This window comes from Microcebus murinus, chromosome 1 (genome assembly GCF_040939455.1).
Source record: "Microcebus murinus isolate Inina chromosome 1, M.murinus_Inina_mat1.0, whole genome shotgun sequence".
NCBI classification, from domain to species: domain Eukaryota; kingdom Metazoa; phylum Chordata; class Mammalia; order Primates; family Cheirogaleidae; genus Microcebus; species Microcebus murinus.
The window spans coordinates 143,720,803-143,864,981 of NC_134104.1; the positions used below are offsets into that span (position 1 = coordinate 143,720,803).

The 144,179-nt window shown below is 43.1% G+C and overlaps 1 protein-coding gene across 3 annotated transcripts; it reads right to left on the reverse strand.

The window, feature by feature from the left end:
* Nucleotides 1-7,614: 7,614 nt before the first annotated feature.
* TRANK1 (tetratricopeptide repeat and ankyrin repeat containing 1) lies at nucleotides 7,615-118,401 on the reverse strand. 3 transcript variants are annotated; one of them, XM_012745416.3, is made up of 23 exons: nucleotides 118,137-118,401; nucleotides 86,868-86,994; nucleotides 83,755-83,905; nucleotides 80,772-80,890; nucleotides 77,619-77,702; nucleotides 77,254-77,392; nucleotides 74,988-75,119; nucleotides 61,903-62,073; nucleotides 52,579-52,740; nucleotides 49,480-49,734; nucleotides 47,678-47,854; nucleotides 44,157-47,039; nucleotides 41,230-41,429; nucleotides 40,807-40,944; nucleotides 36,110-36,256; nucleotides 35,051-35,207; nucleotides 31,166-31,254; nucleotides 27,239-27,342; nucleotides 26,996-27,128; nucleotides 19,194-19,339; nucleotides 15,315-18,361; nucleotides 14,566-14,664; nucleotides 7,615-13,486 (listed from the first exon to the last, which is right to left on the reverse strand). In XM_012745416.3, exons 1-23 carry the CDS (start codon nucleotides 118,328-118,330, stop codon nucleotides 13,386-13,388), a joined length of 8,955 nt encoding a protein of 2,984 aa, XP_012600870.2. In that variant the 5' UTR covers nucleotides 118,331-118,401; the 3' UTR covers nucleotides 7,615-13,385. The 3 variants fall into 3 exon arrangements, with proteins under 3 accessions (XP_012600870.2, XP_012600871.2, XP_012600872.2); XM_012745417.2 differs by lacking the exon at nucleotides 118,137-118,401 and adding an exon at nucleotides 90,634-96,000; XM_012745418.3 differs by lacking the exon at nucleotides 52,579-52,740.
* Between the last annotated feature and the right edge of the window lie 25,778 nt (nucleotides 118,402-144,179).

Below are 144,179 nucleotides of genomic sequence, written 5' to 3' on the forward strand. Positions count from 1 at the left end.
GCGACAGGAGTTTCTGGGGCAACGAGAATGTCCCCGACCTGTGCCATCTGATAGAGTAACCACTAGCCACATGTGGCTACACTGCATTTAAAATGTGCCTCATGCAACTGTGGAACTGAACTGGCTGTTTTACTTAATTTCCATTCATTTTCACTTGCGTTGCCAAAGGTGGCCAGGGACTGCTCCATTGTACGGTGCAGGCTAGGAGGCGGCAGGTGTGTGTGCCTGAGAGCCCTCTCCCACCTTCCGCTCTGAGTCCCCCAGCAGAGGCGTCTCTATGTGCCACACGCTGAGGGCACAGAGCATCAGCCCCCACCTCAAAAAAAAAAAAAAAAAGAGGGTAATTTTCACAAGGGATTAGGGAAGGCTTCCAGGAGCTGGTGGTCTGGGAGAAGAGGATTAAAGGAGGGAAGGGACTTCAACAGGTCAATCCGGGTGGGAAAGGGACTTTCAGGCAGACACTAGCACTGGGAAGAGGCACAGAAGCTGGAGAGTATGGTATTCAATCAGGCTGGACTAGGGGGCTGAGGAGAGCTCGACTGGCAGGGGACCCACCGGGACATCTTATCCTGGTGCCACTGAGCAAGGGAGCTAGTCATCAGGTGAACTCCAAGAAGCAGGCAGCTGTATCCAAGACACAAATGAGGGGGAAGCTGGGCAGCCCCTGGTGGGGAGGTAGGAGCCATGGTCCCAGCAAGGCGGAGTGAAGACCTGAGCAGGGTAGAGGTAAGGGTTCAGGCAGCTCCTCGATGCCACTCCTAGCACCCGTCTTGCATCCCTAGCACCTAGCTTTGACCCAGGGGGTCAAAGCACTTAGTAAGTGCCTGATAAATGTGTGTGGGAAGGAAGAATGAAATTGAACAATCTCTCAGGTGTGGTGATCAGTTAGAATCTAGCCACAGGGATGAAAAACAGGGGTAGAGCTTCATTCCCTCGCACTACTAAGAGCCCAGAGCCTACTAAGGGCTGCACACACACGCATGGGGGATGAGGCAGAAAACAACCCTGGCTCTGCCCGTGGGGAGAGCCTGGCCTTGCTGAGGGATGCAACCAGCTTTCTCTGAGGCTCCTGAACTGAGAGGAGGATGGCCCTTCCTGAAAATCAGGAAATTGGGAAGAAAAGCCAGTGGGCAGGCCAGAGCATTTTGTTTGGGTCATGCTGAGTTCAGTGTGCAAGTGAGACATGAGGGTGGGGGAGCCCAGTAGGAACTCAGAAGCTGGGGCAGCAAGATTTGATTGTGAAGTCCTGAGCATAATGGGGAAACTGAGGCTGTGAGAGTGGTGGGGCTGTCCAGGGAATAGAATCAGAAAGGACAAGAGGGAGGCAGAGGCAGTGCTCACAGAAGTACCTTCATGCTGCCCCATAGCCAGGGTGTTGTCTGAGCCCCACCCACCCCATCCCCCACCCCCGGCACCTGCAACGTTCTGTTCACCAGGATGGCATAAATCCCTGGGTCCCCTTTGCTCCATCAAAACATCAGCATCACAGGCGCTTGTCTCTGTGATTGCCAACCAAGGCTAATGGACTCAACCAAACCCATTCTCCTTCAAATGTTGCTCAGACATGCTGACGCCCTTACCCGGTATCATGAGCTGAATTGCGTACCCCAAAATTCATATAGTGAAGTTCTCAGCCCCAGTACCTCAAAATGTGACTGTATTTGGAGATCAGGTCTCTAAAGAGGCAATTAAGTTAAAATGAAGTCATTAGGATGGGCCCTAATCCAGTATAACTGATGTCCTCATAGAGGAAATTAGGACAGACAGGCATGGAGAGATGGCCAGGTGAAGACACAAGGAGAAGACAGGCACCTATGAGCCAAGGAGAGCTGCCTGGTGAGAACCCGGACCTGCCAATGCCTTGATCTTGGACTTCCAACCTCCAGAGCTGGAAGAAAATAAATTTCTATTGTCTAAGCCACCCAGGCTGTGGTATGTTGTTATGGCAGCCCTAGCAAACTCATACACCTGCTCATTGTTGTTGGGTGACAGCCTTAGGCACGAAGGCCTCTAGTTCCCTTCTTATGCCACATACATAGCCCCTCCCCATTGAACAGAACCTCCCCTGCCCCTCTCTGCAGGACCCCACCTGCTCCCATCAGGACAGGGACGATTTTTAGATTCTTTCAGGTTGCAGTCTCCCACTTTAGTTTTTAAAATATCTCCTGTAATCAGGGTAGACAAAACAGTGTTTGTCCCTTGGCGAAGACTCTTTAGCAGATATATTTCCAGACTGCAATTTACGTGGACTAAACTGCAGTGGCTTTAATTTTATCTGGACACCCCCAGGCAGCCTATGCATTTGGGGGGGGGTTGAATTAAATACAAGGAAGGAACAGAGGGCTAAGAAATTCAGACACCTGTACCCTCATCCTCCATGTCCCAGTCCAGCTGTGCTCTGGGACCCAGGCCACATTCCACCTCCTCAGCACATACAGCCTGACAGCCCAGCGTCTCCAGAGTCTACTTTGGTTCTAATAGTATTTCTGCATCTTTAAAAATTTTACCTGAAAGCTCTAGATAGGAAGGAGATTAGAATTCTATCAGGAAAGTACCTCCGTTACAATCCCAGGTCTCCCTGAAAACGCTCACCTGACTTGGGTTCTGAAGAGCCGAGTTTTGATGAGTCAGGGGAACTGCGGGTCAAGGGCAGCAGTCCTGCGGTCGGGTCCAAGGACCCTGACGCTTGGCATGGGGCATGCGTAGTCCCAGGATGACAGACTGCATCTTCTGCCTTTCATCTAGCTTTTTCTGCCAATTTAAAGCCCCAGCCAGAGGGGATGTTTGCCCCCTTGCTCTGGCCCAGAAAAAGTCACCAACTTGAACAGTAGTTCTGTCCCCTACCCCGACACCCCTTGTGAAATCAGGAACATTCCGCGTGAGGGAATCTTTACCTTCCTTGGATGGCCGAGCCCTGTGTTGTCCCAGGGGTCCATCTCCAAGGCCTACGAGACCAGTGGGAAAGATTCCCGACAGTGGGTCACCTCCGTGGCTCTCACCCAGGAAGATGGACTCGGGGAGCCCCTCAGCCCACAGCGGACAGGTAACCAGAGCTGCTGCAGCGGTCCTGCCTCCCTCCCACTGGCAAATTAGCACCTGCAAGGTCAGCGGTGGAAATAACCAAAGGACCCCAGAAAGTTGGAAGCATATTGACAGCTGCTTGAAGGAAAACTGAAGGGAGGAGGAAACTGGTGGAGCAGAGGTTGGGAAAAAAGTGTCCTTATGCTCAAGAAAACTTCCACCCTCTCTATGTCTGCACAGTTCAAACACACCTGCCGGGGGCCCTGTGGGCTACAGCTGGAGTGGAGGGCCTGAGGGACACGGCTGGGCAGGGCACTCAGAGCGTTGTTTTCATCTGTGTAATAGATGTACTAATGGCATCTCTCCCGTGGGGCGGTCGTGTGTATTCAGAGGCAGTCCCCATATGAGTCCAGTGCTGAAGGACTCGTGTAATACATGACGGCTGTTATTAGCAAAAGAAGCCGAAGAAGGAAGCAAGATGATGCCATCGGTTGTGATACTCACAGGCAAGGATGCTCCAGGGAGCAAGGCAGAAGGTGTAGAGCAAGATAACCAAGAGTAAGATGTAAAAGGATTCGGTGATAAAGTTCAAGGTATAAATAATGGACAACCTTAGAAGCTGAAGTTCCCTCTTACGGGGGGCTGGAGATGCGCCCCAGGTGGATTTGGGTCAGTTGGATGAGAAGACAGGACCAAACCAGACCAGTGTGGGACCTCAAGGGGTGTCTAGAAGAGCAACCTTTCCTACCAGGCTACCATCATCATGGAGCACACGATATTACCTCTGAATATCACTTTGTGAACACCTGGTGGGTGAAGTGGGCTCTTTTCTGACCACCTCTTGGAGCAACAAACATTTTCCCTCTTGTGCCTCTCCATTTTGATTTCTAAAAATCTCTTTATTGTTTTTCGTGACCACAAATATCATCCACACTATTTTTAAAAACCTAATTCTTACAGAATACTCAAAGTCACCACCACCAACAATTTGGAACTAAATTTTTGTTTATTTTTACAAAAATGAATTGAACCATAGAGCCCCCTCTGCTCCTTGAGTTTGCAGTGATCTTTGCCATATTTCCAAGCTAGCACATTTAAATCTTTTAAAGACTGCATGACACTCGTAGTATTCAGCCATGCCCCTGCAGAAAACGTGGGTTGTCTCCCAGACACTCCTGCAGTGAACATTTAATTGGGCACTTGTAGGAATGTTTCTTTAATGTAAATCCCTAAAAGTAGGATACCAGCTACATACATACAATGAAATATTATTCAGCCTTTAAAGGAGGAAAATGACAGATGCTACAGTAGAGATGAAACTTGAGGGCATTATGCTAAGCCAGTCACAAAAAGACAAATATTATATGATCCCACTTATATGACATACCTAGTCAAATTCACACAGACAAAGTAGAAGAGTAGCTGCCAGAGGCTGGGAGGAGGGAAAATGGGGAATTAGTGTTCAGTGGGCACAGTTTCCATTTTGCAAGGTACAAAAGTTCCAGAGATCTGTTGCACAACATGTGAATATATTTAACACTACTGAACTGTACACTCAAAAATGATTAAGATGGTAAATTTCACCTTATTTTTATTTTACTACAATCAAAACTAATAACAAAAAAAGGAGAAAAAGACCCACCTCCCCCCCCCCAAAAAAAACCCAAAAAGTGGGAAGGCTAGATCCAAAGGAGAGTCCATTTTTTATTTTTATTTTTTATTTATTTATTATTTTTTGAGACAGAGTCCCGCTCTGTTTACCGGGTTAGAGTGCCCTATTGTCAGTCTAGTTCACAGCAACCTCAAACTCCTGGGCTCAAGCAATCTTCCTGCCTCAGCCTCCCAAGTAGCTGGGACTATGGGCATGCACCACCATGCCCGGCTAAATATATATACTTTTTTTTTTTTTCAGTTGTCCAGCTAATTTCTTTCTTTTTTTTTTTTTTTTTTTTTTTTTTGGTAGAGACAGGGTCTCGCTCTTGCTCAGGCTGGTCTCCAACTCCTGAGCTCAAACAATCCTCCTGCCTTGGCCTCCCAAAGTGCTAGGCCTCTCAGAGTACTAGGATTACAGGTGTGAGCCACCGTGCCCAGCCCCATTTTTAATTTTAATGGATACTGTTGAAGTGCCCTCAAAAAAGGCTGCACTGATTTCTGTCACTGTTACAGTATGTAAAAGGGCTCTTCTCCCACAGCCTCTCCAACACAGGCATTGTCAACTTTCTCTCCTTCATGATTTGGTGATAGCAGATGGGAGGGAGGGAGGGAGGGCAGAAACTGACACACTCTACTTGAAGCATAACAAAAGAATGTTTGTCCACTCAGCCCCGTCCAGATACTCAAGAGAGACCAAAACTTGGTTGCAGGGTAGGTGCAGATCTCTGGAATGGCTCCAGAAACTCCAGAGATATTCTAATTCTCTTCCCCCATCCCACTCCCTAACCTTAAAACGATGACTCCAAAAATCACAGACTGGCCTACATTTCCCTGAAACAGCTGTCCTGCCGAAACTCTAAAACTTGGGTTAAAAATAGTCTCTGTCTCTAAAAGAAGGCCGGGTCCCTGGGAACAAAGCCCTCTTAGAAATATCCCCACCTCCATAAAGGCACACAAAAGCTGACCCAGCATGGTCCCCGGAGCTCCTCCTTGCTCGTGACCCCCTCCCTGTCACGGAAACAGAGGTCTGCCTGAAATCTTTTGTTATTCTCGGTCCATCTGTGGAGGGAAAGTAGGAAGGGAGGGAAACAATGCAATTACAACCTAGCTACCAGCTTGGTTGTCATTATTTCCATTTTATAAATTCCCAAATGGACTCAGAGACTTAAAGTAAGGTGTCTGAATTCACAGTTAGTATGAGAAGCCAAATTTTAATCCTAGATCCAAATATACCAGGGTGGCAGCACCCTGTTCCCCATTGCAACCTTTCCCCTCTAAAAGTTCTGTTATATATTCAGGTTGAAATCATCCATGAGAAAAGAAAGATGCATGTGTCTTAAGCAGAGAACATAGAACTCTGAACAGGGCTAGAGTTCTGCGGCACCAGGAGACAGGTGTCTAAACAACAACCCACCTCAAGAACGCCTGGTACCTTGCTGACGGCTTCCCCCTCCTCCTTCCTGAGCCGGGAAACACATTTTCCTGGGTGGTGGGTGGGAGTGAGGATCAGCTGTCTAATGTTGTTGGCAGGCCTGGTTTCTCTGCTGCAGAAAGGAATTAAAATCTATCAGGTTAAACAGAGAGGTTTCCAATGAACTCTTAAGCTCTGTGCCGTTATGGGGGTGCTGGGTATGGAGGTGGCTCCTCTTTCCGCCCACCTGGCCTTTTGTTATACAGTCAGAATCTCTGGAGCAGATTTAAAGTGATAAGATCAAATGAAACCGGTCTCAATTGCCTAGGAAAGACATTTGTGGCAGAAAGGAGAGCGGTTGCCTGCTGTGTTGATTTACCTGTCCTCTGAACTAAAGAATGACCCAGGGACAGATTTCTGGCAACTACATGGTATTGATCCAGAAACATGTTTAAGGCATCCTAGACCCTAGATAAGCCTGCTAGAGAAGGCCAGGGAGAATTTAATGTATTCTAGTGTGTGTGTGTATGTGTGTGTGTGTGTGCGTGCACGTGTGTGTGAGAGAGGGAGGAGGGAGAGAGACAGAGAGAGAGTGTTAGGCCTAGAGCAGATTATGATGATATCATGGCTAGAGAATCTCCAAATGCCAGATTCTTGTCCTGCAAGGACCATGAAGGAGATAGATGCATGAGGAGAAATGACCAAGAAGAATAGCACAATGCTGTGTTGTTAGCTAAGCATCATGCCCTAGACCTGCAAAAAGAGTACATATGCAAGTATCTCCCCATTCACATTTCAGTATCCAGGAGCCCCCTGCCCGAATGGCCCTGAGCCTCTTCCCCACTGATGTACTGGGTCCAAGGGGGTGGGGGTGGCGCCAAGGGTGGCTGGTTGGGGAAGAGGGGTGGAGATATGGGATGAGTTTGGATGTGTGGCTGAAATGTCCACATATGCCAGGGAGGGCCTCCATGGTGTAGGACAAAGCAAAGGGTGGAAAGAGAAGGGGTCAGGGGAGAAGTCTCCATTTATACCCTTACCCCGGTTTCCCACAGATTTTAGGGGCAGGCCTACCCTCAAGTGACATGCGGCTGCCAGTGGGCCATGGGAAGCAGAACCCAGGAGTTGAGTGAAAAGAATCCTGTAATATTGGTCAGAAGGACCCACTTTTCCTGCCGGTTGCCTTGACAACCAAGTCTCAGCTGCTGGTGAAGGCCTGCACGCCAGCTAGTCGCCAAGGTTCACAGGAGAGGTTGCCAGGAGGCAAGGATGGGTTCCAGGACCCTCCTGGGGCAGTAGGGTCCTAGGCACCATTGTCCTAGGATCCCCACTAGGGCAGGGAAAGAGGTAGATAAAACCCTTTCCTTCCAAGGCAGACCATGTAATACACGGACTCCAGGAAGGGGTTGTGCTCTGCCACCTCCCTGCTCACCAACCACGGGCACACCCTCACTTCACACATATATAATTAGTAGTTACCACTCTACATTTTGGAGAATTGATAACAGATGCAACATGCCTAATAGTACCCAACACGCAGTACGCTCTTGTTTTTGTTATCTATTGCTGTATAACAAACCACTCCAAAACTTAGTAGCTTAAAACAATATTTATTAATTCTCATGCTTCTGGGGGTCAAAAATTTGGGCAAGTCTCAGCTGGTGGTGGTTCTTCTGGTCCATTTGGCATCAGCTGGGGTCACTGACACAGCCACATTCAGCTGACACCTGGGCTGAAAGGACCAGGAGGTATTCGTTTGCATGCACGGTGCCTTGGGGCTCCTCCCCACGTGGCCTCTGCACACAGCTGGCTTGGGATTCTTCACAGCATGGTGGGCTCGGGTATCCAAACTCTCACAAGGCAGCTGGATTACTCCAAAAGCTGCCAGGACTCTCAAAGGCCAGACCTGGGATTGGCACAGTGTCACTTCTGCATTCTATGGGCTGAAGCAAGTCGTAGGGGAGAGGAGACAGACTCCACTTCTGGATAGATGAATCTCTCTCTCTCTCTCTCTCTCTCTCTCTCTCTCTTTCTCATACACACACACACACACAGAGAGTGAGAGAGAGATAAGGAAGAATTAATAGCAGCTATCCTGAAGTCTACCTAGCCCTCAACTCTTTATTCAGAATTTCTGTTCTCAATGTATTGTCCTCTCCCCTTTTCAAGAGAGTATCATAGCTAAGACTTTTGGCTTCCTCGGTTCAGGAGTGAGGCAGGGGCCAAAAGGTGTCATGACCAATAGGGACCTGCACTCATCCTCATGGCAATACAATGAGGAGGTGAGAAAACTTCAGGGGATGTCTCTGGACCAGATGCCCCAGGGCACCCCAGCCTTGCAAGTTCAGCTGGGAAGGGAAAAAGTCCCCCATCTTCTCAGATACCCTGCCAGCTGGGACAGAGCGTGCTCATGTCAGCCACAATGACCTGAGGGAGAAAGGGCCTCCCTCATTTTCCCCATACCACACAAGCCTACTAATACATAAGAAACTCCAAAGAAGCAGAGGGTCCTCCAATAATGATTTAGGCAGAACTTCCCACCAAAGAGGGAATAGGGGTAGGGTAGGATTTAATTCAAATAAAATGTGACATTTCTTGCACAACTGAGATTCACCTGTCTTACATTATTGTTAGATCATTAAACCCCAGGACTATCAAAGCCATACTGAAATCAGATGGAAACACAGGATGCTCACATACAATGCCATTAACATTACAAAAAAATAAAAAAAAAAAGCATACCTCGTATGTATATTGAGTAAAACCTGGAATTTGCTTTGTTGAGATTTTAAGGTTGAGTGTTCATAGCCTTTGTCATTTTCCTGGGCCACAGGACTGGTCCCCTGTCCAAGCCTAAAGGGCCATTTCTGAGAGCTTCAGAGTGAGGTGCAAGCCTTGTCCGTCTCCTGGCCTCATGCCTCTCACATCTCCACACGCCATGTACCCGCCTGACAGCACTGGACTCTGCCCCTTGGGAGGAGCCCAGAAGAGCCTGCTCCATGGGCAGGAAATTAGTAGCTGCTGCACTCTGGCCACCAGTGGGAGACTTGGTGACAGTCAAGACCTATGAGCCTTAATATTCCCCCTTTCCACATCATCTGAGAGCAAGTGTAATGTAAGATGTAAGACACACAGAGTTCTATGAGCAGGTGCTCTTGCTGAGGTCAGTGCTAGCCAGGGTGCCCAGCAAACCTGGGGCTCATTTTGAACTGCAAGTGAAAACTCCAGGGAAGCTGAGGCAGGCTGGCTAGGAAAAGGTAAATTTTAGTAAGTTCAGCCCTAGATTTGGGGCTGGAGGAAAAAGAGATGGGATTCCTGCATGTGAACTACAATAATCAGGGTGGTGAAGGTGAGGGTGCTGAAGACAGAGTAAAGCTGGCAGCTTTGGGAGCAGTGCTATGCTGTGCTGTGCTGTGCTATGCTGTGCTGTGCTGTGCTGTGCTATCCACTGGGAATGACCTTGCGCAGCTGCTTTGTCCTGTCCTTGAGGGCCAGAGGCCAGGCTGTTCCAAGTGGGTGACAATAGAAAACACATAAGTTTCCTTGTGGGGCATTCCACTTTCCTGTAATAAAACACTGTTGCCAAAAGACAAGTGAGAGATTGAAGGAAATGAGCTCTTTAAATGCCCAAGGGCTAGCACACTCTGTGCACTGACATTGTGCAGGAGTGATGGGCTCCAAGAAAGAATTGCTGGCACTTGCTGTTGACCTTGGTACCTGAGACCTTGTGGAAAGACTGCTGGCTGGCATCAGAAAACCCAGGTCCAAGTCTTAGTCTTACCCCAAAATGGCTCTATGACCCAGGGTGACTTGTATAATCTGGGCCTCAGTTTCCCCACCAGTGATTTTGCTAAGGTACTGAGATGCAAAGCTCGGGATACTGTTAGCCCCCAAATCAGCTTTTGTCCTGCCTTCAGTCATTGGAAGACTAGACTCCTGTCCCAGAGAGTGTTTGGGAGAACAAGGGCTCTTGGCTAAGAATGGTTAGGCTGGAGTGTGTGTGTTGGTGGGAAGAGGGGAGGGAACAGCCACCAGAGGCATAAGACCCTCTTCCTCTCCCTAGCAGGCCTCAAGGAAACCAAACAGCATTCTGAATGGTTAACAATGGAAGTGGAGCCAATGTCTAATGCAGTTTAGAAAACTGCTGTTTTCTAAGAAAACGGTTTCTTTCTAAGAAACTGTTAGGAAAGGGTTTCTTCTTCATGATGGGTTTTTAGAAGATGAACCATCCCTGAAAATTCCCTCCTTTGGGGAGATGCACAGTAGGTGCGTATGTGCTTATCTGGCAACTGGACACACAGGAGTGCCAGTAGGACAAGCTAGTAGGGTGATCATGACAAAGAGGAAGATAGCACACCAGGCCTGACAGCTGCCAGGCCTGCTCATAAGGTTGGCCTTTGGCTGGCATCTGGAACTTAGATTCAAGAGGGTTCCCACTACTCCCAGGACTGACAGGAGTGGCCCCCAATGCCTAAATTGTTTTTATAAACAACGTGGTTTATGCTGAACACTACTTTCCTTCCGAGACTCTGGGACTTTGACATATGCTAGGTAGAAGATACCTATATGACCAGCCCCCAGGAAATCCTGAGCTCTTGGTCTCTGGTGAGCTTCCCTGATTGGCAATATTTTACATAGCAAGTTGTCACAACTCGCTGCTGAGGAATTAATCCTGTCCCGTATGACTACGAAAAGGACACTCGGAAGCTTACACTTGGGTATCCCCCAGACTTGGTCCCATGCACCTTTCTCTTTGCCAATTGTACTTGGTATGATTTTGCTATGATAAATCAGAGTCATGATTACAACTACATGCTGAGACCTATGAGCTCTCTTAGTGAGTTACCAAACCTGAGAGTAGTTTGGGGGATCCCTGACACACACCCCCTTCCTGGACTTCCAGACCAGGACACCAAAGTCCCTGCAACTGGAGTCTAGGATTCAGGTCATTAATGGAAATTATTGATCCTTCTGTTGCTTTCCTTTCTCCTATCCCAACCTCCACACCCACACTCTGAGGAGCCTTAAAAGTTGAGGAGATGGATTCTTGCAGGTCACCTCTCAGGCAGTGCTATTGGACAGTGCTGATCTAGAAGGCAGCAGGATCATCTGTTCCAGTTCTGAGCCTCTTTAATCTTAAAGCATAGGAGCAGATGCTATGCTAGCTAAGACTCAGCTGCCCTGCTCACCTGACACAAGCAAACACTGACATCACAGCACCAAGACCTGAGGGTATTTAAACCCATGGCAACAGTTTACAGAACCACTCTGTATCAGGCAGGAAGGGATCTCAGATCAATTTCCCAAAAGGGGAAACTGAGGCCCAGCTAGGTTATGTAAATGCTGCTATTACCCATTCAATGCACATTTCTATCACCACTGCTTTCTCACATTTCCTTCTCTCTCTTACACCAGATCATGAGGCTCCTGAAGGTGGTGCCGCACTCAGGCCATCAGCATTGAACAGCTCTGACTCATCCAGCTTCCACGGCTCACTAGGGGCTGGGGAGGGATTCAATTCCAGGTCTCCTGCCTCTCAGGGAAACATTCCTTCTTAGGGGAAAGGCCTGGTACATGGAATGGAAAAAACTCCTTATAGTCCAAACCCTGCATGCTCAGGAGCATCCTAATTGGAGAGAATATGCACAAGGCAGGCCCTCAAGAACACTTCAACCAGTTGTGAGTCCCTGGACTGAGTTTTATTTCTCTGTCCCCAACCAATAAGCTTCTGTCCTGGCCAGCATCAACCGGCTGACTAGAAGGAACCAGCTCTATGATTTACCCCTTTACTCTGAGTAGAGATTGAAAATAAACAAAACGATAGCAGCAGGTAAGAGAAATGATTTAACTTTATAAAAATGCAATAATACAGCAAGATTTGATTGGGGTCTTCTTTTTTGTTCTGTCAAGTTTATAAAAAACACCTGGAATAAAACTTAGAAACATAACCTAATAAAAATTAGAAACAAACATTTCAAGAGAGCAGAGGCATTTAGAAAGACAATGAAGATAAAACAATCAGCAGCAAAAGCAGCAGCAACACGGGGGAAAAGTTGGTTCTGTTGTGAAGACAAATCAAAGACCAGTGTGAACCTGACCTTTCCACACCAGGCTGAGCAGAGAGGTGGGGTAAGGGTGGGCAGTGACCCTCAGAGAGGCAAGAAGGCTTCCCAAGTGGGACCACACTGAGGGCTGCTGGCTCAGTGGATGGAGGGGGGAAGCAATGGCCTCCTACAGAAAGGCCTACACCCTGCCCTCTCACAGGGTTGACCAGCCAAGTGGCAGTGATTCACAGCCAAATCCGCACGGATTGGCACTGTAGGGCTGGCTTCCTCCTCTGTCCACTTGCTCTTAACTGACCTGCGGCTCTGCAGGTCATGGTCCTACCATGGTGAGCTAAGCGGGGAGAAACTCATCAGAATGTCAACCTAAGCTAGAGTGGCAAACATGCCAGGGAAAACCAAGAAAACTAGATATATAGGGCTGCATAAAAAACACTTTTCAGAATGTCTGAACCACAACCAAGGCAGAGTTAAGACCACCTTGGAGAGGTGAGCCGGGAATGCCCCCAGCAACATTCCCCAGCCTTTCACCTCTGGGCGAATTCTTGACTACATTCTGAGGTAGTCTAAACGTGACTTGCACAGGCAGCTGAGAATGGTCACAAGAAACGGAGGAAGGAAGGGCAGAAAAGTTGCCACAGAGAGGAACGGCTAACATTTATAATGGAAGAAACTACACTACAAATGTAGACATAACCAGAGATAACTGAATGCGGCCTGGTCTCACGGTGGCTGGTGGTAGGGCCCACACAGCTCTTGTACTGCTTAATGTTGCAGTAGGGTGACAGGAGATGAGGGGTCCATAGAGGGATTTTCTGGTCCAGAGCAGCGGCAACTCTGAGGTGAGAGGAGTCTGTCTTAAATGCCTAGTCCCCTGCTATTGACTCATATCAGGATAAGGATGAGCCAGAAAGCCTGGGGACTTTGAAAGGAGAAGTCCCAATGTTTCCTTCAACTACAACTCCTCTAATCTACACATTTCGCAGGAGGAACTAATACTGTTAGACTTTACTTGGGAAACACTTAAGAGGTTCCTGCAGATGAGGGAGTAATCAGACCCTAAGCGACCACTGAAAGACAAATAACAAGAACAAAAAGCAAAGGCCTTAGCAGACTCCCCTACTCATTTCTGTAATGCTAATTCACATTCTTTTACCCTTGGGCCCCCCTGCACTCAGAATTCTAAGTCAGGATGGAATGTTCTAAAGGTTGAGGAGGCAGCAGCTGTGTGGATGTGGATGTTAGTATTTTCTCTGCTTTCCACATTTCCGTGAACGCCTCCTAGGACGGAGCTCACCAAAGTCTTCAACTTCATTTTCATAATCATCTTCCTGAACGACACCTGTTTAAAAAGCAAAAAACAGAAACAAAGTGCAGAATGGTGATTTTGTTGTTGTTGTTTTTAACCACTCCACTTTCTAGTAAAATCTAATGTGTCTGTAATAAGGGTGCCGGAGAAAGAGTATTTTCCTTTGAGTACTGATGTTGCTTCTCAAGAAGAGCCAGAGCAAACACCCTTCCCCAGAATTAAACTCTTTTATAGGCCGGTTCCTCTGGCCTTATTTTAGAGGCCCTTTAAAACACAAAGAAATCAAGCAAAACCTAAAGTCAACCATAAACTTGAGTTGGTATACCAATTATCTTCCTCTATAAGCACAAAACCATAGTTCCCAGAAGGGACTATATGCTAAATATTATTTATTGGCACAGACATTTGTGCGAAGTCCCTTCAAGATTTCCCTAACTCTGGGGTCTGGATTTTCCAGGGACTTCCAGGGTTAGTGAAATACTTGGAGCAAAAAGAAATGTGGTCCAGCCAGGAGGGGGCAGTAGTTGGAATGGAAAAGAGGGAAGACATTCCTGATCACACAGAACTTGGCGAGATAATTCTGACTGCAAGAAAAGAAACCTTATTCACTCTACACAAGCTTTTAACCCTCTGTAGGAAGATGTGTGCAAGTTTCCCTAATGATTTTGTTTGTTTTGTTCAAAGAGTGTATCCCCAGGCCTAGAACAGCATCAATACATACTAGACACTCAATAAACATCCATTGACTTAAGTAACTGATTGACACAGGAAAATATATTTATCAAAAGATGGCTTTACAATACTTTTCCCATCCTTGGGAGTCCCTGCATGGAATATATGCAGTGACTAAACATCATCAATAACAGTTCATGAACAGCAAGAGGTTTTTAGCAACTAACATGAGCCTGGTATAATAGCTCTCACAGTCAGATAGGAAAGCTCAGATATTAATGTTGCCAATAATTTGACTCAATGGGGTGATGATCCTAAACAGTGAGAAGCCACTACTGACATCACTGGGCAACCCCACTTTAGATTCACCTCAGAGCCAGCAGTATTAAGAACCACAGGACCCAAAGTGTTACCTGTCCCTGGAATTTAGGACTCCTTACCTTCCTCCTTTAAGCAGAGCTCTGTTTTCATCAACCACTCTCGTGCACGCCTGACTGACAGGATCAGAATGTTGACCAGCCGAGTCATTGCCTCCTCCGCTACAGAAACCAAAGAACGGGCTCTGAGTGAAGAGATCATCACAGGGACTAGAACACCAAGTACTAGAGCCAAAGCCCCCAAGCTCCAAAAGCTGGTCTCTGTTTGTGCTTTTCCTGAGGAGAGCTCTCCTTACAGGGAAGGGACCACAAGCTGCCTTCTGCCACCACAATAAACTACAATTAAAGGCTAGCTTGACACCATTACTGTGTATCTACAGAGACTGACAACTGCAAACATTTCAGGATACTTGTATTCAAAAGTCATTAAACCTTACCCTGGAAAGAGTGTCTGAATTATAGAATGTTTTAAAATATGCAGTTTTACTGAGTTTACATATAACTTGTACTCAATGTTGCTAAGAAGTAGCTTCTTCTTAGATCCTCTCCATAGAAATTAGCAATTTTCTCATCTGTAGCACCCGGGAAAACTTATCTTGGCCAAAGATAATCACAACCTTATAATTGGGGGAGGGTGGTCCAAACAATGAGGTTTTGCTGTAATTTGAGAATGTACATTCCTCACTTATATTCTGCTAATGCCAAGATTCCATCATCCCCAAGTCAGAAGTCACTACAAAGGATTTAACTCTGACAAGCATTCTCAGAACCTGGTCTAACCCCTTCTGGGCCCCATCTCTACAGGCCCTTACCACCAGCCCAGGCCTTCCGTCTGTAGAGGTCCTCCACCATATCTGAGACCCTTTTGATATTCTCCTGGACCTTCCTCTGCAGCATGTGGCTGTGCTCTTTAGAGCCCAGGTGACTGTGGATCCACACGCTCTGCTCGATGTCCTGCACCACCAGCTTGCCTTCATCAATGGCTGGGTCTACCTTCTCAAGGAAAAATTCTGAATATTTCTGGTAGGCCACTTGCTGCCTCTGGTGGCCTTCTAGGTGGATGTGCTGCTCGTAAGATTCGCTGTTCCTCTCCCGACACTCCTTCTCTTCCAGCTCAGCCCTGGAAAGGATCACAGCCTCTGAAGCCACTCCCTCAAATGCTTTGCTGGGGCTGAAATAGTTCTCAGGGCTGCGGATGAACTTTACCCCACAGAGGTCACACTGAGTCCTGTCCACATCAGCCCTTTTGAAATTCCCAGCCCCAGGCTCCCTGGCCTCCCTGATGTGTTCTGCCTGGGTGCCCACCCTTCTCCTCCAGCTAATGCACAGAGACACCACCAGACACGCCCTCCTCAACTTTCGCTGTATGGAGGCCTTCCGCTGCTTTTGAGAAAAGATGGCGGCCAGGAGGTAGTCTCGGTCTTCTAATGCCAGCTCATCTGTCTCATCCTCACCAAAGTCACACTCAGGTTCAGCTAAGTAGTCCACAGGGTCCATACAGAGCAAGCGATTCAGTCTGACCTCCTCATGATAGAGGCCGCGGAACATGGATCCTTTGGTTTGCACACTGTCCCACCGCCAGTGGCAGTCCATCAGGTACTCTTCATCCCGCTCAAAGAGCAGGTCCTGCAGTGCCTCAGCCACAGACTTCACAGTGACCGCCATCAACACCCGCCTCACCACCTTTAGGAGCCTCTCGGGAACCTGGTCTGGGCAGTCCATGCTCATGAGCTGTAGCCTCGTCTCGATCTCCTGGAAGTGGCGGTACAGGAGAGGCTTGCAGGATGGCTGCAGGACCTCCTCAGCATTCACTAGCATCACCAAGCACAGCACCAGTGTCCGCTCTGCCTCGCCTGAGACCACACAGTTGATTTCACTGAAGGCATCAAGCAGAACGTTGAAGTGCACATTCTCATAGCCACATAGCACCTTGACAAGATAGGAGAGGTGGAACCGGAAATCCTGAATGGCTCTTGTCACATCCTTCGGTTTGTATTCCTGAATTATGGAGAACACGTCCCCAAACTCTTTGTCTTTCCTGCTAAACAGGAACTCCCAGTAGTGCAAGAGCGCAATGTAGCTCTTGGGGAGGCACAGGATGGCATTCTTCCAGAGACGGGCCAGCACCACCCCGCAGTGGACAAACTGGAACTCCAACACAGCCACTGTGTTTCCAATGCTGGGGATGAGTGGGTCTTTGCACCTCTTGACGAGGACATTCATAAAACGGAAAAAGAGCCTTTTGTAGTCTTCTGGGTTTCTATACACATAGAACTGGTCAATGCAATTCTCCAGCAGCCGGAAGAAACACAAGTGGGTCTTCTCTGTACTTTCATCATCCTTATTGGGTGCCAGCATGCCAAATTTACCTTCTATTCCTTTAATCCTGCTACCTCTCCCCCTGCCCCTGTCCTCTTTTTCAGACTCTAGAGCTTTGAGCTCCCTATTGTAGTTGTCCTCCTCCTGGTGGAGCAGCTTTTCAAACTCCTCCGGATAGTTGGAGGACAGAAGGAAAGCTTGCATGGCACTAAGCCACAGGTCTGTGGATTCCCGGCGGCTGCGTGCCTTTTCATTTTGAAACAGAAAGTAGATGTATTCTTTCAAAGCAAACCTGTAGGATCGGAAGGATTTGTAATGTGGTTTGAGGATTTCTTTGCATGCCATGGGGTTTTCTGACAACACTCTCTGATGGAAATGCTTAGGGAAGAGGACATTCAGTAAGGATTTGCAAGGTCCATACATATCTGTAGATAAAATATAATCAATTTCTTCAAGTTCTTCAGCTAAAATTTTAGGGAATACTTTTTTGGCTTCCAGAAGCAATCCGATAATTGCCACTAGGTACATTTTCGACTGAACCATACACTTGGCCTCACAACGCCGCAGAGGCCTGTGAAAAGCATCGCAGTTTTCCTCCTCACATTTTAAGCCTACAAGAAACCTCGTGCAGACCCGTGGGTAGGTCTTCCCAAGCAAGCTCTGTGTAATCTGACACATCCTGCTCAAAAGGTGTTTGTTTAAGGCTAATTTCACCTGGTCAGTCATTATCAAGTAATGGTCTTTTGTCTTCTTCTCTCTCAAGTTTAAATCCAGGTCAACAATTATTCTTAATATAGGCCCAGGGTCATTTTGAGCAATCTGGCAATATTTGGCATCCACCTGGGAAATCCCAAAAAACTCAAAGCAAGATTTGACCATTTCCTTCTCAGCATTGTTAGTCACTCTTTTGAGGGCCCTGACTAGATTGAGGAGGACTTCCAAGCCCTCTGGAGCCAGGGCCAGAACCTTCTCAGGCTCGACCTCACACTGGCTGGCTGCTTCATAGAGCGCTTCCACCACTCCAGCTGAGTGGTTGAGTGTGTCAAACTTGAAAAAGGCATCCTTGAGCTTCTGAAAGTCTCTCAGAATTACCCCTTGCAGGAATTGGGCCTCGGCGATGCCGGACAACTGGCTGGTTTGATAGCAAAGGTCAAGTGCTTCTCTCAGAATGGCCTTGGTATGTTCCACATCAGAATCCCTGGCCACATTAAGGCGGGCAGCCCCCAGCAGACACGAGGCCTGGAAGTCCTTGTCCGTAGTAAGCCTGGCAGCCTCCAGGAGGCAGCCGTGTTGCTTCATCAACAGAGCAGCCTCTTCTCTCCGACCTTCCCTGTTCAGCAAGTCTGCAGCTTCTGCTACGCATTTCCGAGACTTCAGGAACACCAACTGGTCCTCTATATCTAGCTTCGAGAGGACAGCCATCATTTCCTTGATCTTATTTGCACTAAGGTACTTTGCTGCGGCTTCCAAGTAAAACTGACTGGCAGAATAGGAGAGCTTGGAAATGGGAAGGGTCTTGGTCCTTAGTATTTCTTCATACCTGCAAAGACAGAGGGCATGTCAACTTACTGTCACTCAACCAGCAGAAAATTTCCTCCAAGATACATCACAGAGCAACTTAAATAAAATTCCCAAGTGTAGATATTACAAAATAAGACTAAAACTTGTCAAGCATTCAAGCATTTTTATAAATGCTTCATTTTACACTGTTATCAGTATAATAATAATGAATAATAAATTTTTATTCTTCAGTCAGGCATTAATGTGCTTTAATGAAATATAGCAGAGGTGCAACTCAAGTAAGTGGGAGTTAACTTAGAAGGTCAATCTATAAGGCAAAATTTATGCATAGTCAAAATTACCCTTGAAAATACTCCCTTCAGCTCTCACAAAACCATGATAATCATTTGGGGTATACAACTCTGTTCAATTTGATGTGATTAATGAGAAAGAATGAAATGGGGGCTGTATGCACATCAGTAGCTACATTAGTCTCCCCCTTATTATCTAACTTATGATTCTTCTCTTTTGCCAGGGGTGCATGTGGTTGGATTTGTGTGAGATTAATGAAACTCTGAAGGGCCTCCTTTCATTCTGCTGATAGAAATCAGTATATCCTGTTATATACACACAGGTAACACACACCCTCATCTTCTTCGGCCCCCTCTCCTCATGACACTCTGTCAAAGCTTATAAAGAGAGTGGAAAACACAGTCTTGCTCTCAAGGCCTAGCACCAAGGCCACCACTCAAGCAGAAGGAGGGCAACATGATCATTCCACTTCGGAAATGTCAGGGTACCACCACCCAGGGCAAGCTGCCCCCAGGGAGGAGAAGAAATGGAGGGAGAAGGGAGAGAATAAAACCACCTACTTTTCCACTGCAATAGCAGCTTCTTCAAAAAGCTCCTCTTGGCAGCACATTTTGAGTGCTAGATCAAATTCCTGAATCTGCTCAAAGCATCTGAAAGCATCTTTGTAGCACTGGCTTCGCTTATAGAAATACGCAGCATCTCTTATCTAGGACAGAGTAAAAAATTACTTTTAGAGTATTCATAACATAACTTTCTAGTCTTAAAAATATCACATATAATCAAGAAATGGTTGTATGTCTGCTATTTATTAGAATCCAGTTAAAACCCCTAAAACATAGATAATATTATGAAAACAAACTTAGAGACAGAAAAATAAGGTTAAATCTCAACCTCACACCATACACATAGGTAAGCCCTAGGTGAATTAAAGATCTAAGTGTGACAACCATTAAGGGAAAATGTATGAGGATTATCTTTGTGACCTTGAGGTCACACGTAAATGGAAGGAGTCTTCACTTAACTCCTTTGACAAATAATATCTTCATAGGCACATGTAGAACACTGAAAAAGGACCCGCACCTTTCACCTCTAACAAAAATCAACTCACGCTGGGTAACAGACTTGAACATTAGGTGTGAAATTATTAGAATTCTAGAGGAAAACACTGGAAATATTCTTTTAGACATTGGCCTAGCCAAAGAATTTATGAAGAAAACCCCAAAGGCAATCACAGCAGCAACAAAAATAAATGAATGGGATCTGATCAAATTAAAAAGCTTCTGCACAGCCAAAGAAACTGTCAAGAGAGCAAACAGAAACCCACAGAATGGGAGAAAATTTTTGCAAGCTACACATCTGATAAAGGGCTGATAACTAGAATCTATTTAGAACTCAGGAAAATCAACAAGAAAAAAATAAACAACCAGGACATGAACAGAAACTTCTCAAAAGAGGACAGAATAATGGCCAACAAACATATGAAAAAATGCTCAACATCTCTAATCATTAGGGAAATGCAAATCAAAACCACAATGAGATATCACTTAACTCCAGTGAGAATGGCCTTTATCAAAAAGTCCCCAAACAATAAATGTTGGTGTGGATGCAGAGAGGTAAGAACACTCCTATACTGCTGGTGGGACTGCAAACTAGTGCAACCTCTGTGGAAAGCAATATGGAGATACCTTAAAGCGATACAAGTAGATCTACCATTTGATCCAGCAATTCCACTACTGTGCATCTACCCAAAAGATCAAAAGTCACTTTATGAAAAAGATACCTACACTTGAATGTTTATAGCAGCACAATTCACAATTGCAAAGTTGTGGAAACAACCCAAGTGCCCATCAATTCATGAGTAGATTAATAAAATGTGGTATATGTATACCATGGAGTACTATTCAGCTTTAAGAAACAATGGTGATATAGCACCTCTTGTATTTTCTTGGCTAGAGCTAGAACCCATTCTACTAAGTGAAGTATCTCAAGAATGAAAAAATAAGCACCACATGTACTCACCAGCAAATTGGTATTAATGGATCAACACCTAAGTGGACATATAGGGAAAATGTTTATCGGGTGTGGGGAGGGTGGAAGGGGGGAGGAGGGAATGGGTATATACAAACACAATAAGTGAGATGTGCAACGTTTGGGGGATGGTCACGCTTGAAGCTCTGACTTGAGGGGGGAGGGAGGGCATGGGCAACATACGTAACCTTAACATTTGTACTCCCATAATATGCTGAAATAAAAAAACCCACAGCCCCCCCCAAAATAAAATAAAATAAACACACACATATTTTGTATTTTAAAAAAAAACAAATAATATCTTCAAAGAAACCCAAAACACACAAATTTCAGGAGAAAAACTGGTAGATTTGATTATATCAAAATTGTTCAAACAAAGGGCACATGAGATAATGTTAATAGAAGACACATATTAACATCTAGATCAGCACTGTCCAAGAGAACTTTCTGTGAAGATGGAAATGTTCTATATCTCTGCCAAACAATCTACTAGTAACTAGCCACATCTGACGATTGAGCCCTTGAACTAGATTTTTAATTTCATTTAATTTTAATTAATTTAAAGTTAACGAGTCACAAGTAGCTAGTGGCCACCACACTGGAGTGGGCAAGTCTAAACATAAGAAGGATTCCTGCAACCACAAGAAAAACACTTTCCTGGAAGCACAACAGAACACTAGGCAAAAGATATAAACTGGCAGTTTGCAGGGGGGAAACTTGACCAATCAACAAATAAATGAAGATTCTCAACCTCACTAATAATCATAGGAATGCAAGTTAAAACTACAGTAAGATACATCTACCAGGTTTTCAAAAATTGGAAAATCAGAATCCACTGAACATGGTCAGGAATGTAGAAATCACAGAACCCTTGTGCACAAAGTAGTACAGCCATTCTGGAAAGCAAAGTGGCCATCCTTAGTGAAATGAAGTATATGCATATCCTAGAGCCGGCAAGCCCACTCCTGGCAATACACCTTGAAAAAGTCTTGCACAGGACTATAAGATGACGTGCTGTGCCATGGTGCTGTGTATGGCAGCCGGGAGGCGGCAGCAGCCTGGACATTCATCACTAGAGAAATGGAAAAGTCTATGCAGTGGACACCCACTCTGGAATACACAGCACTCAGAAACGTGGCCAGACCTTAACACCATAGCGGGAGGAGGAAAAAGTGAAAAAGAGAACAAGATGCCATTTAGATAAGCTTAAAGTACATATGTATAGAAGATATAACTATTTACTCTTCAACAATGCAATTGGAGGACATATATTAAATGTATTAGAATGGCTGCCAATGAAAAGAGAATGGGAATGGAGACTAGCTGTGAAGAACAGGATGAAGAAAATAAAACACAATGAGTGGGCCCTATACCCACCAATGGTGGGTTTGCTGTGAACAGAAGAGTATATTCAACTTCTCTTCCTCTCACACTTCCCATCCAGCCCATCAGCTGATTCTGTCTGCTTAGCTTCCCCAACATTGCCCAGATGCGCCCATATCCCACCGCCTCCACCACTTTCGTGGCAGATCACGCCCCATCATCTCAGCCTATGCTGCTGCTAGACTCTCCTAACCGGCCTTTGTGCTTTCTACTCTTACTGCCCTACCACCCTCTCCACAGAGCATGCCAATAATGAACTTCATGTTATTCCTCCAGTCAAAACCTTCCACTGGCTCCCCATCACACCTGAACAAAACCCACTCCTCACCACAGCCGACAAGGCCCTACTGACCTGTCCCTGCCAGCCACTCTTGCTCATTTGACCATTTCTTCCTCACTTTGCTCTGGCCAGACTGTCTTCCTTGCTGTTCTTCAAATTCGCCAAAATGCTCCCACGTTGGGGCTTTTGCCTGTGAGGTTCTTGGTCTGTGATGCCTTCCACCAGCCATTCTCATAATTTCTGCTCAAAAGTCAGCTCTTTGACACATCCCCTCACTCCCCCAGTCGAAAATAACAACCCTAACACATTCTCCTCCTTACCAAGTTCTAGTATTCTTTGTAGCCCTCAGGACCCCTGACATCTGAGACACTATTTACCGATCCATGTGTCTCTCTCCCACACTAGAAAGGCAAGCTCTCCAAAGGCAGAGGCCTCCACTTTGTTGTCTACTGGTCATCTAGCACCCACAGTGCCTGGTATGCAGCAGGGGTTCTGCCTATTTGTTGAATATTTAGTCTCTTAACTCTACTTGCTGCACCTGAGGTCCAAAGACAAAACAAAATATATGTGCCAGGCTCTCTAAAAAATCTTAGCTGGGTGACATTTAATGAGACAAACTGCATGAATCAGTAAAATAAAAAGCAAGATTTCTTCTAAGTCCAGAGATCTCATAGATATAGGAGCTCCTAGACCAATCTCAGGCACATCAATAAAACCCCATAACCAGTACATCTAACCACCCCATCTTTTTTTCTCTCCTTGACAATGCTGATTACTCAGAAGAAAAATCCATGTGCATGAATGAAGGCCCCAGTAGGTGCCAAATGTCTGCCCAATTGGAGGGAAAGAAGAAAGGGCTGGCTCTAAGAGCAACTACCCACTCTGGCCTACTCTGCTCTGGGAGGAGGCCCCACCTGCCATCTAGAGCAAGGGCCTGGAATGGCTTCTAGGAAAACCAGTGCTGCTCTATGGAGAGTGGCAGGAAGCAGGCGAGGCACAGGATTCCTGGCAGGGAAATCTTACAGGTTCCCATAGAACCTGCACAAACATTTCTTTCAGGGATAGAACACATTTGAGAACTGGGAATACAGAGGTGATTTGGCTTCAGTATTTAGGAGAAGGCTGCTGCCAAGCTGATCAATTTGCATCTTGCCAATCAATTTGGATGAGATGACCACAAGAAGTCTGCCACTGGTTGAGAGGGTTGAACACCCTTCCAGGGACGGGCCTGAGCAAAGAAAGGGACCAGACTCTTCCCTTCATGGGGTTTAGAGCTAAGAGGTACTGATGAGAGAAGGTAGGAGAAATATCTAGAGACTGAGCCTGTGGCAGTAGAAGGAAAGGGGAAAGCTGTGCCTACAGGAGAAGGGCCTCCACAACCTGAAGGTGCTGAAGTCCTGGAGAAGGGAGCATGGGTTGTACTTATGGTCTCCTGTTCTCCCCCCACTCACACTTTCAGAGGCAGAGCATGGCAGTCTAGTGGGTAGGGTATGTAAAGAAATAAAAAAGGGGTCTTTGGCTCAGTTATGGCAGGCACTGGTAGCCAAAAAAGAAAATGATAGTTATAGCCCTACCCCCTATAGTCACTGCTTAAGATCCAGGGTAGTGGCACTGAAGGCTGGAAGGTGGAAGGTAGGGAATTTGGAAAGGTTAGGAACTATTCAACTTCCTGAAATCTAGGACACAAACTCCCACCCTTACTGAAATGTCTTCTCCAGTATCCTATTCCATCCCATCTCCCACATCCTAACAATCACATCCCATAATAAATATGGAGCAGGGCAGGCAACATCAGGAGGGCCTTATCTTCTTTGACACTGACTTGGGGTCACACTTCAAATTTCCTAATAGACCCCACTCCCAACCCTCATAATGCCCAGGGAGAAACCCGCCTTCTTACTGGAGGATCATAAAACCCGATATGGGGAAAATGCCACAGGCTGCCGCTTAAGTACAGCCTCGCCAATCACCTGTGGTGAAGGACCAGACTGTTTTAAATTTCCAATCCATCATAATGATACATTAAAACTGAATGTATAAGAAAATGATCACCACTTTGATGTCATGGCAATGCCAAATGGCTATAAAAATTTCTAACGGCTTACTTTCATCTTCTGTGTTTACCTTGTGGCAGACAAGTAACAACAGTATGTGGCCTGCTGCCAGCCTACTGACCACTCTGTGAGTAGCTATGCCTCAGACTAGCAGCTCTGTCCCACAGAGCTTCCTGCAATGATGGAAATGTTCCATAACAATGAGCACTTGTGATGTGGCTAGTGAGACTGAAGACGTTTCTCTAGATTTCTTTTTATTTCAGTTATCAATTTAGTTTTCAAGTTGACAGATGCTATGTAAAGTCTCTCATACTGAGGGTAATCCATTAAATTCTTGAAAATTGCACTGCTTTTCATCTTTTCAGGTACCTGAAATGAATGACATCAGGTATTTGGAAGGAGTAAGATCATAAACTTTATTCATTTTCTTGCTTGTATAAAGTGATGGCTTCTAATACTTATATTTCAAGGTATTTTTTTAAAAAGCAACAGTCCCTAATAGAGTAAAATTTGGTTTTAATCCAAGTTTCCAATAATATATTTAACTTTTCTGTTGTTACTGGTGCCTCTTGCTACATCAGAGATTGTCTGCCTCTTTGTAGGGCACCCTTGTGGCACCTTATGTGTAATTTGGAGGGTAGTATATGGCTTCTTTCTGCCTCTACTATCTTTTCAAAAGCCATTTTATAAAAATCCTAGGTAGCCTATTTTAATATTTAAATACGTATATTTGTGAAAGATACTTTTAAAACAGACTTTTTTTTTACTTTAAAAAATTCCTGTATTTCCATTTTTAAGAGTAAATTTAAACTTTTCCAGGACTAGGAAGTATCTTTTTCCAGAGCAGCATAATGAGAAAGTTGGATTGAGTAATAATAGATCAGAATTCAGTGAAAGAAGAAATTGATGTCTGGTTAGGGAGACATTTGAAAGGAAAAGGTTTTGATGTAATAAATGAATTTTTAAAATTATATTTTTGTTTCTGTAATTTCATATTTGCTGCTATAGTAGCTCAACATTTTACAGAGCTAACATAAATCTGGCTCCATTTAAAAACTGGAGTACTTTCTAGTGCAACCAGCCTAGGAGAAAACTGCACCAAGGTCTTCCAGATGGGTGACTGCTTTGTTTAGCTGATGCATGCTTTAATATTTGCCTATAGCCCAGCAGAAAGGAATTCTGGGGGGAACTTTTTTAACAGTTATGGCATTATGATTCTTTTTGGGCACTGGTATTTTGTGAAACCCTCGAGGGAGGGTAATGCTAGAGAGAAAATGTGCATTAAATTGTGTAGATGGGTGTTTTTATGTCTTCTACCCCTCTCCTAGAACAGTATAGCTCTTAACTGTGCCAGTCCCCAGTTTACCAGCTTTGTATCCAGTCATCATTTCATTCAAGTATGGCTTTACTTAGTGACAGTGGCCATAACTAAGTTACTTGGCATGTCTGACTTTAGACAATAACAAAAATGATTTTGGATTTTGTTTTGTTTTATTTCCTAAAAATGTATACACTGTCAGAACTTCATGAACATATGTGTATTGTATATATTCTGTATAGTTAGCTTGTTTGATATAAGGAAAGTATGTATTGAGTACCTTTTTGCTAGCCTGATTGTTTAATCTTTTTTAAAAAGGTTTAAACTTTAAAAAAAAAATCTTTAAACTGGCCTTTATTACATGGTCACAAAGTTGCAGTTAGCAGGGATGGGCAGGGAAAAACTAGTTTTGAATGTCTTTGGATAGAAACATGAGATTAAGATTTGTTTTTGTTTTCTCATTAAAATATCTTAATGCTTTATGGAATAAAAAAATAAATAAATAAATAAATAAATAAAATTTAAATAGCCACATGTGGCTGGTAAATTGGACAGTAGATCTAGAGTATGTCCTGGGAACATAAAAATAACTCCATGCAAATGCCAGGCCACTCACCCAAGCCAACTCTAGACTGTGAACACAGAGAAAAGGCAGAAATACTCTAAAACCCATCTGCCCTTTAGAAACATTTGGCTTCTGTGGTTAACTCAGTAAATGCCATGTGAGTTGTATTTAACTGAGGCTAGTTTTGAATCTAGGGCCTCGTGAAGCACATGAAGATTCAATTCCTCAAAACGAATTCAATAAGTATGTCGTGAGTCACATACAATTCAATTGGCAGGCAGTGTAAAAACTGACTCCAGTGCCACATAAGTTGCATATAACTCACACACAGAAAACAACAAAAAATAACAAATTTTTCATTAAGTTAGAAGGTATTGTTTTGTTTTTGAAGTTTTTATTCTATTTTCATAATAAAACACCATGGCCCCAGGGGGAAAAATTTTTTTTTCTAATGTGGCAGTCAATGTGTTAATATCAGGCCTCAAACATTAGCACAGACATGGACATACACATATACATACACACACGCACCATACACACAGTCTTCAGAGCCTTTTGAATGTTTGAACAAGAACAGAAAGAAGGACTACCCTAGAGTAAACAGGGCCAGCCTCTCCCTCCTTGGAAGACTAGAGCCTTCTTCTGCTGCAAGTAGAGGCTGAGAGGACCACCCCTCAATCTGATCAAGTGGAGCCCAGTTCTCCCACGAGCAACTGCAAGCTTCGGGGCCATACCTTTCCTAGCCTCTCACACAGCTGGGCAGAGAGCTGGAACTCCTTGGCGTAGCTCAGACACTTCAGGGATAGCTTTGGCTCACTGCACTCCAAATAGGTCTTAGCCAGTTCCAAATACTCCAACTGCTTTTCCCTGAGAGAAGGGAAACAAAATAGTATGTCCATGTAATGTTGACCTAACACCAATATATTTAACCTGCTGCTCTCATTAGAGAAAACTTGAAATGATCCCAAGATGCTTACTTTGGGCTGACTTTCTTAGATTTCATGTTCAGGGCAGTGTTGTGGGCCAGGGCCAACTTCTCCTTCTCAAATGCACCTCCTTTTTGGTAACATTTGGCTGCAACCTGGAATAGGCAAAAGGTTTTGATTCCCAGCAAGGAAATGGAGGTGACATACAGAACAAGAGTTAAAGCATGCATTACATGTTTGTACTGACAAAACATTGAGTCTCACCCCAGCCCAATCGGAGAGAGAGGAGCAGGAAGGTGCAGGTATGCTAAAGAAAACAGCCTCAGAGGATAAAGCTCAACGGTATTACCAGCTAACACTTCACACTCAATGGTTTCTTTCAGAAGTATCCAAGGAAAAGGTACAGAAAACATCTTTTTATAGGCTACCATAATAACACCTTTGTTTAATCTTCCAATAGTCACAAGCAAGAAATATCACTATTTTATTATATATAGTAGCAGTCTCATGTCAGAGCCATGGAGCAATTGGCCTAGTCACCCAGTGGCTTTTCTGGCTGACACAGTTGTTAAGTACAATGGCTACCTTGTGGGCTGGTGGAGATAGAAATGAGGATAAAGACGGTATCACAACACATCCAGATCCTTGGGGCATGCAGATCGATGTTACCAGACCTTCTGACTATAAGGTGGGCAGACAAGTGTCACAGGGGAGTCAGCCTGCACCCTAATTCTAGCCAGCAGAAAGCTGCTTTTCTAAAACAGGAATGCTGAAATCATGTCTCAAAGCACAAGCTATAGGGCAGAAAGTTCACACTTTGCCTAGCATGTAGCCATTAGGTCTAAGTGTGGGCAAAGGAGGGACTACGTGGCACTTGCCGATAATGTAGACAGGATGGACTCTCTCCCCGTCATGTTCTTTGCTCTGCCCTCCCCAGCCCCATGGGCTTCCTTTCATTCCTGTGACCTGTGCCACACTCTTTCCCACCACAGGGCCTTTGCACACACTATTCCTTCTAATGGAAACACTCTTCCATCCTTTCTCTGCCTGGTTAACGTCATTCATTCTATAGGCCTCAGATCAAGGCTCCCTTCCTAAAAGAAGGCTTCCCTGGCTTCCCTTTTCAGGAAAGTTGTTCTGGGAGCAGCTGGTCTCTCATCTGTGACACCTGCCACAGCTGGAACTGGTCTATGTGCCTGTTTTGCTCACCATCAGATTCCTGAAATCTTAACATAATGCTTGGCCCACAGCTCAACAGGTATTGTTGAATGAATGAATCTTGTATGGTGGTTCTGAAACATTCATTGACATGCAGCCAAAAACTCAATAAACCACCTGAGTCCTGAAGTCCTTTAGCGGGGTCAAAATAAAGTCAGGCGAGGAGAAGGCTTTTTATAACATTCTCATCTGTGCCGGCTCCCCTAAAAAGATTTTAGATTCAAACATTCAAACAGTATTTTTAAAGGGATAAATAATTGGAAATCCATGGGCAACACATATGGGTAGCACCAGTAAAATTCTGAAGGGAACAAAGGGAAAGATTTTTTATAGCTTTCTAATTTCATACCCATACCTGCTGCCCATATCATCCCTTCCTTCCCTCCCTACCACCCACCTCCTGCCCCATTGAAAAAAACTCTTGGTTTTACAATAGCCAAATGTTCAGTATTTCTTTCTAATTATAACAAGGAGGATGGGCAGTGAATAGTTTTGGGGTTCTGTCAACTTCTGTAGCCAAATACTACATATTTATGAAAATACTTTCCAGACATAGCCAAACCTATAACAGTGTAAATTCTGTTTTCTCACCCTGTATAACAGATTGCAAGGGTGGTCACAGTCCTTCACTCCTCCCTGTATCTGTCCAGATCCCTTTACAGTGTAACTTTGCAGCTTCTCCCATCAACAGTACAGTCTATTTTCTCTCCCTTCCAATCTGAGCTGTGACTTGCTTTGGCCAACAGAATTCAGCAGAAGTGACACTGGGCCAGTTCCAAGGCCAGGCCTCAAGGGGCCTTGTGTGTGTCTTCTCACTCTCTTTGAAACCTGCTCAGGCACCATGTGAACGAGCCCACACTAGCCTGCTAGAGGATGAAGGACACATGATCCAGGAACCCTAGCCACCCAACACAACCCTCAGAAGCTGACCTGCCTAGATGACAGGCAGGTGAATGCAAGTTGCCCAGCTGAGACCAGAAGAACTACTCAGCTAAACTCAACATTGCCAACACACAGAACTGTGAGCTACATAAATGACTGTGAGCTAGATAAAAGCCACTAAGTTTTAGGGCTGTTAGGCAGCAATAAGTAGATGATAAATCCTAGATGTGAATTATTTGCCCTAGATTTAAACCATTTTCCCTGCCACAGCAGACAAAACCTCTCTGGGAACTGGGCTAATAAAGTTTTGGTAATTTCTTCTTCCAACATGTCAGATATCAGACACCACACACTGTGGCTTCTGCTAAGTCCTGACTTGTGACTCCATTGTCCTCATCAATTCCAATACCTTCACTTGGGCCCAATTCCATGAAACTCTAGTGAGGATTATTAGAGCAGCAGGACAAGGCCTCCAGAGAAATAACTGTCTCAAAACATCTGTTCAAAAGTGGTAAGAGAAACTGCAGACATTTTCCCCGTAACACTTGAGGAGCTAGAGTTTCCTAACTTGAACACTGAGGTGTAGGAAAGAAAGAAAGTGATCTCTCCAAAACCCAGATCCAGTTGCTCTTTCAAGGAAGGATCACCTGCAGGTGCAGACATGGGGCCCTCCAGGTGCCTGGGGTAGTCAAATTTTAGGGAAATGTGCATTTTTGTGTGGTCATGCCTGTGGTGTCAAACACTGTTGGTTAGTTCCCCACAGAACTCCACCTTCTTTCTCTTGCCTGGTGGCACAACCTGCATCCCATAACAGGCTGGAATTGCCAGATACGATTGCTTCACAGACTCCCTTGCAGCCAGGAGAGGGCATGTGACCTGATACTGACTAATGAGATGTAAGAGGAAGACCACTGGGAGTTTCACGATAAAAAGAAGATCTGTGAGAAGAAAGTGCCTGCCCTTCACTCCTGCTTGGGATGCTACTGAGAGAATGGGGTGTTTGGAGCTGCTGCAGCAGCCATTATGCAACCATGAAGGGGAACTTCTCTGACAAGTTGCAGATGACACAAGGAAGAGACGGAATGAGACTGGGCCCATGCTGACTTTGTTGAGCTGCAGAACCAACCCTAAGACCAAACTTCCTGTTGTTATAATAGATTAAAACAAAACAAAAACCACTCTTTTAGTTGAGTGTCTGTAACTTGCAGGTGAAATCATCATTACCACTACTTCATGGGTAACACACATGCCATTGTGCCCCATCTGAGACCTTGTGATGCATAGAGATGCTGACTGTGGGGAAAGCAATGGGCCCTTTAATCTTGTTTGGACATTTTAAGAGGTCTATTACAGAGGTAACATTTCCTGGAAGAAGACTGTTCAGGCTCACTAAGATGGCTTGTAGCTGGAAATTGGTCAATGCAGTCTAGTGATAAAGCTTAATCTATGGCTCACCAGACTTAGACTGGCAGTACAATCTATGTCTGATCAACTCAAAAAAACAAACCAGAGACCAATCTGATACTGTTTTAAAATGCGGTGTGATGACAGCAAAAGCTTTTAAGCACGGAATACGGGACAGAAAGAAAATAAATGGAAGGATTCCTTGGCGAGACAAAGGCCATGGGTCTCCATTTACTTATTGAGCACATGCTGGCACTTGGTCAAAATGAAGGGCTGTCATGTCTGTATTGACTGGGGAAGGAGCCAGAGAGGGAGCTCTCCTCAGCTTGAGGTGACCTGATGCTTCAGAAGAAACAGCACAAGCACCATCCTGAGCTGGTGACAAATGTAATAGTGGGAAACCTGCCTGTGAGGCCTGACAACGCTTCCAGTGACAAAGACCCCTTACCCCCGGTTCATAATCCAATCTCATACCTTCCAGCACTGGTGCTTGGCATAGTATTCACCTTGGGCAATCCACTCCTCAGGAGTTGAGGTCTTAGCAAACATGCTATCATCAAAGTCTAAAATGAAAAAGAAAAGCAAGTTATCTTCTCTGGGCAATTGTTCACTTGAACCTACTGTCATGGGCTGAGTTGTGTTCCCCCCCAAATTCATTTGTTAAAGTCCTAACTCCCAGTACCTCAGAATATGACTGTATATTGTTGAAACAAGGCCTTTAAAGAGGTGACTAAGTTAAAATGACGCCATTGGGGTGGGCCCTAATCCAATCTGACTGATTGGAAGAGGAAATTAGGACACACAGAGATACCAGGGGCAAGTAAACACAGAGGAAAGATGTGTGAGGATACAGAGAGAAGGCAACTGTCTGCAAACCAAGGAGAGAGGCCTCAGAAGAAGTCAGCCTTGCCAATACCTTAATCTTAGACTTCCAGCCTCTAAAACTATGAGAAAATAAACTACTGTTATTTAAGCCAGCTAGTCTGTGGTGTTTTGTTATGGCAGTCAGACCAGACTAATACTTGTGCTGCCTTTCTAGTATTTGCTTAAGATATATTTTAGCTTACCAAACCACACTGGTGAGGGTATTGGAAGGAGGAGGTGGAGGGGAGAAAGGATGTAGTTTGGTTTTTGAATTTTGGTTTTCTTTCGTTTTCTATGGCCACGAATCAGAAGACAGATAGTAATTAATAATTCCTCCTTGAAAATCCAAAGCCAAAGTTGTTCTTAGCAACTTCCCATCAGGGCTTTAGCAAGAAACAAGGTGACAGGATTTTATAGTATGTCCAAATATGCAGACTGTGCCCTCACTATAGTAAGTAATATGACACATTCCTGTTGGTGGACACAAACCATTATAAGGATCTGCTCTCTGTCCTTTCTGTTATCCTCACTAGCCTGATGGTGACTGGATCCGCCCTCCCACCTGCAGCCCCCATAGCATCACCTACAATGGCTGACAATTCCTGCAGGTTCTGAACCATAGATTCACAAATGCATAAAAGACAATGAATGTCAGAGCTGAAGGGATCAGACATACCCAGGCTAATGGATATCAACTGGGAGATTCGGGAAAATATGCTAGATTTGTTTAAAAGGTGCAAAAACACACATTAAGCCTCATAGCCTGATCCCTCCCCTCTCCCTCTGCTAGTGCCCTGTAGCACTGTGCAGTGATGACTTCAAAGCATCTTTTTCTGACACCACACGTGCTATTAGTGTTCTGGTGACATTTTATTCCCACAGCAAAACCCTGTATTATCTCAAAACAGGGTTAGTGAACTCTATAGGTGCCATGTTGATGAAATCTAAATTTCATAGTCATTACACTCATCTCAAGTTCCCTTGCATGATGAATAGGAACAGAGGCTCTGCAATACTTTGTTTACCATGTACAACTTATATTACTTAAGACTGTACTTTTTCTTGCATCCTTAATGCATTCTGCATTCTTGCTACCTTGCTACTTTGCATCCTTGCTACCAAAACACAAAATTAATTGCAATCCTTTTTCATTTTAAATTTTAAATTTAAAAAAATTACCTATATCTTGATGATCTCTTATAGTGGGTGCCAGAACATATTTTGGGAATAAAAGGAAAGATGAGCTGCAGGAAAGATTGAGAATGACCATGCTACTGTTTTCATTTTAGTTGACAAAGTAAAGGCGCAGGGAGAGAAAGTGGGACCTGAACAAGGTCATATAACTACACAGGAGAATTTTTATGAGATGTTATGTTTCTTAACTCCAAGCCTTCAACTTTTCCCATCACACCACAATAGCCAGGTCCTAGGAATAGAAATCTAATCCTGGTCCCCAACCAAGCCATCAGCAATCACCAGAAATAGCCTCCATAAAACCAGCTGAGAAATGCTCAGGAAACCAGCAATCCCCTCTACAGTAGCCAAACCCTACTCCTTGCCCTACCCTTAGAGAAGTTAACTATGACCTTGAGGAGCCAGCTGAATAACTCACCCTCAAGAAAGACAACAGTTTTCTCATTTTGAAGGGCTAGTTATTTCTCTTCTCAGTTATGTCAAAAGACCTTCACTCCATTTTTTAATTAACTAATCATTGTAAATTTTGAAAATAATACATATGATGCTTTTTAAGCCCTGCAAACAGCTCAGAAGGACATAAAGGTGAAAGGTAAAAAGTGTCCATATCTACTCCACAACCTCACAGCCACCAGTCCTAACACCAGAAGTAACCACTATAAACCGTTCTGCATCAGAAATATTAGGTATATACATTTATTTACATGGCATGCTGTCCCTCCAAACTCTTGCTATTTAAACCCTTGTTCCCATAATCAGGATCTGAATACAGATAAGTCTTCTGATAAATCCCTTACTATCCAAACTCTCGGTTCTTCTTTTGTAAAACTCAAGAACCAAACAGATTCAGACAATCTGTTATCCTCCACTGTCTGAACTCTCACAAAGCTAGTTCTTGATATACAAACTTAGGAACTGAATTGGGTTTGACAGTTAAAGACTTCAGTAGGTGTTTGTATATACATACATATACACGCATATTCTATTCTGATATATACTGATATACATAAAAGCTTTTATTGGGACTGCAAACTAGTTCAACCTCTGTGGAAAGCAATATGGAGATACCTTAAAGCGATACAAGTGAATCTACCATTTGATCCAGCAATCCCATTGCTGGGCATCTACCCAAAAGATCCAATGACACTCTACAAAAAAGACACCTGCACTCGAATGTTTATAGCAGCACAATTCATAATTGCAAGGCTGTGGAAACAGCCCAAGTGCCCATCAATCCAAGAATGGATTAATAAAATGTGGTATATGTATACCATGGAGTACTATTCAGCTCTAAGAAACAATGGTGACATAGCACATCTTATATTTTCCTGGTTAGAGCTGGAACCCATACTATTAAGTGAAGTTTCCCAAGAATGGAAAAAGAAGCACCACATATACTCACCAGCAAATTGGTATTAACTGAACAGCACCTAAGTGGTCACATAGGTACTACAGTAATAGGGTATTGGGCAGGTGGGAGGGGGGAGGGGGCGGGTATATACATACATAATGAGATGTGCACCATCTGGGGGATGGTCATACTGGAGACTCAGACTTGTGGGGGGAGGGGGGAAAATGGGCATTTATTGAAACCTTAAAATCTGTACCCCCATAATATGCCAAAATAAAAATAAACAAAAAAACCTTTTATATTTGCATTATATAAAGTTACTTACAAATTCATTATATACATACTGCTTTAAATTTTGCCCTTTTTTCATCTAATACATCTTGAACATCTTTCTATGTCAGTAAATGGAAATCTGCCCTATTCTTTTTAATGACTGCATAGTAGTCCGATGAAAGAACTACATTTAGCCTTTTGCCCATTGGTAGATACTTAGGTTGTTTTAGTTTCTTGTAATTACAAACAAGGTTGTAATGAGCATACTTATACATATATCTTTGAGATGTTGAACATAAATATCTCAGATTTCTATAAGTGAAAGTGCTGGGTCAAAAGGTATGTGCAATCTTAATTTTGATAGATATTGTCAATCAGCTTTCCAAAATCTCCTAGCAATTTGTATTCTCCCAACAGCTCCTATTACCTCTAACTCCATCCATGACTCTCACTTTTAAAGGACAAATAAAATGTCTGCCCTGAAGGAGTTAACCCTCTCAAGCCCACTACTACCATATTTTCCCAGACATCTTAACAAATGAATAACAACTCTTATGTCTCAGAAGATTGTGGAAAGAAAGTGCTTTTTAAAAACTATACTCTTTATATCTGACCATAAGAATAGTTGAGATAAACATGCTTCCTACAACAGTGAGAATATTTCAATGAGATCTTACCTTTATTTTCATCTGTCTTCACAACTTGGACAAAATCTCTTCTAATGAAATATTTGAACGCGGGAGCCCGTTTCTCCCGGTTTTCATCAAAGATCCAGAGGTTGACCCGAGCCCGTGTGATGGCAGTGTACAGCTGCTTTAGCTCTCCATTGAGGAGCTAAAGATAATATCGAAGACAAAGATGATGAGCCTTTTGTCTATAGCTGCAACATGACACACGTCAATGGGCTTACTCTGATTTTGGCAAAATACAAAAACCAAATTTTGGAGAAGCACAGCACGGGTGGGAGCAGGGCACCAGGAGCTCACTGTGACTGCAGCATAGGTGAGTAAGGCTCTACTGAAGCTATGAGAAACTCCAGCCCTTTCCCACACCATCTGTACAAGATGACCCCTGAATCTGCCATAATTTTTCTTCTGCTTTTTCTGTCTTTGCTATAATTTTGAAATAATTATAGATTCACCAAAGTTACAAAGCTAGCAGACAAGTCCCCTTCACTCAGTATACCTCAATGGTTATATCTTACACAATTGCTGTGACCTATTTTTAAAAGTTAATCCAGTAATACACTTTATTTTTTAGACGGTCTTGTTCTGTCTCCCAGCCTAGAGTGCAATGGTATCATCATAACTCACTGCCACTTCAAACTCCTGGGCTGAAGCAATCTTCCTGCCTCAGCCTCCCAAGTAGCTGGGACTACAGGTGCACACCACCATGTGCGGCCATACACTTCTATTGTAACTATCATTAGTACTAAATTACTCAAGACCTACCCCATGGATTGCATCAAAATTTCTGAATTGAGCTTAGTTCCAAGGGTGACTAGAAGGTACAACCCTCCCCCTTCCACTTTCAGACAGGACCCACCCATCAAGCCCAACTCTCTGCTGGGATCCCTGACCCTCCCCCTTGCTCATTTCCCACCCTGTTGTAGCTGTACAGGAAAACCTATACCCGGAGGCAAGTGCAAGCCTCCATTTTGTATCTAATCTTCTCATCTAAGCCTTGTTTACTGGTTCCATATCAAATAAGCATATTAATAAATAGCAGAAACTCACCTTGTACATTTCTGGATTCACCATGAGAGACCGACTCTGAAAGGAGCTCCGCTTCTCCAGGGGCACTTCAACCAATGGCCAGTTTTCCTCTCTGGAGTCAGATGATGCAGGTGTAAATGAGGAAATGATCTTCCATTCCTTGTAAGCCTGAACAACAACAAATTAAAGACCAACAGAATATGCTTTTGAACTGTAAACACAGCCTCCCCAAGCTTCACAAAGAATTATGCCCTACTTGGGAGCCAGGCTTTCAACCCCAGCTGTGAGGAAGGTCCACCTTGTGGTCTTAGAATGGATGGGAAGGTGCTCAGGTTGCACAGGCAGGGATCAGAGAAGCTCCTGTGAAAATTTCCCAGACACATGGCCAAGACAGCTAAGAAGCCAGTTACATATGCCCACTTAGAGGAGGAATGCTAAGAGCCCGGAAATTTATTCTCATTGAAAGAATTTTAACAAACAGAATGGACAGAGGAATCCTCACCCCTTCTCAAACATGGTTAAGAGATGCCACTTAGGATCAACAGTTAAGACATATATAGCAGAATATTCTAACTAAATTATTCAGCCAAGGATGAAGAAAATTCAGGTGCTATGGGGTATACTGTGCAAGGCAGACTCTCAGGTGAGACAGAAAAAATCCATATCTCAGTTTTTCCACTTATTAATTATGTGACCTTGTATACATTGTTTATTATCTTGCTCTGTAAAATGTGGATAATACTATCCAACATTGTTGGGAAAATAAAAAGAAATAATCAATGTCAAATGTCTAGTACAATGATAAATAGTTGATATTGTCCTCATTTTTCCTTTACCCAAAGCTCAAAATCAAAGTGACTGTGTAGACCAAGGGTTGCTAATTTTTTTCACTAAAAGGTCAGATAATAAATATTTTTGGCATTGCAGATTACATAGTCTTTTTTTTTTTTTTTTTTTTTTTTTGAGACAGAGTCTCACTCTGTTGCCTGCGCTAGAGTGCTGTGGCACCAGCCTAGCTCACGGCAACCTCAAACTCCTGGGCTCAAGCGATCCTCCTGCCTTAGCCTCCCGAGTAGCTGGGACTACAGGCATGTGCAACCATGCCCAGCTAATTTCTTCTATATATTTTTGGTTGTTCAATTAATTTCTTTCTATTTTTAGTAGAGACAGGGTCTCGCTCTTGCTCAGGCTGGTCTCAAACCCCTGACTTTAAACAATCCACCTGCCTTGGCCTCCCAGAGTGCTAGGATTACAGGCATGAGCCACCCCGCCCAGCCTACATAGTCTTTCTTGCAACTACTCAACTCTGCCATTGTAGTGCTAAAGCAGCCACAGTACATAAATAGATAAGTATGCTGTGTTCCAATAAAACTTTATTTGGGAACACTAAATTGAATTTCAAATAATTTTCACATGCCATGAAATATTATTCTCCTTTGGGTTTTTTCCCAACCATTTAAAAATGTAAAAACTATTCTTAGCCCACAAGCCATAAAAAAAACAGGCAGTGGGGTAGATTTGGCCAGAAAGCTTGGTTTGCAGACCTTGGTAACGCTGAAGTACCCATATTACATGCAGTATTTAGAATTAAAAATTCCTAAGAAATTTCAAATTTCACACTTTCCTGTGTCTTGTGAGAGCAAGCTAGTTAACTCTCCTAACCTTTACTTGTCTTTTTTATAAAGCGGTTATACAATTTATTATCTGCTTTAAATTATTCCATAACTTGAACTATATAAATTGGGTTAAATTCCTTAAATACTGTCTATTAAATAGGAATGGTTACATTACTAATCAATTATGAAATTAATTGCTATGTTCTGAAAAAAGATGTTAATCATGAAATCATTTAAGTAGTGGAAGGTTTAAAAAAAATCTTTAGGACATATTTATGACTATCCTCTTTGTGAAGCTAAATAGACAAACTAAATTGTTTGCCAAGGAAAGTAGGCAGAAGACACAAGTACTTGACATTTGAGAGGATCCTCCTAGCAGGCAGGATGAGGTGCAGACTGGCTGACCTTGAAAAAGCTAGGGAAGCACATTGTATTTTAAAACTGCTGGAAGAAAAGCAAAAGCTGCTCAGATGGCACATGACTGACCTGCTTCCATGAATCAAACACATTTTATTTTCAAGATGACGCTCTTTAGGAAGGAACACATGTACTTGTAGCAAAGATACAGGCCTGCAGCACTTATGGCAATAAAAGCAACAGCATTTAAAAATCTTCCAGCTTCTTCTCTTGGAACCAAAGATCATGAAGGAAAAGGCTTAGATTTTACTAGCAAGCCTACCATTGACAGGCTCTACCTGTGCTCTAAGTCAGACAACCCATAAAGGCTGTGGCTTTCAAAGTCCCTCCAGTCCCATTCACACATGAATGTGAAAGACAGGAATTCCACAGGACAGAGCATAAATGGCAGTCACCCTTCCATGTCCCCACAGGAGGACAGTTTGAGGATGACTGTAAGAATGAATGTCTCTCCCCCAAAGATGAGGCAACTTCCTATAAGAGAAGGGTTTGGTGTAGCCATTCCAACTCAAAAGATGGCTCTGGTGACCACGTGGTTGAACAGGTAACAATAAATCCTCCAGAGAGAAGAATCACAAACCAGGGCAACAAGGACCCCCAACCCCACTCTCCCACACATAAGCCCAGGAAACAGCTGCTTCAAAGAGAGTGCTTGCCTGAAACATAAATAAGAGGTGGGAAAAGAGGCCAGGGAATGAGAGAGAAGATCCCCACAGTTCCCCATGGTCAAATAGCAATTACTGTTCAGCAGCCTTCAACCACTCACTGCAAAATAGCCCCAGATGAGCAGCCAGACCACGGAGGCTGGGGATATATGTGATCTGTCTTTCCTCTCCTTCTGTTAAAGTATTTCTTCTCATTTGTTGACTGACTCTTTTTGGTCTGCAGGTTGTAAATAATAAAACAAAGGTATACTTTGTGCCAGGGAACACATGATCACATTTAACGCTGGAAAGCACCACATCAAAAGTCTTTTTATTGTAGATAGGATGATGTGAATGTTAATAAAAAATTCAGTTTGGGATTGTTTTAATTTTGTGCAACTCACTGAGCCATTGGTGGGAGCATAGGGTTAAGATATTCAAGCTTTTGCCATTTCCAGAATCAAGGTAAGACAGAGTAACTTGATTTTTCTTTTACAAACAGAGCCAACCACAAGTTACAGATCCTTAAGACTAGAGGTCCTTGAGCATCTTACTGGCACAAGCATGTAATTGGCACTTAATAAAGGACAGGAATAGCAAAGTATTACCCTTTCCTCTTTAAGGAGAGCCTCAATCCAACCATGACTGATGGAATTTATTATTAGAAAAAAACAGTCCTTAGAAATTAAAAATGGTACCAGGATTAATGAGTATGCATCTGATTTTATTAGCAAAATTTAACAGAAAAGGAATGTACATAAGAAATGGCAATAATATGCTCTTTGTTCTAGAAGCCAATTCACATGCAAAGCTTTAAAAGGATGGGAGGACAATGGAAACTCAAAGCATCTAAGTTTATCTCCAAACTCTGCCACCTACATTATGACTATGGGCAATTTACTTAACCTCAATGACCTTCTGCTTTATCTATACTAGAATGAGAGTAATAAAAATACATATAACCTCAAAGTATTAGTGAAGTGAGACAATACATTCAAAAAGTACTTTACAAACTGTAAAGCATCCATAACAATATTATAGTCATAGGTTTTATTAAGGCAAATATGACATTAAAAAATGACAAAAAAAAAATAAGAACTATATTTAAAGGCTCAGTTCTGGGAAAGATTTAAGGTATCAAAGCCAACAGTGCTCCTGACCTTGGTATAAAATAGCCCCTTCAAGCATGCACCACGTGCATTGGAAGTCTGCAATAGGGACCAGGACACAGCCAGCTAAGTCCCCAAAGAAGATCCCACAGCACAGTCAGCAGCCAGCCTGAATCCCACCAAAAGACAGTGATACAAAGAAACCAGTGGCTAGAAAAACCCATGACAATGGCCTTGAGTTGGTAGATCTACCCATAATGAACTAAGCATGGGGGAAAAACCCATCACAAGGACTTAGGAGCCGAGTGAAAGCAATGGGCCAACACAGAAGTCACTCAGGGTCAATCTGGGGACACTTTCCCTGCCATCATCTGTGTGGGCTGTAAGTAGTGGTGGTGAAGTTATGCCAGAAGGAGGCTCCCATGTAAGGCAGCTGTTCTGGTCCCTCTGATTACCTGATCCAGGTAGTGGGAACCAAGCTTCATTTGGCTTCCTGGAGTTGTCTCTATGTACTGACCTTGCCCAGTTCTGTCCTCATAGGGTGGACATTGCTAGCCTTGCCTTCACTTGTAAGACTCTCCTTAGAGCTTGATCCAACTTGTACATTCCTGGGAGCCAAGAATAACAGTGGCTAATGAAAACTGGATACTGGCACTTGGGTACTAGGAATTCCGTAAAGACAAATACAAGAGAGCCAAGGAAGGGCAGGGTATAGGGAGAACCAGTCCATGACACACTGTGAAACAACCAACTGCCACTGTCAAAACTCCCAGCTAAACATACAAAACCCTACACTAAATGGATGATGTTCCAAAATACAAGCCGGCACCTGTGACAAACTCTCTTATCCTCAGCTCCAAATTCTTGTGCCCAGAGTGGAAGTTCACATCACATATACATCCTCTGTGTGAAAAGAATTCAGTATAACATACCTCAGAATCAGTAAAAAAGTTGTAAAGGAGGACATCGTCAAATTCTAAGCCTTTTGCTTCATAAACTGTTAGCACAAGTGCTAACCCTAGCTCTTCTGGAATATTCTCTTTTGCCGTTTCATTGGCTACAAGGATTACCTGAAGAAAAACAAAAGAACATCAAATTCCACAAGCAAAAACTTGGTGAAGTTCAGTCTGTTTCTACAGGAGGCAGGTAATGTCTTTAAAGAGAAATGATCAGCATGAACTTGGTCAGCCAGACAAGTGGAAATAATAACATTTATTCCCTCACTCATCTCTGGAACTGACCCATTCTCCAACAGGGGCTATTGAATTCTACCTTGTGGAATAAGGGTACTCTCAAACCTTTTTTCAATTGCAAACTGCCTTTGATTTCAAAATATACAATCCCAAGAAGTTTACCTGGTGAGCTCCAAATTCAATGGGCTGGGTTTTCCTTTTATTCCCTCGTAGCAAAATTGCCAAGTCGCTTACACTACAAGACTCTAGGACAGTTGGTTTGGGACCATCAAAGAGGCCAGAATCCCTCGGAAGGCGATCAAAAGATTCTGGGAAATAGAACTGAAGTAAGTCTACTACTCCAGATGCCAGATTGAGGATTCCTGGGATAAAACAGAAAACACATGTCAGATATTGTATAACATGGCTGAGGTTTTTGGTTATTTGGGGGGAGTAGGATGGTTTTGTGTTTTTCCTGAGAAGCAGATTTGGGGGATGTATGATTGCAAGACTATTTACAGTTCCCTCTGGATTATCACTGCAGCCCCAAGCTACTACTATGGATGCAGTGGATGACAGCAGAGATGTGTTGCTATGCTCAGAGGGTTTTGTGGGATCTCATTCTCAACCTATATTCATATTAGAGAAAATTACCTCACAAAGAAGAGTTGAGGCAGAAATGTAATCTAAACAATTAGAGCTCATATAAGGGGCTATTATAGCCTATGGTAAGAAAACAAGAATTACCCTGCCCCCTTCTCATTGGTGCTTATAGCACAAGCAGCAACATTGCCATGGTAACAGCAGTGTTGAATGTTAGCTGGGGAGAGCAACCAAGGCCTCTGTCACCCCTTTTCTATCAGATTTATACCCAGTTGAGAAAGGACTACACTAATAAAAATTGTCAGAACAGGAGAGAAGATTTTCCAAAGAGCTTTTCTCCCTGGGTCCCATGCCTTCTCTAAGCCCTAAAGTGACACTGATAGTGACATTCACTGAATGCCTACCATAATATAGGTACCTTCATAAAAATCATCCTGTTTAATGCCCTAAAACCAAATCCTCACAACAATTCAGTGAGACGAATGAGACAATTGCACTTTTACAAATGGATTCTGAAGTCTGCTAAGTTAATGAACACCTCCAAGTGATGGAATTTGAAGCTGGATTGAAAACAGATCTTCCTGGGTTTCTCCACTACTCTTAAAGGCCATGTGCCCTTTGCCTAATGCCCAGTAAAACACAATGGTCTAGGTAGAACACCATGAAATGGGCCAGTGTGTCCCCATTGCTATTATCAAACAGTAAAGATAAATTTTACTATCCAATACTACTATTATTAAAAGTATACAACTGTAAAGCAATCATGAGCACAAGTGGAAACTGCTGAATCTAAGCAAATCAACTGGTACTGTGGTCCCCTCCCCATCAAGACCTAACAAGGGGCTGGGCACGGTGGCTCACGCCTGTAATCCTAGCACTCTGGGAGGCTGAGGTAGGCAGATTGCTCAAGGTCAGGAGTTCGAAACCAGCCTGAGCAAGAGCGAGACCCCATCTCTACTATAAATAGAAAGAAATTAATCGGCCAACTAATATATATAGAAAAAATTAGCCAGGCATGGTGGCGCATGCCTGTAGTCCCAGCTACTCGGGAGGCTGAGGCAGCAGGATTGCTTGAGCCCAGAAGTTTGAGGTTGCTGTGAGCTAGGCTGATGCCACAGCACTCACTCTATCTAGCCTGGGCAACAAAGCAAGACTCTATCTCAAAAAAAAAAAAAAAAAAAAAGACCTAGCAAGGGCCAAAGATCTAGCTACACTAATGGAAGAATCAGAAAAGGGCATGAAAATATTCACTGCAGTGGTAAAACTAGAATCCACTTAAATGTCCTTCTAGGGGACTAGATAGGTCATTTTTGATAAAACCACAACAGTTCAACCATAGAAAGGAATGAAGTGCTAATACATGCTATGACATGGATAAGCCTTAAAAACATTATGCTAAGTGCAAGAAACCAGACACAAAGGCCACATAGTGTATGATTCCACTCATATATGTCAACAATAAGAAAATCCACTGAAACGGAAAGATGAGTCATTGCCATACAGTGGGAGGAGGGGGGCAACGAATAGTGACTACCATGGTTATGGGGTTTTTTGGGGGTGGTGAAAATGTTCTGGAATTATATAATGGTGATGGTTGCACAACCTTGTAAATATACTGAATGCTACTAAATTGTGCATTTCAAATGGGTGAATTTTTTGCTATGAGAGTCTCAATGTATGGATTAGAGTTCTACATTATCAATATGTTTATGAAATCTCAAAAACATTAGACAAAAATCCACAGTTGCAGAAGAATATGTCAGGCATTATCCCATTAAATAAAGTTTCTAAATATGTAAAATAATACTCAATATTGTTCATGGATACTTGTAGGACATAGGAGGTGAATTTATTAGTATATATAAAATATAATGGAAATATTCCAGCTTTGGTACCATGTTATTTAAACCTTCTGTGCCTCAATTTCCTCCTTTGTAAAATGGAGCTAATGCCTACCCTGTAGGGTTGGTGTAAAGATTAAGCATAGGTGCTATATGTAAACTGCTTAGCACCATGCCAGGCACAGAGAAGGGGCATAACTGAGATATAAATTAAAAGAACCTAAGTGTGTGTTAGCTCCCACTATCTCCCCATCCTCTTTGTTTTGTTTATCCTTAGGAGAAAAGCTGCTTTAAAAATTAATGACTTGTAACTGGTATGTTACTTTATATAGAATAAGCAGGTATTTCCAAAGTTTTTAAACAAAAGTTCTCACGCAGTTTAAGTGTTCCCTTGAAATGTTTTCATTATCATGGCAAGCTCCTTCAGATATAATTACTTAAAGCTCCATTTCTACCCAACCAGAGATTGAATTATCAACTTAGGAATGAGTGGTAGCAAGATCATAAGATAGCTTATTGATGGAGTTTGTTATTTACTAACAAACTCCAAAATACTACCCTTACTTCAGTTGCAAAAGCTTAATAAGAATTAGCCTGTGGCTTCAAAAGTAGCCCAAGGTCTGTGCCAAACCACCACCAGTAAGCGAGCCCAAGGCCTGGACCTACCTGAGTGGGACCTGTAATTCTGGTATAGCTGGTGGATCTTCTTGGGCTTCCGGACAGCACACTGCTTGTCTATGTTGTTTCTGCTGGCGTAGTGGAACAGAGAGCGCAGATCGCTGAAGCGGAAGGCCACACCCTTCATGATGCTCTGGGCCGTGTCCCCAGTGAGGAACATGGCATTAGGGTCGTTGATGCATTTCATCAGCAGTGCTAGCTCAGCTTGAGTAAAGTCCTGAATCTCATCACCGTAGAGCTCGTGGATGGACCATGGGAGTACCCTGAGCTTGGACAGCCTCCGGGATAGGTTGTACAGAACATCTTCCTCATCAAAATAACCTTTCTGGGATCTGATTTGCTGATATACACAAAAAAGGCTGTAGATTTTGCTCCGGTCTTCCTTGAAATTGGGGGACCGTTTCCTCCCCAATTTCTTATATGCTTCTTCAGTGAGTCTCCCCTGGGGACAGCTAAGGGCCTCAAAAGAACCCTTCAAAAAAGATTTTATTTCTTTCCAAATCAGTGCAGGGTTGTAGGAGGTCTTTCCTTTGACCATTTTGGGCCATATTTCATTGGTGAACACCTCAAACGTCACATACACCCGTGGGTCACTGTCACCTGCACGCACTTCTGCAGCTTTATCCTCCTCACTGTAGTCCCCGTCCACTTCAGCCTCCTCCTCATCCTCTTGCCAATTGGGAATGGGCAACTCTTCCTGCGTGGACCATCCTACAATGGTTCTTTTCAAGCTTCCATCTTCATTTCTCAGGAAAAATGGTTTTGGCAAAGAAGCATCAAGCAGGAGGAGCAGCTGTTTGGAAGTGACAAACAGAGGAAAGTTCTCGTCCCTCAGGTCCTGGAGTTTGTGAATGTTGGGTTCCAGTGGTCTGTAGTGACTCGTAGCCTTGGTAGACTTGGAAAGCTCAATGAAATTCCTTTGTACCTCCTGGCACAGGACATGGTTCTTGGTCACAAAGATCTGATGTAAATGCTCCAGCTGGTGGGGATGTCCTGGTGTACATACGTCTGCTGCTTGGCTGACCCCTACAGGCTCCACACCAGCTCCACCTGCACAGGCTTTGCTCTCCAGCCCCTCATGTATGCTGTCTACTGTTTTCACTTTGAAGGAAACTTCCTCTTCCTCATCATCTTCCTCCTCCTCCCCACTTGGACCCTCTTTTCCAGGTTCCACTTCCAACTTTCTCTTCGGCAAGATCTGTTTGTCCAGTAATGGGCTGCCTGCTTGCTCAGCCTTTTCCCAGTAAACGTGGAATTTCTTCCACAACCTGTATAAGCAGCAGGTTGTCTTCCCAGTGCCACTCCGCCCAATGAGGATGATGGGCTCCAGTGGCCTGGGGTTGAGGTCGATCACAGCGTACTCCAGCTCGCCCACCCGGAAGGGGTACTCCACCGTCGCTGTCATGTCATTGAGGATGTTGAACGCCATGTTGGTGCTGAAGCTGTGGAACTTCATGATGTTATACTCTGTCTCCACTGCACTGGCTGGGGGAAAGTACTCGGGATCAACATGCTCCCTACTCTTCTCTGCCTCTGTGTCCTCTACATAGCAGCGGGGTATACGCTTTTGGATTTTCATGTTAGCTGACACCTGGCTTTTGTTGATACCTTTCAGCTTCTTCCTCAGGACACAGGACAAGCCCCGGTTGTAGGCACTGCAAATGGCCCTGATGGAATCTGCCAGTTTGCAGTGATCTAAGACGATGTCCCAAATCCGGATGATTTCTGTGTAGACTCGCCCTGACTTTTCCATAGAGTATGTGTTCCACTCTGTAGCAACAATCTTCTCTGGATTCTCACTGCATCGAGGGGAGAAGTCGATAGCAAGCTCCCACAGCATCCGGGCTCCTTTGTCTAGCTTAGCTTCAAAGAGCTGGATGTTTCCTTTCAGGTGCTTCAATCGCTTCTGAAGGCCCTGGGTCCACTCACCATTCCCCAGCTGCTGAATGGCAAAGATAATTTTCTTCTTTATGACCTTGGTCATGACCTTACTGGACAGCTTCTTCAGCATTTCTGAAGTACACTCAACCTCCCAGGTCATGTTATCAAAGTCCTGGAGGCAAGCCTCGATCTCCTGCATGCTCCAGTCACCCTGATCATCACTGCCCTCCCTCTGTCTATTACTAGCAGGAACAAGCTGCAAGGCCCCAAGGCCAGCCTGAGCATGTCCTTCCCCTGCCTCAGGGACAGGAGGATTGTTCCCAGTACAGTCAGAGCTCCCGGCATCCAGGGTTTGCTGGAGCTCATCTTTCTTTCCTTCCATGCCAGCTCCTGTCTCCAGTAGCTCAGAGCACTGGGGACAGTCCTCTGGGACGGATGTATCCACTTCAACCTTTTGAATCAAAACTGTGATGTCCTGCACAAGGCGATCTCTCAGACAGTGTGGCTCCTTCCTGGTCACCTGGGCATCTGGGAGAGTCTCCCAACTGTCAGGGACTGCACCTCCTTCAGATGAGGTTATGACAGTGGTGCTGCATGGAAGTGATCTGAAAGAACCCTGGGACTTAAGCTGAGACATATGACCAGGGGTAGCAGACCTTGGGGGTTTCCCCAGGTGAGCAGCAGGGTCTTGTCGGCTTCTTCGCTTGTTCTCCATCAGAGCTTTGTTCCAGGCCAAGAGCAAAGAGTCAGTCTTCTTAATCCGGTGCCGTGCATCTTTGCCTTCTTTGTTCTTCAGGTTGAAGTTGATGTCAAACTTTACCAGCAGGTCTATCAGCTTCTTTGTGCGTTTTAGCATGCCTTTCTGAAAGAGGATGTGCATCAGCGTGTTCCCATTGCTATCCTGGATGTTGGGGTTGAGGTAATAAAATTCGGTGGGATTGAACCAGAACAGATCCAACAGGTAACTAAGAAAGCTAAAACCGATGTCAGCTGAAAGACACAAACAAAACGCTATGAATGCTGAGCCACTCTTCCTGAGGGAGAACAGACCCTATGTTTGAGAGACATGCCAGCCTGTGGCATCTCAGAACTCTGGACTCCCCAAAATATCTGATACCCATTAAATAACACAATAGTTCTCAACCAAGAGCAATTTGCTCCCCAGGGGACATTTGGCAATGTCTGTAAACATTTCTGATTATCATAACCAGGGTGGTGCCACAGACAGCAAGTAGGTAGAGACCAGGCATACTGCTAAATATCCTATAATGCACAAGATAGCCCCTTACAACAAAGAATTATTCAGTCCAAATGTTAATAGTACCTCCTGAAATAGCCTTGTAATATTCTGGCAAGATCCTTTATGTCAGGATCCTTGAAAATGGCATAAATGGAAATCTGTCAGCTACCAAAGGCCAACTTTGGAACTTAAGAATTCTCAATCAGCCCACCCTCACCATTCACCATGATGGTCACCACTTCCCATCATGATACAGGTGAAGGCCAGGAGATGTGGGCCTTTTTCATATCATTTGTTTTCTCAAAAGGAAAGACCAAAAAGCATAGCTTCAGTTCTAATATCCAGCTTCCCCCTCAAGTAAAAGAGCACTTGTAAAACAAAGGCTTACCTTTCATATCTAGAAAAATGTAGAGTGCCGCATGCAAAGGAGTATCACCTTCTGTTAGAGAAATACCACGGGCATCTGCACCCTTGGTCAGGAGAAGGAAAGCCAACTCAAAGTCCTTGTGTTTCAGGCACATGACAAGTGGTGTATCCCGGCTCTCCTGGAGACCCTCAGGCGAGGCTGGGAGAGGGCAGAAGGGAAGGGCACTGTGAGCTACACCCCTGTGAGGTGGCACAGCCTAGTTTGCCTGATTTGGGAGGGGCCACATTTGCCAATCAGTTACAAGGGAAGAGTTGATGCAGACCTGACTTCCAAGATCCTCTGACCACCACACTTTCTGGGAGACAAAGGCTTTCCAGAGCCCTCAGGGTGAAAGTCCAGCTCCTTCAAGTGCCCTGTGTGTGGGCCATGCCCCACTACTTCTCCAGCTCCCATCTTATCCCACCACAGAAGCATAGTTCTGACCATCAGCATCGCCTTGCAGTGAGGACAGGGCATGAGAATAACTGAAACCCTAATGCTTGCCTAATACCATACCTGACACACAACTGGTATGAGCACACTTTCTATACCCTTGCTTCTCTCCTGAACTTCCATCTTCCCTGATGCCTCTCCATTCCCACATCACCTTCCTATTAGCTCAGTGCACAGAGCCCCTCTGCACTGAGGCTCCCTGACCATCACCAGAGGGCAGACCCACCACTGCAGCTTTGCAGCTCTCCTGCATACACCTCCAACAGCTGTACATTCACCTCTGTGGACTCAGTTCCTAGCAACTGATCCTTGGAGGTGCTCTATAAGTGCTCACTGAATCAAGGAATAAAACAGGAATTCCAAAGCAGCTATAGGTCCAGACAAAGGAAGTAACATGCCATGCAAGAAAGAGGTTTGAAGAAATAAATTGGAGAAGCCACTGCATCTACCTTCTGAAGGCTGTGGGTAGAAGCAACACATAAAGGCTTTGCACTGTGTATGGCACTTTGAGGGCTGAGGACCAATGTGTTATTGCTCCTTATGAAGGCCATTTTCCCTTACAGGGCAGAGCAAGCAGAAAACCACACAGCCAAGGTACTCTTTCAAAAGCCTGCATACATTGACTCATTTAATATTCAAAACAGGCCTAAGAAAGACAGACTATCATCATTCCTATTTTACAAATGAGGAGACGAGGTCATAAATAGCATACTCAGGGCTGCAGTTTGTAGTGGCATTAGTAGAAGTATGAGGGATGGGGTGGGAGAAAGTTGGTGTTTCTAATTAGTTTGAAAATAAAACTCAATCAAGCAAGATGTCTGCACACTCCAGCCACACACCCAGCCATGTAGGACTGTTCTGTTTAAAGCAGCGGATGGTTCTACCCACCAATTATTTGGCTATTTCTTTAAAATCAAGCATCTCCAATCCTAAACTGATTAGAAAAGAATGCCAGAAGAGTTGACGAGGATACACACAACACATCCTGTACAGGGAAAAGTCTATCCAGAGATCAGGAGGAGATGACCACTGTGGGCTAAAACAGAGCCAAGGACCCTCCACATACCTGATTTCCCCACACAAAAGAAAAAGAGAAGCAGGGGAGCAGGGAGAGGGGAATAACTGGAATTCACAAAAATGCAGAGTTCCTATGGGGCAACTCACTGAGCAGTAACCTACACTACTGTTTCAAAACATGAAGATACAGGTGAGAGAATGAGGTAGAAAGTCATGGGGTCTCCAACAACAGAGGAAAGGCAGACAGTGGCCTGGACTCCCCTGTCTGGACACCTTAGACAATTCTCCAATGCTTATCATCCAATCGTTCTCACCTCCACCGTCTATCAGGCAGCCCAGGAGCTGAGTCCTCCGCCGGTCCCAGGCACAGAGGTGGGGGATGATGGTACAGATGTCTAGGTCTGACAAGTTGCAGTCTTTGATGAGGCAATCTCTAAGCGGTGGCTTCCCGCTTACTTTGCCAGTCAGTAGCAGAAGCACTTCTGGCCATTTCTGTTTTTCCAGTAAGAACTTGATGAAGGTATTGGCACAGTCTCGATTAATGTCACAGACCAGGTCAGGAGGAATTTCTTTAAAAATAAGAATAAAGCACATTCCAAAAATATTCATATGATTTTTCTTCCTTCCTCAACTACATCCATACATAATTAACATGGATTATAGGTCAGTATTTTTAAGCACTGGCGAAACTATAGACAAATAATTAATTACTTTGGGTATGTTAGGTAACCACTCATGAACACCAGTGTAAGTACTGACCTTGAGACTTCTCAAGAAAGTTAGAATTGCTCTATAAAGAGTACAAAGCCCTGCCTAGGGGACAGCAGATGATAATTGTGTCTTAAGGCAGAATATTTGAGTTTAGGGTAGTCTATTGAGATCAAAAGGGCAAAAGCCTGATTTAAATTTTGTATAATATTAACAGTATGTCCTGCTTAATAAACATTGAAATACAGGAAATACAGGGAGATACTACAGAATAATTAAAAAGTTGAGAGTTATGGGTTAATGGTTAGAGGATGGTTTAGCCCTCAATTCTTAATTTTTTATCACGATATATGTGTTTCCATCTGATCGTTGATGTCCAGAGACAGAATAACTGTTATTCCATTTCATAATCTTGGTAAATCTTAAGGGTGGAAAACTTTTTAAATACATCTTCAGTAAGCAGATGGTCAAATTTAACAAATAAAAATATAGGATGCCAGATGAGTTTGAACTTCAGATGAACAATAAATTTTTTGTGTAAGTATATATATAAAATATTTAGGACATATTTATACTAAATTATTCATTGCTTCTCTGAAATTCAAATTCAACTGGGCATTCTGTATTTTGTCTGGCAGCACTACCAGTAAGAAAGCAGGGAGGGAGAGCAGAAGGGGAGAAATCAAGGATTACCTAAATAAGAGCAACTTGATTTGCATTTGCTAGTTTTTGTTTCCCATCCTTTGCTAAGTCTTCTAAAATGAATATTCATTTTAATATTTAAAATATTCATTTTAAAATAAGAAAACATTAAATATAGGCTAGTCTATCATCTTATTTTAACAGGAATAAAAGTATAAAAGGCAAACTTTTAAAATAGGCATTTGCAATTTTTGTTCCCTTGGATCTATTTGCTCATCTTCTGCTAACAGCATTCTCCCGCCCTCCAGCACTCTCTGTTAAGGTAGGATGGGACAGGGCAGCACATAATTTGGACCTAAGCCAACCAAGACTCTTTATTACCCTGACCACAGGTATTGGATTCAGAGGTACACACTGCAATCAAAACTGAAACCTCTGATGTTTATTCAATCCACTGAGAGAGAGCTAAAGCCACAAGTCTGGAAATGCTACCCAAGTCATAAATTAGAATCCTCATTTTCATCTCCACAGAAAGTCTGAAATAGAAGCCAACCAGAGGCTAGCTGAGTTGAAAGATGGGAGATAATGTGTCCTAGTGACATCAGTTAAATACCTGAAGCCAGCTGTACCTGAAGCTTGCTCTGATATTTCTATCATAAGAGTCAAAAAAAACGGCTTTTGCCAATTTAAGCCATTTGAATCTGTCTCTTCCAGTAGAAACTGCACTAAAATATCCAAACCTATGGCCAATTAAGGATACAAAGAGGAGATAAAGGAGAAAAATAAGGAGGAAAAAAAAAGGTTTGTTAGATTAGAGACCTACCCAACTCTGGAAAAGAGTTGGGGAAAAGGCCTTCAGTAAAGATACAAAGAATAGGAAATAGAGAGGAAAAGGAAAGTAACCTAGCCAAAGTGAGAGAAAGAAGAACCCACACACCAATACACACAATACTCTACAGAGAAACAACGTAAGCATGGGAACACAGACTAAAGACACACAGGACATTCAAGTAGCAGCATTCCCATCTTGTGGGCTTTATGAGATTTTTTACCAAATACCAATAAGTCAAGTTTTATTTTCACAACCCTAAGGATAAAGACAGTCTTCATGGGTCATGGGTCAAATGAAAACAAAGGTTCCCTAGGTGTAGTCTGCACATATTGTCTGTATCTAACAGATTCTACCCAAGGTGGCCCCATCCTGGAGTCTTTTATCTTTGTGCTTTGTGCTATTTATCTTTGATCCATCCATATCCAAGAAAGAAAGGCCAGTCTGACAACCTAACCTCATCTCAACCTACCCTAACAGCTAATGAGTATTAACACTGTACACACAGGATGTTGGACTAATTGTTCTGCATCCATTATCTTATGATGTTAGTTCCCCAGCCAAGGCAGGGGGGATGAAGAAACTGAAGCATAAAGAGAATAAGCAATTGGCTCAAGGTCACAGATCTGATAAGTGATGGAGGCAAAACTCAAATGCAAAACTCCACGCCTTAAATATTTTCATTTGTCATATACCCTGAAAAGTATTTTTTGTTCCTCTGGCCATGGCTTCAAACATTCTTTATAAAATTGAGACATTTCAGGTTTATGTCAATTTCAAAAATGCTAAATTTCACCTACTTATGATTTCTGGAATCTTCCTTAATTATCTAAATTTTGTCAGCCAAAGTCCTTTTCTAGAAGTTTCCTGGTTTTCCCATAATGAAAAAAAAGGAATATTCAATTCTACAATAACTTTATTCTCCAATATTAGCCAGAATCTATACAAGAGACAGAAATCTGTGGTATTTAAAAAATGACAGTATGTACAAAGAGTAATTCTAATAGAATACAGTAAAAAATAGTAACAAAGGTTACTGGGGGTGGGATTTAGAGACTGAAGTTCAGGGGTACATAATAGACTTTTCACTGAAGAATATTCTGTGCTGTTTGAATGTTTTACATGTAGATACATTACTTTTATGTTTAAAACTTAATTTTTAAAAATATATTAGAAAAGAGTTTTAATGGACATAAACATCTTTAACACAACTGAATGTTGTGAAAAAAATTACCTTGCAGAGAAGAAAGGAGGCACAAGAACCTCTGAACTACCTCTTGCTTCAGGAAGTTTTTATGCAATAACTGGTTTTCTGAGTTCATGTACTTCACCAGCTGCTCCGAGGCCTTCCTGAAAACGTCGCTCTCACTAATGGGCCCATCGCCATTGCTGAATCCTACAAAACAGCACCAGGTGATGCTTCCGAATACAGAAATTGCAGCTGCAGTAGATCGCAAAAATAACCACAATTCTTCACCCCTCCAGGTAACCACATGCTTTGCAATGTGACTTTGCTGCTCCTCCCATAAAGAAGTGATTCTGGCCTGGCTTCATGACTTGCTATGACCAATAAAATGCAGTAGATGTGATTTTTTTTGTGCTAAGAAGCCTTGTGTAGGTCTACTGGCTCTCTTGAGACACTGGCCTCTACTATGTGAACAAATCTATAGCATGCTGAGCAATAATAGACAATATAGAACAAAGAAAATCAGCCTCGTTGTCCAAACTGAGGCTGCATGAAAGTGAAAGAACCCAGCAAAGATTGCAGACACTTGAAGGGGTTCAGGTAAGGCTATAAGAACAGCTCAGACAAAATTGCTGACCTGCAAGATCATAAGCAAAATAAATGCTTGTTGTCTTAAGCCACCAAATTTTGGGGTTATTTTGTTATTCAGCAATATATAATTGATAGAACAATTCAGGGAGTGACAGCAGGAAGACAGCTTAATGCAACGGCAACATCCAACTACATGCCAGCCACCCAAACTTCTAAAGCTTATAGGCAAGTAGAAAACATCAAGTTAGTAAGGAGTCATCTCTCAGGCTGACAAAGGAAAAACAGTATCCCCTTGGTTCAATTTATTTAAGAAAGTAGTCATCTCATGATGAGAAAACACCTTCTGATGAAGTGTTAAAAAACGACAAACTCTTTATTTGGTATCAGATTTTACACTCAGAAAGCATTCTTAGTTAAAATGGAATCTTACTGAAAAGATAGGGGAGCAAAACTGAATTATTTTTTCCACACCAAATGAAAAGTGCCTGGCCCACAGTAGAAGGGCTATCATGGTTGTGAAGAGATGATTGAACATTCAATGTCATGCTCTACCAGAGTGAGAACACTTTAAAAGAGATGGACTTTGGAAAATGGGAAAGAAATTAAAAGTATCCTATCTTTATTCAGGTTCCCCAGTAGCAGACCCTAAGTCAAGGATTTGTGTGCAAGTAGTTTATTAAAAAGAGTAAGACCAGTAAGGGAGTGGGGTAAGTAGGATAGGGATGGGTAAGGAAGCCAAGCAAGTGTGTGCTCTCCAGCAAAGTCCCACAGAGAGTGGCCTCAGCCTGATCCCACAGGGAAGCTCTGGAGTATAAGTCACACCTCATAGTTGTCCCCAGGCTAGGCAAAGGAAATGGGCTTTCATATGGACTCACATTTATCAATCACTGACTACAGGCTGCTTTAGGAGAATGTATATTACCAGGCACTTCTGGTTTAAAGGAGCATGAGCAGTCTTCATAAGCCCAAAGACATTCCCTTGAGAACAAGCCCTAGGTGCTGGCTTTTCAAAGCGAAGGCATACCAATTATTAGAGAGCATACAGAAATGGTAAAAGGGATCCAAGGAGATCCAGAAAGAACTCCATTATCTGCTCCATCAACTGATACACATCTGATCACATTTTCAACAAATCAAGTCAAAACAGCCGAAACATACACACCCACTTCTGGAGCAAACATTCATTGCTCTCTCTAATCAAGAGAGCTTCAGGTGCCAGGCATAAACAGGATCCACTATCACATCAACGTCCAAAGAGAAAATGATAATCATTAAGTCATCTGTCAAAGAAAGACCCACATCACCTTAGCTGGAAATTCACTCTGAGATGAAAAACGTGTGTGGTGTAACAATATCTGGCTTGTACTCCTGGACTGTGCCCTCCCACCTTCACCCTAAAATAACTATGAAGGCACGAAAAACAATGAAAACTCACAGTACAGAAGAAATAGTACCCTTGGTAAAGGAGATATCAAGCTTCAATATCAAGCTGATGGAAACCTGCTGCTTGTCTCCCTGCACCATGGCACCAAAAGCTTTTCGGAAATATCATTCTTCCCACAGGAAAATTAGTTTAATATAAAAGTCTCATGAAAATAAATAGAAATGTACCAAGTACAAGAACACAGACAATTAGATGCAGCTGTATAATAAATACATGATTACATGGTTCAGACTAGTTAAGAAGGCAGTTATAGATCAGAGAAAGCTTCAAACATCAGGAAAGAAATCAAAGAACGATATAGAAGGAAAGTTGCTAAATACTGACAAATGGTATCCCTAGGTAGGAAGGCTGTGGGTGATTTATTTATTTCACTAAACTTTTCTGGCTTTTTTTCTAAATTTCCTATAAGCTTAATAAGAGACAAAAGAAACATCAGGATACAAAGTAGCTTATACATTATAATCGCAGTTTTTTAAAAGATGACTATGTAAGTACTAAACAACAAAAGACCAAATAAAAATACGCCAAAGTGCAATTACAACAAATTTTATTTTTATATAAAACTATATTTTTACAAATTTTCTATAATGATCTTACTTAGCAAATACCACGAATAACATTTCATTCAATGTCATCTCATTATAACATTGATGAGAAAACAAATCAATTCCCAGCAAAGGCCACTGTGTGGAGTTTGCACATTCTCCACATAGTTGTGTAGGTTTTCTCTGGGTACTGTGTTTCCTCCTACATCCCAAAGATGTGCATGTTAGGTGAACTGGTGTGTGTGTGTGTCTAAACTGCCCCAGGATCAGTGAGTGTGGGTGTGTGAGGGAAGAAGTCATATTTTCTAATCATCCTTTCTGTTAGCATGTTCAGACTCTTGAGTTTAAGCTAGAAAGTGATGGCACACAGAACAAACTTAGCTTGACAAGTGTGTGTGGCTTGAATATAGTTTCATCATGTTTTTAAAACAATAACAATCAAAAGGAAATGAAATCAGTACGTTAAAGAGATATCTGCATTCCCATATACATTGCAGGATTATTCACAAGAGCCAAGATACGAAATCAATGTAAGTATCCATCAGTGGATGAATGGATAAAGAAAATGTGGTGCGTGTGTGTGTGTGTGTGTGTGTGTGTGTAGTGTGTGTGTGTGTGTGTATATATATATATATATATATATGTTGTGTGTATGTATGTGTGTATATATATACACATACACACACACACACACACACACACACACATACACATACATACTCTGGATAGTATATATCCAGCCTTTAAAAAGAAGGAAATCCTTTCATCTTCGACAACATAGATGACCCTGGGGGACATTAAGCTAAATCAATTAAGCCAGGCACAGAAAGACAAATGCCACATAATCTTACTTATATGTGGAATCAAAAAAAGTTGAACTTACAGAAACAAAAAGTAGAATGGTGATTACCGGGGGCTAGGGGGAAGGATCAGAAAGATATCTGTCAAAGAATACAGAATTTCAGTTAGGAGGAGTAAGTTCAAGAGATCTAATGAACATGGTGACTATAGTTAATAACAATGTATTATATTCTTGAAAATTGCTAAGTAGATTCTAAATGTTCTCACCACAAAAAAATGAGAAGTATATGAGGTAACAGATATGTTAATTAGCTTGACTTAGCCATTCCACAATGTACCTGGAATAACATTCCTGGAGTAACTGGTCCTCAAAGTCGTTTTTGTTCAATGTCCTTTTGTTATAAACATTGATATCCTGGCAATGTCTGTGTGGAGTTTGCACGTATTCTCCTTGTTTGTGTGAGTTTTCTCTGGTACTCTGGTTTCCTCTCACATCCCAAAGATGTACACACTAGGTGAATTGCTGTGTCTCAGTTGTCCCAGTATGAGTGAGTGTGGGAATGTGTGTGTCCTGCAATGGGATGGCCTTCTGTCCAGGCTACTTCCTGCCTGGTACCCTTAGCTGCTGGTAGAGGCTCTGACTACCTAAAATCCTAAACTGGTATCACTGGGTAAATAATTATCTTACTTGTTTGTATTAATCATTCTTAAATGTATATATTGCTCATATTTATTTCAATGTTTAATATAAAATTATTTTTGGTCTTTATAAGTTTGGTAATGTTTTTGTGACAGGAAATATGCTTTAGGAACTTAACTCTTGTTTATTTATATCAGTTAGCTGATGATAAAACTGGTTTCATCATGTATCATTTTGCTTAAAGTTACAGTTTCCAATTACCTAGTGACATCTTTCTAGAAGTTAAGTGAGGACTTACTATATATATAAGCATATTTGACATTAAAATTTAAAAGATCTAGCTGGGCATGGTGGTTCTCACATGTAGTCCCAGCTACTCAAGAGGCTAAGGTGGAAGGATCACTTGAGCCCAGGATTTCAAGGCTGCTATGATTGTGCCACTGTACCCTAGCCTGGATGACAAAGTGAGATCCTATCTCTTAACAAAATAAAAGAAAAAAGATCTTCAGAAGTTGTAATAGTGCTTGGAACTATTAGAAAATAGAAACAAACCATTTCAAAAAGATAGATCTCATTTTTGCCCAAAATCTTCCTCTCAAGCTATAAAAGGCAAAACTCTTAAGTCTTATTACACACATTTTTATCAATTTATATCTATATACTCATCCCATTTTTAATAAAAGAAAATAAAAATGTATAACCCTAAATACATGTAATAAAACTAAATCAAATAATTTTTATAGTAAGTAGGTTTATAGAGAATTTTTCCTATATTCATAAATTTTCTTAAAAAATAAAAATATTGGTTTAAAAAAAATGATAATTAACATCTTGTAAGTCAATACCCCATGCTTGCATTATACTGAACATGAACATCACCCTGGTGCTGAGCACAGAGCAGAAAGCAGCTAGCTCCCCACTGGAGGACCAGAAAAAAAAGATTCAGAGGCCTGGATTTGAACACATTCTAAGAAAAGGCCAATCACTAGTGAATCAGAGAGGAGATCACAAACAATTGTGAAAAAAACAAAGGCTCCAAGCTTGCTGTTCTTGGTCCTAAGGAACAAGCGGAATACCAACGACAGCTAAAGAAAGTGGACATGTTGCCATCTGGTGGTGACCAAGAAAGGCGGATAAAGAGACAGTTCTATAATCTTGACTATTTAGAATTAAACCCTTACTCCTCAAAGTGGTTCCTGGCATCCCATTGCAGCTGGTAAGAAATGCATAATCCCAGGTCTCACCCTGAACCTGCTGAATCAAAACATACATTTTAAAAGGCTCCCGAATGATTTGTATGCATGTTAACTTGGGGAAGCACTGGTTTAGAGAATGGCAGAAATCTTCAGCAAGACCCTTCATTTTTCAGGCTTTATTTCTCATCTAGACGCCAAAAGTAGCCCTATCCAAAGCAATCAGCAAAATGGGTTATAGTTACCTTCAAGAAGAATCATGGGAGAAAGCATATTTTATCCTACCCTATAAATTGGAATGTTCATTTATCTAGGTACAAAACAATCCACGTCCTAATGGTGCTGTACTCAGGAGCACAGATGTTAAAAAAAAAATCATCAAGTCAGACTCCTTGGTCAGAAACAAGGATGCAAACCCCTAGTAGCAGCTATTCCCAAAGATAATGCTTCCATGGGTCCCTTTAATGGATGAGGATGAGGAGGGATTAAGGTTCACAAAAACAAAATAGAAGCTGGGCACTCTGGTTCACGCCTATAAACCTGGCACTACAGGAGGCCAAGGTGAGAGGACTGCTTGAGGCCAGGAGTTCAAGACCAGCCTGGGAAACATAGTGAAAGCCTATCTCTACCAAAAAATATGGAAAAAAAAAAAAAAAGTAGATCCACCTTCATTCCCATGGCCCAGGGTCCTCTCCTTTGACTTATCCTACTGTCTTCTCAACTACTACTCTGGATAGAAAGACCTTTTAGGGGATAAAGTCTAAAATTATACTGCCCCATACAGTGGCCACTAACTTAAAGTTAATTACAGAAAATTAAATTTCATTTCTTCAGATGCACAAGCCATACACATTTCAACTGCTTAACAGCTACATGTAAATAACAGCTATCAGATCAGACAGAGTAGGTATAAAATATTTCCATCATCTCAGAAAATTATATTGCATAGAACTGGTCTAGAAAGATCCCCCAGCTCCACCTTAGGTTTTAAAGTTTGTGCAACTTGCAAAATCTTAGAAACAGAATGCATGCATATGACTCTATATAACCTTATGTAGGTATAAAGGAACAGTGATATTCAGTACATAATTCCATTCAGAGATCATTACATACAGAGATCATATTCAGAGACTGACTTCTACAAGGGTTCCACTGCCAGGAGTACTCTGGGAAATACAGGTAGATTCTACCTTGCTAGCCCTTCCTGATTAACTGTCATCCTCTTCTTTTTAGATTTTTATTAGTTCCTTTCACTTTTAACTCAATGTTTCTCTGTAGGCTTATAATATTCCTCTAGCATGGCAAGAAAATCTTTGTTGTTAATGGTCTGGAAAACTTTAAAGTAACCAAACATTTAACAAGTCTACCATAGAGTATCGGGGGCTTTAGGCTTGACTGCACCCACTGCCATCACAGGCTCCCCAGTGAGCTGAATGACAAGCCTGGGATGATGCATATTCCTCTCCTGCATGCTTTTCTGCCAAGCAAGTGCAGCTGAGCTCTAATGAGTAATAAGAGCACAAGCTGAGATTCTGCAAAGTCTCTTCTCTTGGTTCTAAACTCAGGCTCCAGATTTAACTGGTGAAGGAGAGGACAGAAAAGAGAGCAAGAACCCTGTCCCAGAAGATGAGGTGTTTTCTAGGATTAACAGATATTCAAAGATTCTGCTATCCAAGAAGACCAAAAAATCAAAACTTTAAAAACTGAACAAAAATGAATGACTTTATGCTAAAGTCATTTTAGCATAATGACTTTATGCAGTCTTTATGCTAAAGACTACAACACTAAAGATAATATACACAGTATTTTAAGAATTAAGATTAAATTTAATAAAAGATAAATCTGCAAGCAAATCAGACATTTCCTACCACTAATTAGTGGTTCTTTGTTGTTATTTTAAAACCTAGAGATTCATTGGCAAAGCAACCTGTTACTTTCAATTTCTCAATTTGTAGAAACCATCTGAAACCCAGATTACAGGCACAAGCTCTCAGAAAGCATTTCACAATAGCTTATTAATAATACTACCTCACAGAAGAAATCACAATCCCCTAAAACATGAGGTCGTTTACAAACTAAACATGGTATGTCACTCTTTAAAAGAACATCCAAAAAAAAGAGGACTCTGCAAATACATTTCCTCATTCTTATGGTCTCATGAAAATGACAGAAGATATTTAAAATAAATAAATAATATTAAAACATAAATGGGGGGATGGAGGGTGGGGAAGAAGTGTTTAAAAAGCAGCTTCTATCCCCAGCCTGTCAGACTGAATCCCAGCCTAATACATACCCTCTACAGGCTGCCTTCAACTCACTGCCCACTTGCCCATTCAAGGGAGGGAGTGTTTCCAGGGAAACATATATAAATAACTGCAGGAAATGCACACTAACCGACCACCTACTAAATATTAATCAACCTAGGCCTTCAATCATAAATACAAACCTTACAAAAAATCAGAAGATCATTAGGGGAAAGCAATAGCACAAAAAAGAGGCAAGAAGATGAGTCAACTAACTCCAAAAGTAACAAATAATTCAGAGAAGAGAGGAGATAGTTTTTTTAATTCTCATTAATTTTCTTAAATGCAATTGAAAAAGATGTGGCAAATGTAAAACAAGAATAAGCTGCTACAGATAAGAAAAAATCAGAACAAGAAAGAGTTCTTAGAAATTAAAACTATGATTTGTCAAATTAAAAAATGCAGCAATGGACAAGCTGAATTGTAAAAGGAAAAGCTAAAGACCAAGTTAAAGACCTGGGAAGAAGAAATGAGATAAAGAATACGAGGAAGAAGTAGAGAGACATATATTATGAATTCAAGAAGCTCAACCATTTAATAGTAATGGCAAAAAGAGAAAAGAGACCTTGGAGGGAAACAAATAATAGAAGATAATTTCCCTGAGCTAAGACAGATAGATTTAAAGGGATCAATGGGTACCAAGCAAGAAGAATCTAGATACATCTAGATACATCCCAGGGAAATTTCAGAATTCCAAGGACAAAGAAAATCCTAAGAAAGGAAAAAAAAAATGAGACTAACATCTGACTTCTATTCAGTAGCAATGGGGGCTAGAAGACAATAAAACAATTTCTTCAAAGTTGTGAGGAACAAGATTTATTTGTGTATTTTATAAATATAAAATACCATGGACTGATAAACACACTAAAAAAGGCTGCCATCAAACTATGACATGTCACTGATTGTGAAACACATTCAAGTTTCAAAGATGTTAAAATATAGAGGGAAATACAACTCACTATGGATGAAATACAATGCCTATGTTCAGATAAATTATCAATCAATATTAGGATAAAATAAAGACATTTTCAAAAACTCCTTAAGTCTACTATTCATGCCTCATCCATAAAAAACTTACCTAAGTAGGTAATCTAGCAGATCAAGAAAGAAATCTATGCAGATAACATGAGCCACAAGAGTCATATATGAGTGCAACTACAGGAAGCACAAAAATATATGTTTCATTAAACTGGGATGCTTAAAGGGCATCACATTTAAAGAGCAAGTTTTGGGAATATTTGGTGATTCTGTTTTATGAGTCCAGTCATGTTACTAGTTGTAGAAAGAATTATATTTACATAATCATACACCATGCAAATGCCACTCACTGGTTTTCAATTTTTAGAATCTATCTAAAGATGAAACAGAAAACTTACAGTTAAGAAATAGAATGTTAATGATAAAAATAACATTACTAGACAAAATCCAACAAGTAGGACTGACACAGCCAAGCACTTCATCTTATATAGCAGAGTCTGTCAACAGATGCTGTCCCAAAGTGGTAAATCAAGATAGACATATAAATGTATACTAAATTATTGGCAGTAATTGTTTCTGAGAAGTAGGCATGATTTTTATGTCCTATTCTGTCTTACTTTTTTTTCTATGTGCATGCATGAAAAAAATTACTCATACTGTCCAAAGGTGGACATGGATAAGTAAGTTCCCAGAATGTCGTAGGTGCTCTCTAAATAAGAGTTGACTCATTCTACCTTTCCAAAAAAGCGAACAAGTTTTCCAAAGATTGGGAGGTCTCACTTCCATCAAGTGTGCCAAGAAGAGAAAAATTGATTTGTACCTAATGTTACAGAATCAATTTTAAGCCCCCCAAAAGTTAATCCACTGGAAGCTGTACCTGATAAGTCCTTAGAACACATAGTCAGCTTTCCCAAGTGGCTGTTGATTTTCTCGATGGCTTTGAAGTTCTTATTCCTCTTCAGGACATCCACAGCAGACCGAGACTGTCGATCCAGCAAAGTGGGATCTGCTCCAAAGCGCAGGAGCATCTGCACATCTTCTGTTTGTCCTAGGGCAGGCCAAAATGAGAAGTAGGGATTGTCATGATTCCTTCCATAAGGAGATGTCCCCATGAGTGCTCTTATTCCAGTTCCCTGCCTGAGCAGCCTGGGGTAAGAGGATCAAGGTCCCTCTGTTTATAGAACCTAAACTACCAGGCTCAAGAGGACCAAGGTCCCTGTTTATAGAACTACCAGGCTCGGGGCAGGCCACCCAACTGCCCTGAAGCAAAGAGTTCTGTGTGGAGTGGGAAGGACAATGGCTTTTAAAAGGTTCAGAAGTGCGCTCCTCTCTACCTTTCTCCCCTCTCCTTGGCAACAAGCTAGGAGAGGGGGAATCTGGTTACTAGGCAACAGTTACAGCTGTAAGGATAACAGCAAGCTGTGACTTCAGATTTCTTTATTCCCTAGAGAGGAAACAGAATATTCTTCCAGAAAAAAGCCTGTCTGGGGACAGGAGAAGAAAGTGGCAATTGCTTTAGCATCAGGAGTTTTTTGTTGTCACTCTTACCACCCTCCCAGCCCCAATCCTCTGGCTGTCAACTCCATTTGCTGCTCTGATGTGTCTATTGCCAACCATTAAGATATCTCTGTGATCACAGATATGACAATTTTCAGATTGAAACAGGTATATCCCTAGGGCTACACAAAGACTTATGTAGGCAGAGAGAGTTAAACAAATCAGTGCCTGATCTCCAACTTTCATATATAAGCTTTCCTAAAATTCACCTCCTGATAAGGCACCTTTATTCCAGGTATCATCCTGCTCATGGGGTTCCTCTTCCCAATCTCCCAGTCACAAACTGTCCTCCCACTTCACAAAAATTTTTTAAAATAAAGTCATACTTCATACCCATGGAGAATCCCACCGTGGTAGGCAAAATTCACAGAGGTGTAGACACACCTTCTCCCTGTTATTCAATCAAATACTAAGTTCTGCTGCGATGAGATTCTGCAAAAATAATTAAGGTCCCAAATCAACTGACTTTAAGATAGGGAGATTACCTAGGTGGGCCTGACCTAATCACATGAGTCCTAAAGGTCAACATTCTAGAGGTCAGAGATGGAAGAGTTCAGAGATTGGAAGTATGAGAGGGAGTTGATGCACAAGAAATTCTCCTGTGTTGGTTTTGAGAATATAGGGAACCACAGAACAGGGAGTATGTGTGGCCTGTAGAAGCTGAGAGCAGCCTCTGGGTGCTAGCCAGTAGGGAAATGGGAACCTCAGTCAAAGAACTGGATTCTATCACAACCATGTGAACTTAAAAGATGGCCTACAACTCCAGATGAGAACACAATCAAAGCCAACACCTTAATTTCAGCCTTGCAAGACAATGACTCAGAACACCATACCATAAGATGGCCTACAACTCCAGATGAGAACACAATCAAAGCCAACACCTTGATTTCAGCCTTGCAAGACAATGACTCAGAACACCATACCGTATCCCTAACCTATAGAACTGTGAGCTAATAAATGGGTGTTGCTTTAAACCACTTAGTATATGGTCATTTGTTACATGACATAGGAAACTAATACAATTACTACAGTACACTGCTCCAAAGGAGGTAAAAACTCCTGAACTTCAAGGTATCAACCCAAGGGACAATTAAAACTAACTGATGCCTGCAAAGCCTCCTTTAAAAGGCACTACAATCCACCACCTACCTTCCTACCTCCAAAATTGTATTTTTATGTTTATTATAGAAAATTTTACCATATTTATGTTGTTTAGATAAGCTATGTAGTAATAATTTTAGTAATAATTCAATCTAGAAAAAATTTAACCCTGAGCCTTACAATAACAGAAATGTTTTAAAAGTAAGTTATACAAGTACATTTGTTCCAGAAGAGGATCACTGGATGACCTATAAGATGTTTAAACATAAAATACCTTAGAGAAAACTTCTTTTAGAAAAATAAACTGGAACTATGATCCAAAAAGAGGAATGCACAAGTTGAAATTTTTGATTATTGAAGAACTTATCCATGACTTTTTTTCTTTTTTTAGCAATAAGAATTCTCAGAGTCCAATGTCCAGGCTTTTTAAAATGGATGTTGAAGGGTATGAAATTTCTGTGGCATCATATTATATTCTATTATATACAAATAAATAACAGTTTTATTTTAACATATCAACATGTACAAAATCTAAAAATTTCCTTCTTACAATTATTTAGACTCACAGATAAAAAAAAATTCTAGATGTCAATTTAAAAACACATAAAGAGGTACAGAGGTTTTCAAAATTCTTTAAGGGGATAAGGAAGCAAAATTTGAAGACCACTAACAAACTAGACTTACATTTTGCCTGGCTAGTTTTCCTGAGAACAACCCAGTTTTCCTTTGAGAAAGTACCTCTTCCGCCTCAGCCTACCAAATTTGATGGAATGAATACCGGACAAACAAGCCAGTCACCACAAGATCCTCCACCACTGCCGCAGCTCCAGAGGCTAACACCTCGCCAGCGTCTGGCCAATTAGATCATCCCATCCTCTGGCTGTCCCAAGCCTCACCAGGATCTGGCCAATAGGATCATTCTTCACCAGGCTCTAGCCATTCAGATCATCACATACCTCACACTCTGTCCCACCCCCCAGCTGAAGGGGCTAAGGCCGCGCCAGGGGCTTAGCCAATCAGATCATTCCATCCTTCTGGCTCCGTTCTATCCTTCCCCCTCCAGGGATAACACCTGACCAGGCTCTAGCCAATCAGATCATTCCATCCTTCTGGCTCTGTTCTATTACCCCCCCTTCCAGGGATAACGCTTGACCAGGATCTAGCCAATCAGAGCATTCCATCCTTCTGGCTCTAGTGATTGGTTCATAGAAGACATGTGGCCAAAGTCGGTCCCTAAGACACACCGGTTGGACTTTTACTGAAATACTGATTGGGACTGAGACTGACGATTTGGCGGAATATAAGCCGGAAGGTTCTGGCAGCCTCAAATGAAAGAGAGCCTGCCTAAGAATGAACCTAACACGGAAGAAAACAGAGCTAAGAGGCAAGACAAGATTCTTGACACCACCTCTGGGGTGAGCACTTGGGCCAAACTCTGGACTCTTCAGTCATATGAGCCAATAAATTCCCTTTCTTATTAAATCAGTTTGAGTGTCTGTTGCTAGTAACCAAGACAGATGCAACTAGCCTCAAACCATCCTCACTTCTTCAATTGTAGGAGATGACTATTTCTAGGCTTTAGGTCCTGCTGGTGAGTTCCTGAGACTCTGCCTTTCTGGGCCTCTCAAACCACTATGTGCCAGAGCCAGTGGGACCATCATAACAGCCAGCGCCTACCAAAATGCCAACAAAACTGAAGATTTCTAAGGGCCTGCTGATGCTGCAATTACTTCTAACAGTGGATTTAAAATTCAGGCCATTATTAAAGAATCTGGAGAATTCTTGATTCTCCATGTACCAAAAAATACTGGAGATGGAGATAATCTCGGGCAATGCTGGGGCAACCTTTCTGGGGTTCAAGTTAGCAACAGCGTTCAAAATCAAAATATATAACAATACGCTAACTTCTCAAACACATAGGTTTTTATTTGTATATCATAAAATATTTACAGAAGAAAACATAAGATGTTAATAACATTCATTCCTCAGTGGCTAAAGGACAAAGGTAGGATAGAGACTCTCAGTGTATACCTTTTGTACCTTTTGATTTTTGAATGTAGTATGTTTAAAATTAAAATTTATCCAAATAAACAAAATGTACGAATCCTTCAAACAAGCAATTTCTCAACTGTAGGGAATCATCCTACAAATACATCCCCACTGAGTCACAAAGATATGTGTAGAATGGTCTCTGAGCATCATTTTCAATTGCACAATAAACTAAAAAACATTTAAACATTCATCAGTAGCATAGGGTCACAATAGAGAATTCTGTGAGCTGTTAAAAAAACAAAATAGCTATACAGGTACTATTAGGGAAAGATGGCTAAGATACATTGTTTAGTGAAAGAAGCAAGTTGCTGAACAGAATGTAGAGTGTGCTCACATTTGTATTTGAAAGGGGAAAAATGGGCTTTATAAATACACATATTGACAAGATCCACAAAAATATGTTTTGATAGTTGAAGTTGTAGAAAAGGATTTACTTTTTATCATATATTCTTTTGAAATATTTGAAATTTTTTTTTTACCAAGAGCATGAACTTTCAATTTTTTCCCTTTAAAAATTTTTTAAATGAGATATAGTTCACATACCATAAAATTCATCATTTTAAAAGTATATAATTCAATGGGTCTTGGAATATTTATAAAGTTGTACAACTATCACCATTATCCAATTCCAGAACATTTTCATTACCCCAAAAAGAAATCTTACATGCATTAATAATCACTCCCTACTCCCCCTTTCCAAACCTCTGGAAACCAATAATCTATCTTCTGTCTCTAGGGATTTCTTTATTCTGGATATTTTATATAAATTAAATCATGCCATGTGTAGCCTTTTATATCTAGCATCTTTCACTTAGCATGTTTTCAAGGTTCATCATATTGTAGCATGTACCAGTACTTCCTTTTATAGCTAAATAATATTCTGCTGAATGGCTATACATTTTGTTTATCCATTCATCAGATGATAAAGATTTGGGCTGTTTCCACTTTTTGGGCTATTGTGAATAATGCTGTGAATAATCAAATATAAGTTTTTGTTTTGGCATATGTTTACATTTCTCTTAGCTATATACCTATGTGCATATTTCTGGGTCCTATGGTAACTGTTTACATTTTTTAGTAACTGCCAGACTGCTTTCCAAAGCAAATACACCATTTTTCTTACCCACCAGTAAGAAAAGATCCAATTTTTCCACATCCTTGTCAACACTTGTCCTGGTCTATCCTTTTTTCATTTTAGCCACCCCGGTGGGTATGAAATATACTTTAAATTTTTATAATAGTTGTTAGAAAGGTGATTCAAAGAACCCTGCACATATGAATAGGCAAAGAAATGAGTAAAATAGAGCAAATAATCCAAAATTAGTGGTATCTCAAATCACTGAGGTCAAAATAAACTTTTAAATAAGCAGTGCTGAGACAAAGGGGTAGCCATTTGGAAAAAGATAAAACTAGATTCTTACATTAAACTCCAATGGAACAGGAATCTAAATGTAAGAAAATAAAGCCCTACAGGCACTAGGAGAAAATATGAGTGAATTCCTTTTTAACTTTCATATAGTAGGGAAAGACTTCTAACTCTAACTCCAAATCTGGGAGCAATAAAACAATAGATTGATAAATTTAAGTATATAAAAAGAAAAAACCTGCATAACAAAGAAGGTCAAAGTTACAAGATAACTGACAAACTGGGAGAAAAATATTCACAATATATACTATAGATGCTAATGAACAAAGAATTTTTAAAAATTGAAGACAAAGGACCACAAATCATATCAAAAAATGGAAAAGAAACATAAACATATAATTCACATAAAAAGATATAAAAATGATTCTCAAACACATAAAAAAAGTTCAAACTCACACATGATTAGAGAAACGCAAATTAAAACAACACTGACAATAGCAATTCTCACCTATCAGACTGAAAAATTTTTTTGACCATGACAACAAATTATATGTTGTGGTTGTTATATGGTGTGACTGTTGGGAGAGAGGCACCCTCATCCATCATCGGTGGTAATGCAAATCAGTGCAACCCTGCTAGATAAAACCTTGACAAGCTCTAACAAAACTACATATGTGTTCATGCATTGAACTGATATGGAGTGATTTCCAGGAACTCGTAAAGATAAAAGCCAAGTGCCAAAAAATATCTATACAATCATTCTTCATGTGAAAAAGAACCAGATGTAAGAAAATACACATGTGTGTGCTTCTTGCTGCAAAAGAAATCCAGGAAGAATAAGCCTGAAATTAAAGTAACTGATTCTCTACAGGGATGGACGGGAAAGGGACAGAAAGGAGGAGGAGATGGGAATGGGGAGGTGGAGTAGGGATGAGGAAGTGACACTTCTCTAAGTATATCTTCTTATAAAGTTCTGACTCCTAGGACCACAGTAATGTTTCACATGCCCTTCACATACTCAAAATATAAACAAACAAAATCAATCAGGATGTGGAGAGAATATTAAAATGGAATACAAACACTAAAAAAAAAAAATGAGGCTGGGTGTCCTACAAATTACTAACATAACCACAGTAAAGAGCGTGGTAAAGAAACAAACTAAAAATACCTTAACCTGATGCTCTAAGGCTGAAGACAAAAAACACAGAATATAATTGAACATAAAATGAACATAAATCTAATCAGTAAAGTGTTTCTCACAGGGGTATGGATTAGCTAGTCTGAAACTCTCACGGAACTGAACAAATAAGTAAATATATTATAGATGAGAGAGTGTTACTCATCTCGTCTCATCTCTCAATTTTAAAAAAAGGCTAAATGATCACGGTGTTTGGACTGGAATAAAAAATATCAGTAAGGATGGTTTTATATCTGGGTTCTCTGTTCTGTTCCACTGGTCAATGTCCCTGTTCTTGTGCTAATTCCAAGCTGTTTTAATTGCTCTAGCCTTGTAGTATAGTTTGAAGTCTGGTAAATTGATATCTCCCATTTTGTTTTTATTGCCTAGGATTGCTTTTGCTATACAGGGTCTTCTCTGGTTCCATATGAAGCATAAAATTATTTTTTCTATATCTGTGAAAAATGATGATGGTATTTTAATAGGGATTGCATTGACTCTGTAGGTCACTTTGGGTAGGATAGACATTTTAACAATGTTGATTCTGCCAACCCACGAGCTTGGTATGGTCCTCCACCTGCTTACATCCTCTGTTATTTCATTCTTCAGTGTTTCATAGTTCTCCCTGTAGAGGTCTTTTACCTCCCTAGTTAAATATATTCGTAGGTACTTTATTTTCTTTGTTGCTATTTTGAAGGGAATTGAGTCTTTGATTTGGTTCTCACTTTGACTGTTGTTGGTATATATGAATGATCCAGCAATACCATTTGATCCAGCAATACCACTACTGGGCATCTACCCAAAAGAACAAAAGTCACTCTATGAAAAAGACACCTGTGCTCGAATGTTTATAGCAGCACAGTTCACCATTGCAAAGATGTGGAAACAACCCAAGTGTCCATCAGTACATGAGTGGAGTAATAAAATGTGGCATATGTATACCATGGAGTACTATTCAGCTATAAGAAACAAAGGTGATATAGCACCTCTTGTATTTTCCTGGATAGAGCTGGAACCCATTCTATTAAGTGAAGTATCCCAAGAATGGAAAAACAAGCACCACATGTACTCACCAGCAAATTGGTATTAACTGATCAACACCTAAGTGGACATATAGAAATAATATCTATCAGGTGACAGGCTGGTGGCAGGGAGGAAATGGGTATATACATACATAATGAGTGTGATGCACACCAACTGGGGGATGGACATGCTTGAAGCTCTGACTCGAGGGGGGAGAAGGGGCAAGGGAAATATACGTAACCTTAACATTTGTACCCCCATAATATGCTGGAAAAATAAATTTTAAAAAATGTACGTTATTTTATAAAAATCTAACTACTATGTACTTAATAATTTCAAAAAATGAAAACTATGTGTCAATTTTTTAAAAATTAAAAAAAATAAAACTTATACTGCTGGCAAACAAAAAATATATATCATAAAAATGCATGGTTTCTAATACAAACATATGTAGAAACATACAGTAATATAGATGTGTTATCATCAGTTAGTACACATACAGGTATATCTAGCTTTATCTCCTGAGAAGTCCCAGAAATAATGACATTCCAGTTAGCAATGTCATATCTAGTACCAGATTTTTTGTTTCCTGTACTATTCTCCAACAAAAGGGACAAGGGATCCTTAAAGAAATAGTTGATTCCAGGCTGGGACAGGGAACATTCAAGATGAGCTTGGAGCACCTTGTGGTGCCTGAAAGTAAGAAAATCCTCAAAAAAGGATGGGGACTTGTCAAAGGAACATAGGAGCCAATCCGAAGGAGTCTTACAGCTAAAGCTGGAATAATCTGAGCAACAAAATAAATAATGATAGTATTGGATTTTATTCCCATAGAATAAGATAAATATCCATTGGTCCATACTGAAATAATTAAATAACTGAAAAAATATATGAGAAGAAGGAACTCTTCATTACAGAGAATTCCAAGCAATAAATGTAGAAGGAAAGAAGAAAATTTTAAAAATCAACATTAATTAAAGACCATAGTAATAACTGTTGCTAAAAAGAGTCACCAATGGATATTAAAATTAGCTGGCAAAAGTTTCAGGAGAAACAGGATATGTGCATAGTTTCATACTATCTCCTCTAAGATATTTATTAACTATAAAAGATGGTAATTTTGCAGATCACACCTTAACCAATCAAGATTAACATCATAAGACATGCCCATCAATTCATGAGTGAATTAATAAAATGTGGTATATGTATACCATGGAGTACTACTGAGCCACAAAAGACAATGGAGATCTCCACTCAGAGGCCACTAACACCTATCAAAAATATCAATATGATCTTTCACAGAATTAAAATTAAAAACTATCCTAAAATTGATAGGGAACCAAAAAAGAGCCCAACTAGCCAAAGCAATCCTGAGCAAAAAGAACAAAACTGGAAGCATCACATTGCCTGACTTCAAAATTATACTACAAGACTACAGTAATCAAAATATCACAGTACTGGCCGGGCGCTGTGGCTCACGCCTGTAATCCTAGCTCTTGGGAGGCCGAGGCGGGCGGATTGCTCAAGGTCAGGAGTTCGAAACCAGCCTGAGCAAGAGTGAGACCCCGTCTCTACTATAAATAGAAAGAAATTAATTGGCCAACTGATATATATATAAAAAAAAAAATTAGCCGGGCATGGTGGCGCATGCCTGTAGTCCCAGCTACCCGGGAGGCTGAGGCAGAAGGATCACTCGAGCCCAGGAGTTTGAGGTTGCTGTGAGCTAGGCTGACGCCACGGCACTCACTCTAGCCTGGGCAACAAAGCGAGACTCTGTCTCAAAAAAAAAAAAAAAAAAAATATCACAGTACTGGTATAAAAATAGACGTATAGATCAATGGAACAGAACAGAGAATCCACAAATAAAGCCACATATTTACAGCCAACCAATCTTTGACAAAATCAACAAGGGCATACAATTGGGGAAAAATACTCTTTTCAAATAAACGGTGTTGGGAAAATTGGACTACCATATGCTGAAGAATGAAACTGGACCCCTATCTCTCACCATATACAAAAACCAACTCAAGATTGATTAAAGACTTGAATGTAAAGCCTGAAACTATAAAAAATACTAGAAAAAAAAACTAGGGAAAACACTTTAGGACATTGGGCTAGGCAAAGAATTTATGACTAAAACTGCAAAAAGCACAGGCAACAAAAACAAAAAAGACAAATGGGACTTAATTAAATTAAAAGGCTTCTGCATAGCAAAAGAAATAATCAAAAGAATGAATGGACAGACAACCTGCAGAATAGGAGAAAATATATGCAATCTATGCATCCTATAGGGGATTAATATCCTGAATTTACAAGGAACAACTCAACAAAACAGCCTAACTAATCCCATTAAACAGTGAGCAAAGGATATGAATAGACATTTTTTAAAAGAAGACATACAAATGACCAACAGGCATATGAAAAAATGTTCAACATCACTAATCATCACAGAAATGCAAATTAAAACCACAATGAGATATCTTACACCAATCAGAATAACTATTATTAAAAAGATTTAAAAAATGGGCCAGGCGTGGTGGCTCACGCCTGTAATCCTAGCACTCTGGGAGGCTGAGGCGGGTGGATCTTTGAGCTCAGGAGTTCGAGAACAGACTGAGAAAGAGCAAGACCTCATCTCTACTAAAAATACAAAGAAATTAATTGGCCAACTAAAAATATATAGAAAAAAATTAGCCAGGCATGGTGGCACATGCCTGTAGTCCCAGATACTAAGGAGGCTGAGGCAGAAGGATCGCTTGAGCCCAGGAGTTTGAGGTTGCCGTGAGCTAGGCTGATGCTTCGGCACACTAGCCTGGGCAACAGAGTGAGACTCTGTCTCAAAAAATAAAGAAAGAAAGAAACGATGTGGAGAAAAGGGACTTATACAGTGTTGGTGAGAATGTAAATTAGTACAACCTCTATGGAAAACAATATGGAGATTTCTTTTTTTGTTTGTTTGCAAAAGTTTATTTCAGAAGTGTGGTTTGATAGGTATATATGCAGGCATACCGTTCATATCCCTGTCATTTCTGAAGAGCACATGTGGCAAATTAGGAAAATTGATATGGGTCTGCTCTACACATCTTAGATTGTAGTAAGTCATCATTAGTCACATGGCTGCCACTGCCTCCCAAAGCAAATCCATCTTTTTCTTTTCCAATTTATTTATTTTCTTTTTTTTTTTTAATTTCAGAATGTTATGGGAGTACAAACATTTTGATTACATGGTTAATGCCTGTGCATCACCCAAGCCAGAGCTACAAGCCTGTCCATCCCCCATACAGTCCACTCTGCACCCATTAGTTATGAATTTACCCATCCCCTCCCCCTTCTTCCCACCTGCGCAGCACCCAATGAATCTTACCTCCATGTGAGCACCTGGAGATTTCCGAAAGAACTAAAAATAGAACTACCATTCAACCTAATAATTACACTAATCGGTATCCACCCAAAGGAAAAGAAATCATTATATATTAAAAAAATACCTGCACCCATATGCTTATCACAGTACTATTCACAATAGCAAAGATATGGAATGAACCTAGGTGTCCATCAGCAGAGGATTGGATAAAGAAAATGTGGTATATAGACAACAGAGTACTATTCAGCCATAAAAAAATTAAATCATGTCTTTTGCAGCAATATGCATGGAACTGAAGGCCATTATCTCAAGTGAAACCAGTCAGACACAGAAAGACAAATACTGCATGTTCTCACTTACAAGTGGGATATGCATAACATATACACATGAATGTGGAGTGTGGAATAATAGATCATGGAGACTTGAAAGAGTGAGGGGCAGTAGATGATGAAAGATCACATAACACATACAATGTATGTTATTTGAGTGGTGTATTCCCTAAAAGCCCTGACTTCATCACTATGTAATCTATGCATGAAACATTATACTTGTATCCCATAAACTTATACAGGAAAAAAAGGAAATAGTCTAAAAGCATGCTGTCCAATATAGTAGCCATTAAGCCATATATGGTTATTGAGCACTTAAAATGTGGCTAGCCCATATTGAGATGTGCTGAAAAAGAGTGAAATACATGCTGGCTTTCAAAGATTAGTACAAAACAAACAAAAATAGAAAATATATCAATAATGTTTATATCATTACAAAAAGAAATGATAATATTTTGGATACATGGTTTATATAAAATATATTTTTAAAATTAATTTCATCTATTTTTTAGATGACAAAAAATTTTTAAATTGTATATGTGCACATGTTTATAGTAGCACCATTCATAATAGAAAGTGGAAGCAACCCAAATGTCCATCAACTGATGGATGAATAAACAAAATGTGATATATTCATACAAGAGAATATTACTTGGCAATAAAAAAGAATGAAATACTGATTCATTCTATGACACAGATGAACCTTGAAAATATGCTAGCGAAAGAAGCCATTCACAAAAGGTGACAAATTATATTATTCCCTTTATATGAAATGTCCAGAGCAGACAAATCCATAGAGACGAAAAGCAGGTAAGTGGTTGCTTAGGGCTTCAAGGGCGGGAAATGGGGAATGATCGCTATTGGGTATGAGGTATCTTTTGGGGATAATAAAAATGTTTTAAAATGTATTGTGATGATGATTATACAACTCACTATAGCAAAAAGCACTGAATTGTACACTTTATACAGGTGAATTATGGCATATATGAATGATATTTGAATAAAGCTCAAAAAAATCCATAGGATGCCTTTTCTGAGGGGAATGACATTAGAGTGACAAGCCTCACTTGGGCTCCTCCTGAGTTTAAAGAAAGAAAGCTGCAATTTCCTACCCAGAGGACCAGAGGTTCCCAACTGGAGGCCTTTGGGCTGTGTCTAGTCCAGAGGCATGTTTAATTCTGAGCTTACATTTGAAAATCCTGAGATTTCAGTTTTTAAAAATCCAGCTTCCCAACATCTCTTGCCATCAGCAGATGACAGCCCAGCCTGGCTCCCCTGATAAGCATTAGGCTGCGACAGCACCAGCACAGAGCTCCCCACCACTCCCTGCCACCTCCCTTCCACTGAGGCTGAGAGTCCATTACCATTATGGAAAAAATGTTTTTCTCCATCCAAATAAGATAACAAAAACTGAGGGGGTCTCAGAGTTTCAGGAAAAAATGAGTGACTTCAGAGAGCTCTGTGGGAGTAAACACAGTTTGCCTGTTTCACAGGCTAACAAGGTACACCTGTGTCAAAAGAAACAGCTTTTCCTTGCATGTGCCAGCTTCACTCTTTCCGGTGGTCTGTCTGGCCCCAGTGGGTACGGACGTCTGCAATTCCTGTGTGAGATTCTAAGCACCATAAAGGCAGAATCGTGTCTGTTGTCTGCTTCACAACTTATCTCTGGCAGCTAACACAGATTTGGCATAAAATACAGCACCTTAGTAACCATGTGATGAGGGAGGGAAATCTCACAAATGTAGTGAGAAGCCAATGTCCTAGTCATTCAACCTCACAGAAGCCATTTAAAGGTGAAAGAGCACATGGAGCCCAGAATCCCTCCTTCTCTCACTCACCTCCCTTCTGCACCCAGCCCGCTCTCAAGCACGTTTAACCCCCTGAGCCGGGGACAGGATGGAATGGGCAAACGTTGACAGTCTGTTGTGTGTGGGCCTTCAAACGCCTGAAACCATCCAGCCCACGGCACATGCTCCAGCGTGGTGCTGCTACTTACGCTTGATGTGGTAGCCTGGGGAGTGGGCGGCCACGATGTGCAGGACGGTGCAGCCATCCTGATCCTTCTGGTTGATGCGGCCTTTCCACTCAGGCTTGTGGTCCATTAACCACCTGAAAAGACGGTTTTCCCCTAAAGGGAATTAAAAGGACTTACTGATGTTATTTTCTACACACAGAAAATCAGCAAAGCGAGTCAATGTGTACCCCATTGAGGTAACCAAACGGGGACCCCAACACGTTTCCACTCCCCACAAACAGGTGTGGGAGACACAGGAGTTTGTAAATTGAAAGGATCAGTTAGGTCAGGTTTGCTAGGAGCCTGAGACAGGGTTTCTTATACATGTGACTGATTGAGCTAGAGATATCAGGAGAAAGAGAGGGAAGGAAGCAGGACAGGGCAGGAGAGGGAGCTAAGCAAGAAAGTGGTCCTAGCTGGAATCGCTCCAGCTGGCCCCACAACCCCACGATGAGCTCTGGGGCAGGAACTGCACCACAGCCTTGGCCCACCCTGAGGGATGGGAGCTGGCCTTTTGAATCCCCATGTCATCTAGTCAAGAGCTACAGAATGCCCCTGGGGAGCGAGGGGAGGTCCAGAGAGAACCTCCCTAAGAAGCATGCCTGCTGACAAAGAGCAATTCTTGAGCGAGGGGACAGCTGTGAAGTGTTAGCAGCCAACACTGACAGCAGGTGGGGGTGGTGAAGAGTTTTCCACTTCACTAATCAAGACAGTATCTCTGATTAGCTTATCCTACTACATTACTATCAGTGGGACACACATTTTAAATTCTTTTCCCAGCCTCCTTCTTTGTAGCTCTTAGAAAGCCACAAACCTCTGCCAACTCTGTGGACACCATCTGTCACCATGCCAGAGTTGTCCTCTGAGAAATGAATTAGGGATAAACTTGAAGGCTTGTTCTTACCAACACCACCTGTAACTGCAGGAGCTAACTTAAAGAGTAGAACACAATGTGGAATCATGACATTGATAATCATAGGCACACTTCTTGGCATTCTAGTTTCCTAATCTGAAACTGGAAGGGTTAGATTAAATTGCTTTTAATCAGACTTTACTTTTAAATGTTTTATCCACCAATCCCTGACTAAGAATAAAATCTCCTATGCACTCTCCATGATATGAAAGAGATAATGATGGCACACATCTGGTTAAAGCAAAGAGGGTCCCAACTCATCATTCCCCCATTCCCCAGGAGATGATACAGCCTATAAGAGGTAGACTAGACAAATTCTTCTGGTCCCTTCTGGCTCTAAAATGTTATGGGCAAATGTCCAATAGTGACACCACATAATGGAAAGGAAAACAAACTTCTGTCTTAAGTGTGAGTGTGTGTTAATGATAAAATAAAAATATTTTATTTTAAAAATAAAATAAAATAAAAATATTTTATTTTATATTTAAAATTTAAATCCTAAATCCTATAACTAGATGATGAAGCTTTAAAAAAATAATAATCTAATGGGCTGGGCACAGTAGCTCACACCTGGGAGGTCAAGGTGGGAGGATCACTTGAGGCCAGGAGTTCAAGACCAGCCTGGGCAACATAACAAGACTCCATCGCTACAAAAAATTTTAAAAATTAGCCAAGCATTTTGGCACATGCTTGCCTGTAGTCCTAGCTACTCAGGAAGCTGAGGCAGGAGAATTGCTTGAGCCCAGGAATTGGAGGCTGTAGTGAGCTATGATCACACCACTGTATTCCAGACTGGGCAATAGAATGAGACCCTGTCTCTAAAAATGATAATAATAATAATTTTATGAAAATAGCAGTCCTTTAAAAGAACCATAACCAAACTGTACCAGCAAGATCCCATGTGCCCCTTGAGATCCTCCCAGCCACAGTCCCAGAACACAGCAATCACCAGAAAATGAACGTTAGGAAAAAGACCAAAGCTGTCTTTGCCAGCAGGAGGAAACCCCACATCTCTCCTGAGAGTACTGCCCAGCAAAAGCCGTCTGTCCCAAGTCCCGTCCTTTGGTCCCAGGGCTCCATCCTGCTGCCAGGAACATGGAATCCTTCCAGTTGGGTCTCCTGTAGCTACCAGGTCCCAGGAGAAATAAAAATGATGCTGTTTCCCTGCTGCTTCATTCATTTGAATAATCAAATAATTTGAATATTCAAATGATTCAAATATTCTACATTCAAGGGGCTAACTTCTAGTTTCACTTGAGCTCAGCAGAGTCCCAGAGCCCAGAGCTCAGAGCTGGAAGGGCAGCCTGGAGGGTATATAACTGGGAGAAGACTCACTCGCTTGGATACAGAGTCGCATGAGGGCATGAAGAGGGTATGGTCCTATAGTCTCGATACTTGCACCGATGGAGATGAGCCACTGGACTAACTTAGGAACATGTTCCATTTTTTCATAAAGTCCAATGTAGACATATTTCTGGGGAAAAAACACACAGGAAGAATCATGAAAGTCACTACATCAATATGAAACTTCCAACTTCTTCACTGATAGTTTGAAATCAGTAAAATCTAGATTAGCTGTGGCCCAAGCGTAAGATTATTATAAATAACAAATTTGTGGTGAGGCAGTTGAAGAGGAAGATCCCAGATACAAGGCTGAAGTAGCCTGATTTGAAGCCATATGTTTCAAGAAGCCACCTTACCTCAAAGAGAGTTCTCAGTGATAACTCTGGGACATGGATATTTCTTGGTAGTCGGTCTTTTTTCGTTGCCAGAAGTAGAAATGACTGGTGGGAGGGGAGAAAAAGAACAGGTAGGAATAACGTTCCCCACATAGGCTACTAGAGCAGAGAGGTTATTTTAAGCTTTTAAACAAGCAAACAAAAAACAACCCACCCTCTACCTTGTCTCCTTTTTAAAGCTACCTGCCAAGTTTTTCAGCCTGAGCCCTGATAATCAAAGTCTGTCTAGCCAACCTCCTGTTCCTGCTGAGGGCTAAGGTCCCTTTCTACTTCCTCAAAGCTTGCTGAGGACAGGAGCAGCTGATGTCATGCAGCATTTCAGAGAGTACAGTGGTAGTAGGGTAAAAAAATAAAGTAATGCCCTGCAAAGTTCTTAAACCTTAGCAAGCAGAAGACTCAAATCCTTTGGAAATATCCCATCTCAATCAATTCTTTAGCACATCAGAGTTTCATAAGCCCCAAGTATTTGGAGTCTAATATACCCTACTGAGTGGAGTGCTGGACCAGGCTCCTATCAGCTAGTGAGATGATTGTGCACATCTTTTCCCAACTCTAAGTCCTGTATGTCACAATAGCACCTGAAAATTGGCCATGGCTAGAGTATTTACACTATGGAAATTGGCAAATGCTACAAGCAGGACTTTTTTGTTTTTTTTTTTCAGAGAGCCAGTTGTTAAACCAATAAGCCTGTCTAAACTCACTGAGGAGACTGAATCCCAAAGAGGTTAAGCAACTTCCCCTACATCATAGCACATCCTGAGAAGACCCTATTGAGATCATCTACATATGCCAAAAAATCTAAGAGTTCCAGGCTCTGGTATGACCATGACTGGAGACCCAGTCTCAGCTCCAACCTCCCTCATGTAAGCTCCTGCCAGTAGACTCAGGACTATGGAAACTGAGCCTATGGCCACATCCTGCTTCTAGTTTCTTTCAGTTTAATGCCCATCTTAACTGCTCACCCTAAGAAGTTCCTACTACCCACACTCTACCCCAGATGATATATGTTGAGGTTCTAACAGTTCCCATTTCTGGCCTGGCTTTTATAAGATGCCTCTGTCTCCAATATTTGGGAATCACCTGAGTCCCACTTCAGGCAGGATATTAGATCTGCCACTTGGGCTAGGCTGGATTCCAGGGCCTTCCCTTGACTGGCTCCATTCTTTCACTCCCCACCTAGGTCATGTCGCTACCCAACACTGGGAAGAAGAAACAGAGTCCTTTCCTGGGTGCTGTAAATTGAAACATTTCTGCTAACAAGGCATAAAGCTTCCTACTTGTAGCTCCACTCTAGCACTTGGAATCACAGAATTTCAGAACTTTTTTTTTAAATAAAGCTAGAAAGATCCTTATAGATCTCTTAGTCCAGCCATTTTATCCAAAGAGAAAAGATTTCAATGATTTTAAGGGGGCCCTGGATTTCCAACTCCTGATTTCCCAAGAGTCCAGTCTGCTTTCCTTATTCCTGCAGCCTGCCCTCCCAAGGCCTTTTAATATGGGGATAACCTTCGGGGCACCCATGGCTGGAATTTAGGGGGTTTCCCATGAGCCCCTGGAAACTATACACATTATTGTCTGAGCCTGCAAAGAAAGCCCCATAGATTTCATTATATTTCCAATGAAATCCATGACCTTGCCAAATATTTAATTCTCTATTCTAAAGTCATTCAGCCTGCCTGGATCAGCAGTCCTTGACAGGTTGCCCTTGCTCTTGGTGACTTTTTCTGGACTGCTCAGCTTTAGGAAGCCCAGCAGGCCCTTTCTAACTGACCTCCCTGCCTTGGCCAGCCCATTCTTATGAGCACTTATACCTATCATTCACTGAGTCTTTAGCATATGCCAGGTCTTATAAAACACCTTAGTTAAATGCCCGGTACATTGTAAGCCTTCAACAAATATTAGCTGATATTATTATTAGGTACTCTGTTTCATTATTTCTAATGGTTACCAAAACCCTGAGAGAACAGGTCTATATGATGCAACTCACAAATGAGGAAATAAGGCTCGAGAGGAAGTAATGAGGCCAAAATAGTAAGTGGAGGATTATGATTCAAGGACACATCTGTGTGAAATGGAAGTCCAGGCTCCACAGTCCATTTGCTCCTTCATTCCATGGATTCCTGACCCCAGGTTCAGGTCCTACATTGATATGGTTTGGATGAATGGCCCCTCCAAATGTCGTGTTGAAATCTGCCATTTGATAATTTAAAAGAATCTTGTTTTTGATAGATTTGTTTAGTTCCTGGGGAGGCTGGACATTTTAATGTTATTTGCTATTTTCATAAAATATTACATTTGTGAATTATCTTTTCAAAAAAAAAAAAGAAATCTGATTTCCAGTGTTAGGAGGTAGGCCCTGGTGGGAGGTATTTGGATCATGAGGGAAGATCCCTCATGGATGGCTTGGTGGCCTCCCTGAGATAATGTTCACTTCATTAGTTGACGGATAGCAGTATGTTTGTTTAAAGGAGTCTGGCACCACCTCCTCTTTTGCTTGCTCCTGCTGTCACCATATGACACATTTGCTCCCCCTTCACCTTTCTTCTTGATTAGAAGCTCCCTGAAGCCCTCACTAGATGCAGATGCTGGCTCAATAATTCTTGTACAGCTTGCAGAACCATGAGCCAAATAAACCTCTTTTGTTTACAATTTATGCAGCCTCAGGTATTTCTTTATAGCAACGCAAAACTAACACAGATCCTACAACCTCACTTAGCTGCTATTCAAATGTTTAAAACCATACAGAAACCCTTGCGAGCAGCACAGACAGGTCATCTGGGCCCACACTAGCTAAGGCACCATAAAAAAAGATTGTGAAGATGAACATGCAATTATTTATTTTCCTCATTAGCATTTGGATTTTACATTTCTTTATGACAATGGAGAGACAGAGCAAGGAGTGGGGTTGCCACAATCTAAGTATTTTTCCCATCTTTAAAACTTGCTGATTAATCTATCTCAATGACTTTCCATCTTTAATGATATCCCAGTTAAAAGTTATTCTGGCATTAAGGTAAACAAATAAAATAAATTGTAATTCCTCAGTGCAACAGCAAGAAAACATGTAATCAAGCATGTACTTTCCCCAAAAAAGAGCCATCTCCTTTTACTTACATGCCATAATCCTTTCTTTGCCAACTTTTCTATTACAGATTGCCACACTTCTGTTGAGAATCCAGTCGTGAAAATATTATCAAAGCAGGGCAAGAAACTTTGTAAAACAATGGAGTCACCTAAAAGAAAGTTCCATAATAAAGAAATTTTAATGTGGAGAAACTCTAGAACATTTGGGAAAAGGTCCTCCAGTTAAGACCACATATAGACAAATGGTCAATTAAAGACATCAGAAAGATGGCCGGGCGCGGTGGCTCACGCCTGTAATCCTAGCACTCTGGGAGGCTGAGGCGGGTGGATTGCTCGAGGTCAGGAGTTTGAAACCAGCCTGAGCAAGAGTGAGACCCCGTCGCTACTATAAATAGAAAGAAATTAATCAGCCAACTAATATATATAGAAAAAATTAGCTGGGCATGGTGGCTCATGCCTGTAGTCCCAGCTACTCGGGAGGCTGAGGCAGCAGGATTGCTTGAGCCCAGGAGTTTGAGGTTGCTGTGAGCTAGGCTGATGCCACGGCACTCGCGCTAGACTGGGCGACAAAGTGAGACTCTGTCTCAAAAAAATAAAAATAAAAAAAAAAGATATCAGAAAGAAAAGCATTTTCAAAGTGGTATAAAGTCCTTTATAATTGACTCAAGTGGCAATTTTTTTTTTTTTTTAAGACACTGTCTTCCTCTGTCACTCAGTCTGGAGTGCAGTGGCCTCATCACAGCTCAATGCAACCTCTAACTCCGGGGCTCAAGTGACCCTCCCACCTCAGCCTCCCGAGTAGCTGGGACTACAGGCATGTGCCACTACACTCAGCTAATTTTTCTATATTTTATAGGGATGGGGTCTCACTCTTGCTCAGGCAGTTTTCAAAGTGCTAGCCTCAAGTAATCCTTTCACCTCGGACTCCCAACGTGCTAAGATTATAGGTGTGAGCTACCTCACACAGCCAGAAATGGCAATTATTTTAAGTTCACCCATAAAAATCAATTCCCTAAGAGTTAGGCAGCGTAATATGAACTAACATTCACTTTACTTTTCTATTTTCCAAGCCCAATGATATGTATTCATATTTAATCCCTCAAACAAATTACTAAGGCAGTGCCTATTATCTCCATTTACAGAGAAGGAAACAGAAGCTTAAAGGAAGTTACAAAACTCACTTCCTTTGAAAAATGTGACAAATATTGTTACCCAAAAGATTAGAAACTATGACAAATGAAGGTAATATTCATGGCATATCATGCAGTGCGTTCAAAAAACCAAGACTGGACAAAAACCAAGACTGGAACCTAGATCTGCCAACTGTTTTAATCAATACACATTTATCTAACCCAGTGGACCATCAACCCACTGCACCTCATGATCCTCCAAACCACATCTCTCAAGCTCATGGACAAGAGTCCCCACTTGACCAAGGGGACAGGTCAAGTGTCAGAATAACTTGGCACATCTTCCAGAATTATTAATTTCAAAAATAAGCAAGTATCAAAACAAACATAAATATCAAAACAAACATGTACTATATGAAAGGATACAAAATTTCCATAAATATATTTTTCAAAATTTAGAAATTGGGTCATGAACATACATTTACTATCCAAAAAAGAGTTCATTGGTGGAAAAGTATTACACGCACTGCCTTAAGAAGTCCTGTTAACTGTCCCCGTTCAGGGTGAGGGCAGAATGGAAACTACCATTATCTTAAGGGTTGGTTATTTTAAGGGGCGGTCACCAAGAAGCAGTTGTTTGGAATTCCCATAACTCCAGCCTGGATTCTGACAAAAGAGTGACATTTAAAAGATGCAGAGAAGACAGTGAGGAAGTGCAGGGAATAGGCCAAGGCATCAGATTAGAAGGTAAAATCTGGCCACTCTAGGTAAAAGGTCAACAGGAGAGCTACGCCCCATCAGCCCTTATCTAGAGACCTTCTGCTTTTCTGTCTAGGGGACATGGCTGGACCTGCCTCTAACCCCTTCCCACCGCTTGATACTGCTCTAACCCCGTCTTTGGGCCCAACTTGTCAAAATTTGTGGGACTCCATTCATATACCACAAAAGTTGCTCTCTCACAATTGCAGTGGGAACAGTTGGATTGATAACAGATGATCAGTTGTCAGCAGTGATTTCCCCATATCTGAAAGCCAAAGACTGTTCCTCAGCAATGCTAACATGTACCATTTTTCACATTTTAACCTTTCTGCCATTGGAGCATGTCTTCCTACAATCGCTGTCGTTTCTCACTGGCAGAACATAAACAAACGGCACATCTTAAATCAGTGCAACGTAAATCTGATCAAACACAGTATTTGAAGACAGCGGCCTGGTCATTGGTAGAACTTTAGACTGCATCATCACTGGCAAGGTGCATACCACATTGTGCTTTACAGGTTTCTGATTTTGACTAATCTGGGCCCCTGACAAAGCCATCTCACAGGCCAGGTCATTAGAGTAGTAATCTAATGCAGCAATGCAAAAGGGTCCCTTCCTCCAGCGGACAAGTCCGCAGCTCATGCTGAGCCGGGCACTGAGCATCGCAGCCATGATGCTGAGCACTCATTATCAACTTTCACAGGATCCTCCATCAGCCCTTCCAGGTTATGTTCATAGCAAACCAGAATAATTTTCTTAACATATTGGAGAAATACTCGTGATAATCACAGGAAAGAGCAAAAATCACATAAGACAAGTAGAAGTATAAGTAAGGAAATTTCTGTGAATAACAACACAGAACACTTAAGGGGTCTGAAACAAAACTCCCAAAGCCTTAAGTCGTCCGTGCAAAAAGACTTAGCTGTTTTTACAAGGGCTTTAGCCACCAAAGCTTCCAACATACTAATGTGCAAACCAGTTTCATTCAAACTACATAAATCAGCCACAAAGAAATTATCCGCCCTGAAATTATCTCCACAGGAGCCTGAGTCTCCAGGAACTATTCAAATAAAATGACAAGTACTTAAAAAAAAAAAAAAAAAGTGTCCCCAGTCCCGACTTACTGCTCATAGTGGTGAAGACTCCAACAAGGAAATCAGCAACCTGTGCCTGGTCTTGACTGCTCTGCACAAGCCGCAGACCCTCAAAAAACATGCGAGCTGCTTCATAAGGCTGGCGCAACCGCAGCAAGGAATAACCAGCTCGGTAGTATCCCTGGGATAGGAAAAAAACCAGCACAGTCATGTACTATATCTCTCTTACCTGCCGCTGAAAGGAAAGGCAACATTAGGGGAAATCCAACTCTAGAAGTCTTGCTTCTCTGTAAACATGGACTTCCAACAAGCACTGGATACAGGGTTTCCACATTATATTCTGTGCCACATTTTCCCTGTCATTTTTTAATGGCCAAGAAAACAATCGCTTTCAAATACATGACTCATACACCATATAACATATGACACAGAGAGAAGGAAGTAGGCCTGCTTCCCATTATATGTGGGGTTTATTTATTCATACTTCAAATCAAGGCCTGGGCCAGAACAGAGGATGAAAAAATCCTACAACTAGTGTTCAGGAAAAGAATGCGATTGTCATGTAAACACAGAAGTTGTTCCCTGCTCCTTTCAATCAAAGTAAACACAATTTCCACTGGGTATGTAAGAAAAAAAGAATGTAATGACAAGCACTGAGATTTACTGAGCTCCATATCTGGTATATATTAGCAATATATCTCAGAGGCAAAAAAAAATTTTTTTGATTTCTGTAAAAAGGACTCTCAAATAGGAATAAAATGATATTGCCTTCCCCACTTTGATCATCCAAATCAGCATAAGGGATCTACCAAAGCAATTTTCTAAATTAACTGGTGTTCACCAGCTGGGTTCATAAAAAAGCAAGCATTTAAAAATTTCACATAGCACCAAGTCTCTGATTATTTATTGATTTGTTTTAACCTTCATTTGAAAGTCTCAAGATCTCAGATAACAATTTAAAAAAGAAGGACAAAATGTGTGTTTTGTTTTCTTTTGTCCAACCAAGCAAGCAAGCCAAGATGGTATAGAACCTCCCATTTCTTTGCTTTCCTCAGATTGAAGTTTCTTTCTTTCTTTCTTTCTCTTTTGGAAGGAGGTAGGGGATCAGAATATGCCACCCCAAAAGATGGCAGTCTGGCATAAGGATTATTTTGACCTGAAGGCATTTGAGATTTAACAGATACAAAAAGAAGTCTTCCCAGGGCTTCACTTAACTGACTAAAGGAAGAAACTCCTAAGAAATGAGAATTTCCAGAAATCTCTTCTCCCAGGGAAGTTTTATGGCCATGAAGAAGACTTAAAGTCAGCACCAAGATGGGCCTGCACAAACACAAACCTTGCTAAGATAGCCCTTATCTTCCATTAGTTTCCCGCCCACACCCCTCTCCAGTTTATAGCTCCTAGAGCTTAACAACTCTTTGTCTTGTCATCTCCACAATTTATCATTCTTTGTTTAGAATGGTATACAAGCTCTCAGGCCTATCTGCTTCTTTGGGGTCTTCACTTCTTTTATAGGAAGATCCCATGTCACATAAAAGTTAACATCAAATAAGATTTGTATGCTTTTCTCCTGTTAATAAGTCTCTTGTCAGTCTAATTTGTTAAGGTCACAGACACCAAACGAAAAGTGGGTAGAAGGGAAAATGTTTTTTTCTCCTCCCCTACAGACTACAGAGGACAATGGCTGTTGGGGAGGAGAGTAGAGATGGAGAGAGACACCCAGGAGCTCTGAGCAAGAGTGGGGAGGTACCCTGACAGCTGTGCTATCAGCTTTGGCCGCTCAAAGAAGAACCCAGGAGCATCACCCAGGACAACCTCAGCCCCTTGGGCCACAGCCATTGCCTCCACCTCAGGGATGTGGGCAAACCCAACTACTCCCCATCCCATACCAGTTTAAGATGGTAAAACCCTAAACTGCCTTTGAGAAGAATTTCTCAGGAATACATTCCCATTTTTAAAACTAGTCAACAACGTCTAAAGTATTCATCCTTCAAGAACAGAGAGGCTCTACCTATAATGTAAAATATCCAAATCCCTCTCTCAGGGTTGGAACAATCTATAGGGCAAACCTCCCCCACTCCCTTCTGTTCTGTTTCTAGCAATCATACATGAAATGCAGATCACTGAGAATATAAACAACTCCTGTTCACTGAGTACCAACAAATTTACTTAATGTTTCCTTAATCCACAAAGCAACGCTAAGGCATAGGCATTATCTCACCTTACAGTTGAGGAAAGTAAGGCTTAAAGAGAGAAAAGTAGATTCGTCCAAGCTGCTGAAATTAGTACGCAGCAGAGCATGAGACAGAAAGGCCTGTGCTTTTCCCACTTTATGGTGGAGCCTCTCTATAAATTGCCTATACCACTAATTTGACACTTAATTTTATGTTATGCTTCTTTAGCTGGCTCCAGAATCACTGTTGAATTTAAGGCCTCTGATTTTAATGCTAGTCCTCTCCCCAGCTTGAATGTGAATCACTCGAGGGCTGGGATGGTGTCTTCTACTCCTTTTGTCTGCCTTGGGGCACCAAGAACAGTGAAGGTGCCTTGAAGAGTGGCATTCAGGGCATTTTAGCTGAAAAAACAGTCACATGATCATTTGACCTTTGTTAACAACCTTACTGACCTCTCAAACTTCCCTGATCTCTCCAAGGAGCTGGTTTCTACTGTAAGAAGTGCTTCTGAAGAATCTGCATCGTGCTGTCCACCCAGCTTGCATTTGAAATAAAGCTTTACTAAAATGAAACTTGCAAACAGCAAAGAACGTGAACAGATAATGAGTGATGGTGTGACTACACTAGACCAAAACAAGCTGCTCCGTGATCTCCACTGCACAGCACTCCATTCACTAGGAGGCCAAGCTCCCCTGTCCTCTACAAGTGCACTTAAACCCTTGGCCAGCATGCTTTTCACTCTTCTCCAGATAATTCTCACATGCCCTATGGGCATCTGCCCGAAGTGCAAAGAGAGTTGAACTAGAAGCACTCCTAGCATTTCCATTTTAAAATAAGGGACAAAAAGAAGCAGGTTAAGAGAAAGGAGACAGCAGCCCCCACCCCCCGCTGCCACTCCCCTCCCTGTACCTTCACTTGCCCCCCCAACCCCCACCCCCGCCATACCCTCCTCACTCACCCCACCCCTACCTTCACGTAGGTTGGATCCCACTGGAGACATTCCTTGGCAGCAACAAACGCCTCGTTCCACTTCCCAAGGCTGTAAAACGCATTGGATTTGTTGCACAGCAGCACAGCCAAGTCCCTCGGGGGAACCCTTTGAGAAAGAACAAACCAGTGGTCTGTAAAGCAGTCATTTTGCAAATACAGAAAATCCTTGAAGGCCACCGCTCTGGTACTGGCTGTTGCCACCAGGAAGGGGGTTTCAGGAGAAAATGTCTCATTTATGATTATCAGACCAGTCTCACGGGTTCCTAGAAAGCCTGGAGCATTTACAGTGTACAAATCTGTCCTTCCCCACTCTCAAATCTCTGCCCCTACCTTTTAACGACAAATGTTCTCAACACCTTGGTTCCATCCCCCACTGATTTCCACAGATCTTTTTATTTTTTGAGACCACTGGATAACATGCTGGGAAGATAGTGACCGATCCTAATGACGGAGAGCATGGAGTTCCCACTGAGACTTTATATGGAGTTCAGATACAGTATGAACCACTCTACATGCATGTCACAGGAAGGGCCATTAAGAACATGTGATCACACCATCTCCACTGCCAGCTCTCAGAAAAACAGGCTGTAGGTAGAAGGCCTGTGCAGGCCCTGGGAGCAGGGTCTATGGGCATGAAATTCCAGGGTCCTGGTACCCATAGTGTGGACCAAAGGGGAGAGGCAAGGACTCTGCGTAAGACCCTGGCCCCACAGACTCCTGCCTATGATGAGAGGCACAGCTGCCAGATGGCCAAGGGGGTAGGGGTGCCCTAAAACATGGCAGGGCAACAGCCCCTTTTGTGTGTGTCTACTAGACCCTAGGGTAATGCAGCTTCAAGGCTGGTGCTGAAACCAGGTTGAAAGAAGAAGGAAAATGCAAAAAAAAAAAACCCACAATACGTAAAGAGAAGCCCAGGTGCCACTGGAATGTTAAGACACATGAGAAAGAAAAGCAAGGCTTATGATTTCTTTTTTTATTTAATATTTTAATTGCAAAAATAATACAAATCACTATAGAAAAGTAAGGTAATACAGATAAGCACAAAAATAAAACAATGTATAAATCACCTCTATTACCACCCGCACCCTCAATGCTTTGTGTGTCTGGTTCTTTCTGGCCCATCATTCCCTCTCAGTGAAGGGATGAGGCTCCAGAAACGCAAAAGAGGCAATGGGTGATTAGCACGGGAGCTGCGAATGCCAGTGTTGGAGACACCATCGTGCCCATCCCAGACACCCTGGCCGGTGCAGCCATTCCCAGTCACAGTGACTGTTGGCTGCAGCTAGGGGCTCTCAGCACCCTGCTCTCCAGAGATTAAGCCTCAGCCTAATGAGAGCTGCCCTCTCACCAGGAAATAACACCCATGGTTATGGACTGAATTGTGTCCCCTCTCAAAATTCATAGGTTGAAGTCCTTAACCCCAATGTCAGAGTATCTGGAGATGGAGCCTTTGGGAAGTAACTATGTTTAGATGAGGTCATGAAGGTGAGGCCCTCATGATGGGATCAGTGCCCTTATAAGAAGAGACACTAGAGAGCTCGCTCACACTCTCTCTCTCCATCACGTGAGGACACTGTGAGAAGACAGCCACCTATCAGCCAGGAAGAGGGCCCTCTTGGGAGCACCTTGATCTTGCACTTCCCAGCCTTCAGAACTGTGAGAAATAAATTCCTGTTGGTTAAGCCCCCCAAACCTATGGTATTTTATTAGGACAGCATGAGCAGACTAATACAGCCCCAGTCCCCGGGGGCCAGGCAGCCTACAACCATGCCCAACATGAGAATCAAAAGGTTAGCCCCTGGCCTCAAAGTGGAACCATCTCTGCAGTACAGTTCCTGCCCCAGAACTCCCCATAGGATCAGACCCAATCTGGCTCCAGTTTACACACCATCCCTGCTTGGAGCCTTCTCTTGCCCCATCCTGCCTCCCTCAGTCCCCTTGTCCTGAGAGTACTCACTCAGTAAGTCACATGCACCCAAATCCCTATGTTAACTGACAGCGGCAGGAAGGCAAAAAGCAGGGGATGAGCAAAGGGAGTAGTGTCAGGAAGGCTCCATAAAAGGCAACTTGTGAGCGTCCAGAAGTCCCATTAGTGGTCACACAGGTAGTAAGTGGTGGAACTGAGGTCTGAGCACACACAGTGTGGGGTCAGTCTACAACCATAGCCACAAGCCAATTACACTCGACGCAAGTTTAGCTAGATCGTAGACTCTAAGGTGACTGCGGTAGGAGGTGGAGCCATGATTAAGCAATTACTCTGGTGCCATTTCTCAGCACAAGTTTAGGCTGTGTGTACGCCCACAGATGCCAACCTCTGCTTCCTCTCCTACAGCTGTTCCCAAACGATGATCTGGGAACCTCTGGGGGTCTTCAAGACCATTTCAGGTGGTCCTCAAGGTCAAACGGTTTTCACAACTGTGGCCCCCAAATAATGTTACCTTTTATGGGAAAGAGACTTCTGTGATTAACGAAAGATGTGATCAACATAAGGGTCTTGAGAAAGGGAGATTATCCTGGATTATGACATGATTACAAGAGTCCTTACAGAAGTAGACAGAGGGAGATACCCGCTAAAACAGAGGAAACAGCGATGGGATGGCAGAAGCAGAGATTGGAGCAATGACTTCCCAAGATAGAGGAAGGGGACTCGGGCCAAGGAATACAGGCTGCCACTCAGCAGTGCCCACGACCTTAGTGCCCAGGTGGTATGCACCGTGGCCAGCGAGTAAATGGCATAGATAATTAAGAAAAGGGCAGGAAAATTGATGCTCTCCTCAGAGCTTCCACAAAGAACCAGCCCTTGCTAACTAACACCTGGATTTTAGCCCCGTAAGACTCATTTAGGACTTCTGACCTCCAGAACTGCAAGAGAATAAATTTGTATTGTTTTAAGCCACTAAATTCACGGTAATTTGTTACAGTGGCAACAGGAAATTAATGCAACAGTAATACTAAGACATTATGTACCTTTTTCACCCTCTTTCTCTCACATGCATACAAGAAGTTTTCCAGAAGCTACTTGACATGTGATATGGCCAACAGACTGAATGCAGAAGCAGATGTAAGAATCTAGCTGTCTTCTATCTATTGAGACAGACATTAAGGAGAGTCGCAAAAATATATCATTCTTCTTACTAAATTTTTTGTTTTGGAAAATACGGTTATTTTTCATAAAAAATATAACATGTAATGGGGTTTATTGATATTATAAATGAATTTGTAAATACATATTTTAATTTTTTTTCTCAGTTTTAGGTTCTCTATAGATTGTTTTGATAGCTACAACCTACATAAACAAAAGTTCTCTGGGATCCTCAATAACGTTTAGCAGAACAGGTCTAGTAGAAGCTGAAGGGGCAGGAAAAGAGAAGATGAGCCTTAGTGCCCTGGGGGTATGCACTGTGGCTAGGGAGTAAATGGCTCGGATGAGTAAGAAGATGAAATGAATGACAGTGAGGGGGTTGGGGGACTTCAGCTATCCCAGGAACTCTGACGCTCAGCCAGCCAGAAGAGGAAATTCTTTTGTGTTTATCAGCAGTCCCCTGCGTTTCACTTTCTATTTCCCTTGTTACACTAACATTCTCCCTTTGGGTTTAAGAGCTGAGAAGCAGAGAAGACAAATAGGAAGTGAGGGAGAAAGAAAACAGAAACTAAGTGGTGTGATAAGAAATGAGAAGGAAACATAAACAACAGAATCCCCTTTTACTCAAAGAAGAAAGAATGGGGAGAAAATCCAAACACTCACCCCCATTGGTGTAACTGCAGGAGAATGTGGATGGCTTCATCGTACTTTCTGATGGCCAAACAGAAGTTCCCATTCCTAAAAACCTGGTTGCCAGATTCTTTCAACAGCTCAGCATAAGCTATCGGGTCCATCCTGGGAGGGGATGGAGAAGAGGCTCGCCGCCAGGCCCGTGCAGGGCACGTTCACCTTCCCATCTGCAGTGCTGAGAATCTGGACAAGGAGGTTGTTCATTCTGGCTCCACCCACCCCAGACGGCACAACCTGGCAACACCTCTCACCACCAGGGAACCAGACAAGATCATTCCTTTCTCAATGCTTTTCTGACCTCAGGAGCAGCCAAAACAGTTCCAGTTTTCAGGATCTGGAGGAGGCCTCTTCCACGCATGAGGCAACATAAACCCGGCAGGTAGTGAGCACTATTTCTCTAACAGGCACTATTATTACTCTCTCCTCTGTCCACCACCACAGCCCATAAGAAGGCATTGTCCCCACCGTTCAGAGGAGGAAACTGAGGCTCCAAGAGGTTCCAGTCATTTGCCTCATGAATCTGCTAATGGCATTTCCCAGTTCTGACCCCAGATCTACCAATTCCAAGTTTCTTCTCTCGACCACTGTACCACATCACCCTATTGGTACAAGCAAAACTCGGTTGACAGTCCTTCCTCTCTCCTAGATGCTGGGACAGGGAGGGAAGGCCCAGTCCTGAAGGCGTGGATATACAAGTGGCTAGGACACAGGGCCACAACCACTGCCTCTCCTGCCTCCCCTCCCTTCTTAAAACAATACAAAATAACCCTTGGGGTATTTGTCCCTGAGACTGCCATTGCCTGCCTAAGTGTCTGCACCCCCCAAAGGCACTTTCCTCTTTCAGGACATAACCCCTATTTTGTTCCTATTTGTAGCCCTGTGGTCTAGCACATAAGGGGTGCTTAAATATCTGCGGTATAGCGATTTGAATGCAAGACCCAGAGAAGATGCACATTACTGATTTTCTCCAGTGTGGCCTGGGTGGCTGGAAAGAAATGTCTGGCAGCCCTGACTATGTGGCAGGCCTCAATAAGCATGCCAAACAAAGGCAGGAGAGGAGAGTGCCCAGGAGAGCTTCAAGAAGCAGCTGCCAAGGAGACAAGGGAAAGGTGGGGGTCAGAAGAGATGTCCCATAGGATTCCATCTTCTAGGGATGGCAGTGGGAAAGGCACATTGGTGGGAAGGATCTTAAATAGGTGAACAGTTCAGGTGTTCACAGATGCCATGTATCTATGGAGTCATAAAATCTATTGGGTTTTTTTGTTGACCAAGACAATTGTCGGATAAGTAATAATTATTACTATTTCTGTCATTTCAAATCTTGGTGGGAGGTCAAGGAGGGGAGCAGACCCAAGCAGGTACAAATGGTAGTTTATTTTGAACACATTTGGCTTCTCGGGAATATGGTATGTAAATGGTGCTACATTCCTTAGGCAGAATCAGACACATGACTCTTAAGTCAGAATACAAAATCCTACCTACACTTTTCATTCAACAATTTCTAAATTATATGACTGTTGTTTATACAGGGGTGACTGAAGAGAGCATGAAAAAAAAAAACTTAAAGAATCGATGCACCAGAGAATAAAGATATGTTTATCTTCCAAATATTGTCAGTCATTTGTCAAATAAGTATTTCTTAAACTGGTCATGATCACACAAGTAGAACAAGAAAACCTCTATAACTGACAGGGAGTTAATACCCCTCCTTTATAAATAACCTTTTGCACTGCAAGAAAAGACCAATACTCTGACCAAAATGTACAACGGTTCTAAATAGACAATTCACAAAAGAACACCAAGTAATTTCTACTAAATATATGGAGAGTGGATAAACAGGATCACCCTCACTGGTGCATAAAAAAATGAAAAATTTAAAAAGATATCATTGGAAAATAATTACAAGAATGACACCAAATGTTCTGAGCATCTGTTACAGGGGAAATAAACTATATCATGGATAGATTTAGCCTCACTGATGTTTGCCACAGTGAAAAACTGAAAATAACCCTAAATGTCCCAAAATGTATAACAGATTTAAATCAGTTATAGAATATCCATACAGTAGGACACCACACAGTTATTTTTTTAAATGACGTTGTGAAAGAACATTTAATGATAAAGTTAGTAAATGAAAAATACAGGCTACTGTAGGGGTGAAAAGGCATATAATCCCAAACAAGTTTTAAATACATAAAATATATTGAAAATATGCCAAAATGTTAACAGTCACACCACTGGGATCAGACAGGGTTTTAATTTTCATCCTTATGTTTTTCTGAATTTCCAATCACTCTACAATGTACCGACTTATTAATCAGACCATAAATGTTATTAAAATGAGACTCTCTAAGAGTTTGATTGAAGAATTCAAACACGAAATGTTTCCACTGTATTTACAAATACAATAAAAGCTATTCACTTCAAAATAATCTTTTCATATTCCTCTAGAAACCAACAGTCAGCTCTTAATGTTATGTGGGCAAACATCAAATGTATTTCACCCACTTATGTTTCTTCTTTTTCTTGGTACGATCTCAGGAAAGGGGAAAGGAGGAATGCCCAACCACACGGAAGGCTTTTTTATTCCTAACAGGATTCGCTGAGAGTTACATTCTCAGTGTAGTGAAGAATGCTTTATATCTCCACCCTAGAATATAGATGACTCAGTTGTCAGTTCTCTTTAAACACACACACACACACACACAAAAACACACAACTCGTGGCCTATTTGTAAGATGAAATTATTAAATACAAGTGGTAATAATTTACCATAGTGACAGAACCCTTCATCACTAATATGTACTAAGCACCCAGTAGGTGCTTTATGTCACTGTGTCTTTTCATTCTTACAAGCCCCATGAGATAGGCACGACTATGTCCCCATTTTACATACAGGGAAACTGAGGCAAAGAGAAATTAAGCTACTTGCCACAGTCATACAGAAATTGGTAATGCTAGAATTTCAACCTTGTTTACTTCATTTTAAGAGATAAACTACACTCTAAAGGGCCAAGACAGAGGCTAAAAGATCAGCATCCAGTTAAATCACTATAGTGTGCGATTATTTTGCCTGGCACTAAGCACTCTCTGCCCCACACCTTCAGTTTTCTTAATGGTGCGAAAGCTACAACATACCATAAAGACAGTTGCACACTGCTGCACTATTGACTTTTAGTCATTTTCACCGTGTCCCTATGAGAATTCAAAGTTCAGTTGTTGGGAGGTGTCACAGGCTGCCTATCTACTCCCAATGAAGCAGATGCAATAAAAACATAAAAGTACCAAGTAGATTTTGATATAAGCACGTCTGAAACAGAGCAGACCCAGGTCATTGTATTTTTAATTAATCATTGTATATATGTATCCACATGAAATTCTGTAACTGACTTACAGGATTAGAGCAAAGACTGCCAACAGGGGTGGGCTCCCGGGGAGCTGAAATGAGCAGAGAGGGAGGCTTTACCTTCATACTTTATCTGTGTACTACCTGATTTTTCTTTTTTTGACAAAATAAATTTTTTTTAATTTTTATATAAAAATAATTTTTTTCAGCATATTATGGGGGTACAAATGTTAAGGTTACATATATTTCCCTTGCCTCTCCTCCCCCCTCGAGTCACAGCTTCAAGCGTGCCCATCCCCCAGTTGGTGCACTTCATACTCATTATGTATGTATATACCCACCCACGCCCAGCCTGCCCAACAACCAATAGATGTTATTCCTATATGTCCACTTAGGTGTTGCTCAGTTAATACTAATTTGCTGGTGAGTATATGTGGTGCTTATTTTTCCATTCTAGGAATACTTCACTTAATAGAATGGGTTCCAGCTCTAGCCAGGAAAATACAAGAGGTGCTATATCACCATCGTTTCTTATAGCTAAATTTACTCCATGGTATACATATACCACATTTTATTAATCCACTCATGTATTGATGGGCACTTGGGTTGTTTCCACATCTTTGCAATGGTGAATTGTGCTGCTATAAACATTTGAGTGCAGATGTCTTTTTCATTGAGTGACTTTTGTTCTTTTGGGTAGATGCCCAGTAATGGGATTGCTGGATCCACTTGCATCGCTTTTCTTGACAACAAATTTGTTTACTTTGGGGGATGCCAAAAGCCATCAATGATGCCAGATCAACTCTGGTATGCTAGGGGTACAGACAGATCCATGTTGAGACCAGAAAGAATAAGTTTTAAAACTGACCCCCTCCTCCCCACAAGAAGGGGGCCATAAACCATCAGGAGTAAGAATCCAAAGTCAGAATTCATTCTGGGGACTTCAATTTATTTTCTTTGCTTTCCTTTCTTTTTCTCTTGGGGGAAGGGGCGCAAAGGCAAGAGGAGAAGTGTAGGGATTCTCTTAAGAAACTCACTCAAAATCTTTCAAAAGGCCCCTGGAAAAGTAAGAAGTGCTGGTCACAAGCCAAGCCTTCCCTACCCAGGGCATTTAAGTAGAACAAGAATGACCAGATCTCCTTGCCACCCCCCTCAGCTATCTCACCAGCCTGACCCAAGCCACAAATCTCAGTTCAGTGGCCTGCCATAAACCTACAGCTGGCTCAGTCTAGCTTCTCTCCTTTGTCCATCAACTTTAAATTGCTCCTCCACTGATAGCTTTATTTACACCCAACTGTATACATGCCAAAGTCAAGATGGTGATTCTGAAACCAGTTGCCAAGTCCAGCTCTGAACTGTCTTTGTAAAATGTACATCCTAAAAGTCATATTCCCAGTAAAAAGTAAACACCACAAATAGCTATCTCCCTAATACGCAGTATCTCTTGACTTGTTTTTAAATCCATACCTCTTTTGTTGAAATTTTCTCACACTCACCTAAGACACATGTGACCGCACCCCATAGGATCTGTAGCTTTCAAAATACTACAATCCTAATATTTACAAAGCACCTTCCCTACACTAGGCACTGTGCTGGGCATCAGGGGTTTGATAGTAAAAGATAGCCACTATTCCCACCTTCTAGAAGTGTATTGTTTGTTAGGGAGATAAACATTAAATTTTAAAAACCATACACATATTACAAATAACAGATTTTTTTTTCTTCTTGTGAAGAAAAAGTAGAGGGTATAAGAAAATAGGAGAATACAGCTTAGATTCCAGAGGTCAAGGTTGGTCTTTCTTGAAATTGACATTTAAGTCAAGATCCAAACTATGAGCAGTTGGATGGCCCAGCCAAGACCAAGGATAGGTGGCCAGGCCAGGAAAACAGTATATGCAAAGAGCTTCACAGTTCAAGAACTGCCAGGCGAGTAGGATACAGAAGTGAAGCTGAGGCTGGGCGCGGTGGCTCACACCTGTAATCCTAGCACTCTGGGAGGCCAAGGAGGGTGGATCACTCAGGGTCAGGAGTTCGAGACCAGCCTGAGCAACAGCGAGACCCTGTCTCTACTAGAAAAATAGAAAGACATTAATTGACCAACTAAAAATACACAGAAAAAATTAGCCAGGCATGGGGGCGCATGCCTGTAGTCCAGGGGTCCTCAAACTTTTTTAACAGGAGGCCAGTTCACTGTCCCTCAGACCGTTGGAGGGCCATTGGAGAGTGCGGCACACATTCCACACATGCGCACTGTGGACCCAGGATGAGTCAGCTGCTAAGCAGGACAGGCATCGGTGGCAAAAACACCCGGTGGGCTGGATAAATGTCCTCGGTGGGCCTCATGTGGCCTGCGGGCCATAGTTTGAGGACACCTGCATAGTCCCAGCTACTTGGGAGGCTGAGGCAGAAGAATTGCTTGAGCCCAGGAGTTTGAGGTTGTTGTGAGCTAGGCTGACACCATGGCACTCTAGCCCGGGCAACAGAGTGAGACTCTGTCTCAAAAAAAAAGAAAGAAAAAGAAGTGAAGCTGGAGGAGTAGGTAATGGCTGCAGTGGATAGATGACCTGCGATCTTGAATGCCATCAGAGGGGCTTGGATTCCTCTCAAATGCAACCGGGAATCAGCACTGTCCACTAAAACTCTCTATGATGATACAAATGTTCTATTTTGCACTATTCCATGCAGTAGGCACTAGGTACACACAGCTATTGTACATTTGAAATATAGCTAGTATAGTCTATGGCCATGCCATCCTGTATGTGCCTGACCTCGTTTGAAATATAGCTAGTACAACTGAAGAACTGAATTTTAAATCTAACTTAATTTTAATTAACTTTACTATACCTAGCCACATGTGGCTAGTGTCTATCATACTGGATAATAAAGCGCTAGAAGGTTTTAGGCTGAGGATTAATAAGACCTAATTGATACTTCTGGATCATTCTGGCTGCAGGCAAGATGAAGAGAAATGGGCCAATGTAAAATGAATGCATAAAGTATAGCCAATAGGAGTTGCTGATAGACATCACGGGTGTGAGGGTTGGGGGCAAAGCTTTTGGCCAAATTTTACTTTGCAGTATAGCAATAGGGACAAATATAAATGCATATAACATTGGATTTTCTTTACACACACACACACACACACACACACTCTAACCCCCTGATGCCAGTGCATCTAATGGCATAAAGAATATGCTCTGTGGAGGACACAGACTTGGGAAATACACAAAAGCCTGAGAAGGGTACCTTATGACTGGCAAGGATGTACCAGACATAAATATATTCTATAGGACAATATATCCCGTGAGCCAAATACGGCCTCACCAACCTATGAGTGTTTCAGGACAGCAGCAGCTGGGGGAGAGAAAGCGGCAGCCACAGAGCGCCACTCTCTGCTCTAGAAGAGAGGAGGTCATCCCTGTACCCGCACCAGGAAAGGTGCTTCTCCACCTCAACCAATCAGAAGTCAGGATGCAAACTTTCTTCCTGTTTGTTTTTTAGTTTGTTTAAGGGAGGGCAGAAGGTGTTAGAAGGTCAGTGGGAGAAGAAAGAATAGAGGTAGTTTTGGAGTTCTTCTCCAAGTAGCATTTCTCTCATTACCAAAGTATTTAATAAATTTGGGGCAGCCACTAGATGCACTGATCTGGAAGTGGTTTTTCCTATAGCATGCATTCTCAATGTGGCAGTACAACCCCACAGGAAAGAAAATGAGTTCTTAGGGAGTGAAACTTTTTATTCTTTTTATGGACAAAGCACAGATACACACACAATACAGAAACAGACATACAGTGTTACCTGTGGTATTTAAATTTCACAGGGGCAGGGGAGAGCTATATTAGCTACAAGTCTAAAAAGGTTAGGGGGGAGCTATAATGAAATAAAGCTTGAGAAACACTGCCCTAGAAGAAACTGAGGATGGAAGAGAAGAGGTGTTAAAAGTGGACAGAAGATCTATCTACTGAAAAGTGGATAAATAAAATGCGGCAAATACATACAATGGAATATTATTTAGCCTTCAAAAGGAAGGAAATCCTGACACATGTTACAACATGGCTGAATCCTGAGGGCATTGTGCTAAGAGAAACAAGCCAGTCACAAAAAAGACAAATATTTTATATGCAGTACTATGTAGTCAAATTCATAAAAACAGAAAGTAAAATGGTGGTTACCTGGGGCTGGAAAGAAGGAGAAATGGAGAGTTGTTGTCTAATGGATATAGAGTTTCAATTTTGCAAATGAAAAAGTTCCAGAGATTGGCTGCACAACAATATGGATATACTTAACACTACTGAACTGTACACTTAAAAAGCATTAAGATGATAAATTCTGTTGTGAGTTTTTTACCACAGTTCAGAAATTTAAAGCAAAAAGAAGGCAAAACAAAAACCCAGTAAGGAAGAAAAAGAAACACTAATACACCAATGTAAAATAATATGTTCTAGACTTGCATTTGTACCCCAAGTTTAACAGAAAAATTATTTTCCTTATGCCCACTATGCTACACCAAGATACTCAAACAATGACAGGATACCAAAGCCTCCCTTGTTTCCATGGTAGTACTGATTCACATGCACATCCAGGAAAGCAAAGGCTGCCAAGATAATAATTGCTGGCCCCACTGACAAAATGGCAATTAAAACTCAGCCCTAGCAGGCATCATATGCAGGTAGTTTGCAGTACTCAAAATGTAATTTCTGTGACGATAAAAAAAATTTTTTGTTATGCAATGAACGTATTTAGGATTATAGTCAAATGGTCAGACAACACACATTAACAACTCCCATGTAATATCAAGGGAAAAAATATATAGTAGAGATCTGTCATATCCCATTGTTTTGACAAGGCCAATTTTTTTTCTTTTAATATTTTTATTGAGGCAAAACACAATAATGTGTGTAAGATGCAACAATCTTAAGTGTCCAGCTTATTTAATTTGTATAACCATATTAAGTCCCACCCAGATCAATATATAGAACATTTTCAGGTCCCCAGAAGGTTCCTTCTTGACCATTCCTGGTCTAAACCCACCTTCACCCCTATTCTTACTTGTAAACCACAGATGTGTTTTGCCTGTTCTTGAATCTCCTAATCACAGTGGGTTCCCTCCTGGGTCTGATTTCTTTGCTTAATTATTTATGTGGGTAAGACTCACCTATATTGTTGCATATATCAGTAATTCATTTCTCAATGTGTAGTGTCTGATTCTGAATATATCACTTTTATCTACTCCATTGACAGGCATTTGGATTGTTTCCATTTGAGATAATTATAAATAGAGTTGTTAAAAACATTCTTGTACATGGCCTTCAGTGAGCATAGGCCTGCATTTGTTTTGGGTACATTCCCAAAAGTGGAATCTCTGGGTCACAGGAGAGAGGTACTGTTTAGTTTTGATAGAAGTTGCCAGTTTTCCAAGTGGTTGAACCAATTTACACTCCCAATAGCAGGGCACTGGGAGTATAAATTGCCAAGACTTGTTAATACTACGTATTATTAGCCGTTTAAATTTTAGCCAATGTGGTATCCCACTGTGGTTTTAATTAACATTTTACTGATGACTAATAATGTTGTGGGCCTTTTCACAAATTTATTGGCCATATCAACGTCGTCTTTTGTGAAGTTCCAAATAAACCCAATCCTACAGAGTTGTTTGCTTTGTTTTTAATAAGTAACCACTAGACGACAATATGCAGACCCACTTTAGCTCATTTTCTTAGCAATAATATCACTACTAGACAGAGGGGAAAGAGTGGACTCTGACCTGGACACCTGACATCTATCATTCAACTACACAGCATACAAACTATAATCAGGTCAGGAAATAAATTGTCTAAAGATGCTTTGCCAATAAGTGGCTTCAGGGATTTCAATAGATTCTAGTGATAGCATGGTGCCAGGAAGTGTTTTTATAAAAACTAAAAACAGGTTAAACTTTTATGGCTGAAACTTGAAAGCTGATCCTTAATAACAATTAATAATATTTATAACTTAGGAAGCTCTGAAGCTTTACCCATTTGGCTACAATGAACCACTCTTGGGACCTTTAAGTGGCCACTCCTGCCTAACAGCGCCCCATTTTTGTTTCTGTTACCTACCTCTCCACCCCCAAGCCCCTTAACCTTAAGGGAAGCTGACCCCACCCCTAGTTCCTAAGGGTATGATAAGCAACTCCTGTCTCCTTGACAGGGATTGGTTCAGTACTGAGTGTGGAGCACAATTTTGGCCCCTGAAACTTAAAATGATGTTTTCTGGAGGATTCTGAGAAAGCATTTTATCACTCCTCTGAACAAGCTTCCAGGAGAAAATCTCTCCATTACTAGAGGCACTGTCCAGTGTGGAAGTGACACTGCAAATCTCAACATTGAGGTGTATACATGTGTGTCCCTAAACTCAGCTGCTTTTTGCTCCTGCCCTAAGGATGAAGCTAACACTCAAAGGAAGAGGACAAGGCCCAGGGAATCACAGGAAAATAGGAGGGAGCCATTGATTTGAGAGAATCGCCAAGCCAGCTCTCTCTGGACTTCTATATGTGAGTGCGTCACTTAGGATGTGTTTGACTGCTACCACTCATCTCTTTTATAAAAGAGGGAAACTTTCCCAAAGCCCACGAGTAGACTTCTCCTTCTGTTTCACTGGTCAGAAATAGGAAACTGGGGAAATAAGTATCTGGCTTTATAACGGTAAATGGCCACAGAAGAGAACATTGGCAGGAGCTATTCAGTTTGCCGGACAACAACATGTCCTAAAATGAGCCAATAAATATCCTTATTGCTTAAGTAGGTTTTCTATTGCTTAAATCTAAAAGCAGGGTGATTTAGCTTTTTGACTATTACTATTCTATCTGACTACTATTACTAGTCTATTGCTGTTATATCTGGAACATTCTGTCCAATATAGTAGACACTACCACATGTAGCTATTTACATTTTAATTTAAATTAACTAATATGAAATATAATTAAAGCTTCAGTTGCTCAGTCACTCTAGCCACAGTTCAAGTGCTCAAGAGCCACATGTGGCTAATGGCTACCATATTTGACAGTGCAGATCTAGACTATCTCAATCACTGCAGGAAGTTTTACCAAAGAGTGAGTGCAATTCTAGACAGAATAGTAAGCTGGGTACAACATCTGAAATATTATTTTTGTACTCAGTGGAAAAATGAAGCCTTCAATCCTTTATGCATGAAAGTATGATGGCTGTTTCCCCAAATTTTGGTATGTAGAATCTATGCCCCAGGGGCCGGATATTTCCATGCTTCTGCTATCCTATTCCCAACTCTGAGCATCATGCTGTCTTTCCATCCTGCACAGCATATAATACATAAAGATGAATAATATCTGCAATAAGGAACTAAGTTCTCTTCGAATTACTTCTGCCCCACATTTTGGCATAGAATGTGGGATCACAGATTGTGATGAGTAAACCAGGCCCACATGTCTTCCAAGCATCCCCTGATTAGTGCCCAGAGTATTACAACTGGAAACTAGTTCCTTGCTCCACAGCTTCCCCGTAACTACAGAATGTTAAGTTTCTATCCTATGTGTTCCCTTAACGAAGCAAAGACCTGCAAAACCAAGGTACAACCCAATAAAACTGCTGTTGATCTTACAAAGCAAGCATGAAGAATATTTTCTGACATGACTTGACAAAGCAACTTGTTTTTTTGTTTGACAGAGGGATAGAAAAAGGTATTAATCTACTGGTTTGATCCCTACTTGACCAGCTGTGTAGAATCTTCAATAAAGCCAACATTAAAGTCCTATGTTTCCCCTGATATTCATATCAGGACTTGATTTACCTCAAACCGACTCACTCTTCTCCCTCGACTAACCAGTACTTTAAAACCTGTTTTTCGACTAACCAGTACTTCAAAACCTGTTGTTCGTTAAGTTCTACATTACAAAGGAAACATTTCACTGCATTAGAAAAGCAGAAGCAAGACTCCTGGGAAGGTTAATTATATTGACACTGCTTTATGATTTGATGTTTACAGGTTTAAATTAACACAGGACTAAAATAACTTGTATCTATCTAACCTAAGGAAACAGATACAGACATACGTTTTCAATAAGAAAATTTTTAATTAAAAAATATGTATATATGTAATTATTATAGGGGCATTTTTTAAAAGCGCCTTATAAAATATCCATTAACACCTTTAAATTTATGAGACTTAGATGGAGGAAAAAATAAAACTTTACTCAAAAAAAAACAGTCTTGAATTTTTTAAATACCCAACATGTTTCTGTTTGGACACATTCACTATTTTACAATGTCAAATCCCCCCATACTAACGAATTAATGTATATTTTCAACCAAATGTCAATTTAAAAAATCAAGATGTTTAAAGAAATTAATTAAAGAATTCTCAAGTTTATCTAAGAGAATAGAATATCCAAGATATTCTTAATAAAACAACAAGTATCAAGAGAGAATCTTCTCTAACATTTTAAAATGTACTTATAAAACATCTAATTTTTAAAGTATGGTACTGACATGACAGTAAGCACAGCAATGGAACAAAATTGAATATCCAGAAATAAACACATGCTATAAATATAAAAGAATTCCATGTGTGACAAAGGTAGCTTTTTATTTTTATTTTTTTGAGACAGAGTCTCACTTTGTTGCCCAGGCTAGAGTGAGTGCCATGGCATCAGCCTAGCTCGCAGCAACCTCAAACTCCTGGGCTCAAGCGATCCTACCGCCTCAGCCTCCCGAGTAGCTGGGACTACAGGCATGTGCCACCATGCCCGGCTAATTTTTTCTCTATATATTAGTTAGCCAATAAATTTCTTTCTATTTATAGTAGAGACGGGTCTTGCTCTTGCTCAAGTTGGTTTCTGAACTCCTGACCTTGAGCAATCCGCCCGCCTCGGCCTCCCAGAGAGCTAGGATTACAGGCGTGAGCCACCTCGCCCAGCCAAAGGTAGCTTTTTTAAATAAAATGGACAAGAATGAATCATTTGGTACAACTGATTAAATCTCTGGAAAAGAGGTTGGGTGCGGTGGCTCAAGCCTGTAATCCTAGCACTATAGGAGGCTAAGGTGTGCGGATCGCTAGAGGTCAGGAGTTCGAAACCAGCCTGAGCAAGAGCGAGACCCCCGTCTCTACTAGAAATAGAAAGAAATTAATTGGCCAACTAATATATATAGAAAAAACTAGCCAGGCATGGTGGCGCATGCCTGTAGTCCCAGCTACTCGGGAGGCTGAGGCAGCAGGATCACTTGAGCCCAGGAGTTTGAGGTTGCTGTGAGCTAGGCTGACGCCATGGCACTCACTCTAGCCTAGGCAACAAAGTGAGACTCTGTCTCAAAAAAAAAAAAAAAAAAGTCTGGAAAAGAAGTAAAATTTCTACTTCAAACTATGTGGTAGGTCAAGTAAGGGACCCCCCCCCCCAGAGATGTCAATACCCTAATCCCCAGAATCGATGAATACATTATATTACACAGCAAAGGGACTTTGTAGATGTAATTAAGATCACAGACCTTGAGACAGGGATATTATCCCAGATTGTCAGGGTGAGCTCAGTCTAATCACATGAACCCTTAAAAGCAGAGAACTCTCTGAGCTTGGACTCAGAGAGATGTGGAGGAAGAAGCAGGCAGGAGAGATGCAGCAGAAGATTTGAAGCATGAGAAGCACTGGACTCACCACCACAGGCCTTCAAGGTGGAGGAGGGCACCGTGACAAGGAAGGTATGCAGCCATAAGGAACAGAGAGAAGCTCCCAGATGACAGTAAAGAAATGGGGAGGCTGGGGGCAGTGGGTCATGCCTGTAATCCTGGCACTCTGGGAGCCAGAGGCAGAAGGATCGCTTGAGGTTAAAGGTTCAAGACCAGCCTGAGAAACAGAAAAACTCCTTCTCTACCAAAAAAAAAAAAAAAAATAGAAAAATTAGCCAGGCATGGTGGCATGCCTGTAGTCCCAGCTACTCAGGAGGCTGAGGCAGGAGGATCACTTGAGTCCAGGAGTTTGAGGTAGATCACACCACTGCACTCTAGCCAGGGAAACAGAGTGAGACTCTGTCACCAAAAAAAAACCACCAACAACAGCAACAAAAAAGAAATGGGGACCTCAGTCCTATAGCTACAAGGAACAAGGTCCTGCTAACAATACAAATAAGTTTGGAAAAGGATTTTTTTGCAGACTTTCCTGACAAAAGCCCAGCCAGCCAACACCTTGATTTAGGCCTTGTAAAATCAGCCAAGCTACCCCAACCCAGACTTCTGACCTGCAAGACTGTAAAATAATAAATCTGTTCTGCTTTAAGCCACTAAGTTGTGGTTATTGATTATGGCAGCAATAGGAAACAAGTACACATTATATACTAAAATGAGTTCCAAATAAATGAAAAAAGGTCAGTGTAAAAAAGATACCACAACAATAAAAGGAGCAAATTGTTGACACACAAAGCAACATGAAGAACCTCAAAAATGTTGAACAAAAGAAGCCAGACTTAAAAGAACATATAGGTCAGGCCTGGTGGCTCACACCTGTAATCCTAGCACTCTGGGAGGCCAAGGCAGGTGGATTGCTCGAAGTCAGCAGTTCAGAAACCAGCCTGAGCGAGACCCCATCTCCTCTAAAAATAGAAAGATATTAATTGACCAACTAAAAATATATATAGAAAAAATTAGCCAGGCACGGTGGCGCATGCCTGTAGTCCCAGCTACTCGGGAGGCTGAGGCAATAAGATTGCTTGAGCCCAGGAGTTTGAGGTTGCTGTGAGCTAGGCTGATGCCACGGCACTCACTCTAGCCTCGGCAACAGAGTAAGACTCTGTCTCAAAAAAAAAAAAAAAAAAAAAGAACATATAGCTGTGTGATTCTATTCAGACAAAGTTCTAGAGCAGGCAAATCTAAGAAATCAAATCAGTGGTTGCCTAGAGAGAGGGGTATTGACTGGAAAGGAGCATGAGTGAACTTTCTAGAGGCACAGAAATGCTCTATATTTTGACTGTGGTGGTGGCCACACAAATATACACATTTGTTAAAACCCATTGAACAGGGCCAGGCGTGGTGTCTCATGCCTGTAATCCTAGCACTCTGGGAGGCTGAGGCAGGGAGGATCACTCAAGGTCAGGAGTTTGAAACCAGCCTGAGCAAGAGCGAGACCCCCGTCTCTACTATAAATAGAAAGAAATTATCTGAACAATTAAAAATATATAGAGAAAAAAATTAGCTGGGCATGGTGGTGCATGCCTGTAGTCCCAGCTACTTGGGAGGCTGAGGCAGAAGGATTGCTTAAGCCCAGGAGTTTGAGGTTGCTGTGAGCTACGTTGATGCCACAGCACTTTAGCCCAGGCAACAGAATAAGACTCTGTCTCAAAAAAAAAAAAAAAACAGAAAACGCCTCATTGAACAGTACACTTAAAATCTATGCCTTTATTACATGCAAATATTTCATTTTCTAAAAAGCATTGAGAAAAAGAAAAGCACCAAGAGAAAATATAGGTACAAATTTTAGATCATCTTCAACCACCCTAGGTAGAAATTTAGCAATATCTAACAAAGTGACCCTTTACATATGGCCTTTGACCCAGCAATTCGACTTCTGAAAATGAATCTTACAGATTAACTGTACACAAAGGAAATGACATATGTACAAGATTATTCACTGTCAAATTATTTGTAATAAGGTATAGCCTCCCACAACAGAATATTATACAAATGTTTAAAAAAAAAAAAGAATGAAGGCCGGGCGCTGTGGCTCACGCCTGTAATCCTAGCTCTTGGGAGGCCAAGGCGGGCGGATTGCTCAAGGTCAGGAGTTCAAAACCAGCCTGAGCGAGACCCCCCGTCTCTACTATAAAAATAGAAAGAAATTAATTGGCCAACTGATATATATATAAAAAATTAGCCGGGCATGGTGGCGCATGCCTGTAGTCCCAGCTACTCGGGAGGCTGAGGCAGAAGGATCACTCGAGCCCAGGAGTTTGAGGTTGCTGTGAGCTAGGCTGACGCCATGGCACTCACTCTAGCCTGGGCAAAAAAGCGAGACTCTGTCTCAAAAAAAAAAAAAAAAAAGAATGAAGATGCTTTCTATGTACTGATCTGGGATAATTCCCAAAATATATTTGAAAAAGCAAATGTAGAACAGTATATATAGTATATTCCCCTTTGTACAAAAATAAGTAAAAAAAAAAAAAAAAAAAAAGAAAGAAAGAAAGAAGGGCTAAATAAGTGTATATATTTGCATTTGCTTGTATATACACAAAAAAAATTCTAAAAGGATCCACCAGAAATAAAATTATTTACATTTATGGGGGGTGGGGTGGGGGTAGAGGAGGGAGACTTCTCTTTGTAAAATTTTTATAATTTTAGATTCTTGAATTACATTCAAAAAAGTTTTAGTGCAGTGAAAAATTTTTTTATAAAATATGAAATCTTCACAGTTGAGAAAATCATTCTAATGAGACTAAAAGCAGAAACCATAAAGAAAGTAAAAGACATGAATCCATGAAAACTACAAACATATATATATCAAAAGACCCTGAAAATAGTTTAGTAACACCCTAAGTCAGCAAAATTTGGGTAGAGAGTTACTCTCTCATACTGCCAATGGCAGGATAAAGTGATACAGTATCTGTCTACAGAAATGTTAAATGTACAAACTTGTGACACAGCTATTCATCTGCTGGGAATTTATTCTACAAACATACTTTGTTCATGTACATGAGGTTGTCCACTGCCTAGTTATTTATAAGAGCAAAGTGATGTAAATCCAAAAGTCCAACAAGTGGAGAAGTTTAAGTGTGGTACAGCTTAGTACAGAACCCTATAGAGTTGTTACAAACTATGAGTAGATCTTTATAAAGTAAGAGCATCAAAATATGCAATTAAAGTGAATAAAACAAATTGAAGAGCAATTTGGAGAGCAACTTGGAGAATAAGCTAAAGAGTTTAAGAATACATGTGTGTATAAACACTTGATCTATTGAGAGACTATCTAGAAGAACATTGAAGAAATTAGTAAAAGTGGTGATCTTTGGGGAGTAGATCTGGGAATGGGAAGAATGCTCATGAACTATAAAAGAATAAATTTTTCTATTGTTTTAAGTCATCTAGTTTGTGGTAATTTGTTATTGAAGCCCTAGGAAACTAAATACAACACCTCTCTGAATATAGTCACAGAATCATGTAACTAGAAAGGATTTAATAAAGTGAGATAGTTGGACAACAATTTCTGGAGCAAGGGACCCAAGGCTCAGAGATTCAGGAGTCTGAGCCAGTTCACACAGGAATAAGCACCAGAGGTGAAACCAGGCTTATCTCCTGGCCTCACCCCAGTACCCTGGTCCACATCAGCTGCCACCCATGGGTGGACAGGAAAGCCAGGACTAGAACCCAGGTCTTCCTCCTGGTCTAAGGTGGTTCATGTTAACAGCATATTGGTCATGGTGATCCCTGCAAGTTATCTGAGTTTAATCCCTGCAACATTTACAGAACCTTTGCTTTGTTTGCTCAGCAAGAAAAAATATTTGGAAAAAACACAGCCCCAGTATTTGCCTATTTTCCAAAGGGGGTCCCTGAAATTACCAGCCAGTTAAGCAGCTACAGCTGGGAAAGTCTGTGGGCCTCAAAGCCTTGCCCTACTTCCCAGGACAGGCTAGGCTGCAAGCACCAGGAGTAGGAGAGGTCAGCACTGCTAAATCCAAAAATATCCCCAAGTCTCTTTCTACAGTGATTCTTCCTTTGGGAAGAAATGCATCTGCTCAGGGGCCCTAAGAAACCCTTTTCAGCTGGAGATCAGTGTCACCAAGGTAGGCATGCTTTGGATGGCTGCTTGACCCAACACAAAGGCCTTCTCAGGGGAGAGGTGCACAGGGGCAGCCCCAGGGCCTTGTGTATGCTCCGTGTGCCAGATCTACAAGGCCAGGGCCCTTCCCTGGCAGTTACTAAGCTGGAACTTTGGGAAGAGTACCAGAAGCTGGGGTGGGAGGCTCCAGAAGGGTGCAGCCTTACTTCCCACCATGAGAAGAAGCCAAACTGGGATAAGAGAATACGATGCCTACATCCAGAGAGAAGAGAGGGAGAAAGAGGAGCTCCCGGAGCCCACACTTCCACATTCCATTGCCTGTGGGGCTGTCCCTTGCCACTTCCCTGGTTACTGAGACACCATTCCAGAACTCTCCTTTTGCCTAGGTAGTTCGAGTTGTTTTTTCTTTCATTCATTAGAAAGGAAGGAAGCAAGCAAGAGTGATTCGCCTATAACTTCACATTAGACAAGGATCCATATCACGGGTGTCCTACCCCCACGCTACCCTGGACATTTCTGCTCACAGTATTCCTCCCTGTAGGGCCTGACAAGGCCTCAAAATCCTTCGTGCAACATTCATTCCAGGTGGCCACACATTCACAACCCAAATGAATCCTACATGCCGTTCCCAGTTTACGCTGATAACGAAGACTTGGGCCAAAATTCAATTTGTGCATCCGAGCACAAGCCTCCAGAGTGCCCTAACTAGGAAACAAGCCAAAGACACAAAGTCAACTGCTCCCAGACTCACTCTCAGCCTGCTTCCCCTAAGAAGCATGCAGGACCAGGAACAGCTGTCCCTGAGTTGGGTTAACACACACCGTCCAGAGATATCTTTCTCACCAGGCTGGATTTATAAGATACCAGCCTTTTCACTGCTCTCCCCTGCCCCAGCCTCACCCTGCTCCAGCTCAGCCTCCTCACCACCATCGGTGAGAGAGTCCCCAGATACATCAGATCATGTGCTGTGTGTTCAGGTTAAAAAACGCTCCAGCTGTTTGCATCCTCTGCTATTTCCTTCCTCAGTGTTTCATAGTTCTCCCTGTAGAGGTCTTTTACCTCCTTAATTAAATATATTCCTAAGCACTTTATTTTCTTTGTTGCTATTGTGAAGGGTATTGAGTCTTTGATTTGGTTCTCAGTTTGACTGTTATTGGCATATATGAATGTCTCTGATTTGTGTGTATTGATTTTGTATCCTGAGACTTTACTGAATTCATTTATCAATTCCAGACGTCTGTTGGTTGAAATCCTTGGGGTTTTCTAGATATAATATCATAACATCAGCAAAGATACCATGCTCGTGGGTCAGCAAAATCAACATTGTTAAAATGTCTATACTATCCAAAGTGATCTACAGATTCAATGCAATCCCTATTAAAATGCCAACATCATTTTTCACAGATATAGAAAAAATAATTTTATGCCTCATATGGAACCAGAGAAGACCCTGTACAGCAAAAGCAATCCTAGGCAAAAAGAACAAAATGGGAGGCATCAATTTACCAGACTTAAAACTATACTACAAGGCTATAGTAATTAAAACAGCTTTTTACTGGCACAAGAACAGGAACATAGACCAGTGGAACAGATCTGAAAACACAGATATAAAACCATCCTCCTATTGCCATCTAATCTTTGACAAAGCAGAAAAAAAAAAAAAACACAGGGGAAAAGAATCTTTATTCAATAAATGGTGCTGGGAAAACTGGATAGCTACATGTGGAAAACTGAAACAGGATACACACCTTTCATCTTTCACAAAAATCAACTCACACTGGGTAACAGATTTAAACCTAAGGTGTGAAACTATTAGAATTCTAGAAGAAAATGTTGGAAAAACTCTGGTAGACAATGGCCTAGGCAAAGAATTTATGAGGAAGAACCCAAAGGCAATCACAGCAGCAACAAAAATGAACAAATGGGACCTGATCAAATTAAAAAGCTTCTGCACAGCCAAAAAACTGTCAAGAGAGCAAACAGACAACCCACAGAATGGGAGAAAAATTTTGCAAGCTACACATCTGATAAAGGGTTGATAACTAGAATCTATTTAGAACTCAGGAAAATCAGCAAGAAAAAAAATCAAACAACCCTGTCAAAAAGTGGGCATAGGACATGAACAGAAACTTTTCAAAAGAAGAAAGAAGAATGGCCAACAAACATGAAAAAATGCTCAACGACTCTAATCATCAGGGAAATGCTAATCAAAACCACAATGAGATATCACTTATCTCCAGTGACAATGGCCTTTATCAAAAAGTTCCAAAACAATAAATGTTGGCGTGGATGTGGAGGGAGAGGAACACTCCTACACTGCTGGTGGGACTGCAAACTAGTGCAACCTCTGTGGAAAGCAATATGGAGATACCTTAAAGAGATACAAGTAGATCTACCATTTGATCCATCAATCCCATTACCCAAAGAAACAAAAGAAATTCTATTAAAAAGACACCTACACTAGAATGTTTATAGCAGCACAATTCACAATTGCAAATATGTGGAAACAACCCAAGTGCCCATCAATCCATGAGTGGATTAATAAAATGTGGTATATGTATATACCATGGAGTACTATTCAGCTATAAGAAACAATGGTGATATAGCACCTCTTGTATTTTCCTGGATAGAGCTGGAACCCATTCTACTAAGCGAAATATCCCAAGAATGGAAAAATAAGCACCACATGTACTCACCATCAAACCGATCAACTGATCAACACCTAAGTGCACATATAGGAATAACATTCATCGGGTGTCAGGCAAATGGGAAGGGGAAGGAGAGGATGGGTACATACAAACATACATAATGAATGCGATGAGCACCATCTGGGGGATGGACACACTTGAAGCTCTGACTGGGGGGGGGGGCAATGGAGGGGCAAGGGCAATATACGTAACCTAAACATTTGTACTGCCATAATATGCTGGGGAAGAAAGCCTCTAGGATCACCCAGGCCCCCTCTTCCATCCCACCTGCCTCTCAAGCACAATTTTCATATACATCGGCTCTTCCCCAAGGGACTTTCAGATACTCTGGGCCTGTCTCCCTCCCTCTACTCTAACGCCTCTGCAAACCTCACTGTCTCCTGGCATGCCCACCCCAGCAGGATGAAGGGCCACAGTCCCCTCTGCTATCTCAACACATCTATAAGGCTCTGTGTGTAGCTTTTATACAACATCGCTTAAGCCCCTGAGTTACGATTTACTTGTTCGTTTGTCATATATTTCCCACCCAGCCTCTGTATTTCAGGTGCTGTGCTAGTTCTCAACAGCCCTGTGCTAAACACTTATGTTTTATGCTAAACATATGCTAAACACTTATGCTAAACACTAAACACATGTGTTTTACTCTTTTGTTCAGCAGCCTGAACTCCTAAGGCAGAAACTAAGTCTTAACAAGTCATATCATTTCTGCGACCGAGGGACTCAGTGTCACCGAATGAATAAATAATTCTTAGACCACTTCTTTATCAGAGACAGATAATAAAGCTGGGGGAATGGGAAAGGAAGAAAGGTTTTGGGACTTTAATTCGGACTAGACGATTCCACTGCTGGTATTAGATTTTTGGCCATTTCCTGAAAAGCCAAGAAATGCTGAACTGTCAGCTGTTCTCTTGGAGAAATACAAAAACTTAACAAAAGCCAATCACACAAAGTACAAACCAAAAACAACCAGATAAGCCCAACCAAAATAAAATCACAGAAGTTGTTGGCTACTTGGGGAAAACAAAAGAGAAAGATTAATTACAAATTAATGAGCAACTGTTCAGAATTTAATGGTCAGCAAACAAGGCCACATATACCCATGTTCAATCATAGTCCTAGAGATTAAGAAATGTTAAAAGCAAAGAACAATCCTGTAGATCAGTAGTTCCTAGATTTTTGGAACTGGCCAACACCACATTTTGCACACACAAAAAAGAAATTAAAGGCAACCTAAAATAGGATTGCCAACTATTTTGCCAAACAAGAGTATTTTTTTAAAAAAGCATATCATCTACTGTCCCCATAATTTCACAAAAGAAGGAATATGTTAACTCCGAAAAAGGAGGAAGAATGTAAACTCAGTTCCCCAAGGGACTGCCCATCAATCCATGAGTGCATTAATAAAATGTAGTATATGTATATACCATGGATTACTATTTAGCTATAAGAAACAATGGTGATATAGCACCTCTTGTATTTTCCTGGATAGAGCTGGAACCCATTCTACTAAGCGAAATATCCCAAGAATGGAAAAATAAGCACCACATGTACTCACCATCAAATTGATCAACTGATCAACACCTAAGTGCACATATAGGAATAATATTCATTGGGTGTCGGGCAAATGGGAGGGAGGAGGAGGGGATGGGTATTCTCAAGGAAGGATTCCAGCCATTCTCAAGGAAGGATTCTCTTGAGAGAGCCTGACCCTACATTTTAGTTGTGGATAGGGTGCAGATAATATGCACCTTGAAAGACAGATGACAGTACCAGGTCCTTAAAAATAAGCCAGGTCCCTAGAAGATGCTCAAGACATATTGCTAAAGAGGCTGGCCTGGATGGCTCACACCTGTAATCCCAACACCTTGGGAGGCCAAGGCAAGAGGATTGCTTGAAGCTAGGAGTTCAAGATCAGCCTGAGAAACATAGCAAGACCCTGGCTCTACAAAAAAAAAAAGAAAAAGAAAAAAAGATTTAATTAGCCAGTTGTGGTGGCATACACTTTTAGTCCCAAATACTCAGGATGCTGACACAGGAGGATCATTTGGGCCCAGGTGTTTGAGGTTACAGTGAGCTATTATGACACCACTGTACTCTAGCCTGGGCAACAGAGTGACAGCTTATCTCCAAAAGATAATGATAACAATAATAATAATTAATTAAAAACCACCCAAAAATAAGGTTAAGTAGCTAAGCAAGTTGAGATAATTAAAAGAAAATTATTAATTTTTTTTAAAAAAGATAAATGAGGAGGTTAAGCATCAGAGAGCAGCAGGTTTCTTATAAATCTTGACTCAGGTAACCGTGCTAAACCCAGGCTGCCCAACAACCACCATATTTCCCTTATTTAGGCTCCAGCTTGGTTATGGGGAGCACTTGGAAGCTATAGATGGTTGTGAAGTTGGGAGCAGCCCCAAGCAAGGCACAGACATCCCTGTGACAGCCCCTGAACAAAGGTGCTTTCTCAATTAAAAGACAACTTGAAATTGGATAATAGCAGCCCAGTCATCCCCTTCTCCAGATCCCTCCTCAATCCTCTCTGCAGTATTTTAAATGCTACTTAATGGCCTACACTGCACCTCTCACTCCCAGGGCCATAGCAATCTGCTTCCCTCTCAATCTTCAGGCCAAGTCAAACCCAGCAGAGAGGCTAAAACACCATCTGCTGCTGCCTGGGGAGAGTGCCTAGGAGGTGCCTAGGAGCTCCCCATAAATAAAACTATTCTACCTCCCACAGACAGGGACAGTGAAGGGTAGCCACTTAGCAGCGCTGGATCTGAGTACTAGCCCCAGCTCTACCACTAGTTGATAGTTTCCTGAAACATATGTGGGGCCTTGAACTCAGCCTTGAAAAGTGTGGATGTTAGCCAGGCTGAAAGATAAATTTATCTTTAGTTAACCTTCTATATAAAACACAGAGCTGTGTATACACACAGACACACACGTACACAAGGCTCCTAATCTCATGTAGAATAAAGTCCAAATAGCTCAGATTCCCATTCTCACTCCTACACACACACACACACACACACACACACACACACGTGCATGCCTCAATTCTGCCTCTCTAGCATTCTCTAACACTGCATGTATGCCATGTTGTAGCCACAAGACCCCAAATTCATGTGGCTCCCTCCCACTCACATGTCTTTGCACAGCAATGTAACATGCTGGGACTAGTGCCAGAAGGAAGATGAAAGAAATGAGTGTTTTCATGGAAGAGAAAAATCCAGAGACTTGAGATCAAGTTCCACTTTTCCCTCCTCCAGGCCTGGTGTCAGGTGGCAAATTCACTTAATCCTAGGCCTCAGTTTCCTTACTAGGAAACAGGGAGAGTACTGCCTACATGACTGGACTTGTTCCCTCAATCAAACAAAAAATATTAATCAAGTACCTGCTGTGTGCCAGGCACTCATGCCTGGGATAAGTGAATGGGCAAAACTAACAAAAACCACTGCTGCCCTCATGAAGCTTAATTCCAGCCCAGGTAGACCTGGAAAATGGGGCTTGCTCATAATATTTCTGTGGGAATTAAATAAGATAATATATGAAACACATTTAACATACAGTCTGACACAGAGTAAACTATTAGTATTATTACTATATCAATGTTTGGAGTCTAAGCCCTTTTGTTCCCCATTATTCTTAATAAGAAGCTGCTCCTTTTATCTGAATGTCCCTCTCTGCCTCCTGGCACCCTGAAACTGCCTGCTAGAAGCTCTCTTGACCTGTCTGGGTACAGCTCAAAACTGACCACCCAGACTTCTTCCTGGGAAGGAGTCAGGAGCTGGGAACTCTTGGAGTGCTTGTCTGCATCTCCACTAATCCCTTCCCACAGGTCTGCTTGGCATTAACTCTCTTCTACCACCATTAGCAGAGCCTATGTCTTATATATTTACATCCTCTATGGCCCAATACAGGGGGCCCTCAGATATATCTGAAGAACGGGACTGACTTGAAAAATAAAAAGCAAGAAGATATGAGAATAAGTAAGAAGACAGGGTACATAGAGAGAAAGTCTAGGGGCCAGATTATAGGAACCCTTAGTACCTGGCCAATGAGTTCAGGCTTGAGTGAGCCCTGGAAGTCACCAATGTTTAAGCCTCCAGGTAGAGTGCACTATCATGGGCAGAGGATGAGCCAGTCCAGAGGTTACCAAAGGAGACTGCCCTAGAGGCCACAGCTGGACATGAAGGATGAGCCCACCCCAGTTCAAGGCTGCTATCTGAGCATTCTTGTCACAGTGAATCAAGATTGCCCAGTATGGTGCTGCAATTTTCTGTATTTTCTCATTTTCTGTATTTTTCTGTATTTCTGCATTTTCTGTATTTCTCATTTTCTGTATTTTCTCAGTTGTGCACTACTGGCACAAATGGCCTAGTTTCTTCCAAAACATCATCGATTTTTAGGGCTAACAATCCTGTCCCCTTTCCAAGTGCTGTCCCCATTGACAGGAGGACCCAGTGCTTAAAAATAAAAACATCCCAATCTAAATGTTGCTGGAACTTCAAAGACAGGTATAGCTAAACCCAGACTTGGCTTGCCTCCAAAACACACAGGGAGTCTACCAGCTCACCAGACTCATGGGAGCTCACACAAGCTGCCACAGTAAGTGCAGGGCGGGCACTGACACTGACCTTCAACATTCTGGCAAAAGATGAAAATGACTCAGGTAAACTGAGTCCAGGGTATCACAGGCAAAGGTCATTCACCCCTTCCAGATTTTCAACCAAAACAAGGAAACAAGGCAATATCTGCTTATGAAATTTGAGAACAAGAAAATTATCTAGTCAGGCAGAATGGACCTCACTAACCAAAAGATGAACATTTCTTTTCATCAGACACCATGACATCTTTGACTTCCAGAGATGCCTGTTTACCTGGTTCAATACTCTTTTTTTTTTTTTTTTTTAAGTTGAAACTCAACCATTCTCACTGCCACAACCACTGGCCCCACTATCAAGCTCTACTATAACTTAATGTGTTATGGTGTCATCTTTGCTAAGGAGACTGTCCATTTCCCCAGAATTCCTCTTTCTTGCAAAGGTTTCTTGCAAAGATAACAAGGGTTCTTCTGGCCTTGGGAACTTCAGGATGTACTTCAAGGGAACTTATTACAAAAGCAGTGAGCACATGGCCATTCTGAGGGCAAGGCACCAACTTGTCAGTTCCACTGCCCCATCTAGAAAGGCAGAGAAGGGTCCATTCCTAAAGGTAAATAAAATCAATGTCACATTCTTGACAATGGCCAGAGGCCCATCCACCAACTTCCACTTCAGTTTTTAAAATCGTCTTCCTCAGGATCATTTTACTCTCCCCAAACATGGGGCCTGCAGGCTCTGCTTTGGCTGCTAAAAGAATCTTCACTCCAAGAAGCAAATATAAAATAATAAGAGGGTATGTACCACAAAAATGGGTCTTTGGTAGCAACCACAGGAAAACAGAACCAACCAGCAAAGAGAAATTTAAGAATTCCACAAGAGTACTCTCTATTTGGCTTCTGACAACTATGGACTAGGAATCAAGAGCTAAGGTATCGAATCCCAGATCTACCACTAACTAGCTGGTAATGACTAACAAGTGATGGCCTTTTGGGGCCTCAGTTTCTTCATCTATAAAATGATCATGGACCAGCTCTTGAGGCTGCAGCTGTGAAATTCTGAGCAAAGAGCTAAAGAATCCCATTAAGAAACTATGAATCCAAAGTTTATGGCAACCATACAGCACCCTCCTTTCTTCCTCAAAAACAAAACAAACAAACAACCCAGGAGCCATGATGTCCCTACCTCCCCAGCATTCACACAAGTCCCCACTCGGCTCCAGGTAGGAAGCCAGCTGTGTGTGGACACACAAACAAAACCAGAAGCATCTACAGCCTGCCTTTGCGGATGTTATTGGTCTGAATCCCACAGCAATGTCCCATAGTACTCTCATTACTCAAGTACACATTTCCTTACACAAGCATGAATTTCAGTCTCCTTTATCTCTCCTACTTCCCCAACTTCCAAAGTCCATTTCCCAGGGAAATGCTGACAGTCTCCTCATGCTTTCTCAGAGTGCCCCAAAGAGAACCTGCAGTTGCCACCCAAAGCTGGTCCGTCATAAAATCAAGTTAATGAATTAGGACCAGCTTTATAAAATGCAATAGAATGGAAAATATCATTGTGCCTCACCCTGTAGAGAGAATATACCATGAAGCTCTTGTTGCAGTTTTATACTTACCTATTATGTAGGTGGGTGGGTGTGGATCTCTACTGTGGGTCTTAGTCAAAGAAAAAACTTAGAAACCCGTGATCCTATGGCAGTGGAAGCCAACTCTGGGAGTGAATGCTACACACACCCATCCAACTTCTATCCCCTGTAGGGGATGCCAGAGCCAGTGAAGGGTACTTAGAACTCAAATACCCATCCTGCAATCCTACAAAACAAATTTGACTGAGAAACAATTGAAACAAACTTCTGATGCCCGCCCCGCAATCCCGACAAGGTAGTACTTTCTGCAAAGCACCAAACAGGATACTCAGCAAAAGACTAAGCTATCAGGGTAACAGCCTTGCCTCAAAAAGGTGCCTGGCACCCAAATGCTCAGCACGAGGCAGTGAGAGGGCACGCCGGTGCTGGGAACTCAAGGCCCTTTACTCCCAGCTCTTCCTTCCTGCAAAAGGATTTATTGGGACAAGAGCAACTGGGCTGGGGCAAGTCGGGGGACTGGAGACCCTAGCCCCATTCTCTCTCTGCTTTTTACATTTTTTTTATTTTTCAAATTGCACACCTCCATAAAAAATTTCCCTGGGAACCACGAAAGCTTGCAGCTGCGCAGAAACACCCCCAGCTGGGAGCAGAGGTGGCCCGCGCTGTACACCTAAGATAGGCTCCATCTCAGCAGGGTTGCCAGAGTGCACGGGCTTCCCTGCGCCTGCGACCACGGAACCAGGGTAGAGGAACAAGGGGGGGACGGAGCAAGCTTCCCAGGCGACAGGCTCCAAGCCCACATTCGAAAACGCTTCGAAGCAAAAGCATGGGCTTCTGAGGACTCTTGCTTCCTCGCCTCGGGTCCATACTGTTACCCCGTCCCTAGACTTGGTTAGCCGAGGGTGGCGGACGGTGTAGCCCGTTCCGGCCAGCCCAGCAGCTCACGGTCGGGCAGGCGGGCAGGGAAGGAGGCCTCCTCTTGCCAGGAAGTGCTCTCCAAGTTCCCCGCAAATCCCGCCCTTCCCGCCTGGCCAGGTTCCCGTGCACCTCTGTGCCCCGCGCCCGAGCGCCTGCCCGCCCGGAGTGCGCGCCCGGAGTGCGTGCCCGCTGGTCAGAAACGTGGCGGTGGCCCCTGGGTCCCGCGGAGGATGTGGGAGGGGAGCCCGAGATCGGCGGGTTCGAAGCCCCGGTGGGATGTAGGCAGGCCGCGCGCCGCCGCAGTCTTGTCGCAGCGCGTGCCCTAGTCCCCCAGGACCGGGAAGGCCGGACCCGCTCCCCCGCGCCCGACCCCGCGCGACAGGCCTAGGTCTGCGTGTAGATGGCCCCTGGCCCCCCGGGATGGCCCAGCGGGCCCGCTCGGCCGCCGCCTTGGGGGTCGCCGGCCCTGCGCGCGGCCGCTTCCCGCCGGGAAGGGGCGCGGGCCTGGAAGGCCTGAGGCGCCCCGCGCTTCCCGCGCCGCTACGCACCTAGCTGCCAGCGGGTCCCACGTGGCTGGGGCCGGAGGACCCGCACCGGGACTGGCGCCGCCGCGTCGGGAGCGGCTTTCCAGCGGGCAGGGTGGGGTGGACAATACGGGAGCCCGAAAGCCCCGGGCAGGGGTGGCGCGGTGCGGCGTCGGCGCGCGGGGCGCCCTGCTCCCTGTGGTTCGGCTCCCCGCCATGCTGAGCGAGGCGGGGACGCGGGACCCAGGCGGTGTGCAGCTGCAGACCTATTCCAAGTTTCCACGTAGTTGCGAGAGCCCGAAAAGTGTCACGTGCACGTCGCCGCTGGGTGGGAGGGGGTGTTTGTCATCCTGTTGGAAAGGGGCGTTTCGGTGTCTCACATCATGCCTGCGAGCGCTCCAATGGGCTGGCTCGTGGCCGCCTTTGAAAAGCGAGTGCTTCGAGCCCGCTAACACGAGGGAGCGGACACACACACCCCCTTCCGTGTGGCCCGTCAGCAGTGAATTGTAGTGTCCTTGGTGGGGCCCGCCACGGTTGCCGCGGGAATACTGTGCTCAGCCAGCGGCTTCAGCCTGGCTTGTCTCCTTCCCTCATTTCTCCCCCCAACATAAGAAAGTATGAACAGCCAGCCCCTTAGCTCCCGCTTCCTGGTTACCTCAGTTCAGGCTTTCGGGGGAAATTGAGGCCTTGCTGAGTGCTCGCCCCTCCACCCTGGGCACGCTGGGGGTTCAGGGGCGAAGGGGAAGGCGAGGCCGCGGGCTGCTCGACGCCCACGGCTGTGTCCGTGTTCATGTCGAGCGACCCTCTCACACCACGAGCGGCAGCTAGCAAGACACTCACGGAGGGTTGTGCCTCATCCCTCCACGTCCTGGAGGGCCAGTGGTGACCCACAGAGTTGGGGGGGGGCGGTTAGGGTCACCTCAGGCTGTCACATCCCAAGCTGCACACCCTGCCACCCACCGCTCCCGTCTGGCCTTCCCAACTCCTCTGGGTCACAGGGATTGCTTTCCTCCACACCGTGGCAGAACTTGCCCGGTGAGAGAGCGAAGCCCGGGCCCTCTTCTGGGGCCAGGCCTCGGCCTGCACTGCCTCCTGGTGGCTCTCGCATCCTTGCGGGGGACCAGCACACCAGGAGCGCCTCGTGGCAAGAAAGAGGACACCACACAGAGCTTTAGTGTGGTGGACACCACACACCACTTTAGAGTTTTAGAGGAACTCTACTGTTTTCAGTGAAGCAGAGAGGCTTTGGGGACACGTGGGCACACCTCAAGCACACAGCCCGTGTACTTCTCTGCAACTGGTCATTCCCAGTCATGAATTAGTCTTGTCAGTCTAGCTAGTAGTGGTCTCCTTGCTTCTAGAGTCTCACCTCGTCCGATTTCTTCTGTGCACGAATCTTCTCGAAATAGCACATTGCATCACTTCCAGGTCAAAAGCCACCAATGGCACTCCATTGCCTAACAGAGACAAGATTAAGTAGCTGAGCATTTGAGACTTCACAGTTTTACCCCACCATTCGGTCTTAGCCTTCTCACACAAATACTGTACTCCAGTGGTTCCCACCCTTGGCTATACATTGAAATCACCTAGGAAGCTTTAAAGAATACTGATGTCTGGCTCCAGCTCCCAGAGAGTCTGATTTAATTCTTACGGGGTATGTCATGGGCATCAGGATTTTTAGAAGCTCTCCCCATGATTAGAATGTGCAGTAAAGTTTGGAACCACTGCTAGTCTCCAAATAGTTGGATTACCTGCTGTTTACCAGACATCATTGGTCCTTTCACTTTTAGAAGACTTTGCATATGCTTCCTCCAGTGATTTTTCCCAACATCTCCCAATTCTATATTTAAGAAAGGCCCATGCCACCTCCTCTGGCATGTCTTTTTTTTTTTTTTTTTGAGACAGAGTCTCACTTTGTTGTCCAGGCTAGAGTGAGTGCCGTGGCGTCAGCCTAGCTCACAGCAACCTCAAACTCCTGGGCTCGAGTGATCCTTCTGCCTCAGCCTCCCGGGTAGCTGGGACTACAGGCATGCGCCACCATGCCCGGCTAATTTTTTATATATATATCAGTTGGCCAATTAATTTGTTTCTATTTATAGTAGAGACGGGGTCTCGCTCTTGCTCAGGCTGGTTTTGAACTCCTGACCTTGAGCAATCCGCCCGCCTCGGCCTCCCAAGAGCTAGGATTACAGGCGTGAGCCACAGCGCCCGGCCATGTCTTTTTTTTTTTAAGCAACCCAAGAAATTGGTGAGGGAGCTGAAGGTTAAAAAGTTGCTTCTACAGATTGACCACCCTTTTCATAGGGTGAATCATGTCATACTTCTTCCTCTGATATCTGTCATCTTACTCCTCAAAAGTCACATTAGTATGTTATCTTTCTTTTTAAAATTCTTTCTTCTCTGTCTTCTATTTTTATATTTTTCCTGAGATGTCACAGCTTTGAATATTTTTATATTTTTATCAAAATTATACATTCATACAGTTAAAAGAGCAGTCCCTTTTGTTCTTCTCACCTGACTCCCTCTCTAAAGGCAAACACTTTTACATCTTTCAGCTGATTATTTTGATGCCTACGGTCATGTCTCTAAATAAAATGTTTATATTCCTACTTCCTGTTGTTGGGGGTTTTTTTCTTCACAGTTTTATGCATCATCAGGTAAATTTTTTGAAATTGTGTTTGTCTGAAAACTTTCACCCTTAGTATAGTTCTGCTGGGTATAAAATTATGGGTTGGAAATTTTTTTCCTTCAGAATTTTGAAGTTATTACTCCAGTGACCTCTAACTTCCACTACTGCTATTGAGAATTCCTAAAATATTCAATTACAGATCTTATCATTGGACCTCTTTAAAAAAAAAAAATCTCTGGAAGCCTGAAGAATCTTTCTCCCCAATGTTTTGAAATTACACAATGATTTGCTTCTATATGGGCCAATTCATCCATTCCACTGGAGTACTGAGGAGGTTTATTCAGTCTTAATGCTGAAGCTCTTCAGTCTGGAAAATGATCTTGAATTATTTGATTAATTATTTCTTCTCCATTTTCTCTATTCTCTCTTTTTTGGAAATCCTATTACTCAGATATTGGGCTTCCAGGATTGGTCCCTGTAACACAGTTCCTTGATTTTCAAATCACTTCTCTCTGGTTTTCCATCCTTTTTGTCTTTTTTTGCTTTAGTTTCCGGAAGATTTCCTCATTACTTTAACTTTTCCAATAGCTCTTTTTTATTTGGTAAGCATTCTTTTGTTGGAGTACTCCATTCTCTCTTTCATGATTACATACATTTTCTTATCTCTCTGCAGATATCAGTAGTGGTTTTTTCCTCCTTCAGAGGCTGTATTCTCCAGGATCCTTTTTCTGTTTATGTTTTTTCTTTGGTTCCCTTGCTATGGATTTTCCTCAGAGGCTTATCTGCTCATGACTAAGACTGGGGAATAAGATATTCATCAATAGAGAACTGATTGAATAAACTCTTGTGTCATGGAGAACTATGCAACCATACTAAGAAATAAGGAGTATCTCTATATAACACTATGGGCTGATGGCCAGGAAATCTTGTTAACCAGGAAAAATCCAGGTAAGAATAATACTTATAGTAGGCTACCTTTGGGGTAAGAAGAATAGGTAGATATTTTTATGTATTTGCTTATATTTTCTGAAAGACACAATGGAATGAAAACCAAAAACGAAGACATATGGCTGCTTAACTTAAAAGGAGGAATAGGGTAGAGGAGACTGAAAGGGAAGGTAGGCTACTTTATTATTTTGTTAATTTTTTTTAGATACAGGGTCTCACTCTTGCTCTGTCACCCAGGCTGGAATACAGTGGCATAATCATAGCTCACTGTACCCTCAAACTCCTGGGCTCAAGCAATTCTCCTGCTTCAGCCTCCTGAGTAGCTAGAACTACAGGCATGTGCCACCATGCCCGGCTAAGTTTTTGGTATTGTTTTTTTCATAGACACAGGGTCTCACTATGTTGTCTAGGTTGGTCTCTAACACCTAACCTCAAGTAATCCTCCTACCTTAGCCTCCCAAGTAACTGGGACTATAGGTGTGAGCTGGCTGGCTTCTTTAAATATACCTTGTTTGAAATTTATAGCTTTGGAACCATGTAAGCTTTTAACATAATTGAAAAGTTGTATTTAAGTTTTTAAAAGTATAGTATTTCTTAAAATTGAAAACAAACTGAGTCAAGTGACCATAACTATATATCAAATGGGTAGCATAACTACACAAAAATTATTTCAAGTGATTTTAAAGCACAGTATTTTGACCAAATAGATGTACCTTAAGGGGGAAAAAGTTTAGAAAAAAATCTTGAACTTAATATTAAATAGTTTTATTGTAACTAAGTAATATTGGTATATTATTTTTAAAACATTCATTTAAAAATATTATTTGGTAATATTTTCATTACTAGAATAAGCAAATAATTATAACAATGTCATTTAGAACCACGATTTTCAGTGTAAAAGAAAAGAAATACAAACTCAAAAACATTAAGGAAAAATTCTGTAATCTGAAAACCGAATTGGAAATATCAGTATGAACTTGTGGTTTGCTTTCTAGGTCTATATATTCTGTCCACCTTTGATGTGATGCAGTACTGCTGGGTTAAGTAATTATGTGTAGCCCTGGCAACCAGGAGGTGATCTCAAAACACCATTCTTCTCCACAAGAAACCAGGACTCTAAAGGTTCTAAGTCTGGGGCAGAAATGTACCAATTGGGCCTGGTACATTTTGCTGTTCCAGAAAGCAAAGAAGCTACCAAAAAGTAGTGGAGTTGTGTCCAAGGACCTGGGACCAACCTAGAAGGGCTTTCACTGCTCAGACATGAGAAATTAAGCATTAATTAAAAGAAGAAATTGTTTTTCTAATTCTATCATTCTTTCTGTATTTATTAACTGGCATTCTTCTATAAGGAAGAACTTTCCATTGATAATCATTTGGTTGCCCTGAAAAACAGTTCAGATAGAAAAGGCAGGGTAAATGCTTATTTTTCTTCCTTTATTTACCAGTTTCAGAATGAGTTGGTGCTCTAGAAAGCCATGAAAATTTTTAATAAACTCGTGAATTTTTTTTCAAATATTTTATGTACTTTAATCATTATTATCATTTTTTAATGGTCTTATTTCTCATATTTGAAAAGTGTAAGCTTTCTTGTCAGTGATCATCAATGGTGGTAAAAATCACTAGGACAAAGGATAGATCTGGTGGGCTTCTTTTATCCCACTTATCAGTCCCACCATCACTAAAACTGGGACAGCCAGATATTATTCAGATATAATTAATATGTGCCTCCTGATGTGATGCAAAAGGAAATACACAACAACACAAAGGAAGAATTCTTACCCCCCCCAAAAATGAGTCTGAATTTAAGCAAGTTCCTAAACTAGACGTTCTTAACTAAGAATCCATAGGTAGATTTCGGGAAGCTTGTGGATTTGATTGGAACATAATTTTCATCTTTATTTTCACTAATCTTTAACTGAAATTTAGCATTGCCTTCAATCATGAATGAAGGCAAAAGCAAAGAAAAAACTGCAATAAAAGCATTACCCAAGTGTTTGTGAACAATAGAAAACATGGATCCTTTCATATCTCATTACAGTTATGGATACCTCAAAATATTGTTTTTGATCACATCTGTTTTATAATTATTATTAGGCCTGCTGTTAGGTCTTTTTATTTAATGTGTTAATAAAGAAGAAATATTATTATGTCACAAATTAGTTTTTAAAATAATTTGAGAATAATAGTTCAATATAAATAATTTTCTCTGTAATCCTGTGCATTTTATTTTATGCATTTAAAAATATTATTCTATTACCTGGTTGATCCTCCCAGTAAAATATGTATGCAATTATAACTAAATATATAATAAGCAGGGGTCTATGGATGTCATTAGATTGCTAAGGAGGTCCATGACACATAACAGGTTAGGAATCCCTGGCCTAGATCTATCAGTTCATAGGATGCACAGAGGTTATAGAAACACATGTGAAAAGGTCACAATGGGCTGGGTGCGGTGGCTCATGCCTATAACCCCCTGTAATCCCAACACTTTGGGAGGCCAAAGAGGGAGGATCCACTTGAGCTGAGTGGTTGGAGGTTACAGTGAGTTATGATCGATTGTGCCACTGCACTCCAATCTGGGTGACAGAGTGAGACCCTATCTCTTTAAAAAAAAAAGAGTCACTATAAGGGCAAGTGACTTGGTCTCTTCAAATAAATGGCATTAGACAATAGGGACTGGAGGAGAGAGGAGTAAGTATAACAGAGTGTAAGAGACTTAAGAGACATCTCAACCAAATGCAATGCAATGACTTTGAGTCCTGATTCTAATAAACCAACTGTAAAAATAAATTTTTAAGACACTCTAGAAATCTGAACACAGACCAAGTTTCTTGATGAAATTAAGGAATTAATATCATTAATATGAGACTTTTGATGATTCTACATCGGGCTGGCCCTCAGCTTTCCCCACTGCCAGCTTGCCATTAATTCTCTCATATCCAATAAGGCATTTCCCATTCCTCTAAAAGCTCTCCAGCTTCCAAGTTTTTGTTGCAGTTGCCTTCTCTCCTGTTCTTCCTCTCCATATGCCTTAAAAAAAATCCCTTTACTATAGTTTTAGTGGAGTTTCAGGAGGAAGATACAACACATACTTGGTTAAATTTGCTGCAGTCCTCCAATATTCTCTTTAAGTGGTCAAAAGGCCTACACCTTTTGGAGAATGTGCTGGATAACGCTGCTCCACTCATTTCCACCCCTACTCCCATGCCCAGCTATGCTTTTGCTCCGTGGTGTCACATAACCCTCCCTTATAGCCTTAGGTTGCAGAGCCAGATCAAGGGGTGATTCACCCAGGCAACTGCTCACGTTACTTACTCAAAACATTACTAAAAAGCTAGCAAGATAGAGAAGCTTGTATCTACCAAAATTCGGGGGAGAGTTTTATATGTGATTGGAGTGTTTGGAAAACACCATTTGGTCTGGGGGCTGGGGACAGGAAGTGTGGAGAACCAATCCAAAGGACAAGTTCACTAATAGATGGTTACTCGACTGCTTTCCAAGGAGGGTGAGTTCTGCTGAGTGTAGGCTCTGCTTGTGCTAAACAGAGTATGTGAGGAGCCCAGTCAAAGATAAAATTCTCTGGACCACAGAAGAGAGGCTAACTTCCTCCTCTACCTTTGCCCATGCTCTGCTCAGTGTCTATTCTGTAGACACATTGACCATTAATTTAAAGAATATCAATTTGAAGGGATGGGAAAATCATCCAACCAAGTGTCCACAGATCTCTATCCTCTGAGTCTGTAGCTTATCCCTTACTGTAATATCTTGAGGACCACAGCCTTGCCCTACGTATCTTTCTGCCTCTCACATGTGGTAGTTGGTTGAAAAAATGAGTAAGCTCTTCTCCCTTGCAAATGTCCAGGACTCTTTTTTATTTTCATTTTTTTCAGAGACAGGGTCTCACTCTATTCCCCAGCCTGGAGTGCAGTAGTGTGATCATACCTCACTGCAACCTCCAATTCCTGGGTTTCAAGTGGATCTCTTGCTGCAGGCTCCTCAGTAGCTAGGGCTACAGATGTGTGCCACCATGCTCAGCTAATTTTTTTTTTTTTAAGAGACAGGGTCTCACTATGTTGCTCAGGCTGGTCTTGAACTCCTGGCCTCAACCGATCCTCCTGCCTTGGCCTCCCAAAATGCCAAGATTACAGGCACAAGCCACCCCCCCCCCAGCCCAAGGACTCATTTCAATAACATTGAATAATTGAAAGTTGGCAGATGGTCTTGGGGATTTAAGCAGGCCAGAATCATCACTGTCAAAAACACCAATGAAAACAAATGACTACTGAATTATGCCACGATGGCCGTATACCAAGCAAAGACCCCAGACCCAACCCTACATATCTAGATAGCTAACCAAGTAAGAAAGACAAAAATTTAGACAGGTGATCAGGAAAACATGGAGTACATAAATAAATATCAGTTGGGGTTTTTTTAAAGGTAAGATAATGCCAAGTATAGGAGGCAGTACTATTTATCTTTATCCAAAATTTATATCACACTGTTTTTAAGTCCTTATGATAATGCAAGTTGTTCTTAAAACAGTCCTCCAAGAAGAGCATTAATTATCCCCATTTTATAGAAAGGAAAACTAATGAAATTAAAGGGTAAGCAGTTTGCTGTTTAACTTATTTGTTAAAAAGCGAAAGGAGGAAACAGAAAGGAGCTCAGAATAGGCTTGACTGTGTTTCTTGGACCCTGACTCCGTCCACCCTGAGTCCTGACACCGAGGAACAATGTCATGGGAAACAATTCGGGGCATTGCACACTACATATGCCCAGAGGCAGACAGGCCCACACAACAGGAAAAACCACTCAGAAACAAATTCCGCTTTTCATTTCAGTTTCAGTAGAGATGATTCTTACCCTGTGTAACATTCTGAGAATACCAATTCAGTGTGTCATATATGACAATAATCTATCCTGATAACATAGGAGGAGCAGCATAGGGTGTTTACAGTCCAACCTCAAGACACACAAATATATACGCCCTCGCACAGATCCCTACACCCACACGGAGAACTGTACGTTCTCAAAAATGTGTACACAAAGAGTAAATAAATGAACGTGCTCATTCAAATCCATGCAGCTATAACTCTCTCTCTCTCTCTCTCTCTCTCTCCCTCCCCCTCTCCCTCTCCCTTTCCCTCTCTCTCCCTCTCCCTTTCTCTCTCTCTCTCTCTCTCTCTATCTATCTCTGTTGGTTTCCACATTTTGAATGAGTGCAGCTATTCATGTATGAACCCACCAATGCTCTATCCAACCCCCCTGCCCCTAATGAGCAAGAGCTGCCCCTCTCAGCCTCTGAGCCAGCCCCGACAGAGGCTGATATGTAATCAGTGGCCTTCACAATCACACTCCTGACTACTTACTACACCCACATGGATGAGCTAATCCTGGTGCCTACCATACCCTTAGAGCAGTACTTCTCAACCAGAGGTGAATTTTTTCCCCAAGGGAACATTTGGCAATGTGTAGAGACGTTTTTATTGTCACAATTCTGCAGGAAAGGGAGAAGATGTTACTGGCATCTGCTAAGAAGAGGCCAGGGATGCTGCTAAATATTCTACAATGCTCAAGTCAGTCCTTACAGCAAAGAATTATCCAGCCCAAATGGCAGGAGTGCCAAGGTTGGGAAACCTTGTCTTAGAAGGAGCAATGGGCACTTGTTCTGCCCTTAGCCACCTACTAATAAACCATGTGGGGCTGCTTCCTTTGAGATAATTGGCCACGGTTTACACCATGAGACCCCAACCCTGGACACAGCTGCTTGGACCAGGGTGGGAGGCACCTATCCCAAAGCAGCCAATATGCAGATTATCCACTTCCCCCTGAGGCAAACTGGTAAGAAATCTGTGCAACAGGCTACGCAGTGATTTGCTGGACCAGACCATCTCTCAGCAATTTGAAGCACAGGTTAGAGTAGAGAGCCAGGTGCACACAAATACATACATACACACACGTAAAGACAGATACAGAAAGAGACAGTTAATTTTTGGCTAAACTTAGGAATTCTAGAGAAAAAAAAATCGATATGCAATACCATATTTTTGGTGCTAAATGGTGCTAAAAGCCTTTTCTGGCACCCTTTGAAGATCAAGAGTTGCTTGGCTAGTTTGGGGACAGAATGCTGAACCATGTTGTGTCATCTGGTTTTCTCCATGTGCCTTGTTAGGTGCACTCACTTGCTGGCAAGATCTGGCTGCCTCTGCTGCAGTTGCACTTGCTGTCCCTGAATGTGCTTTAACATGATGCTCATCCCTAGAGAATAAAGCTCAGACTTGGGCTCTGTCAGGCCCCAGTTCATCCAAAGTGGGTGAGAGCAAGAAACCCATCATCATCAGAGAAAATACCAACCAGGCAGTTGCTGAGACCTTTCTACTTTATTTGCAAGAAGTTGAGGCAGTCGACTTCCTGACACTGGCAGACTCTGAAGGCTGAGTGTGCACAGGCCTGACTGTCCCGCTGCTCTCACCAGCCACGGGCCAGGAAGGGCCACGAGACAGCCCCAGAGATGGGGGCAGCTGTCTGCCAAGGAGCCTTCCAAGAAAGATGTCTTTAGCCCTTGGAAGGACATGGTGAGAGCCTGGCTCTCCGCAACTCTTCTTCTTCTGGATGTTGCCATGTCTGGATGTGATGTGATGCTGGATCCTGGCAGCCCTCTTGTATTCCTGAGGGGGCTGCCTTAGGGCAATGCTGACATCGAGTGTTAACTATGAGCCAAGCAGGCGTGTGCTGAGTATTTGACATTGGTGAACACTTTCTAGGTTTTCCTGTGTGTAAGGTCCTGGGGAGGTAGTAGAATCAGGGCTGTTCCCACCTTCAAGTTGGTCCAAGCCAGTGAAGGGTCAGATGACAGCAGCACTGTATGGGGGATGCCGTGACGACAGAGGTCTGGGGCAGGGGGAGCACCCTTCCTCCTGCTGTCTCTCCACCTCATCACTCTACAACTCTCTCTCCATCTAGGCTCCTTGTGGGGGCCAGTGCCAGTGTTGTCCATAGCAACGACAGTGACATTGGTGCATGTGGACACAGCACCTTGCATCTATTAGCTCACTTAGCCCTCGCGGATCCTTGTGGGGTAAATGCTCCCCATTTTCCTGTAGGGAAACCAGGAGCAGCACTCTGACAGTGCCCGCAGGGGCTCTTGGGCCATCATGCAGCTGCTCAATGCAGGCAGGCCACACCTAGGGCTGGGAGGTCCTCATGCTGTCACTCATCCCCCAAGCACTTCTGTCACCACCTCCTCCTCCCCATTCTCCAGGGCCCAGTCTGTTGGTGCTTCCACTCTGCCCAGTGGGACTGAGGCTTCCTCCTCACCCTCTCCTTCCCTGTCCTCCCCTTTGAGAGTCACCCCAGCCACTTCCTTCAGGACGGGAGGACATCCCCAGGCTGCACACACAGTGTCTTATCTAATTTTACAGTAACTTTGCAGGCACTACTGTGCCCATTTCACAGAAAAGAAAACTGAAGTCCAGGGAGAAAAAGAGGCCAGGGCAGCACACAGGTGGGAGTTGGATCAAGACCAACCCCAGCTCTGTCTGATCTCAAAGCCTGGGTGGGGACAGGGGAGGAGGACAGAGCAAGGTGAAGGGAGTGTAAGGAGAGCAGAGCCTGTCGGAAACCGCAGTTTGCTGGGTGGGAGCCAAGGTCTGGGAGGGAGGGCAGTGAGGCTGGGACGTTGTCCGGGGTGGGCTCCCTGGGCCAAAAAGTGGTCATGGAAACAAGGAGACGATGGGTTTATGGGACCTGGAGACTGGCTGGCTAGGGAACGGGGTGAAGATGGCACTGTCCTCCCTTTAGGAGGCCCTTGCCGAGCTGCATGGGGCACTTCTGCTCAGCTCCTGTGCCCAAAACATTGTCACACGTTGGCCTCTAGCAGCAAACAGAGCTGGGGAATGTAGTGCGTATTCTGGTTGCTTTTTGCCCAGCCCAAAGTCGGGACTCAGGTCCTCAGGAAGAAGGGGGAGTGGATGCCGGGGGTGACTGGAAGCAGAGGCTCCTGCCAGCTGACCAAACCTGGGCAGGCTGTTCCCTAAGTATTCACAGCCACACCATAGCTCAGGACACCAGCGGAGCCACCCTCCCAGGGACCATGCCCTGCGGGCGCTCAGTAGACACCAGCTAGGGGCACGATCAGGGGCCTGAGAGCAGGTGAGTGGGGAGGTGAGACAGGGAGGCTGGCACAGGACAACCCAAAGAGGTGGCAGCAAGGTGAGAGGGCTAAGACGCAGGTGTCCAGGCTGCAGAGTACTTATGGAGAGGGCAGTGGCCCAGCGGAGGGCTGGTGGCCCTGGGAGAACAGCTTTGGGAGGGTGGGAGGGAGCCAGCGCTGCAGCAGGGAGTGGCAGCCACAGCAGTCCCGGTGGGAAGGGTGCAGGGAAGAGAGGGCGACTTCCTCCAGGGAGAAGAGTCAGACAAGGTTGGGTGATGCCAAGGAAGAAGCTGGCAGGAAGGAGAGGTGCCTGAGGGAGAGAGGACCAAGGTGGCGCCAGGTGACATGCAGGTGGCACTGCCTTATTCTCCAACAGGGAAGGCACCTGCTCCTGCCTGGGCTGGTCTCTGTGGGGTGGGAGGGGTGGCCCGGCTGCTGGAGGAAGAGGGGAAGTCTCCAGGGCAGCAGAAGAGAGCTGCTCCCCAAACCTGGGCATGAGCCCTGCAACCAAGGCTTTGGTCGTTCCCAGGCAGGATGCATGAGATCCCAGCAGTGATCACAGCCCCTCTCAAGAAATTATAAAGATCAAGATGGCGGATGAGAAACACCTCCAGACAGAGTGTCTCTGCAGAAAAGACAGATTCTAGCAGAAATTAGAAGAAAGAAGCAAGAAGACGAGCATACAGCGGACGAGGGTGGGAAGGAGGGGTACCTGAGACCATGGGAGACTCCACGGGAGGAGGTTGCAGAGGAGAACTGGAAGCTGAGACCACCGGAGCAACCCGGAGACCAGTGGGAAGGGTAGGTGGATCAGTCACCTTTCCCCTCCCCTGCATCTCAGACTGCTGGTGGGCTCCCCAGCGGGTGGAGAGACCTGTGGACACCAGCCCAGAGACCGCAGCCACCAGTGAGTGGTAAGCCAGTAGCGGACACGGCAACAGGTTTCCAACTCCCTTGGGGCACCTACATGTGCACAGACCCCAGCCGCAGGGCAGGCGCCATATTGCCTCCTTCTCCCCTCCCCCGACCCTACCCCCGGCTGCCCAAAGAGACAATATAGCCATGAGCCGGAGGCACCTCCAGGGAACAGGACCTTCCCTTTTGGGGCCCTACAACTGACTGAGGGGAACTTAGACTATGAGCTCCCTACCCGCCAGCCCTCCCAGGTGCTGCTGGCACGGTGTTCCCAGGAGAACAGAGAACTATGTCTCCCTGAGGCTAAGAGACATAGACCCAGCTTGGGCTCCCTGTGGGTGAATTGGGACTGGCACTGCTCTCCCTGGTGGGAATATAGCTCGAACTCTGGGACCCAGAGGTCAGACCTGCAGAACAGATCCCGTGTACGGAGGTCTCCCATTGCCCGGGGCACAGAAGGGTTATACGTGAACAGCCTACTGAGGTGTGTGTGCCTTCGGGGGCAGATCAGCATCCTAGAGGGCAACCCTCCTCCCAAAAGGAGGCTTTGTGCCCAGCCCAGGTGGCGTTCCTGTGCAGGGAATCTCCCCAACGGCATCACAGTCCGGGGAGGCCTGGTGGCATGTGGTCTGGCCTGCTGGCAGAGGCCCAGGAGTAGCTGCGGAGTTGGGGAGGGTGGAAAGAAGCCAGGCCTGCTCCAGACTGTGGGTCTCAGACAGCCCCACCCCCACACACAGACTTTCTGGCTGAGCAGGGCCATTCCAGCCCCTCCCTGACAGCTTTTCCTGGAAGCAAAGAACAGAACTTTGACCCCTGCTAACCGCATTGGTGGTGCCTGAGGGCAGGCTTACTCAACCCAGCTCCGCCCAGACTCTCTCCTAGACCAGCCCTTACTGAGGGGGAGAAAAGGACACACCTGGAAGTCCCAGGGCCCCACCGACCACCTGAGGCACTAGAGTGCCTCTCTACAGGAACAAGAGCCGATAACAGGACACAAAAACAACAGCGTAGCCTGTTCCTCCAAGCAAGCTCCATCTACTGACAGGGAGGACATCCTGCACACCGTTTTCACGGCATCTACTGACTCATTATACAGGGAGTGGTAAATCTCACCCACAGACACCACCTACCAGCTCAGAAATAGAACAAGGAGTGTGAATACCCAAACAAACCTAAAGGAAAGAAACAACAACTGATCGACATGGGAAAAAATCAGCAAAGGAACTCCGGAAATATGAAGAACCAAATGGAAAACACCCCCCCAAAGAGGAGCACCAGCCCCCTAGAAATGGACACCAACCAAAATCAGGCAACCAAAATGACAGAAGACGAATTTCGTATGTGGATCATAAGAAAACTCAACGACCTGCAAGAACAACTCAACAACCAACACAAAGAAACCACAAAAAGCTTCCAGGACCTAGAACAAAAGTTCACTAAAAAAATAGACACAATGAAGAAAAGTTTCACTGAACTGGAAATGAAGAATCAATTCAGGGAACTACAAAATACAGTGGAAAGTCTCAAGAACAGGGTAGATTAAACAGAAGAAAGAATCTCAGAGATTGAAAATAACACCCTCCAACTAAATAAAACAGTCACAGAGATAGAGCAGAGAAACAAGAGAAAAGAGCAAAGCCTACAAGAACTGTGGGATTATGTGAAGAAACCTAATGTGAGGGTCATAGGGTTACCAGAAGGGGAAGAAGACAATACTCACGGGTTGGACAAGCTATTTGAAGATATAATAGAGGAAAAATTCCCAGGTCTTGCTCAAAATCTCGATATACAAGTTCAAGAATCTCAGAGGTCCCCTAGGAGATTCAATGCAAACAGGAAGATGTCACGACATGTAGTCATCAGACTGACCAAAACATCAACTAAAGAGGCCCTTCTAAGAGCTGTAAGACGAAAGAAGCAAGTAACATACAAGGGAAAGCCAATTCGAATAACACCAGACTTCTCTAATGAGACTTGACAAGCAAGGAGAGACTGGGGCCCCATTCTCACTCATCTGAAACAAAACAATGCCCAGCCTAGAATCTTATTCCCTGCAAAACTAAGCTTCGTATATGAAGGAGAAATAAAGACATTCTCAGACAAGCAAATTCTCAGAGAATTCATCAACACAAGACCAGTCCTACAAGAAGTACTCAAAACAGTGTACGGAACACCATAATAAAAACTCATGAATATAAAAACAACGAAAACCCAAAGATTAAAGGCCAGATAATACAATGGCTCAAGAGAGAAATCAAAGCAATAATATCCAATCCAACAGAATTAACAATAATCTACCTTACCTATCAGTTCTCTCAATAAATGTGAATGGCTTAAACTCTCCACTCAAGAGACATAGGCTGGCTGAATGGATAAGAAAATACAGGCCAAGTATATGCTGTCTTCAGGAAACACATCTAACCTGCAAGGATGCATATAGACTAAAAGTAAAAGGGTGGAGATCAGTATTCCAGGCAAGTGGAAGCCAAAAGAAGGCTGGTGTGGCAGTTCTAATTTCAGACGATTTAGTTTTAAATCAACAAAAGTAGTGAAAGACAAAGAGGGTCATTATATAATGGTGAAGGGCACACTTCAACAAGAAGAGATAACAATTTTAAATATATATGCACCCAACTTAGGTGCACCCAGTTTCATAAAGCAAACCTTACTGGATCTAAGCAAATGGATTAATAGCAACTCCATAATCACCAGAGATTTCAACACCCCACTGATGGCACAAGACACATCCTCCAAACAGAAAATTAATAAAGAAATAATGAACTTAAACAAAACTCTAGAACAATTGGGTCTGACTGACATTTACAGGACATTCTATCCAAAATCCACTAAATATACATTCTTCTCATCATCTCATGGGACATTCTCTAAGATTGACCATATCCTAGGACACAAAGTAAATCTCAAGAAATTTTAAAAAATAGAAATCATACCATCTACCTTCTCAGATCACAGTGGAATAAAAGTAGAAATCAACCCTAACAGAAACTCACATTTCTACACAAAAACGTGGAAATTAAACAACCTCCTACTAAATGATGACTTCATAAATGAAGAAATCAAGATGGAAATTAAAAAATTCTATGAACAAAATGACAATGGAGAGACAAGTTATCAAATCCTCTGGGACACAGCTAAAGCAGTTCTGAGAGGAAAGTTTGTCTCCATAAATGCCTATAACCAAAAGGTAAAAAGATCACAAATAGACAATCTAACGAAACGACTCAAAGAGCTGGAAAAAGAAGAACAGACCAACCTCAAACCCAGCAGAAGAAGTGAAATCAACAAGATCAACTCAGAACTAAATGAAATTGAAAACAGGGGCGCTATTCAGGAGATTAATAGAACAAAAAGTTGGTTCTTTGAAAAAATAAACAAAATTGACATGCCACTGGCTAAGCTAATGAAAAGCAGAAAAGAGAAATCTCTAATAAGCTCAATCAGGAACAAAAAAGGAGATATCACAACTGATCCCAAAGAGATACAACATATAATTTATGAATACTACAAAAATCTTTATGCACACAAACTGGAAAATGTGGAGGAAATGGACAAATTTCTAGAAACACACAGCCTCCCTAGGCTCAACCAAGTCCCAGTCCAGATGGTTTCATACCCGGATTTTACCACACTTACAAAGAAGAACTTACCTAGCTTGCAAAAACTATTCCACAACATCGAGAAGAATGGAAACCTCCCCGACACCTTTTATGAAGCGAATATTACTCTGATACCAAAACCAGGAAAGGATGCAACAAAAAAAGAAAACTACAGACCAATATCCCTAATGAATATAGATGCAGAAATTTTCAACAAAATCTTAGCTAACCGAATCCAGACACTTATCAAGAAAATAATCCATCACGACCAAGTGGGCTTCATCCCAGGGATGCAGGGATGGTTCAACATACGTAAATCTATAAATGCAATTCACCACATAAACAGAAGCAAAAACAAAGACCACATGATTCTTTCAATAGATGCAGAAAAAGCTTTTGACAAAATTCAACACCCTTTCATGATACGAACACTTAATAAAATAGGCATAGAAGGAACATACCTAAAAATGATACAAGCCATATATGACAGAACCATAGCCAATATCATACTGAATGGGGAAAAACTGAAAGCATTCCACTTAGAACTGGAACCAGACAAGGCTGCCCACTATCTCCACTTCTATTTAACATAGTGCTGGAAGTCCTGGCTACAGAAATTAGACAGGAAATGGAATTAAAGGTATCCAAATAGGGGCAGAAGAGATCAAACTTTCACTGTTTGCTGATGATATGATATTATATCTAGAAAACCCCAAAGATTCAACCAAGAAACTCCTGGAACTGATCAATGAATTTAGTAAAGTCTCAGGATACAAAATCAATACACAAAAATCAGAGGCATTCATATACGCCAACAACAATCTAATTGAGAACCAAATCAAAGACTCAATTCCCTTCACAATAGAACAAAGAAATTAAAGTACCTAGGAATATACTTAACCAAGGAGGTAAAAGACCTCTACAGGGAGAACTATGAAACACTGAGGAAGGAAATAGCAGAGGATGTAAACAGATGGAAATCCATACCATGCTCGTGGATCGGCAGACTCAACATCATTAAAATGTCTATACTACCCAAACTGATCTACAGATTCAATGCAATACCTATTAAAATCCCATCAGCATTCTTCACAGATATAGAAAAAATAATTTTACGCTTCGTATGGAACCAAAGAAGACCCCTAATATCAAAAGCAATTCTAGGCAACAAAAACAAAATGGGAGGCATTAATATGCCAGATATCAATCTATACTACAAAGCTGTAGTAATTAAATCAATCTGGTATTGGCACAAAAATAGAAATATTGACCAGTGGAACAGATGTGAGAATCCTGATATAAAACCATCCTCATATAGCCATCTAATCTTTGACAAAGCAGACAAAAACATATGCTGGGGAAAAGAATCCCTTTTCAATAAATGGTGCTGGGTAAACTGGATAGCCACTTGTAGAAGGCTAAAGCAGGACCCACACCTTTCACTTCTCACAAAAATAAACTCATGCTGGATAACAGACTTAAACCTAAGGTACGAAACAATTAGAATTCTAGAGGAAAATGGTACTACAGTAATCGGGTATTGGGCAGGTGGGAGGGGGGAGGGGCGCGGGTATATACATACATAATGAGTGAGATGTGCACCATCTGGGGGATGGTCATGCTGAAGACTCAGACTTGTGGGGGGAGGGGGGAATGGGCATTTATTGAAACCTTAAAATCTGTACCCCCATAATATGCCGAAATAAAAAAATTTAAAAAAAAGAACTTATATAGAGCTTTATTAAATAAAGCAAGTAGAAATGCTCCTATTTATATCCAAGTTTTCAGTTTGAGTTCAGGGAACATGCAAGGCACAATTCTTCCTTTCTCCAGCTGCAGAAAAATCAATCGCGTGGCCGGCCCCAGGGGGCTGAGGTGGATTCGCATGTGACCCTCAGAGTCAGGCAGATCTTTCCACAGACGGTGTCCCCGCGTGGACAGCTCCGGGGCCTGAGTCCCTGGATCTCCCTGAGGGGGGCACAGCGCCTCCGCCTGGAGCAGAGGGGCCGCGTTCTGGGAGTCTCAGATGGGAGCAAGGAGCTGGGGGAGGCGTCTCTGAGTGGTCTTCTCCTTCCCTGGCCCTCAGGGAGCCCCTTCGTGGTGGGCAGGCCCTAGACTGCCAGCGCCTTCCTCGCTGGCCCGCGCTGGGCCCTGGGCCTGCGAGCAGGCAGCGGCTCAGACCCTCCGAGGTGCTGGAGCAGCGAACAGAAAGGAGGAACAAATAGCACCGGGTCTGTGTGCTGTGGCAGAATACACCGGCTTCTCCAAACAAACACACAGAAAAGAAGATGCCTGCCACCATCCCCAGGACGTTCTCCTAAGGATGATTCTGCATGTCCCGGAGCTGATGGAGAGGACAGGACAGGGAGAGAGAGAGACAGAGGGACCCCACTTGGGACATCCCCGTGGGGACAAACCAAGTCCACCAGATGTTTCAACAGCTTATGCAACAATGAAACACAGAGGACTGAATCTACTCACAGTGGCCCAAAGAGCGGGGAAAGCAGCCCTGTGTAAGCTCCCAGTATCTCACCTGCCACAGGGCTCGGCTCTCAAGGGCTCCCGAGCGCTGGTTCCTGAGGCTTCCCCTGCAGTGGTGGGGGAGGCACAGGACACTTGTGTCCATTTGCTCCCCAAACTTCCTAGCAGCCTCCAGACTAGGGGAAAATTAAGTTTTCACGGGGGGGGGGGGGGGAAAACCCAAAGTAATTAGACAATCCTTTCCCCGAGACCACTACAGTAACACCATCTACAGACAACTAAAGAGAGCTCCTAACTGCTCAAAGTCTTGAGAAGGGAGGAGGGAAGATTTTAGTGATGATAGAAAATAAAAGCACAAGAGCACGTTGTCCAGAAATCCTAGACAACCATCAGAAAGGAATGAGCCAGAAAGATTTAGCTTTGCAAGACTTGGAAGGAAAAAGACACACAAAGTTAAAATGCCTCCATTTAAGAATGCACTGATGAGCACAACTTAAACTATAGCTCTACCAAAGCAGAGGGGCAGGGAGTTGGCCTGGGGACAGGAGCTCAGGTCTGGAGGGGCCCATCCCCTATCCTGGAGGAGTTCGAGGTGAGGCTCAGGGCTGTCCCTGTGGTGCTGCTTAGTGCAAGGCATAGGCAGGGCTAGTTTTGTGACCTGGAGACAGGTGACAAGGCAGCAAAATCTAGGGAGGAAAGAAAGATGAAGTGAGCAACAGAGCCAAAGGGAGAGCTGCCTCAATACTCATCAGCTCTGAATCAAAACAAGCATTTAGTGCCTGCTTCACAGCCAGGACACTTTCCTAATGACACCCTGAGGCCTCCCTGGACAAGCAGAGGGAAATGGGGGGGGGAGGGCTTGCTGAGCTGGCCCTGATAGCGAAGGCCTAGGGCATGGCCCCTGACCTGCAGAGCCTGGCTGGGGAGAACAAGTCTTGATTTTGAGGGTCTGCCCATGGGACATGCAGGAGGGAGGGCCTGTCCACCTGGGTGGGACACAGCATCTCCGTGAGAATGCTACATAGATAAAGAGTCTGGAGTGTTTTGGAGACAGTGCAAAGACTCCGGTGTGGTTCCAACAATCACAGGAGGAACATGTTGGGAAAGGTGGTTAGAAAGGATGAGAGCCTGTCACAAGAACCTGCTGCAAGAATAGCTGCAGAATGTGGCAAAGTTTCCAGGGCAGTGAAGTGCTGAGCACTCCAGGGCCTTCCCTGGGCCTGTTTCACAGGTGTGAGATGCGGCCAGGTAGAAGGCTATGATTCTAGGGGTCTAGGTTGTATATGGAATCTCATTACCCAGGAAAATGCTTCTATATACAAAACTGGGTCCTTTTCAAAAAAAAAACTCATGGGCCTCTTCAAAGTCCATCGATGGTCCCCCATAGGGCCAAGAGACACCAGCTCAAGGATTTCTTGTGTAGGGGAGAGAACCCTCAAATGGGAATTAGGAGACATAAACAGCTGCTGTGTACAGCTGCACAGGTTGGGCACTGCACAGTTTCAGTGGATACCCATTCGCAGAGAAGGTGTCCCTTGGAGTTGTGCGGGGTCACCAGGGCCTTGGGGCCACCAGAGAGACAATTGAACTGTTGAAAGGAATAGGATTTCCCCTTCTTCTTTGGGAAATCCCTCATCAGAACTGCCCAGAATCCTTATCTCTGAATAAGCTGGTCCAACGCCAGCTTGGAGCCTTCTGTAGCAGCCCCAGCAGGTGAACCTCCAGTCCCAGCATGTACACCTGCTAGACAGAGCACCCTGCTGTTGACACCTCTGCCCTGCATGGCTCTGCCTGGGGAAAGCTCTTACTGACCCAGAAGCAGCATGCGATCCCATCCCCCTCTTACTGGCTCCCAGATCTGGCCTCTGGCCTCAAGCCTAGTTGTTCCTTTTGCCCAGGCATGGGCCTGCTGAGACTTGGGGTTCCGGGCCTCAATCCCACCCCACCTCCAGGGCTCTTCCTTTTTCCTCACAGCTCTGCCTAGCTGTGCCTGCGGAGGGACTACTCACGGTGGAGGCTGCACCAAGGGCTGGCTTGGGGGGAGGGGGCTGCAGGTACGGTGAGCTCCTGGGGCCTGGAGACAGTGAGGTAGGCTGCAAGAACACACAGCTGGTTAGACCGGATGGGGGCGGGGGAGCAGACCTGAAGACATACACACCCTGCCTCGCCTATGATCGTTGGGGCCTTCCCAGCTAGCAGGGCAAAGAAGGTGAGGAACATGACTTGGAAGGAATCCAGGAAGTGCTGAAAGGGGCTGGCTCTGTCTGCCATCAATGAAAGACAAGTTACCAAAATGCCAGGGCCACAGTGATGTCACCGGTGTTGGTGCACTACTGTACATAAGCAGGGTGGCTCTTGGGCCCCTCTGATATGTGAAGACAGGGAGTTTCAGAGGGCCAGGTGGCCTGTTTGAGGCTCAGGCCAGCATCCAGTCCTGCTCCCCTGGTACCCAGTTCCTTTCCGCCTTGGGCCTCTGAACTAAGCCCAGTTCTGCCGAGACTCTGCAGAGGAAGTACCAGGAAGTGCTCTCGTGGTGCAACAGCTCCGTGCCCAGCAGGTCTGTGAGCTTTCTGTACCCATCCTGCCTGGGAGTCGGCCACACTGCCCAAAAGGAAGGCAGTTTTGAAAATGCGAAGTCATAAGTGAGAGCCACAAAAACACGAGGACTAGCCAGGAGCCTGATAGTGGGATGGAGTGTCACTGCTCTCAGAATCTGGGCCTTGTGGGCCAAAGAGAGCCCAGCACCTTGTGCCCCAAAGCTGCTGCTCTTTGGGGGGCTCCCACAGTGGGGATGGCCTGGGCCCTGGCAGTCCTCCTCACCCCAACCCTCACACCTCATATAGGCCCCAGCACTGATGCATTTCTGCCCCTCCTCTGCCCCACCAGGGTGCCCCAAGTCAGGACACATCCCTTCTCTGCAGGAAGAGGGCAGCGGGTGGCCTCTAGTGCCCCTAATGGCCGCCTACTCCCTTCAGTCTGCTCCTGCCCAGGCAGCCGGTCCTGACCAAAAGCCCGGGCCCCTGGCCTGGCACTCTGACTCCTTCAGGCCCTGCTGCTCCACCTCACCCCAGGGTCTCTCTTACTGTGTCGCCCTCCCCCAGCTACCCATCCTCTAACCCAGCTGACGCAGCCCCTCTGAACTGTGCTCTCCTCCCACCATAGTTAAGTAACACCCCCACCCACCCCAGCCACATTCCTACTCCATCTGCAAACCTATGTCCTCTCTAATGAGGGGGGGCTTTTCAGACACTTGCCCCACACAGGGTCTAGCCCACAACAGGTGCTAATAAGGAACTACAGAATATGTGACTCCATTCACTCAACCATGAACACTCGTTGAACACCTGCTGTGTGTCAGGCAGGCCCTGTCCTAAGCGCTGTCCTCAGATACTTAACTTCTAGTTGGGGAAGACAAATAGAAACTCTAACAATTAAATACCTTGTTATATATATATATATATATATATATATATATATATATATATATATATACATACATACAGTTGGCAACAGTGCTGTGTGGTAAAAAGAAAAGGGTTCCAGAGTTTGGGAGGATATTATATTATATTTCAATATTATATTTCAATATTTGAGGGAAGGTTTGCAGGGGGTGAGGGTGTTGGCCAAGGAACTATCTGGGGGAACAGCATCTCATGCATAAGGAATGGCAGATGACAAGGGCTCGAGTTGGGTCTGTATGTGTTCCAGAAACAGGGACGTTATGGCTGCAGCAGGGACTGCAAGGGGGAGATGAGTCACAAATGGGTAGAGAAGGTAGACTACACGGGACTTTTCGGGCCACTGTAGGGACATAGGCTTCGCCCCCAAGGGAGGTGGGGACCACAACAGGCTGCTTAGCAGAAGAGGGGCACAGTCCCTCTGGCTGCCATGCTGCGAACAGATGGGGAAGCTGGGGGAATAAAGCAGGCATGATGGCCCCAACAAGGGACTGTCACTCTGAGGGACAGTCTGCATTTCTGACTCCTCCAACTCTCACATCCCCGTATTTTCCTGATACCCAGAATCACCCCAGCCTGTCCCTCCCCACCCAACTTTGTCCCAGCTGATGTCATCCCATGACTCACAAGGACCAGATCCACAATGATCCATCATGAAGGCCATAGTCACCAGGACGGTGATGGCTTGGCTAGTCATGAGGCTGGAGGAGGTCAGGGCAGTGAACAGAGGCCCCTGGCTGCTGGGGCCCAGTCGTGTATGTGATGAAGCTGGGTAGCCCAAAAGACTTCTCCTTCTCGAAGACCAGCCCAGCAGGGGACCCAGATTTCACCTGGGAGAGATGCCAGGGCTGCGGGCAGCATGCTCTACAGACAGTGGGGGGACCGCCGAGTAGGGCCAAGGACTCCCAGGCGGACGTGCAGCTCTGGGCAGCCCATCTCTGGAAGCACTCCCGTTTCAGCCTGACATGCTGGGCTTCCCCCCCAGCACCCAAAGGATATGGGTGGGGACTTCTGCTCAAGTCACACCTCCTAGGCAGGTGCTGACACCTGGTCACTGCTCATGGATGGTGTGCATTCACCAAGATCAGGAAGCACTGCTGATGAGAAAAGGACAAATCAACTTCATTGAATTCTCATCAAGTGCTGTTTAAAAAATGCTAAACCATCATGAAGTATCACCAAGCACCGACTCCCCGAGGGGGCAGCCCATACCTCTGTTCCCAGGTCCACCTCCAGCAGCCCCTGGTGGGGCTGGCTGTCCTCCCTTGTCCACAATGCACACGCTGCCTGGACCTCTCAGAGAACAGTCAGCCACGTCTGCTGTGGCAAGACAAGAGGAGGAGCAGGCAGAAAAGCCAGCAAGCTCCTTAGTCCTGTCACCCCAGAACTCTTCCCAGGCTTGTCCGGATCCAGACCTTAGAGATCATTCACCCCAACTTAGCCGATCGGGGAGTGAGGCCTGGAGAGAGGCTAGGGCTGGTCTTCCTGCTCCATGGATCCACTCACCAAACACCCTCCCACGCTCCCTGAGCACATGCTCTGTGTCGCCCTCACACGCTTTAATGTTAGCTGGGGAAGATCAGCAGAAATCATGACAATTAACAAAATTTCATGGGCTGATAGATGGCAACAGTGCTATGGAAAAAGGAAAAGGGTGAGAGCACTTCATTTTATTAAAAATTTCTGATTGGAGGCCAGGCATAATGGCTCACGCCTGTAATCCTAGCTCTGGGAGGCCGAGACAGGGGGATTGCTCAAGGTCAGGAGTTCGAAACTAGCCTGAGCAAGAGTGAGACCCCATCTCTACTATAAATAGAAAGAAATTAATTGGCCAACTAACATATATATAGAAAAAAATTAGCTGGGCATGGTGGCGCATGCCTGTAGTCCCAGCTACTCAGGAGGCTGAGGCAGGAGGATCCCTTGAGCCCAGGAGTTTGAGGTTGCTGTGAGCTAGGCTGACGCCACGGCACTCACTCTAACCTAGGCAACAAAGCGAGACTCTGTCTCAAAAATAAAATATAATAAAATTTCTGATTGGCAGTCTTAATTTTAAAGAGAGATGGCCCAGGACGTCCACATCATGTCCCCCCTTCACTCCTGGCCCCTCCCGCTGCCCCTGACTCACGCCTGACAGAAGACACGTGGATGCCACTGTCCTCCAAGTTCTCCAGAACCTCCAGGGCACCAAAGACTTTGCCCTGGGAGCTGGTGTGGTGGTTGCTCAAAAGGATTTCAGTCGGGTAGGTGGAGAGCCCTGGGCTAAAGGTGACCCCAGCCCCGATCTGTTCTGTGGAGAAGTGGCTGGTGGGAGAGAGGCAGTGACCACCAGAGCTGTCTTCTTAAGGCTTAGGTGCTTCAGCTGCACATCTGTCAGCCTGTGTGTGGTGACCGAGCAGAGGTACGTGCCTATGGAGACAAGGGTGTCCCGCCTTGTCACCTCTGTCACCCATACACTGATGTTATTTTTCCCTTTCTAACTGGGGAACTCCTATGCATCCTCCAGAGCCCAGGTGAAAAGTCACCTCCTCCAGGGCCACCCAGGCCAGCTGGGACGCCCTCTCTGTGACCAGCAGGCCCCCTCAGTGTCTCAGAATCCCCTAGTCACAAGATCCTCCTTTGAGTGGCACTTCTAGGAGAGGAAGTGTGGCAGGGCCAGCTCTGCATCTCTGGACCTAGCCAGCCTGGCCCAGCATGAGGGACAGTAAATGGCAGACACCACGACCCAACACTGGGCTGCAGGTGGAGCAGGGCTGACTTGGGATGGCTCCCACCCCAGGCGCAGCAAGAGGTTCCATGAAGGCATGGACTGGAACTGTTTTGGCTCCTGTCCTGGCCTCTTTGGCCTGGAGTTGGATGAGCACTGTTGAGCAGGACCTGGGGAGCCCTGCACACCTGGAACCTGGGTGCCAGGGTGGAGTCCCTTCCACGGCCACATCAGTACATCGGCGTCCTTGCTGGTCCTCGGTTTCTCTTGGTCCAGAGGGATAACATTGCACCCTCCTGGGGCAGATTTAGGGATGGAATAGGGCAGCAGGACCACCAACTGAAGGCCCACTGTGTGCCAGGCCCTGAGCTCAGGCCCAGCACTGAGAGTGTGCCCACAGGACACATCTCCTGGGCCCCGACAGCAGCCCACGGTGCGGCCTCAGCTCCATCATACTGGTCTCCCGGCCATGCTGCAATTATGCTCCTGCCCGCGGTACAGCCCTTGACTATTTGCTAAGGACACTTTGGCCAGCTCTCATTTGCTAAATGCAGGCAGGGCAAGGCCAAATCATACCCATTTCATGAAGAAGAGGCTTAGAGGGGAGCAGCCTCAACACTCCCAGGCAGAACGGCAGGAACAGCAGAGGAGGACTCGGATCCGGGGTTTTCCACTCTGAACTCTGTGTCCCTTCTGATGTGTGCAGGTGGTGCTGAGAACAGCCATGACCCAGCTCAGGAAGGCCAACCCCTCCTGGCAGCCACTTGATGCTGCACAGGCCAGGGCCCTGGTATTAATCCCCAGGCTGGACTTTCGACCACGTCTGCCACTCTGGACAGATGGCCGCTGTGAGCTGAACGCGCAGCAGACCTGAGATGTCCACAAGGCAAAGGCAGGAAAGGAGAGGTTCCCATGAAACAATAAAGCTGCACCATTCGTCAGAACGAGAATAGCGGTACTGAATTCTAGCAGGTAAGTGGTTTTTAAAAAACAGCCTGTATTGACTAATTTATTTCTGGCAACTGCTATCCAGGGATGTCACGGGCAGGGGATGGGGTTGAAAGTGCTATGCACGACTTGGGAGAGGAGTTGTAAAAGTCAAAATCAGCAACTAGTCCTGCTAAGTCACTGGTTTCTGGAGGTAAATTGTGGCTTTC

Bases quoted from the DNA above. Each gene is read 5' to 3' on its own strand.
- TRANK1 (XM_012745416.3), bottom strand. From the start codon at position 118,330: ATGGCGGGGAGCCGAACCACAGGGAGCAGGGCGCCCCGCGCGCCGACG. The intron at 52,741-61,902 runs GTACAGCTTCCA...GCTGTTTTGTAG, and splicing joins GTGTTCTAAGGACTTATCAG to GATTCAGCAATGGCGATGGG. The intron at 18,362-19,193 runs GTAGGTGGTTTT...CTGTCTTTGCAG, and splicing joins GCTGCTATTGCAGTGGAAAA to GTATGAAGAAATACTAAGGA.